Genomic DNA, 140,255 nt, shown 5'->3' with positions numbered 1-140,255 from the left:
GTGCAAACCGCTGCACCTTACCACCACCACCCTCTGATGAAATGGTCCCCGATGGTTAACAGAATCTCCCAATTCTTGGCCACAATCGCCCATGTGCAATATATTAGCCCCAAAAAGTCGAAAAATCGACTAATTTCACACAGTAGTGGAGAATACTGACATCCTTGAGCGATTTTCATCGTACTTTCAAGCCCTCATCGCCTGTATGTTAAAGTTCATAGAGCGACTTAAAACTAAAGTTAAGGGAGTTCCCTCAGAGTACTCCCAACGCGATACATTGACGCACTAAGAATTGGATAAGGCAAAGGTCGCTCTAATCGCATCAACTCAAATGCGCTACTTTATCCGCGATATAACACTATTAAGAGATTCAAAACCCATTGACAAAAGGGGTTCATTCTTAGTTCTTAACCCATTCCTAGCCACGAAAATTCTGCTTCGTGTGAATGGTCGGCCAGAGAAGTCTCGACTTGCCGCTATACTCCTCAGTTATATCCACATACTTATGCTTCACGCGGAACATCGCCTAATGCAACATATAGTCCGCCAAGAGTTCTATATTCCCCGACTTAAGCCCCAAATAAAAAAATGCATTTTCATGTGCAAGGTCTGCACTCAGCATAAGCAGAATTTGCGAATGCAGATTATGGCAGCACTTTCACTGGAACGCTGCGACTTCGCTCTGCCTTTCACAACTACAGGTGTCGATTTTGCTGGGCCTTTTTAAATAAAGGCGTCCATGTTAAGGTCGCCCACCATAATGAAAGGCTATGTGGCTGTCTTTGTCTGTTTTACGACAAAAGCAGTGCACCTCGAGATATGTGCGAATCCGACTAAGGAGGCTTTTCTCGCATTTGCTCGCCACTTCGGTCGACGCGGGTTCCTCTTAAAACTAATTAGCGATAACGGCAAAACCTTCACTGGAGCCTAAAGAGCCACTGAAAAACAGTTTGCGGGTTTTATTAAACAGTATCATCTGAAATTGTTCAGAAGTATGCTCCCCAAGACATTAATTAGCAGTTTATCCCCCGAAGCGCTCCTCATATGGGTAGTTTATGAGAATCAGCTGTAAAAAGCTTCAAATCCCACTTCGAAAAAGTAACTGGAAATTACAAATTCAATTATGAAGAATTCACTGCCTTATTAATTCGAATTGAAGCCGTTCTCAATTCACGGCCACTCACAACACTCTCGCAAGATCCCTCTGACTTCACAGCCCTAACTCCAAGCCATTTTCTCAAAGGAGCATCCATTATGGCCATTCCTGAGCCAGGCGTGGAGTCGCTATCCTAATTTTCATATCAAAGAGTAAAAAATGTTGTTGTTGTGTGATTTAATATAAATTTTGGCTTCCCCAATTTAGCTGCCATGTTGGCTTGTGATGCTTCTTTTGCAATTAGAGACATTTGTTAGTTTTGTGGAACAATGTTTGCAGTTTTTGCTGGTTACGAATTGACACGTGTACGCATATATGGTTTTTATAGCAGGGGGAAGCATCGAAAGCCGAAGTGCGGAACTTTAATCCGCCAAACCTTACCTACTCCCAACTCATGTCTCTCCCACGGAACCACTGGATGCAGTATTACTTCATGGGAGAGAAAAGGACATTTAAGTCTTCTCTACGGTACGGAATGACTGACTAATCTGTTGTAAGTACCTCAGTTTTGTCATAATTAGAGCTGCCGCATCGCTGACAGCTTTCTGAGAACTGACACATATGTGCTGTCAAAGTTTCCACCATTAGACTACCGTCGAGTGTAGAACTTTTAACTTTTCCCTAATATTTTAAAAACGGGGGCACTGAAAAAATACGTGTTCAGAGTCTTCGATGCACTCTGTACACGTCGGCTTCTAAAGCATCCATGCCCACTCAGTATTTGGGTTAGGTGGAAATTCAGCTCCCAATGTCGTCTGTCTGTCCACGAATGAATGTCCGGAATCAGTCTGTGGGTCCATCGTCCTTTAGATGAGGTTTGCCACCGTTGCTGCCACATTGTTATTCTCTTGGTTCTCTTCTCCTATTTTACTCCTGAGTTGATACAGTCGCGCGAATTCGTCCACCTGGATGTCAATAGGACAATAGGAAAGCACTTATTACTCGGATTGAAGAAAGCCTATGCAGTGCATTTATTTCTTTAGCATATGATTTTATGTCTCGCGCTTGTATTGGTGCTGCATATAATATCACGGAACTCATTGCTTTTGCTATTAAAAACCGTCGGCTGGAATGCACGCAGACTCTATTGGCCATCATTCTCGATAGAGCATTATAAATTTTGTTTGCTTTACTCCCAGATACTTCATCTGCGGCTGAGAAGTAGTGTCACACTCCCCTATGGTGAGTGATAACCTTTCTTCCACCTTCCTTGTGCTAATGAGCAAGACTTCCGTTTTCTGCTCGGCCGGCTCTAGACTCATTGTAGCAAACCATTGGCGCAGACCATTAATGCAATCGTTGCATTTGAGCCTTAGGTTATCTAAATGTTTAGCCACTTCTACCACTATTAGATCATCCGCATATATGTTCGTAAGTTTGTGTATGTATTATTTTTGTGGTAATGTCATACGTACAGATGTTCATATAGAACATTGCGCGCACATGTTATTGCTGATAAGTGATTTGAATGCGTGAAGCTGTTTGCTGTTTTTTTTGTATTGTTGTTTATGACGAGATAGAAAAAAATCATCGAAAGACACTGTTGCCCTTACAAAAGTACTGTGAGACGTTAACCCACAAGAGAAACATATCAAGAAAAATTACTCGTAGCTGTGACTGTCCTGCAGGACTAGCGTTAAGTATTACATTATAGGGCTAGCTAAGCCTATTACAGCAGTATCGTAGGCCCTGCTAACATCAATCAATAATTTTTCTTGTTCATTCGTGTTGTTTGAGTTGCTTAATTCTTCGTCCATGATAATCTTAAATAAGTCCTCATCCATTGATTTGTCTTTCCACCCTCTACTTTGCGTTTTGACATTTATTATTATTTCTCCTTATCTCTTTTGACATTTATCATTATCGCCGACGTCTATCATTACTGCATGGTAGTCGCTATGTGTGTATATTTCACATATCTGCCACTTCGTCTTTCCTGCTAGGAAGCTACTGCCGAACGTAATGTCAATAATGCAGCCATATCAATTCTTTAGAAAGGTGTTCTTGGTTCACGTGTCTAGCAGTACCACGTCAAGTGGTGAGAAAGCTTTGAGCAAGCCATTTCCGCGCTGATTTGTCTTTCTACTTAACTATTCCACAGCCCAGGCGTTGAAATCTCCTGCGATATGTGCATGATACATGCGTATATAAATTTTAAATGATGAAAGCTAGGATTTATATACAATAAATTACTATTGTAATACATTAAGTTTTTTAGAATATTATGGTAGTATAAATATAGTGTACACTTAACATATGTATATATAACATATATGAAAGTATATTACATAATTAAATAAAAGAAATATTTAAAAAGTAGGTGTTATTTTCACATGAACTACAAATATTCCTTTAAATAGTACATTTTAGTTAAAAGGTAATCAATTGTACGTGTAATCATAAACATTCACAAAGTGATATTCCTATCAATACCTATGATTGCATATAAATGAATAAATATATAAACCAAAAAGCTAACATACGGCTGTAATAGTTATGTATATGAGCATATTTTTCATTCAATGTTTAGCTCTGCTTACATGCTACTGTTAAAAATCATCACACTTTGTTAGCTTTTGACAATTCACATGCTGTCCGTGGTTGGACCTTCTCTATACTTTACGTTCTCTGCTTTTGCTACTTCCCCACAGTGCAAACAGTACTAACCAACAGGTGGAATCGATACACAACAATAATTTAACAGATTTCTCGATAAATCGTCAAACTTGTAATTCAACCTTGAGTTCACTTATCTTTATTTTTAATCCAAACAACTAAACACTTATTACTCGTTATTTGAGTTTACAACTTATTGCTTATAGCTCTTTACTAAGCAGCACTCTAAATAAGACAGTTGTAGCCTCTGCTGCACAATCCGGCAGCCCTTATATAGTAGATCGTTTACAAAACTTCGCCACTCGCACATTCTGGCAACTACGAATTTTTTCGTTTAATAACCTGATATGGTCCTTCAGTGTTCATTGCCTTGTCGTCTTTTGCTTTCATTTTATCGCTCATAATTTTAGCGCGCTGTCTCACCGTAGCATGTATATCTCTCATCTCGTCTTGAAGGATGCTGTTTACTTCCTTAGCATTCCTTCTTCCTTTGGCGTTAATTTCAAACTTCAAATCAATCGGTAGCCGAAGATTATTACCAAAAATTTACTTTGCTGGAGTCTGCCCGTTGTTTCATGTACAGCAGACCGATAAGCCATCATGAACAAGGATATATGGATATGCCAATATTTTTGATACTTGTCCACAACTTTTCTTAAATGTGCTTCCAATGTTCGATTGAATCGTTCTACCATGCCATCGGTCTACGGATGTAGTGCAGTTGTACGGGTTATGCGAATACCCAGTTTCTGGCACATATCCTGAATCAACGCTGATTCAAAATTCCTTCCTTGGTCAAAATGTAATTCAATTGGAACACCATATCTCGTTACCCAATTGCTGATGAATACGTCCGCTACAGTTTCTGCCTCTTGATTAGGAACCTGATTTGTACTGCTTCATCTGGCCATGACTCCTGGGCTTCGGCCCTTAGCTGCAATGCACTCGCCACAATTGGCGAACCACTGCGTAACTGATTGACGACAACTAAACCAATAAAATCTTTGTTCTAATTTGTCCATGGTTTGGTGATAGCCATGTGTCCTCCACGTGGACTATTGCGCAGCTCGTTGAGAACTTCGGGAATTATATCTTTCATTAATCATCACAGCTCGAGAGCTTTGCCCATCTTCGCTTTCTCATATGTCTATCAAGAGAGCAGGAGCTTTACAAACTCGAAAGAGCTTTACGGTAAATTGCCATAGACCATCAGCAACGCTGAGAGTATCATTGATTCTAGGTAGTGGATAACAAAACCTCATGTTCCCATCGTTTTTCTTCACAAGTACTACAGGTGAACTCCATGGACTTGTATATGTTCGATTACGTCGCTTTCGCTCACGTTTTGCTAATGGAACACGTCGAGGAGTTTGGCGGTTTGGTCATGCATCTCCTGTGTTAATAAAATGTTTAACAACGTTGGTTCTTCCTGGTTTGGAATCGTCTTTACCAAATATGGATGAGTATCTGCGAAGGAGTTGTTTAGCCTTAATTTGATCTCTAGTTTCACCCATAGAATCTCAATCTCCTGATACTGCCCTAATATAGCTTCTTTGGAGAGTTTGATTGGTGACTAGCACTTATTAAGTACTTTTACAGGAACAAGTTTATCTTCTCTGGTCATAGGCAGGGTTCTGCCTATATATAAGTTTGGTGTAGATAAGTATGTAAGTGGTCAATTTTGATTCCTTGTTTCGCTAGAAAGTCTACTCCATTTATGACATCGTCGACGATATCTGCCATTCGTGTAACACGGCTGTTCTTCCAATTACGATCTCGAACGTTACTTTTTCAAGAACTTGGGTATCTTTTCCAGTTACATTATGCAACTTTGTCTCAGCTAATGGTATTACTTTTGATTAATTAGATCAGATCGAATAATGAAATGTGACGCACCTGTATAAATGGTCAGTATGCGCTTTTCATACACATTCATTAACGATAACGTTACTCGTATTTCTGCTTATTTGTGAAATGGAGATTACAGGGCATTTGCTTGCGAGAGCTAGCCCGTTCCCTTTTCCGCTGGCTCGCTACTTTCTGCATCTTTTCTTCAACTTTTTCAAGTAATTGGTTCACCCAGGTTTGATCTTTTATTTCTACTTCATGAGCTTTAAATGTTTGACTGCTAAGCAGAGATGCAGTTTCCTGTGTCAGAGCATACGAAACGGTTTCCGCAAACGTAATTTTTGGACATGCTAATCCAGCGAAGCGTGTGTTATGTTGTATTTCATTAACGATGGTCTAAATTTTTATAAGTACTCGACTCGCAGTTTGGAATGGTCTGTAATATATCCGCTGTAGATCCTTTTGATGCAATGAAAAATGCAGCTACTTTATCTTCAGCGTTCCAATTATTAGAAGATGTCGTCTTTTCGAATTGAAGCTTAAAAACATAAAACGGAACTTGTCTCCAAGGATGGAGATTTTACTTTGGTAGAAGCTGTTGACATAATTGGCCGATGTATTTGTAGCTATCGGAGACGATCTCTCAATTCACATACTTCAATTTTACTTTTATCTCGCTCTTCAGAAATCTGTGAGGACACTTGTGCTGTTTTTGAGGTCACCTGCGATGTCCGTGTATCCCACTTTTTCAAGTGTGAGGACACCTGTGTTGATATACGTGCATTTTGCGCTGCGGACTGCTCTTCCAGCGGCGTTGAGAACCGCTTTCTAACTGCGAGGACAATTGGGTCATACGTGCTGGCTAAATGACCACTCAGTCCTCGCTCACCATAAGACACTGTCACACCACATTTACCACATCAATTCACATGTTCATCCCCACACCTACTTACCATACATTCTACATCACTTCACCATGCACCAACACGCACACAAACATCACTACGATCACACCACCATGAAGATATCAATAGATATATAAGAGACTAAAAAAGGATCCCGTACGCTTATTTTTAGCATTCGAATCGTTTACGATCACATCTTTCGGTTCGAGCACCCGCCTAAATTCACTTCGTTTTTTTTTCTTTATCAACTGATTTTACGAACGGTGAGTGAAATTAAAATTATTTTATTAATTACTTAATTATGGTCTTTCGAGCCCTAGTGAAGGGCACTATGGATTATTAAACAAAAAACAAAAGAATTAAAATAATAAGGTGAACAAAAAATAATAAAGTGAACAAAACATATTGTGCCAAAAAATGAACAAAAAGTAAAAAAAAAGCAAAAATCAAAACGGGCGCTGAACCCGAAAATATACAAAACATGTAAAGAAGGGCTAAGTTCGGATGTAACCGAACATTTTATACTCTCGCAAAGTCAAATGATATACTCGTTTTAGATTTCTTTGTGGATCTTGCCGCCGATATTTTCGGTAAAAAGTCAACTATAGGCACTGGGGAACACATATGCAGTACCTAGGAGCTTGAACAGTTTTGGTTCAATTTAGATAATTTTTGGTCGCAAGGTGGCATACTTTAAATGCATTATTCACGCAAAGTTCTACCCCGATACAATCATTGTTGCTTGATTGGCATACTGGAAAGTGAAAGAATCAAGTGGAATTTAAAATGGTGTTATATGGGAAATAGGGGTGGTTGTAATCCGATTTCGCTCATTTTCGCACTATAACATAGAAATATGAGATGAATGTTATGTACCGAATTTTGAAATCGCTTAAGCGGATCCCAAGATATGGGTTTTCACCTAAAAGTGGGCGGTGCCACTTCTACTATCTACTTTTGAACGCGGTTCCTATTAAGTCATCTCATACCATCCTAGAGATAAAATTTAATGTCTCTGGCTTGTTTAGTGCGTGGTTTATCGCGCTTTTAGTATTTTTTAACAGTACCGTTATATGGGGAGTGGGGGGGGTGTCACCCGATTTCACCAATTTTCACACTGTGTGAAATTTGTTATTATAGCTTTAGCAGTTTAGGAGATATGCACATTAAACCAATTAGGGACGGGACCACGGCCACTTAAAAAAAAAATTAACTACAGATGCCCCTCCTTAATGTGATCCTGTGTACCAAGTAACAGTATTTATAAAAAAAAGAACAACATGTATGTTTGTAAATCCTGTATACTGTTAAAACTAGGAAAATCCGTTTTAACAGGTTGAAAAAACGGGTACAGGAAACGTTAACGGAAAATATATAACGAAAAAAAAACAGAACTAAAAATTTGAGTACTATATACTTATATTTTTCCTAACGTTAACAGAAAATTCCCAAAAACCGATATACAATAAAATCGGGTAAATATACTTATATACACATATACTTATATAATACTTATATTTACATATATGTATATATTATATTAGCAAATTATTGCTTGCCTTAACTTACAATATGCGTTTACATTTGTATAAAAATATATACACACAACCCCAAAATAAAAAATAAAAATTCAAGTATTTACTTCCAAAGAATTCCGGCAGTACCCCTTAGGTTTAATAAAGCAATAAGCAAGACTGCATAACAATAAGTAAGCAAAGGCACAATAACAACTAAAGCTAGAATCTACAGCAAAAAGACAAAAATACAAACATACATATATATTATATAGATATACATTTAATCGGCAAACAATATGCAAATTTTATTTACCGATATATCTTATAACTAAACATTCATTTATATATTTACATATATAATTATACCCGAATATATTAACATAAGAGCAGACGGTAAAATACCTGCGTATTAAAATTTTTATTTTTTTTTTCCACACTCTTCTCTCACGCCGAAAAATATCACGCGTGCATATACACATTTGTACATACGGCATACGATCTGCCTATGCTCATATAGTGGGTACAATTACATATTTTTATTTAATTTAATCATTTAAAAATCGGTTATTTTGAAACTAATTAAACGGTGCGGTTAAATTATAACAACAACAAAGTTAATTAGCTTATTCCATAAAAAAGAAAAAACAAAAAAAAATTGCTAATAGAAAGCACGTTTGTGCATACTAGGTACAAAGTGCACAAGTACAAAAATACATACCTACAAGTCCACGCATTAGGGTGTACCTACATACCCTACATAAGGACATAAAAACGATAGATAAAAAAAGTTCGATTGTTAATAAATTAAAAAATAAATACGACCGGTAACTATAAAAAACTAAATCCGCGTATTTAAGAAACGTAATTCGAATTAAAAGAGTTTGCGGTTATACATATGTATATACGGAATTTAAAATTAATTTTGTCGACAAAAAAAAAACTCTATTTACTTAAAAAAATTACGCTATATACGACTATATAGCTTGAATTCCATCGGTCGACACTGAGGAACTTTAAATTTATTTCAAATTTTCTAAATAAGCTCAGATTTAAAAGAATCCAAAACAACACAGTCTTTAAAATTACCGAAAATGATTCCTGAAGAAAAGAGTCCATGTACACCTGCAGAAGCTACACGTTCAAAGCAAGGTGCTACAAAACAAAAACGAGTGAAAGATATTTCATACACCAAATTTATCTCTAAGAGTGACAGTCTAATACGATACTGCACTCGATTTTCATCTTCGCCGATTCAGGACAATTTTGAATGAACTTGCCTAAAATTCAGAAAGAAACAAGTGAATAATTTATTAAACTACAATCACCTGTTTCTAATTGTTTGTCCGTTCTATCGACACAAAATATTCCCACAGACAGCTGGGACCCTATAATGGTAAATATATGCACCGCAGCATTACCAGAAAAATCGTTACTTCTGTGGGAGCAATCGCTCTCATCTCGGAAAAAATGCCCAACACGGCAACAAATGAAAGAATTTCTAACTACCGAATACGAAATAGCAGAAATGGTAGACAAAAAATTAGTTAGAACTAAAAACGTTCAAAATTATCTCAATAGAAGCTTCAATAGACCCCAAACCAGTACCAACAATAATTTAAATAGAAGCTCTTTTAAAAATCAATCGTTCACATCCGAACAGTATAAACAAACGTCATACGAACTCTGTACAGGAGGGCATAAGCTCAAATCTTGCGTGAAATTCCAAAAATTAAATATTGTCGATAGGAACCATTTTGTGAGAACAAAAAACTTTGCACAAACTGCTTGTCACGTGCGCATGCTCTAAAAGAGTGTGAAAGCAAATTCAATTGCGTATATTGCCACAAAAGATACCATTCAGTGTTACATATAACAAATTTTTCCCGCTCACCTCAAATTAATTTTAAAAGGGCTGCGGGATTAAATGCAACATCAAATCCCGAAATATTTTCAAAATCCCGAAAAAGAAGCACCATGCTGCTCCAAGGCATTAAAAACCCAAACGCTACACGGCGAAAATCAAAGTAGAGTACTACTATTCACAGCAGTTGTCTTCATGGAATACCGATAAGAGCTGTTTAAACTTAGGGTCTTAATAGACCAAGGATCGCAGCGACCTATTAGTACTTCTATCAGAGCTCTTATATCATTCAATTTTAGTAGTCGGTTTGTTCGACTCACGCTCTATTCCTGCCACGTTAGTCTGCTGGTTGAGCAGGTTATTGATTGTCTCCACCGAGACTCTGCTGTATTTATAGCATGTTCGCTGATTAAGTGTTTGCAAGTTGCCAGAGGCATAAAAATATCCTCTTTTTCAGGGGTTAGTTGCAAAGTGGTACCTGTTCCGGCTAGTTCATCTGCTTCGCAGTTACCAGGGATATAACTATATCATGGAACCTATTGCAGGTTTATTGTGAAGTAGGATGTCAGATCATCTAATAGGTCAAGACATTCTTTTACCAGATTGGATGACACCATTGGAGACTTGAGTGATTTCAAGGCCGCTTGGCTATCCGTATATATATATATATGTTTCTTGTTGTGAGCACACTTTTTGTCAATACCACAAGGCTTTCTTTGATTGCTGTGATCTCCGCCTGGAAGACACTGCAGTGGTCTGGTAAACGGAAGGCGATTTTGGTGTCTAGTGTTGCACAAAAGACACCACCTCCCACTCGATTATCCAGTTTGGATCCATCCGTGTAGATGCTAATTCCTCTATTCCTGTCCACCTCGTCCCTTTTCCACTCTTCTCTTATGGGGAAGGCAGTATTGTGGACCGAATTTAGTTCTAATTCTATTGGAATGCGGAAATCCGTAGTTTTGGGTAGGAACGGGAATATACTGAGTATCCTAGAATGCCCCTTGTTGCATGCGACTAGTTTGGAGGATTCCTTCAGTCTGAGAGCTGACTTTGCTGCCACTTGCTTACAGAACAGGTCTGTTGGCAGTAAATGCAGAATGACGTTTAGAGCCTGGCTTGGCGTTGTTCTAAGAGCTCCTATAATGCATATACTGGCTGCTCTTTGTATACTTTCCATACGCTTTTCCATTATTGACCACCATACCAATATACCGTATGTCATGATTGGTCTGACAACTGCTGTATAGAGCCAGTAGGTTAGTCGAGGCGTTAGCCCCGATTTGGGGCCCATCATCCTTTTACAGGTGTAGAGTGCTGTGGCTGCCTTCTTCACATCCAAGTTTTGTTTCCATTAAAGCTTCCTGTCTTAGATTAGCCCCAGGTAGCATGCCTTATCTCCAATTGTTAGTCTGCAACCATTTATTAATGGCGCTGTAACTTCTGGAGTATTATGTTTTCTGGTGAACAATACTAGCTCTGTCTTACGAGCATTTAAGTTTAATGCGCACGATACAGCCCAACGATTTATATCGCCCAAGATCGTTTGCGAGAATATTCGGGAATTTACCTCTAACCGATACTGCCACATCGTCAGCGTAGATTACAACATGTACCCCCTTCTTTTCTAAATCCATCAGCAACTTATTCATTGTCAGGATCCACAGAAGTGGGGATAACACGCCTCCTTAAGGTGTACCTCTTTGGACAGATCTGCACTTTGTTGACGCTCCCAGCGTTGAAATTATTGACCTGCTCTTGAGCATCTGTATTCATTTTCTGAGAGGTTTAGAGATGTCCAGATCCTTAAGCGCACTCAATATGGCCCTAGGCTGGATATTAGTGAAGGCTCCTTCTATATCTAAGAAGGTAAATAGAGTGTATTCTTTAACTTCTAGAGATTTTTTCAATCTCCGCCACCACAGAGCTTAGTGCTGTTTCTGTGGATTTTCCTGTAGAATACGCATGCTGCGAACCAGCCAACTTTTCTGGTTTCAGTTTGTTTCTTAAATGTAATTCTATTAGTCTTTCCAGCGTTTTTGGTATGTATATTACTTTGACTTCACTCCAAAGCGAAGGGATATAATTTAATTGCAGCGCCCCCTTAAGAATCTATCGACTATCACTAAGTAGACAGCGGTTTTTATGTATGGATGGGTTTCAGTTTGTTTCTTAAATGTAATTCTATTAGTCTTTCCAGCGTTTTTGGTATGTATATTACTTTGACTTCACTCCAAAGCGAAGGGATATAATTTAATTGCAGCGCCCCCTTAAGAATCTATCGACTATCACTAAGTAGACAGCGGTTTTTATGTATGGAAAAAACTCACTTAAAAAAGATGAGTTTAAGCCAGAATACGATTTCGTGTTAGAAGAATACCTCCATTTAGACCACATGGAGGAAGTAAGCGCAGGCGAAAAAATCGTAAATGGCCAATATTACTCATTTTACTTGCCTCATCAGGTAGTAGTAAAGCCAGATAAAAAACAACATAAGTCAGACTGGTTTTCGATGCCTCAAGATCCACTAGCTCAGGTAACTCCCTAAATGATATTCTATTTACGGGACCCACACTTCAACCAGATTTAATGCTCCTTATATTAAATTGGCGTTTATTCAAATACGTATTCAATGGGGACGTTGAGAAAATCTATCGACAAATAGTCGTACATAAAGACGACTAAGATTTTCAGCGAATTATTTTCCGAAAATATCCCAATAGTCCACTCCGCGACTAAAAATTATAAACACTTACCTTTGGCGTCAACTGTGCCCCATATTTAGCCATTCGAACAGTCCACGAATAGGCAGGAAACCCAAAGTCAGAATTTCCTCTGTGAACCGAAGTGTTAAAAACTCAAACGTATGTAGATGATATCCTCTCTGGAAGTTACAGTCTTCCGCAAGCATACGAATCCTTATCACAGGTTATATCAGCCCTCAAACCCGCAGGGTTTTCTTTAAAAAAAATTACTGCAAATCACCCAAATATAGTAAAAAATATACCAAAAGAAAATTTGTTGGACACTAATTTCCTTAAATTCGAAAAGGAAAGTGCAACAAGAATTATGGTTAGATGGAACCGACTTGGATGAACAAGTAAAACCACTACGTTTAGAAAGGTGGTCGCAATTTGTGAGCAATCTAAATGATATCTCACAGATACAAGTCCCTCGATGGGTAAACTATGCCCAGAGCAAAAAGTCAAACTACGCGGCCTCTGTGACGCTTCTGAAAAGGCATATTTCGCCACTATATACGTACGCACACAAAGCGACATTGCGACCACAAGCCACTTACTAGTAGGAAAAGCTAAAGTAGCCCCTCTAAAAACAATAAGTCTACCACGACTTGTACTGGGTGGAGCGCTACTACTAGTCAAAATATTATTCATGGTGCGAATGCATTTAAACATGGCAAAATACAAACTATATCTGTGGTCCGATTCGGAAATTGTACTAGCCTGGCTAATAAAACCACCATGGAAGACGTATATTTTCAATCAAACATCTCAAATACTTGGCCTGGTAGGATCGGCCACTTGGCGACAAGTAGCCAGTGCTAACAACCCAGCCAATCTAGGTACAAGAGTATCGTAGAATGGCCCTCGATGTTTATGCGTAAAATAATTGCCCCAGAGAGTCGCAAAATCGACTCCTTTCACACAAAATTGCAGGATAATGACATCCTCGAGCGATTTTCCTCGTATCCCCAGCACTCAGAGTAATCGCTTATATGCGCAAGTTCATAGAGCGACTCAAAATTAAACTTAAAGGAGTAACGTCATTATATTCTTAATGCGATACATTGACGCACCTAGACTTACAAAAAGCAAAGGTCGCTCTTATCGCATATACTCAAGCGCGCTACTCTCTTAGTTCTAACCCATTCCTCGACACGAAATGTCTTCTTCGTGTGAATGGTCGGCTTGCCAATTCAAGCCTAACGTTAACGAACGCCATCCCATAATTGTACCAGAGAAGTTGCGACTTGCCACATTACTCATCAGTTATATCCACATATTAATGCTTCATGCCGAACATCGCCTCATGCAACATATGGTCCGCCCAGAATTTTACATTTTCATCACAGGTGTCGATTTTGCTGGGCCTTTTCAAATAAAGGCGTCCATGTTAAGGTCTCCCACTCTGATGAAAGGCTATGTGGTTGTCTTTGAGGATGCTTTCTTTGTGGCAGTTGCTCGCTTCGTCGGACGACGCGGCTTTCTATCGGAGATAATGAGCGACAATAGTAAAACATTTATCGGCGCTCAAAGAGCCACCGAAAAACATTTTGTTGAGTTTATCAAACAAGTCTCACCTGAGATTGTACAAAAGTACGCGCCCCAAATCATTAATTGGCAATTCATCATTATGGGAATCAGCTGAAAAAGCTTCAAGTTCCACTTCAAAAAGGTAGCTGGAAATTACAAATTCAACTTCGAAGAATTTACGACATTATTAAATCGAACTGAAGCCGTTCTCAATTCACGGCCTCTCACAATTCTCTCGCTAGGTCCCTCAGATTTCACAGACCTAACTCCAGGGCACTTTCTCAAAGGAACACCCATTCTGGCCATACCTGAGCCAGGCGTGGAGTCACTATCCTTATTAAATCGCTGGGAATGAATTAAAACTTACCATCACGATTTCAGCACTCGATGGAAAGAAAAATACATAAAGGATCTCCATAAAAGATACCGTTGGAAGACTCCTGAACAGGGCCTAAAACTTGGAGATGGTGTCATTATCCGTGATGATTGTCTATCTCCTACCGAATGGCGGCTTGGGCGCATAGAAAAACCCCATTACGGCTCCGACGGTCACATACGAGTAGTTGATCTAAGCGGAACGCCGATAATAGCGACACTGCAAATCGTAAACAATCAACCGATACTACCGCAATATAACAAAATAATCAAACCAAGAAGCAAAAAACCGAAAAACTCGTTAATAACCGTTAAAAATAACAACTAACTAATAAAAAATGATCGATCAATACGACAACCCACTCATGCCACATAGCGTGGCACGATCATCCATATCGTTTATGTGACAAATCTGCATAATCAAACAACTCCTTTAGACAGAATAACATGAATGTGGATAAGCCAATGACTCCAAATGTGTGGCACGCGACCACCACCGACGCTATCATCACTGCCTTCAGAGGCACATCGTATACGATGTCCCATATGTCGGCGCCCAAACCGCCTGCAACATTGTGGGATTTTTAGAGGTATGCGACCGTTGCAACGACAGGAAGTTGCCCAGGTACGTGCGGTACGCCCGCGGAATTGAGCATCAATACGGCGTCGACAACCTGGACCGCAACCACGTCGTTCCACGGCTCTTAGCAGCGTTGTGGCAACGCTACAACAGCTGCAGCGGCTACTAGGCTAATAATTTGCCTAGGGGGGCCGGGATGGCTAAATGACCACTTAGTCCCCCCTCACGATAAGACACTGTCACACCACATCAATTTAGATCCACATTAGCACACCTACTTACGACCTGTAGCAGAGAAGATACTGCTAACAGGCGCGTCTCCACGTGTGGATTGGAGAAGCCCTCCCTCCCCTTAGGGGCATAGGGTTGCAGTGAAACAAAATAGCTCCCGTGTACAAAACTCCCCTACGAAGGGTTGGTCACACTACCGGACCTGACCAAAAGAAGATTGGTCTCTGTTGTAACCCACTGGGAGTGTCTGGAACCTGTATCGTTATTCCGTCGATGCAGGCAAACGGCTGATGCGAGCTTGCTCTGCCGAGGTGTAAGTTGCAGTAGTAGATCAGGAGCCAGCCACTTCGGGCCTTGATCAGGAAGTACGCATTGACCACGGTGCGGAGACCGTGTTGTGCCCCGAGCGAGTCTAGTCCGTCCGTGAATTTCGGGACTGGCCAAGTGTTGACTAGGCCTCAGGGAACTGGGGTAGGAGTAATATCTCCGAGGGTACACCCGTTCTTAGTCTGCAACCCGCTCCTCTGCGTACGATGCGCTGGTAAATCAAAAAGTATGAGTATTAATAAGGCACTAACGAATCAAGAAGAAGAACGTTTGAACAGCGGAGTGGACCCCATGGCTCCGCCGTCAAGAAATGCTACAGGGAGATCAGAAGAAATGGATGTTGACGGACAGCGTATTGACTCACTACCAGCGAGTAGAGAAACTGTCGCACGGGTCTTCACACATCTTCACCGAGAGAGGATGAATTCACTACCGACCGCCACCGGTAACCAAACGCCTATGGAACGGCTTGGTAGTAAAATCGCTGAGTTAGCTGATTTTATTGAGGACAAGAAAAACATACATCATAAAATCAGAGAGCTGGTGAAGTCTATCGGTACGGCCTATAAGTTGGCCAGTAAAGCACCACCGATGTTGGCAACAACCACCCGAACATCTCCGCTTGTGACACCAACGAAGAGTGTCCCAAGTTGTGATGCGATGGACACCGGACCTGTAGAAGATGGTAAGTCAATTACTGATGACAATAAGAAGGATCGTTCTAGGACTGCAAAGAGAAAGCAGAGGCATTCTCCAGACCTAACAGACACCCAAGCTAAGAAGAAAAAGGACCAGAAACAAAGCCCTCCAAAAACCAAGCCTGTGCAGAGCATCGGCAAAGAAGAGGAATTTAAATGGCAGAAAGTCCAATCGAAAAAGGAGAAGAGAAGGCAAACGAAGGAGCAGCCCTCAAAGCAGCCGACGAACAAACCCCGGCCGAAGCCTAAGCGTAAAAAACCACGCAAATGGACGAAACCGGACGCCTGAAGGAGAACGTGAAGTATTCCGACGTACTGACTCGGATCAAGGCAGCGGTCCCCAAAGATCAGGTCTGTGATGTGGACAAGATCCGCATGACAGCAGCTGGAAACATGCTTATCACGCTCTCAAAGAAGAGTACTGATAAAGGCCACGCGCTTCAGAAGACTATCGCAGGCGCCCTTCTGGATGATGCAGCTGTCATCAGTAAAGGTCCCCAAGAGGAGCTGGAAATCCGTGATCTTGATGAAATCACGACTCAAGACGACGTCCAGAAGGCCCTAAAAGAAGCAGCTGGAGATGGCATCGAGATACTAACAAATGCTATCAGGGTCCGCGCGGCCTTCAGTCGCACTCAGACTGCGTGGGTAACACTACCGGTAGCAACAGCGCGAAAAATAGTTGGAGAGAATGGCAAGATCAGGACTGGCATGACTAATTGCCGGATTCGAATAGTAAGAAGACCGCGACCTTGCTATAAATGCTGGCACTATGGACACGTCATTGCACAGTGCAAAAGTGGAACCGACCGATCGAAGCTCTGCATGAAGTGTGGACAATCAGATCACAAAGCCGCTAAGTGCGCAAATAAGGCAAAGTGCCTGTTATGTCCCGAAAAGTCCGACTTAAAGGACATTTACCATCAGGCTGGCTCTAGTAAACGCGAGGTTTTCCAAGAAGCGCTTCAGAAGATTACAAATAACCGAGCATGAAGATACTGCAGCTAAACATGAACCATTGTGAAGCTGCGCATGACTTGCTTATGCAGATAGTACGTGAACTGAAGATTGACCTTGTGCTTATATCGGAGCCTTATAAACAACTAACTGGCCTACCATGGGAGACAGACATCACCACCAAAGCTGTCATATGGTCTTGTGACAAGCTCCCCTTTCAGAGTGTCGTTGACAATGTCAGCGCCGGCTTTGTAGCAGCACCAGTAGACGGCATCCGCTTCTACAGCTGCTACGCACCACCTAGCCTCACCATTGTTGAATTCATAGACTTCCTGGATCGACTGACCAAGGACGCGACGCCTGGGAAGTGGACTGGGGCAGCAAATACACTAACGCACGAGGAAAAGCACTACTAGAGGCCTTTACTACACTAGATGTGGTACTGCTCAACAGTGTTGACATGCCGACCTACACCAAAGGCGACGCAAGCTCGATTGTAGATCTCACCTTTGTCAGCAGCAGTATTGCCAGAAAAAATTGCAACTGGAGAGTGTTAAACATCTACACTGCCAGCGATCACAATGCAATTCTGTGGGAAACAGCAAACCACCAGAGCCCTAGAAGGTCTAATAACCAACTGAACACCATCGGTTGGAAAGTGAAATCCTTTGATCCAAGTGCATTGCTAGTATCTCTAGACTCTGACCCGATTATCACTGGACCTGCAGAAGATAAGACCAAAGATCTGTTGACGAGACTGACCCGAGCTTGTGACGCCAGCATGCCTCGTAAACGAGGTAATAATCAACGACCATCGGTGCACTGGTGGAACGACCGAATCAGTACGCTCCGGGCAAAGTGTCTTAAGAAAAGAAGAATATCTAAGCGTGGCTACCGACGACCTAACTCTGCAGAGCTGATTGCAGAGTACAAACAGGCGCGTCGGAATCTAAACAAAGCCATCAAGGAAAGCAAAAGACGCTGCTGGACGGAACTCGTCGAAGAAGTGGATAGGGACCCATGGGGTAGACCGTATAAGGTGGTCATGACCCACCTGAAGAGCCAGCCAATGCCATCGCCAACGTGCCCACAACTCCTACTGAAGATCGTAGCTGCGCTGTTTCCACGGCAACGTGATTTTATGTATTCATCACTGCAGTTGAATTCCGAAGACATTCCACCTGTCACGAAGGAAGAACTGATGGAGGCCAGCAACCGCGTCGGGAATAATAAAACGCCGGGATTGGACGGAATCCCTAATATCGCTTTAAAAACATCTGTAAAATCGCGTTATTCCTTGACGTCTACAACACCTGCCTCAAGGAGGGGACTTTACCTCGTAAGTGGAAACAGCAACGACTGGTACTACTACCTAAAGGTAAAAAACCACCAGAAGAGCTGTCATCCTCTGTGCATGCTAGACACGGTGGGCAAGATATTTGAACGTATAATCCACCAACGGATAGAAGCAGTTGTCGATCCGCTCCTGGCGGACAATCAGTACGGATTCCGAAAAGGACGATCAACCCTGGACGCGATCAATCTGGTTGTTAACACGACCAAGGAGGCAATCGCTGGAACTAGATGGAAAGGTGGTACAAAGAAGTACTGTCTGGTGGCCGCTTTGGACATCAGAAACGCCTTAAATTCCGCCAAATGGGACTGCATCAGCCCTCCAAGAGAAAAACGTCCCAGAATATCTGTGTAGGATAGTGGCCAACTACTTCACAGATAGAGTTCTCAAATACGACACGACGAATGGTCCCAAAGAGTACGATATTACTGGAGGTGTACCCCAGGGTTCAGTACTTGGTCCACTTCTGTGGAATATCATGTACGATGGCCTATTAAGACTTAAACTGCCGCGAAGCGTCAAACTTGTCGCACATGCGGACGATGTAGCCGTAGTGATGGTCGCAAAATACCTAGACGAGATAAATCATATATTCGGTATCGTCTTCGAGCAAGTCAACCAGTGGATGGACACAATGAACCTTCAATTGGCGAAACATAAGACCGAGGCAGTGCTTATTACTAGCAGAAAAGTGGTAGAGACCATCAAGCTGAAAGTCGGTGAACAAAAAATTACATCACAACCTTATATCCGATATTTGGGAGTGATGCTTGCTGCCCGATTGAATTTCAAGCAGCAAGTCAGTGCAAAAGCATCAGCAGTGAGAGCAAGTCTAGCACGACTGATGCCGAATGTCGGAGGACCAAAGCAAAACAGAAGGTTATTGCTGTCTTCAGTAGTGACATCGGTGCTCACATACGGAATATCTATCTGGAGTAATGCACTGGAGAATCAAGAGTCATGGAGAAAAGCAGGGCCTGTATATCGACTGAGTGCCCTACGAGTAGCTAGCGCCTTTCGCACAATATCCGAAGAAGCTGTGTGCGTCATTTCCGGAACTCTACCTCTTCGAGTTCTAGCTGAGGAAAGACGGAACCTTTACTACCGAAAGAAGTCAACCACACTGAGCGCTGAAGAACTCAAGACAGAAGAACGACAGAAGAGCATCACTCGTTGGCAGCACGAATGGGATGCCGCAGAAAAGGGTAGATGGACGCATCGTCTGATCCCGAGGATCGATGTCTGGCTGAACCGGAACCACGGTGAGGTCAACTACTATCTTACACAGATGCTGTCAGGACATGGTTGCTTCCGGGCCTATCTTCACCGCTTCAAGCACGATAATTCACCGGAGTGTCCGTTCTGCCCAGGAGTTAATGAAAGCGCAGAGCACGTGTTTTTTGAGTGCCCACGGTTTTATCATCAACGAGAGGAATTGGCGTCGAGTCTGAACCAGAAGATCCAACCAGAGACAGTAGTCGAAACAATGGTGTCATCAAACGCCGCCTGGAACGCCGTTAGCACATTTGCAACAGAAATCCTTGTAGATTTGCGTTCCATAGAAAGAAAAAGAGCAAATGACATCAACTAGAAAGAAGATAAAATAACATCTTAGCTACCAGAAGACAGAGCAGTAGCTATGTCCTCCCCCCACGAAGTAATGCCTAGCGGCGGTTTCCATGGGGATACGAGGCTGGAGGATAGCGGAGGTTTTTAGTCGGTATTAACATTAGCAAGTCATCTTAAGCTAATGTTCGAGTCCGACATACCCGGCATAACATCTAAGCTGCCCGAGATACGTAAAAGTATTTTCCTTCGCTATAATAAAAAAAAAAAAAAAAACAAACACCTACTTACCATACATTCTACATCACTTCACCATGCACCAACACGCACATAAACATCACCACGATCACGTCACCATGAAGACATTAATAGATATATAAGGAACTAAAAAAGGATCTTTCGGTTCGAGGACCCGCCTAAATTCACTTCGTTTTTTTTCTTTATCAACTAATTTTACGAACGGTGGGTGAAATTTAAATATAATTTATTAGTTACTTAATTACGTGCATTCTGCTTTTTAAACTGTTTCCATATTTGTTGACATCTGCAACATTACCGCCAAAAATGTATTCATGTCCATAACTTCTTATAAGCATTGAGCCTCTTTCCTTTTCTACCATCTTCGTTGTTTGTGCCTCTAATTCCAATTGAGAAACATATTCGTCAACACTACTGTTTTCCGCTTTCATGGCCTCTCGCAATCGTGATTGTAATTCCGCTTTTATTTCATTAGTTGCCAAACCAGAGAACGTAGATGAACGAGAAGGTGCAAATTGAATTTTGTATGATGCTCGATTGGATGGCTAACAGAGCTGAAAAGTTGAGATCAGGGAGTTCACCATTTCCTGTAGTATTTGCTGTTATTTAACAGAAATGAGAATTTATAACATCGTTCTCTGGCAAAATACGTATCTCCCAACATAAAGAGAAAAATGAAATGAAATGAATAAGAAAACAAAAAATACAAATGCCACTACACATATGCATGACTGTTTTTTGCAATATAAACGATTTTTATGATGAAAAATTGATAAAATATGATATTTTTGCACACATGATACATTGATAAAATGTGAAAGATTATGGAAAAAATGACATTTTACTATTTTCATAATTATCTATGTACATATGTATGTACATCAATATGTTATATTATATAATATAATTAGGCAATTCACAAGCTTTGTCTTATGTCGTATGTCAACAGTTGTAAAAAGTACGACACTTGCGAGCACCCCTTAATTGTTGTTTGTCATATTGTATAAAATTTCTACACTTCACCAGCTGGTAGTGAAAAATTAAGAGTACAAAAATTTCATTAGAAACTGACAAACATAAAATTAAGGCTTCTTAACGTGAAAGCTTTCTTTATGTTGAAATGGAAACAAGAAAATATTTTTGTATATCACTTTTCTTCAACTTAATTTACCTGAATGTCGTGGCTTCCTTTTATGTTATTATAGAAATTTATGAAATTTATTTAATTTATTAATTTTAGACACTTAAACGTTAACAATAAAAAAAAGTAAACAGATACAAAAGCTAGAATACATAAATTGAAAACTTTTTGATGTTCCCTCTAGAAGGGAAAAGTGACAACCCTGCAAACCCCCAAAACACAGAAAAAAGTGACAAAAGTGGCAACAAAGCTTTTGTCGATTCAAAATATTTCACAATTCTAAAATATTTTTCGGTGGCTCGCAAAAACCATCGTGAATATGTGTGCATGTTCATATATAAACATACATACTTACAATGATTTGTTGGCAAAGCTGTTAGAGCGGCAAGGGAAGCGATGACAATCGGCGATTGTTCGTTTATTTTTCGGCACATCTCGGATTTTCTACCAACAACACAATGTTGTGACGCTTTGTCGTCGCTTCAGTCCTTCGACAGATTGGCTCTTTGACATAAAAGCAAAAAACATGAGCTTCGGTTATTGGTTGACCGTGTCAACGGAGATTTCACATGAAGTAATGAGTGTACATATCTACATACATATGTTTTTTGTAGACAAATTTACAAATATTTTTCTTTCATATTTCTTTACATGTACACATGATATGAAAATGCCGACGGCAAAACACAATTCTGTACTTTTGTGACTCGATTATGGTGCCAAGTACATGAAATATATTAAGAAATATATTAAGAAATATATCAAAATACTTTATCAGTAATCATTTAAAAGTATTTTAATATATTTTTCATAAAATAATTTAAAAAATAATAAATAATCGTTCAATAAAAGGGAATATATTTCAAATGGCATATCAATATTGCCAGTTTGGCATACATATTATATTCTCTTCAATATTCACCTATGGGAATGTTAAGAGAGCTATACGTAGCTCTTTACTGAGCAGAACTCTAATTAGAACTGTCTCTGCTGCATAGTCCGGCAGCCCTCATATAGTAGATTTTTAACAAAACTTCGCCACGAATTTCGCTGTCGAGTTGATTCTTACAATTTATCGTCGATTCTATTTTCTTCTAGCATTCACGTTCCCCACAATATTATATCAAAATGAAATTAAGGTGAAAGTTTTGGGAATGCTTGAAACACATCGACTTTTATTGATTTATTTGCGTTTCAGTTCAACTTTTACCGCAGTGTTAGAAGATAATAGCAATAATAGATACGTGTAGATTTGCTCTTATTCGTTAAAATATTTGTTTACGATTTTTAGTAAAGTTCCATCGAATACGATGAAATAATACCGGATAATCATCATAATAATATGATGACCTGAATTCAAACGATTAAACGAAGTGCATGTAAAACAAGAAACTTCAGCTGCACCGAAGCTACCCTTAACAGGTGCTTTGTTTTATAGCATAAAGGAGTATAAAAAGATCTTTATTTTGATTTTTATCGGTCAATTTATATAGCAGCTATATACTATAGTGGTCCGATCTGAACGATTTCTTCGGACATTGTAGCGATGCACTGAATAATAACTATGGCGAATGTCGTGAAGATATGTTGTCAAATAAAAAACTATTCCGTGCCAAATTTCTTAAAGATATCTCGTCAAATGAAAAAGCTTTCCGTACAAACACGTGATTCAGTTCATAGCAGCTACATGCTATAGTGATCCGATATCGGCATTTCCGACAAATGAGCAGTATCTTAGTGAGAAAAGGACGTCAACCAGAAAATTTCTGGTTGATATCTGAAACGACATATTTTGCCTTTTTATTTTCGCAAAGGGAAAAACGCATCGCAAGCTCAGAAAAAGTTATGTGCTGTTTATGGCGACGAAGCCATAAAAAAACGGCAGTGTCAAAATTGGTTTGCCAAATTTCGTTCTGGTGATTTTTCACTCAAAGATGAAAACCGCTCGGGTCGTCCAGTTGAAGTTAATGACGACCTAATCAAAGCAATAATCGATTCGGATTGTCACAGTACAATACGTGAGATTGCAGAGAAGCTTCAGGTATCACATACATGCATTGAAAATTACTTAAAACAACTTGACTATGTTCAAAAACTCGATACATGGGTTCCTCACGAACTGAAAGAAACATAAAATTTAAAAATCTTGAGTGGCTAGCAGAAAGAGTGATTTTGGTGGCAAGATACAATCATTGTTGCCATATTGTTTGCGATGTCAACGTAACTGGGAATTATTCAATTGAGTTTTGAATTCATTGGATGTACCGGGAATGCCACCGCACCATTTACAACTGAAGGTTGGATCTCCGATTATTTTCTTCGTTATTTAAACCCACCACGACTTTGCAATGGCACAATATACTTATTAAATAATATGAAAAATATTATCGATGCCACCATTTTGATAAAAAATTCCAAGGCGAAAATGTATTGCTGCCACGAATCCCTATGATTCTTATAGATGTGCCAATTGAATTCAAACGCACTCAATTTTTAATTAGATTGCCATTCGCAAGGACGATCAATAACTCACAATTCAAAACGTTGTCTGTTTGTGACTTAGAGTTGGGTACATCATGCTTTTCCCAACTTTATGTGGCATTCCGAATAACTTTATGAGGTATGTTCAAACCATCCAGTTTGTTTGTATTCGCAAAAGACGGACTGACCAAAACACTGTACACTTCTTTGTGTTGAGAGATTAATTTTATTTTAAATTAGTAGTAAAAATATGAATTATGAACAATTTTCGATGTACATCGAAAGCCAACAAAAATTGTAATTTAATATTTATTTGTTAATTTAATAAAGAATATTTTACTAGCTTAAATAAAGTATACATTTATTGTGTACAAGTCTTCAATCGTCATTCAATTATAATTACATCACCCACACATTTAAACTGTTAATTTTTTTTAATATATAATATTATATATTATATTTCACCTTAATGTTCGTCAGTAAAGGTTCCTTTATATGATAATAATATCCATATTTTTCAAAATAAAATCTTTGAACATTTCTATGTTCTAGCTTAATGCATTCGCTAATCTATTTACCATATATTGTGTTCGATAAGGACTTGAAATGGAACTTCCACAGAAATCTCAATAATATCAATTTCATAGACATACTTAGTAAGGATAAGATTCTCATATGGCAAAAACTATGCAACCTTTTGAAAAAGGGAATAATTTTTGTTTAACTCATTTCCATTCGCAATGACAATTCGCTCGCTTCGAATCTGCAATAAATTAAATTTTAGTTTTTGGAGTTTCCTTTCCAGTGAAATCAACGAGCGTTTGGTGACTCTTCTTCTTCAATTGCGCTTATCAGAAATTCGTTTAATGAGCTTAAAAGTGACTATAATGGAGGATAACGTGGCAAAGATCCACGATCTCGCATTGACAGACTGTTGATTGAACGTGCGTGAGGTAGCTGAGATACATATGTACTTGTAGTAGTAATCGAAATATAGTTTTAAAGGGTAAAATTTGCTTTATCGATGAAAGGGTTCTATATCAATAAATACCATAGAAACAAAAATAATGTATTTCTATATATAATATATACATAGTTGTTTATTTATGCACATGTATATGCAAAAAAACCCTAATAAGAAAAGTGTTAAATATGTTGAGTTAATATACATACGTACTTATATTGCCTAACATTTGTACTAAGCCTTGCAGCTTGCTAGTTCTTACATAAACTAAAATAGTGTCTTAAAGTTTTATAAAGTATGTTCGTTGGAAATTTGGTCTCAAATTAATTTTGATTACTCGTTTCTTTCCATATTGCAGTTAGGCAATTATTACTCATAAAAACGGTAAACCTTCCTACGTTTGATTCTACTTTCGAAAGGGTGTAGCATAAAATAAACTGTACATATATTAAATTGCATTTGGTAATATGTACATAAAAATCGGAATAAATGTGAACATTATTTCTTCATTAAATGGACGTTATGGGTTTAAATTAATTCGACTAAAATATTCATAATTGTGAAATAATGAGCAGAAACAACTCGCCTCCAACTAATAGTGGTTCGTCATCCGAGACGAGTGAGGTTCAAAGTTTCGAAGATAACAAAACATTTTCGGAACCTAGTGCCTCAAGAAATCTCTTCTCGCAAAACAGGTAGTTTAAGATATTATTTTCTTGTTAAATAATAAAAAATTATTTTAGGACTCTTAAGAGCCAAAAGAGTATAAAAGAGTTTGGAAGCAACCAAAGTGGAGATGGGGAACCTAAAAGACCACCTTGGAGGGCGGTGAGTGTCTCGACATTACCCAAACCGGATAAGAATGCATTACTGAAGGCAAAACTTCTTGACGCCTCAAGGTAAACATAACATAGCAAATATATAAAATTAACTTTTCGAGGAATACTCATGGTATACTCGTTATAAGCTCTCTTTTACTGACATTGTGCATTACATGGTCAAAATATTCCCTATGTTTGCTGTTAAATGACTGCAATCCTCTTCCTTTGTGTTTTTGTCCTCATTAAAAAAACATTTATATCTGCCGTTTGCACCGGGGTCTAAAAGTTCTGGGACAGCTCGATCATCAGCTGTTTTTTCCGTTGTGACATGCATGTTTTCCGGTATCGGCTTATTCTGCTGAAATTGCTTTTCAGACTCTTTCGACATCTATATTTAGGAGGTCGGTTTCCTTATTTTCGATTGGTAAAACGTTTCTAGAGCAGAATTCTTAAAAATTCTGACCCATGCTATTGAAAGTGCAGCTATCGTGTTATCTTTGTTTTCTAAGTCATTATAGTTAGTTTAAGTATATTGTAAGCATAGTTTTTCCAATTGATCGTTGGTTGTAGTATTTATTGGGCATCTACCTTGTCTTGGTGCTTTTGCAACCCATTCAATGAATCTGTTGTCAGTGCCTGCAATACTTTTTCTGGTCGCACTGTCCGCGTTAAAAAAATGTGCTCATATCTTGGTGTCGGCATGGGGACTGTCTCTAAAACAGTAATCGGTATATATACCATTGTTCCACGAATTGTCGTTCATTGCCTAGGGAGATGATGTGCATAAATGGGATCCTCGGTGATATTAGCCTTATGAGATGCAGATATTTGGTATCTTGCCTATTGTTTAACAAACCGATAGCAGGTGTTTCAAAAGTTATACTTTTGATTCGAATACGGAAATTTCAATAACAGGTAAAAAAAAAATTTACAGCATCTTACGAACGCACAAATTTTCATTCACCACCGCAATAAATTCTTATATCAGTTGGCCCTTTATTCATCAACAATTCGTACATATCAAAGCTCGACGTTGACTTTTTCGTTCTTGTTCTTCAAGTACTTCGGGAAAAGTTCTCGACGTCTTTTGATATTCCTCATAGATCCCTTTCTAACTTGATAATTTCTTTCAAACGTTAAAAATTTGAGTTTAGACGGTTTCTCTTCAATGTTGATTATCTTTGCCTTTCTTCTTCTCTTATAATTGGATTGCGATGCTGGATAGATCGTTCAAATGTATCGCGCATCTGCGCTGCTGCTACTCTAGATGTGTTCGACTGTTTGAATGTTCCAGGGTATTTGGGTCCTGCATTTCAGGTCTATATTCGGGATTAGTTCGCTTGTTTGCTTGCAGTTCTATTAAAAAGGAACTGTCGTCTAGTGTTACGTGCAAAACTGTCGCAAGTTCATATAGTCGGCGTTCCTCTACAAATCATATCCAATTTAGAGCATTGCACCGTCATTGTTCCTGGGATTGCCTAGATACTCGTAAATAAAAGCAGGTAAGGTAGAGTTAGGTTTGGATGTAACCGAGCATTTTATACTCGTGCAACTTTTAAAGATCAAAGACGGCTAAATACCTTCAGGGGTTGGAAAACCTTTGTATTCAAAAATGTAGTGAAAGGGTTCAACTTCATTGTTCGACGGATATTTCACATTGGCAGATATATTGTATGTGGTATAAAGTCAACTGGAAGTTAGAATATCGTTATATTCGGTATGCGGGGGCTAAAAGAAGTATTGACCTGATTCGACCCATTTTGGACATACATACATACTATTATCAAAAAAGTATTATCTTCGAATTTCAATTATTCAACTCGCGTATTCACATCTTCGGTATCTGGGGGTTTGGAAATTTACGACTTGGCAATGAAAATGGCATGTACCAAAGTTGGCGAAAATTGGTCGAGTAGGCCCGGAGATATGTGATTTCGCTTATATGTGGGCGGTGCCATGCCCATTTTCCAATTATAACTTTGGCTCTTATAAAGCCCTTTTGAGTCATCCTGGGTGTAAAACATTAATGTCTCTGGCGCATTGAGTTATAAATTAATAGCGCTTTTAGTAATTTTAAACAAAACCGTTATACGGGGGAGGGCGGAGTTATACTCCAATTTCATCCGTTTTCACATTATCAGTAAGGGTTCTTACAGGATGTGTCCTAAGCGAATTTGATAATTGTGCTTTAGTGGCTTAGGATTTATGTACATTAAACCTATTAGAGGGCGGGGTCATGCCCGTTTTTTGCTAAGGTATCTTACTTATTTGCCGATTTGTGCGATATAAAGTCAGCCGATAGTTCGAAAATCTTTATATTACGTGTATGGGTGCTAAGGGAATTGTTGACCCGATACAACCCTTTTTTGACATATAGACATATTAATATCAGAAAACGATTATCTTCGAATTTTTATATTTATTTTTATATATCGCACAGATTGACTGATATTTTCGATAAAATGTTCGTTGTAGGAACTGGGGTCCACATATTAGGTAAATGGCGGCTTAAATAGTTTTAGTCCGATTTAGAAAATTTTTGCTAATAAAAGGGCGCACCTCAAAGCCACAATTCGTGATAAGTATTATCCCGATACATTCATTGGTGCTTGATTTGCATACTGGGAAGCGAAAGAATCAGATGGAATTTAAAATAGTGTTATATAGGAAGTAGGCGTGCTTGTTGTCTAATTTCACCCACTGAAACATAGGAATGTGAAGTTAATATTACATACCAAATTTGGTCGATATCGGTGCTATGGGTGGTGGGTTTTCACCGAAATGTGGGCGGTGCCATGCCCATCTTCCATTTATGATCCTGGCTCTTATAAAGTCCTTGTATCATCCTAGGTGTACAATTTTTTGTCTCTGGCGTATTTATTTATTGATTTATCGCGCTTTACTGTAGGTGTTAACAGAACCGTTATATGGGGAGTGGGACTTGATTTCATCCATTTTTACAGTTTCGGAAGAGGGGCTTAAGGGACTTGTCTTGAGCGATTTTGGTTGTTGTACCTTAAGTGTTTTAGGAGGAGGATTTTCAGCTTGTCACACTGATCATTTATATTCCTATATAGTATATATGTATGTACATACCTTACAGGAAAATCGAAAGAAAGAGAAAAGTGTAATGATTCAAACGAATTCAGATTATAAGTTTTGGTGTAAAATACCTATTGAGAAAGATACTCCAACATTTCATTTGACAATCTTGGACAATTATAAACGTTCAATATACAATTACTCGAAATCATTTTATTTATTTAAATTTATGATAGACCTTGGTTCTTCAGTCAGGTTAATCAAACCAAACTCATTAGAAACCGAACTCAAAAGAATAATAACTTGGTAAAAACAGCCTAGGCAAAGTTAATCTCAAATCAATACAGAAACTTCAAGATGAAAATTACAGAATTAAATTTGTATACTCTCGCAATATGTTGCTACAGAGTATTATCTATCGAGATCGAATCGAGATAGATATATTATATATTTATATTATGATCATCAATATACATATATAAATGATCAGCATGGCGAGACAAGTTGAATTACGGAAGACTGTCTGCCCATCCTTGCAAGCGGTAACTTGAGTAAAACTTAAGATATATTGAAAAACATCAACCAGAGGCCTGAGCCTGAGTATCAGGTTTAGAACAAATCAACGTCTAGACCAATTGCATTCATATTCAGCGTTAAATCACATTATGGTTGAGAAATCACTTAATTTCATTATTTCATGACACAAATTTTGACCAAAATAAACAGTTTAAAGTCAGATGAAATCAAAATGGATGGAAATCACTTAATTCTTCTAAGTAGCCGTCATATACGCTATAAATTCTACCAGAAATTTGATATTCGTATATTAGGCATATGGTTTAACTCGTCTCGTCATGGATATCATTTATATAAATACAACTCTATATCTATTTCGATTAGTCTGAGGTGTTACAAACAACTGTTGGGTGAACAAAGTTATTATACTCTGTAGTATATTTTTGCTAGAGTATACAAATGAGTGGGTGGGTCAAAAAAAAACGAAGATTTTTTGTTTCGCTTGGTACTCTGAAAAAAAATGTATGTTCTTAGATACATCTAAGAAAGTCTCTCCAAGTACAATATGATCTCTAAATTGTAACGGGAAGATTCACCGCTTTATTGTCTTCTACAAGGTGCATTCCAAAAAAGGTAGAAGTCGAACGGTGCCATATCAGGTGAATACGGGGAGCGGTTGATTGTCAAAATGTGATTTTTGGTCAAATAATCGGCCACAAGCGTCGATCGATGAGACGGCGCATTATCGTGCAACAAACCCCAACTTCCATCTTCGCGATACTCGGGCCGAACACGTCGAATACGGCGCACCAAACGCTTCAAAACTCCAAGGTAGAATACCGCATTAACGTTTTGGCTGGGTATAACAAATTCTTTGTGGACAATACCCTTGGAATCATAAAAACAAATCAGCATTGTCTTCACTTTCGACTGTGATCACGGATTTTGGTTGGCACACATGTTCATCGTCATTTATGTCCTCATGACCACTTTGAAAACGTTGAAACCACTCGTACACTCTTCTACGGGATAGGTAATCATCGCCATAAACTTGTTGTAATGTTGGCTCTTTGTTCGAAGCTCATTTTCGCACCGATGACAAAAACATACTGACACTTAAAACGGAATAATTTCACTTTAATTAGATGATGACATTTTTACTGGTAGTCGATAAAGGATAGCAGATTCTAACGCACTAGTGGCGCCACAAGAGTTTACTTTGTTACTTTTTTACTGTTTACTTTGGAACGCACATTGTATTTGTTTTTTATTATCAGATAGAAAACTCAAATCTCACTCTATAAAAGGTCTCTTACAATTTCGTCAACCTAACCGTTTAAAATATATTAACGGTTGAAGTTTGATTATTTGATCAAACCTCATAGTTTTGTACGAAATTTGCCGCTCTACAAAAATTAACTCTTATACAATAATTAAAAAAATATATATGTATATGTATATACACCTTATTCTGTTTTTACACGGTTTTGATTTAAAACGGTTTGAAAATAATAAAAATTTTAATTTTTTACATGATTTTTTCCATTTAGCACGGATGAAATTTTTTTGGGCTTAAATTTTATTTGTCAGATCTAATTTTTGCGAACTATGTTAATATCACAAATTTAGGGAAATTCCCTTTTTTGGATATAAGCAATTTTACTAGTCAGACCAATTGTAAATAGTACACATTTGGGGGAAATTCCTCTTTTGTACATACAAGCAAATTTTTTTTAGGCAAATTTGTTTTTTCAACATTTAAAATCACATGCGACGCAGCGCACATATGTACATATTGTATATATATATAAGTATATAATTAAGCGTACAAAGTTTCGCTTATGTGAAAGAATATATATGTGTCAACCGTACGATAGCGCGTTCAGCAGGACTCGACCGAGGACATGAGGCACAAAAGACGACGAAGTGTTCGCTGCAAGATAGATCGATAGGAAAAGAGGTCAGCCGCTTGACCCGTCGATGGTTTTGCTGATGTTTTGTGGAACAGTTAGGTGGAGGCAGTTAGTCGACCACTGTTGCGCCTCGCGGTGCGGTGAGCGAGTGTGTGATGTGGCTTACCGCACAAGGCGGTGCTGCGAACAGCGATGTTGATATGGATAGTGGGCACGTGCCACGAGAATCGATTGGAAGGGTTGTGATAGCCGTAGTTCGGGGCACTGGCCAAGCCGCCATTCGGTGGGGGAGACAATCATCGTATGCTAGCATGCAATTTCGAAGCTTTGGCGCCTTTTTTGGACTTTTCCAGCGTACCTCTTGTGTAGGTCCTTTAGATACTCTTCTTTCCATCGGCGGCTAAATTATGATGGAGAATTTCGATTTTTCCCATCGGTTTAATAAGGATAGCTAGACCACGTCCGGCTCAGATAAGGCCAGAACGGGTGATCCTTTAAGAAAATACCCAAGAGTTACTACTAGAGTTAGAACGGCTTCAATACGAATTAATAATTTCGTGAATTCTTTATAATTAAATTGGTTATTTCCAGCTACCTCTTTGAAGTGGGATTGGAAGCTTTTTACCGCTGATTCTCATAAACCACCCATATGAGGAGCGCTTGGGGGGATAAACTGCCAATTAATCTCATGGTGAGCGTACTTCTATACAATCTTAGATGAGACTTGTTTGATAAAGTCCACAAACTGTTTTTCAGTAACTCTTTGGGCTCCAATAAATGTTTTGCCGGTGTCGTTCATTATTTTTGAGGGAAAACCTTCGTCCGACGAAGCAAGCGAACACCTTGAGAAAAGCTTCTGTCGTCGAATTTGTACCCTGTTCAAGGTGAACAGCTTTTGTCGCAAAACAAACAAAAACTGCCACATTGCCTTTCATTAAGATGGGAGACCTTAACATTGAATCCTCGATCCGGAACGGCCCAGCAAAATCGACACCTGTTACTGTGAAAGGCAAAGCGAAGTTCCAGCGTTCAGGTGGAGGTGCTGCCATTATCTGCGTTCGCATTTTTTGCTTGCACGTTGTGCAAACTTTGCACATGTAAATGCACTTCTTTATTTGAGGCTTAAGAAGGGGAATATATAACTCTTGGCTGACTATTTTTTGCATTTGGCGGTGCTCAGCGTGTAGCATTAGTATGTGGACATTATTGAGGTATAACGCAGTAAGCTGGAGTTGACAAGCCGATGATTCGCACGAAGTAGACCCTTTGTGTCTAGAAATGGATTTAGTATTAAAAGTGAGCTCTTTTTATCAATCGGCTTTAAGTCTCTTAGCAATGATATTTCTCGGGTGAAGTAGCGCGCTTGAGCAGATGCGATAAGGCGCCTTTGGCTTTTTGTAAGTGTAGGTGCCGGTATGTATCGCATTGGGGGTATATTGGAGTTCCTCCCTTAACTTTAAATTTAAGTCGCTCTATGAATATGATCATTTAGGCAGCTACTCTGAGGGCTCGGGGAAACGTTAAAAATCGCGCAAGGATATCAGTATCATCCGATGTTGCATGCAAAGAATCGATTTTTCGACTTTCTGGGGCAGTTATATTGCGCATGGGCGCTTGTGGCCGAATATCGGAGTATTCTGTTAACCATCGGAGCCCATTTCACCAGAGGGTGGTGGTGGCAAGATGAATGGGTTCGCACCCTCTTGTACCCAGATCAGCAGAATTGCAAGCACTGCCTATGTGTCGCCAAGTGGCTGATCCTATTAGGTCAAATATTTGATACGTTCGATTAGAAATATATGTTATATTATATATGTTAAAATGCGTTTGTACGATGGATACTAATTTGGCTAGTAGTAGCGCTCCACATACATAGTTCAAGTCGTGGAAGACTTATGTTTTTTAAAGGAGCCACTTTTGCTTTTGCTACTAGTAAGAGCATATGTATGTATATAGTGCCGTTTGACTTTGTGCTCTGGGGCATAATTTACTCATCGTGGGATTTGTATCTGTGAGATATCATTATATTACCCGCGAACTGGGACCACTTTTCTAAACGAAGTGGTTTCACTTGTTCGTTCCAGTCGGTTCCGTCTAACCATAATTCTTGTATCAGGGTTTTTGCTTGTATCATAATTGGCGAAAGCCATCCTGCGTGGTCAAAGTGTTGCCACAGAGAATACAATTTGTCGCTTTCTTATGGCAGATAATGCAGATATTGACTCTGTAGTGTATGAAAACTGGTTAGATATCGCATTCCATTGAATCCCCAGAGTTTTTGTTATACTTTCCTTTTGGAATGTAAGGAAATGAGTATCTAACAAATTTTCAATTGGTATCTTTTTTAAAATATTAGGGTGGCTCGCCGTTATCTTTTTCAACGGAAACCCTGCGGTTTTGAGGGCTTATACCACTTGTAATGGTGACTGGTATGCCTGTGGAAGACTGTGACTTCCAGACAGTATGTATACGATACGTTTGTGTTTTTAACACCTGGGTTGCCAAAGGAAATTCTGACTTGGTTATCTGCCAATTCGTGCAGTGTTCGAATGGCTAGATATGGAGCACAGTGACGCTAAAGGTAAATGTTTTTAATTTATAGTAGCGTAGTGGACCTTGGTCGTCTTTATGTACGACTATTTGCCGATACATTTTTTCCAACGTCCTCAATGAATTCGAATTGGTATATACGCCAATTTAAAATAAGCAGCATTAGGGTAGTGTGGCAAATTTTATTAGAGTTTTTAACCACTCTTCCGCTCATTCCCGTAATTTCAAACTTGGCTTCTTTTGTTGACAGTTTAGCCTATGTTGTAGCTTAGACACTATGAATGATCGTTGCGATCCTTGATCTATTAAGACCCAGTTATCCTCGATGCTCGATGGAGACGAGCGGGATTTATTGTTGCAACTAAACCCGTCTCTCTGACTTTTACCCTACTTGACCGTTTATTTTGTATAGAAGGTGATACAATTTTTGTGCATTTGATAAGTAAACATGCCCGGCCATTGTTCATAACTACCATGGAAAATTTCTGTGCCACATGCGGGCACCTTGAGATGGATGCCTGAACTTGCCTCTTGACTTTGTACTTGTAGCAGCTCTACTCGCTGATGTGGAGTAGGTGAAATTGCGTTAATTAGTTTTAGTTGATCAGAAATCATTGCTTAAGTTTCTTCAAACTGGTCTAAGCAGTTTTCATATTTGGCGTAAGCCGAGGATTTACAATTTTCTCGTAGATCTGAGTCGTCAGATTCTACTATGGCCCCATATGAAGCTTGGCGACGTATCCAAAAACAATTGTATTTTTGATTTGATTCAGAGTTATCTTGAATCGCCGAATATAAAAATCGAGTGAAGTGTCTTATTAAACTGTCACTCTCAGCAATGAATTTACTGTATGTAACGTCTTTCCCCCTTTTTCGTTTTGTACCACTTTGCTTTGAACGTGTAGCTTCTGCAGGCGACCATGGACTCGTCCGAAATCATTTTTGGTACTTTTAGAAACTGTGTGGTTTTAGATTCTTTTGAGTCTGAGCTCATTAAGAAAATGTATTGAAATAAAATAAAATTTCCTCAGCATCGACTGGCAGATAATTCAAGATATATCTTCGTATTATAATATTTTACTAACAACCGCTCCTATTTTTATTTATTTCTGCTTTTTACGTCCTTATTTAGTGGTATGTAGGTACACCCTAATGCGTGGACTAGTAGCTATATATTTATGTACTTGTTCAATTGAGAGCTCGTTGAGGAGATCAATGAACTTTTACCTATGTACGAGTATGCAAGTTAACGGCAGCCTCCACACAGTAGCTTTACGCTAATTATAAAACACCTGTATCTTTGCACTTAGCAATAATACGGCTTCTTAATAAGCATCTTTGCTTATTTAAGTAATCAATATTCTTTTTCATTAAGCTTAGACCACAGCTTCTTAATAAGCATCTTTGCTTATTTAAATAACCAATATTCTTTTTCATTAAGCTAAGACCACCCATAAAATGTAAACAATAAAACCAATTATTGAATAAGCGAAGTAAATGACACCTATTTGTAAGAATTAAGCAAATAAGAAAACTGTATAAATAAGAGTAAATTGAAATAAAGAGACCAATTATCCATCAGGATCACTCAAACTATCATATTTAATTTCTTCCGCGCGTTTGCGGAAAATTATTATTTTTAAACACTTCTTAAACGAAGGAAGTGAAGTGGCGCCCAACAACGTGGAGCTTGTGTTACATTTGTTAAGTGATATCCCAAGCAAAAAAGAGGGAGAAAGTAGCAAGTATCCCTAGCCGAAAGGACAATCCCAGTGACGCGTGTCGGAACCGCAAATCCAACAATCAAGTATCCTCTCGGGAGGAGAAAAGTACAAAAAAATAAGGACGAATTCTCCAACAACATTAAAATTAACTAAATTCGACAAGTGAAAAAATGTTTTATAAAACTTTAAAATTACAAAATTCCACAAGTGAATAAATATTTTAGAACAACATTAAAATTAACTAAATTCGACAACTGAATAAATGTTTTACAAGAACATTAAAATTACTAAATTCCACAAGTGAATAAATGATTTACAATAACAAAAAACTAGAACAAACAGAATAACGCAAAAAAGAAGAATTAAGGCATTGCACGCTACGCCGAAGCGTTGCCAACGAGGGACACAATTAATTAAAAACAAAACGATCAGGGAAGCTAAACAGCAATCAACACTGGCAAAGGAATTAAAACAGCAATCAACAAACCCCTTTGGAAAAGGACGAAAAGTAGTAAGTTAATACTTTAATATATTTATGATATATTTAATTTATAACAATAAATGTACCTAACCTAACCTAACCTAACTGTGAGCATTGTAAATCTGAAACTTACAAGTACTCAAATTTATACAAAAAAAAACACATGTTATAAATGAAGGCTCGACCAGCAATATAACAAATATTTTGAAACCGCACTTCACTATAACATAAACTCAATTCTGCGATTCTGAACTCCAGACCCTCCAGAATAAAAGAGTTTCCTTTCCTAAAAAGGATCAAAAAAATTATTATAAAAAAAAAAATAAAAATACATATATATTAAAAAACTGTATGTCCAAAACTTTGAAAGTTTTAATAAATAAAATAAAATAAACTAATAAAAACTTGATAAATGACAAACGCCTCAAACAACCAAAAAGGAATAAGATGAAAACATAGAAGAAAATATTTTGTTTTAAATGGGAAATAATTCAAGTACACTAAAATACGAAAGGCTGTACTATTGTAATCATTGCAAGGGTGACCATAGAACTGAAACTTGCCCATATTTAAAACATACAAAAACTGAAATAATAAAAAAGGGCTCTAAATGGTGAAAATGAGAATCTTGTTGCTAGACTTATAACTGCAACAAATGCTTCTCTTAGATTGGAGGTAGAGGAGTTGCGAAGGCAACTACAGGATTTAACACAGTCAAGTACAGTCGTTGATTATAAAATAGAAGTGATCGATTCACATATTAATTGTGATGAGTCACTTGAGGTGGTCAAGTCACTACCAGAATTTAATTGAAAACAAACTAAATACGTTAGCTGGAGGCCAATAACGCAATGAGCTTATATGTAAGGGGCAGCTGTAGATATTTTGCTGCATTAACTACACTAAGAAATAAAATTACAAACGATGCTAAAGACATTGTATCCAATCACTGAACGGTTCTTAATTTCGATGCCATTTTGGCACGACTCGATTTTGCTTACGCGGACAAGCGACCAGCTCATATTATCGAACAGGAGATGAGCATTTTGCGACAGGGCACTATTTAATTGAATACTGCAATAAGATTAATGAAAAATTAACTTTACTAATTAATAAAACGATAATGACTGACGGATCTGATAGTGCGGTAACTAAAGAATTAAACGCAAAAATAGGCGGGATTCGTTGCGTATATTTATAACAGGTCGGAATGGAAATTTAACCAATATATTATTTTCACTATCACCAAGGGATTTCCCAAATGCATTGGCAAAAGCACAAGAATTAGAATCAAATAATATGCGAGCAATTTTCGCATCACAATTCGGGAAAATCCGAATTATTACAGACAACGTACTAATATCAATAACGGTAATTTCAGGAATAAATACTACAGATAAACGACCATATGCCAGCGCACAACTAAGTAATCAACCACCAAATATAACACAAAGGATAAATAATATTAAAGAAGATCATTTTTTAGATCAAAACTAACTCTGCCATATATTTTCTTACATGACAGGGTTAATGGCCAAAACTTTAAAATACTAGTAGATACGGGAGCAACAAGTTGCTATATAAAATTAGGAATTTATGAGAATAAAAACGAATTACATATATAATATAATATATAAAAGAGTAAAAAAGAAAAAAGGTTGATAATAAATAATGAAAAGGAAGAAGACATATTTAGCTTAGGAAATGAATCTGAGCAACATGAGCGTAAAGGAAATTTAAAAGATGAAAACATTATAAGGAATATACTTACTTTGGGAGCAGATACTCTTAAAGCGCCAGCTGAAGATTTATACCAGCACAGTAAATATATTAAAAATAAAAAAAACGATGGCAATACCAGCAACAAAAGAATAAAATTTAATGTGGAACAAGAAAGTTCTACAACGCCAGCCGATGGTAATACCGGCAACAAATATAAAAAATTCAATTATAAACAAGTAAGGAAGGGCTAAGTTCGGATGTAACCGAACATTTTATACTCTCGCAAAGTCAAATGGTATACTCGTTTGAGATTTCTTTGTGGATTGACTGATATTTTCGGTAGAAGGTCAACTATAGGCACTGGGGTCCACATATTTAGTACTTAGGGGCTTGAACAGTTTTGGTTCGATTTAGACACTTTTTGGTCACAAGGTGGCATACTTTAAACGTATTATTCACGTAAAGTTTTACCCCGATATAATCATTGTTGCTTGATATGCATAGTGGAAAGTGAAAGAATCAGATGGAATTGAAAATGGTGTTTCATGGGAAGTAGGCGTGGTTGTAGTCTGATTTCGCCCATTTTCGCACTATGACATAGAAACATAAAAAGAACGTTATGCACCGAATTTGGTTGAAATCGGTTGAGCAGATCTCAAGATATGGGGTTTCACCTAAAAGTGTGCTGTGCCACGCCCACTGACTAATTTTGAACGCGGTTCCTATAAAGCCAACTCATACCATCTCAGAGATAAAATTTAATGTCTCTGGCGTGTTTAGTGCTTGATTTATCGCGCTTTTAGTAGTTTTTAACAATACCGTTATATGGGGAGTGGGCGGAGTTGCCACCCGATTTCAACTATTTTCACACCGTCAATAGAAGTGCTAAAAACATTTGCTGCTAGTGAATTTTGTTATTATAGCATTAGCGGTTTAGGAGATATGCACATTAAACCTATTAGAGGCGGGACCACGCCCACTTTAAAAAAAAATTTTAACTGCAGATGCCCCCACCTAATGTGATCCTGTGTACCAAATAACATTATTGTATCTTATTGGGGAGCTTAGTTATACCAATTTATTTGTTTTTGATTATCCCATCTGCAATACCAACTGTCTCACGGTAGCAAGAAACATGTCTACCAAGTTTCATAAAGATATCTCAATTTTTACTCAAGTTAGAGCTTGCACGGACGGACGGACAGACAGTCACCCGGATTTCAACTCGTCTCTTCATCCTGATCATTTATATATATATAACCCTATATCTTACTCGATTAGTTTTAGGTGATACAAACAACCGTTAGGTGAATAAAACTATTATACTCTGTAGCAACAGGTTGCGAGAGTATAAAAAGTAAGGAAGGGATAAGTTCGGATGTAACCGAACATTTTATACTCTCGCAAAGTTAAATGGTATATTCGTTTGAGACTTCTTTATATATGTATTCTAATAATTAGAAGAAGGAACTGTTGCCTTAGTTATTTACTTTTCACTCACAGTGAAAATAATTAGAGCAATTTATAAACTAAATTTACTCAAATTATGAGAAATCGTTCTTGTGCTTTTTGTATACGCTTATAATTGATTTTATATAGAATGCATTACAACTGTATTGAGAAGTATGAAAAGAAATCGGTTTTGAACAATGAATAACATTTTATATTTATTATATCGATATTATTATACATGTTTAGCTTAAAAATAATAAATATTAACAACTTTAAAAATGATATAATATTATTATATTAATTTGTATATAATATTTACAATATTAAACATAAATTTTTGTAGAGATTCTTACACATATATCCAATCTATATTTCTTTTTTCCTTATACTATTTAATTTCTATCATATATTTATACAATAATGTCATATATAATAACAAATTATATATATAATTTAAATTTTCTCAATTAGATTATTTACATATTTTTCTTAAAATTGTTTTAAAAACTACTGTCAAAATTCCTATACCATTCCAATTCGATTATATTTGGAAAAAAAAAATTAAGAACTATTGCACTAAGTCTGAAAACTTTAGTTCGAAATAGAGACACAAATACTATCATGATAGCTGTGTACTGTCTCAGAAGTAATTGCATTTACACGGGAAGGATCCATGTTTGAAAATGCCCAATCAATTTGTGTACCGGCAGGTGTAGTTGAATATTCTGCACCAAGCAGGGAACTAAAGTTTTTTTCTTGGAGCAGATTTCGTATTGCAGTCCCTGTAGACATTAAACAAATGTTAAAATCTCCAACAATTAGCACATTTTGATTGCATAACTCAGATGTAAGGACTTCCTGAAGTTCTACAATTAATTGTCTGACAGAGAAAGCTGAATTTCTATATAGAACCAGAATATTAATATTGAAACATTTAAACAAAACCGCTTCTAAAACTTTGCGGCCTGAATAAATTTTCTTTACAGCCTTTGATTCTATAGAGCAAGCAATACTATGCTTTGCATATATTATAATGCCCCGTTTATTTCTGTTGGTTGTTTCCGTGCTATCTATCCTCAGCTCGTTAATTGGAGTAAATCCTGGTATATCAAAATTTTCGCAAGGATAACTCCAAGTTTCTACAAAACATAAAATATCTGTAGATAGCATCAAACAGTCACTTTTTATATCATTAATGTGAGCGTGAAGTTTCTGAACATTATGGAATAAAATTTGATGTCCTGATGTTCGGGAAATCATAAAATTGAAACTTGTTGTCAAAACTTTATTTGTGTTCAATTCCCTCAGTTCCCTAAATACGGGATCCGATTCAGAAAATTTGTTAGGAGGAATAAAATTTCCTATGATGAATAGACCTTCTGCAGAAGTAGCTCGACTACAAGCGACATATATTGAAGCTCTAGGCATTCTGGGTCGAGTATGAACTACAACTTTATTATATGTGGCACCCTGACTTTTATGAATACTTATTCCCTCAGCCGGAACAACTGGAAACTGATTTCTTTCAATTGAAATTTGTTCATTTCTTTTATATTGAAAAGATTTTAGAACTTTTTCAATTGGTGTCCAAGAACTTTCTAGAGGATGAGGCTTTTTTGATCGTGCTATCAAACCAACAGAAGGTTCCAAAAATTTAATCCACAGAATTGTTGGAAAAGAACAATGGAAATCAATTTGCATAAGTTGTCCAGCTGCCCCATTAACCAAGCCATCACAGGTGTTTATGTTCACTGTAATCATATATTTGGCGGAGGTTTTTATTGTCAATTCATAGGGCAGTCCCTGCGTTTCAGAAGTTTTGAAAAGTTTAACTCTTTCCAAAATATTATCACTTTCATTTATACCAATTCCTTTAACTGAGTCTTTTGCAGTTGAAAGGAAAGCTTCTGTTGGGATTCGACTGAGCTTAAGGGCATTGAAATTATTTGTCTCTTCATTGGACCAAAATAAATGTATGGCATCATCGGGAACTTCTTCGAAATTAACTACTCGAGTTTCAATGAGTGATATGTCCTCATTTGTCATAGTACCAGATGCCATATGATTTAATGCAATTGCAAAGGCCTGATCCTCCCGTTGTCTCATTATCTCTGTTAATTCAAAGTGTTTAAATAACCCCCACAAAGGGGAACCAACTAAAGTGCTGTATGCATCATTGGGATTAGGAGAGAATATCCACCTATCTCCAACAGGTGAGAGTTGCTTCAAATCACCAAACACTATGATCGGTATACCACCGAAGGAGCTGTCTGTTTTGAAAATTTGTTTTAATCTCGCATCAACAGAGCTAAACATACGAGCACCTACCATCGATATTTCATCAATTATGATTAATTTTAAATCGATAAGTCTGGAATACAATGAATTCACTGTGTCATTGCTAAGTGGCCTCAACTCTCTATTCAACAGGTAAAGAGATTATTGAATGAAGGGTCATTCCACCATTATTGTATCTTATTGGGGAGCTTAGTTATACCAATTTATTTGTTTTTGATTATCCCATCTGCAATACCAACTGTCTCACGGTAGCAAGAAACATGTCTACCAAGTTTCATAAAGATATCTCAATTTTTACTCAAGTTAGAGCTTGCACGGACGGACGGACAGACAGTCACCCGGATTTCAACTCGTCTCTTCATCCTGATCATTTATATATATATAACCCTATATCTTACTCGATTAGTTTTAGGTGATACAAACAACCGTTAGGTGAATAAAACTATTATACTCTGTAGCAACAGGTTGCGAGAGTATAAAAAGTAAGGAAGGGATAAGTTCGGATGTAACCGAACATTTTATACTCTCGCAAAGTTAAATGGTATATTCGTTTGAGACTTCTTTATATATGTATTCTAATAATTAGAAGAAGGAACTGTTGCCTTAGTTATTTACTTTTCACTCACAGTGAAAATAATTAGAGCAATTTATAAACTAAATTTACTCAAATTATGAGAAATCGTTCTTGTGCTTTTTGTATACGCTTATAATTGATTTTATATAGAATGCATTACAACTGTATTGAGAAGTATGAAAAGAAATCGGTTTTGAACAATGAATAACATTTTATATTTATTATATCGATATTATTATACATGTTTAGCTTAAAAATAATAAATATTAACAACTTTAAAAATGATATAATATTATTATATTAATTTGTATATAATATTTACAATATTAAACATAAATTTTTGTAGAGATTCTTACACATATATCCAATCTATATTTCTTTTTTCCTTATACTATTTAATTTCTATCATATATTTATACAATAATGTCATATATAATAACAAATTATATATATAATTTAAATTTTCTCAATTAGATTATTTACATATTTTTCTTAAAATTGTTTTAAAAAGTACTGTCAAAATTCCTATACCATTCCAATTCGATTATATTTGGAAAAAAAAAATTAAGAACTATTGCACTAAGTCTGAAAACTTTAGTTCGAAATAGAGACACAAATACTATCATGATAGCTGTGTACTGTCTCAGAAGTAATTGCATTTACACGGGAAGGATCCATGTTTGAAAATGCCCAATCAATTTGTGTACCGGCAGGTGTAGTTGAATATTCTGCACCAAGCAGGGAACTAAAGTTTTTTTCTTGGAGCAGATTTCGTATTGCAGTCCCTGTAGACATTAAACAAATGTTAAAATCTCCAACAATTAGCACATTTTGATTGCATAACTCAGATGTAAGGACTTCCTGAAGTTCTACAATTAATTGTCTGACAGAGAAAGCTGAATTTCTATATAGAACCAGAATATTAATATTGAAACATTTAAACAAAACCGCTTCTAAAACTTTGCGGCCTGAATAAATTTTCTTTACAGCCTTTGATTCTATAGAGCAAGCAATACTATGCTTTGCATATATTATAATGCCCCGTTTATTTCTGTTGGTTGTTTCCGTGCTATCTATCCTCAGCTCGTTAATTGGAGTAAATCCTGGTATATCAAAATTTTCGCAAGGATAACTCCAAGTTTCTACAAAACATAAAATATCTGTAGATAGCATCAAACAGTCACTTTTTATATCATTAATGTGAGCGTGAAGTTTCTGAACATTATGGAATAAAATTTGATGTCCTGATGTTCGGGAAATCATAAAATTGAAACTTGTTGTCAAAACTTTATTTGTGTTCAATTCCCTCAGTTCCCTAAATACGGGATCCGATTCAGAAAATTTGTTAGGAGGAATAAAATTTCCTATGATGAATAGACCTTCTGCAGAAGTAGCTCGACTACAAGCGACATATATTGAAGCTCTAGGCATTCTGGGTCGAGTATGAACTACAACTTTATTATATGTGGCACCCTGACTTTTATGAATACTTATTCCCTCAGCCGGAACAACTGGAAACTGATTTCTTTCAATTGAAATTTGTTCATTTCTTTTATATTGAAAAGATTTTAGAACTTTTTCAATTGGTGTCCAAGAACTTTCTAGAGGATGAGGCTTTTTTGATCGTGCTATCAAACCAACAGAAGGTTCCAAAAATTTAATCCACAGAATTGTTGGAAAAGAACAATGGAAATCAATTTGCATAAGTTGTCCAGCTGCCCCATTAACCAAGCCATCACAGGTGTTTATGTTCACTGTAATCATATATTTGGCGGAGGTTTTTAGTGTCAATTCATAGGGCAGTCCCTGCGTTTCAGAAGTTTTGAAAAGTTTAACTCTTTCCAAAATATTATCACTTTCATTTATACCAATTCCTTTAACTGAGTCTTTTGCAGTTGAAAGGAAAGCTTCTGTTGGGATTCGACTGAGCTTAAGGGCATTGAAATTATTTGTCTCTTCATTGGACCAAAATAAATGTATGGCATCATCGGGAACTTCTTCGAAATTAACTACTCGAGTTTCAATGAGTGATATGTCCTCATTTGTCATAGTACCAGATGCCATATGATTTAATGCAATTGCAAAGGCCTGATCCTCCCGTTGTCTCATTATCTCTGTTAATTCAAAGTGTTTAAATAACCCCCACAAAGGGGAACCAACTAAAGTGCTGTATGCATCATTGGGATTAGGAGAGAATATCCACCTATCTCCAACAGGTGAGAGTTGCTTCAAATCACCAAACACTATGATCGGTATACCACCGAAGGGGCTGTCTGTTTTGAAAATTTGTTTTAATCTCGCATCAACAGAGCTAAACATACGAGCACCTACCATCGATATTTCATCAATTATGATTAATTTTAAATCGATAAGTCTGGAATACAATGAATTCACTGTGTCATTGCTAAGTGGCCTCAACTCTCTATTCAACTGATTAACAGGTAAAGAGATTATTGAATGAAGGGTCATTCCACCTATTCCGAATGCTGCTTTACCCGTAGGTGCGCAAAGAAGAACTTTTAAGGAACTTGGATTGGATCCAGGTGTAGAATTGTAACGATGGTTAAGAGCTTGATATATTGCAGATATCAAACGACTCTTTCCTACACCTGCACCGCCGCCAATGAACTCATAAAATGGGAGATTTATTTTTAGGTGGTGCATCAAATGTGTCAAATAGGTTCTTTGCTTAGTATTTAGACTTTGAACTAAAGAAAATAATTCCTCAACTGGAATTAAAGAGGGTAGTTTAATAAGTCTAATATTGCAATCAGATTCAGTGCCATTATCTTTTGAATCTTCGCCATGCAAGTCTAGCAAATTTATATTTGGGTTTATTTCTGGAAGTGCCAACACTCTGAACTCATTTTCCACGATAGGTAGTTCATTTTGAGCACCTTCGTCCAAGTCTATTTCATTATAAAGACTTTCTAGAACATTTTCAAGTTCTCTTTGCTCAAAAACATCATATTTTCTTTGATTTTCCTTAATTATAACACGATGTGTTATGCAAGTCTACTCATTATCGTTTTCAATGAGTTCTTGCTGTTCATTCCGCCAAGGATAGTAAAGCATTAACATTTCGCGGAAATACTTAACTCTGGCCAAATCTGGGTTAAACCTTCTATACCGAATAATACAAGGTTTGGTACGTTTTTTCACAAAACCGCTACCGTCTTTAAGAGGTATGACAGCCCCGCTTTCTGGTAAATTATCGTCTTCCCTCTCTTCTTCTTCATGATCACTATCTTGTGCTCTTCTACTAGATTTAAAATATTTATACCTAGTTGCAAAATCAGCTAAACAAAGAGTTTCTAACTGATCGGATCTTTGAACATAACGGTCTAAAATAAAGGCTACGAATATTTCAGTCGAACCTGAAGGAAGGTTCTGAAGTTCCGCTCTAGGTTTTACCATTCGAACACGTTCCTCAGGTCGAGAGGTATTTATAAATATTTCTGCATTACTTGCTTCCGAAAGATGGAGCCCAATGCAGCAATATACTGCTTCTTGTGCAGATATTTCTGTGCCTGATATAAATTTGTGACCTATATGTTTAAGTTTTTGCTTAATAGTATAATTTCCAGCATTTACCTCTGATATAGCTTCATTTAAGAGCCTAGAAATTCCCCTGTTAGACTTGTTAATATAATTAATTATATATGAACAGCAAGCATATGCATCCAGTATATATTGGATATCCATATTTGCTCTATGGAGTTCCAAAATCAGAGGATTATAAGCGTTTATAAAACGATCCTGTAATTTTCTTTTTAGAAAAATTTTGGGTTCTGTTAAACTTGACCTAAGGGCTAACAAATAGTCATCAAAAGACATATTTATTCTACTATCAGACAGGAAGTGTTCAAAATCGTTTAAATTAGAAATGTCTTCTGTAGTCATATTTGAATTTAAAACGTTTTGAATTTTGAAAAAGTTTTCCTTGTGTCTTTCTGAATTTTGACTTGTTTCTGTAAGAGGTAACAGTATTTGCGTTGAAGGCATTGGTGGATATGGAATACCAAAACGACAAAACTGTTGTCCTCTTATTTCCCTAGTACAAGACCGACTGTGGTTATGCTTTTGATAACCCAAATAATTTTCTAAGTGGCTGATCGAACCATCAGTAGAAATATAATTGTCAATAAAACTAATGACATCAGGGAATGTCTGAGGATCTTGAAGGTTGATCCTGGGAGCATTATTAAGCCAATACATGCCATGTACATGCGGGGAACCTCTCTGTTCAAACTCCACTCTCCAGTAGAAATGGCGGCGTTATCTTTAAAAAGCTTAAGAATTTGTCGATAGCGGTAGTCAAAATATCTAGCACAAGTAACCGCGTCTGACCGAATTAAGCGATATCTATCTTGGGTTGTTAAACTGTTGGCTTCCTCTTCCGAAATACCTTTAGAATCAACAGTTTTAGAGCGGATGACCAAAAGCTCAACCCACTGAGACTCTGCAGCCGATAAAGTGATAAAGAAGGTTGGAAGCCCAAATTGGCGAATCATAGCGATTGCCTTTTTCTTCTCAGCTTCCCAGTGCGCAGGTGAGGATCTAACGCCTTTCAAAACCTTGTAACCATCATCGTGTTGAAACAAGTTTTGAACAAAGTTTTCGTTTAATAGATTTTGGGCCGTAACTCGGTTGCGACCTGAAAACTTTCTAAGGCAAATGGATGTACTATTCTTAATTTGTAGCAGTTCTAATTTTTTGTAATCATAGAACAACTTTGGAATGGTACACGCTCTTCTGTCAAAATGACGAATTTCAGAACGTATTATCTTGCTATACGTTTCAGAGCATGTACGCTTCTGCCCAACGTATATTGTTCCAAATGACAACTCTTCTGAATTATTATCTTGAATAATGTCAATTGGTCTTTGTCCTTCACCTGGCGCTATAACTAAACGGCTATAGTCTAAGTTTTCTACAGGAATATTGTCCAAAAGAGCTTCTTGACCGCCTGGATTTAGCTCTGAAGGTAAAAGACCCGTGGGAATATTATTGCCTGAGGGATTATCATAGGAAGTTTGTCCCGCATGAAAAGATTGAACCAATCGGGAATCCTCTGCAGATGCAACAAACGGAACTTCTTCTTGGTTATTAAATTCTGAAATCCAGTTTTCATTAATATGTATATTGTGCTCACGATACAGGGGGGTATTCACTAAGAACTGCAAAGCTTCCATAATCTTTGCGGGGCGTATGGTATCGATCATGTAATCATGATTGTATTCCAAACGCCTTCTTAAGTGAATTTGTATAACATGAGCCTCGTCAAAGGACCTTGGTAGAGATGTCACAATATTGTTAACAGAAATTGGTATATTAACAACAGCACCTTTGAGCAAACTCTGACCTTGATATCCTAACGGACGGATTGTCATAAAAGGCAATCTAGGCATTATGAGACGTTCTTCAATTGGAGTATAACCTTTCAAACAATCCGGTATTTCAGGAAAGTCTAGACCGTTAGCTAAACATATTTTTGGAACGTTATTTTTAACAATCGCATTTTTGCAAGTAGCACAAAAATTGTAATTTCCATCTTCTGAAGGAAATTTTTGCATTAAAAAGAAGGCGGATGCAACATTCGGATGACCTTGCGCAATAGTTTCGAAATTTAATTTGCGAACTTGGTGTGAAAACCATAAGCCGCCGCAGCAAATACATATTTCAGTAGGGCCCTTATTTATATTTTGGAAATAAATGTTTTTGAAATCTGTTAAATTGCCACTATTATCAGTTTCTATAACATTATTTTCTCTCGTTAATCGGATTCGTTGGGACTGCCTTTCGTTTTCAATTTGTCTATTGAATGTTTTATCTCTACGAAGGCGAACTTGACCTTGTCTAAGACGTCTCTGATTCAAAATTTCTTCCCTCATACCCCTCCTACTAAGCTGTCGACGTTGTGTTTCTCTATCACGCTCCTCTCTCCTTATTTCAGGATTTCTTCTTGCATGTTCCCTTTGCATTTGATCACGAATGCGCTCTAAATTCCTATACTCAGGATTTCTTGCGCGAAGTACTCTATGATCCCTAGTGTTCCTACTTTGTTCATCATAACGTACCTCAGGATTTTCCCGCCGAGACCTATGACCTCGAGTATCTCTTATTTGCTCTTCAGAGCGAATTTGGGGATCTTGCCGCCTTGTTCTATGTTGAACAGTATTTGTAACTTGCTCAACAGATCGAACCTCGGAGTCTTCACGCCGAGATCTATGACCTCGAGTATTTCTTATTTGCTCTTCAGAGCGAGTTTGGGGATCTTGCCGCCTTGTTCTATGTTGAACAGTATTTGCAACTTGCTCAACAGATCGAACCTCGGGGTCTTCACGCCGAGACCTATGACCTCGAGTATCTCTTATTTGCTCTTCAGAGCGAATTTGGGGATCTTGCCGCCTTGTTCTATGTTGAACAGTATTTGTAACTTGCTCAACAGATCGAACCTCGGAGTCTTCACGCCGAGATCTATGACCTCGAGTATTTCTTATTTGCTCTTCAGAGCGAATTTGGGAATCTTGCCGCCTTGTTCTATGTTGAACAGTATTTGCAACTTGCTCAACAGATCGAACCTCGGGGTCTTCACGCCGAGACCTATGACCTCGAGTATCTCTTATTTGCTCAACAGATCGAAACTCGGGGTCTTCACGCCGAGACCTATGGCCTCGAGTATTTGCGGATTTTCCCGCCTGGTTCTATGTTGATTTGTATTGATTATTTGTTCGGACAGACGTACATCGGAATCTAATCTACGATTAGCGTGTACAGTATTTTGTGACTGCTCACTATCTCTATATAAAGAGTTCGCACGAAGAACTCTCATACGTCTTCTATTCTGAAGACGACTTAGTAATATAGATTTTCTACTTAATCTAGGCATAATTAATTAATAATAAATGGGTTAATATATAAAATACTTATGGATAATACTTATATAATTCAGTCCGTCCGGGTGTTAAAAGTTGGATCCTAGGTGCTGCTCTCTTTCACTGTTTCCTTGTAAGTCCTTGCTATGCTATTGCTCGTCACTGTACACTGTACTGTGTAATACACTAAAATTAGTTTGAATTAAGCACTTTGCTTGTAAAGACATCTAGTGAAACTGAAACTACAAACACAGTGTACTGATATTTATTATACTCTTGCAACATGTTGGTACAGCTTACGTACTTTTGTATACCTATATATTATTTAGCTATTCACTAACATAAGAATACATAATATTTAGTTATATTTATATTTTAGAAATTAGTAGTTTATTTCATTGTATTGAAATTAAGTTCTCGGAAAATCCCTCCGTAAATTACTTTTGTTAAACGCTTTCTAAAACAGGTACCATAGTTTGAAGGGTCTACCCATGAAGGCTAAATTAACAATAACTTACATAAATTTAATTATGGTATACACATATGTAGCACAGGTATGTAGATTTTCTTCTTTCTGTCTTAATATCTAAACCTTTCATAAGCTGCCAACGGCGCTAGGTAAAAATGTAATTTTCTTGAGTTTACAGTTCACCTCATAACCTTCATATTAAAATGTGTCGCAAACTGAAATAACAGACAGTAGCATGTAAACCGATGGGGTCGCAGCTTATCTATAACCACATAAAAAGGGTCTTAAGCCCGTTTGATACTACATTACTAATATTTATTTCATGCAATTTTTTGTAGAAAGATTTTTTTGCTCTATACAAAGTCCAGCACTCTAAGAAACTTTTTTAGCATTGTTGTCTGGTATATTTTATAATAAGTTCAACATAATGGCTGAGAAAATATACCTAACCACTGATTATCACCAAATATTAGAAGAAATATATGTATATAGAAATCTATATCTATCACTTTAGGTGATGCAAACAACTCTTTGGTGAACAAAACTATACTCTGTTGCAACATGTTGCGAAAGTATAAAAATGTTGCGAATTCAACATTCATTACTCGATTATTATTTGGTATCTTATTAACTTATGTTATTGATCATAGATTTATTTTGTGTTAATACTATTTTTTTCTCCGAAATGTTAACTTTTATAAAAAGAAGCTATTTAACTCAAACATGGTATATGTGATATAAACTGAACCAAATGGGTTAGATTTAATATGTGGGGTATATGAGGTTGCTGTTGTAACAGAGGAGCGGAAATCAGTATATTAGGGTTATAAGGTTTAAACAAAGTCTAGACCAATTTCATTCATATGCAGCGATATACATTATTTTTAAGAAAAACTGTCCATTTGATTTCATTAAATTATCAAATTGACGAAAAAAATTATACCATAAGTAGTACATGTGAGCTGGGAAAATCAAAGACCAGAAAATTCCTCCAAACCGTATATTAAAAAATGTTGATTAAACATCCATTATTAAATGATATCGTGATTAAATTACAATCAAATTTGGTATCTTCTTGACTTATATTAAAGGCCATAAACTTAGTCTCAGTTTTATTGCTTGAAATGAGATATACATAAGTATGAATGTGATATTAACTCCACCAAAGTGGCTAAATTTTATATTATCAGCTTAGGTTAGCAAACGTCAACCAGAGAATCGGAATTCATTATATGAAGGTGTGAGGTTTAGACTTAGTATATACTAATTTCATTCTAATTCAGCGTCAAACCACATAATTTTTAAGAAATCTTTTCCACTTAATTTCGTTAAAATATCACGTTGATCAACCGGAACGGTGTAAAGTCAGGTGGAAAGACGGAAATCATATATACCTCAAATGGAGTAAAGTCAGACGAATGTTCGAAAATCCTGATATTAGTTACATGGGGGCTAAGGAAAATTTTCACCCGATTTGATCTTGTTATGAGTAAAACACGCTCTCTCATTTTCATTGAGATAACTCACATATGCGGTATAAAGTCCCGCGGAAGTTCAAAAATATTTATATTAGATATATGAGGGCTACAAGAAGTATTGATCCGATTCAACCCAATTTTGAAACAAAGACAAACTATTATCGATAACTTCATTTATTTATTCTATTATATGAATTTCAATTATATATCTTACACAATGGCCGATATTTACGGTAAAAAGTCAACTATAGGCACTGGGGTCCACATATTTAGTACTTAGGGACTTGAACAGTTTTGGTTCGATTTAGACAATTTTTTGTCACAAGGTGGCATACTTTAAACGTATTATTCACGCAAAGTTTTACGCCGATATAATCATTGTTGCTTGATTTGCATAGTGGAAAGTGAAAGAATCAAGTGGTATTTAAAATGGTGTCATATGGAAAATAGGCGTGGTTGTAATCCGATTTCGCCCATTTTCGCACTATGACATAGAAACATGAAAAGAACGTTACGCACCGAATTTGGTTGAAATGGGTTAAGCAGATCTCAAGATATGGGTTTTCACCTAAAAGTGGGCTGTGCCACGCCCACTGTCTAATTTTGAACACGGTTCCTATAAAGTCATCTTATACCATCTCAGAGATAAAATTTAATGTCTCTGGCGTGTTTAGTGCTTGATTTATCGCGCTTTTAGTAGTTTTTAACAGTACCGTTATATGGGGAGTGGGCGGAGTTGCCACTCGATTTCAACTATTTTCACACCGTCAATAGAAGTGCTAAAAACATTTGCTTCCAGTGAAGTTTGTTATTATAGCATTAGCGGTTTAGGAGATATGCACATTAAACCTATTAGAGGCGGGACCACGCCCACTTTTTAAAAAAAATTTTTAAGTGCAGATGCCCCTCCCTAATGTGATCCTGTGTACTAAATAACAGTCTTGTATCTTATTGCGGAGCTTAGTTATGGCAAGTTATTTGTTTTTGATTAATGGCGTTTTGTGGGCGTGGCAGTGGTCCGATTACGCCCATCTGCAATACCAACCGTCTCACGGTACCATGAAACATGTCTACCAAGTTTCATAAAGATATCTCAATTTTTACTCAAGTTAGAGCTTGCACGGACGGACGGACAGACGGACGGACGGACAGACAGTCACCCGGATTTCAACTCGTCTCTTCATCCTGATCATTTATATATATATAACCCTATATCTAACTCGATTAATTTTAGGTGATACAAACAACCGTTAGGTGAACAAAACTATTATACTCTGTAGCAACAGGTTGCGAGAGTATAAAAATATAATGTGACAATAAACAAAATTACTTTGGAGGAAAAATTCTCTGAAGCACCACCCAAAGAAATTACCGGCATATATAAAGAAAAAATTGAATATTTGGGGGAAAAAAAATAAAATAAAATAAATGAAATACATTCTTCAATAAACATGAATTTACCGTTTCGAACGGATATTCGTGCGGAAACAAGAACCTCGGTAAATACTCCAATTTGGAGTATACTGTTCAGTATCCTTTAGCATCAAATGCTTTTGTGAATATAAAAATCACGACAATAATTGAAAATAACAATAAACAATACCCATATCCCTTTCGCTAGATATGGAATCATAGGCAGAATATATGAGTATGTAATATACTTTAAAAAAAATAATAGGGGAGAGAAATAAGCTAAAGCCTAGATACAAGAAATAAGTAATAAAAAAAATTTAGGGAATGAGATTACAATTAACTACAGAATAGAATAGAATATTTTCAGAAAATGATACCATTAATATTTCTAATATATATTAATTGTTCAAACAATGACGGAAATTGTGGACTATACAAGAGAGGATTATGTCTCATTAGAGGACGGAGACGCAGCTTCATATAATGACTATGGCGACATTTTTCACATTACTAATTTAACTTATTTTAGAGAACTTATAAACTCAGACAAAAGTTATAATAATAAAAAATACAGATTGTTTATTTGCGTACCAAATTTATCAAGATTTATATTTTATTCAAAAGGTATCCGTTTAACTTTCCTTTTATTAATTTGTATAATCTTTATTATTATTATTTTACATAAATTTGTGGTTTAACCGATTATTAAAATAATATATATATATTAAAGTTAATATATATATATTAAAGTTAAAAAGATGTGGACGAGAGGCGCGTTGAGAGTCTAATTCCGCGAAACGACTTTCGGATGCTGGCGATCAGAATCGGAGGTATCGGCATCCAATAATTGTCAACGAATGATGTGAATTGCGTGAAGGGTCGCTATTACTTCGAATGAGCTTAATCTGTTGCGAAGACCATCCTTTTTGTTTGCTGAGGCGGTGTGCAGGCGCGATGCTGTAGTGTGTTGTGTTGTCCCGTGTGGGGATGTATGAGTGTGGTGTATTGTCGTGGGTTATCTTAGGGTGTGTCCTTATTTTCCGGGTGAAGCGGTTTACTTGGCGGGAGGAGTTTATGGTCATTTAAACATCCTGGGCCCCCTAGGCGAATATTTTGCCTAGTATTACACGTATATGCTGTTGCATGTATTTCGGCGTAGTGCTGATGGAGCAGCCGAGTGTAAGAAGCTATTTTGGTTGTGAATGGATGTTATATATTATATTTTGATATTGGAGTTGGTGCTTGAGGTAGTAAATTTTCGTGTGTATTTGATTTTGTAGTTGGTTTTACTACTTATTGTATTTCCGATTTTTTCTTGTATCGGTTTTCTTTGCTATTTCTTTTTCGGCTTATAGGTTAGCGACTCCACGCCTGGGCTCAGATATGGCCAGAATGGGTTTTCCTTTGAAACCTTTGAAGAGGGATCTTGCGAGAGTGAGGTTTATGATTTTTGCCCACTTTTTTGAAGTGAGATTGACAACTTTTAAAAGTTCCCATAAACTACCCATATGATTTGCGCTTAGATCGACAGGATACGTGCGACCTTTGCTTTTTGTAAGTCTAGGTGCATCACTGTTTCACATTGGGAGTATGGTGATCCCTTAACTTGATTTTTGAATTATTTACTACTATGAGCCACTATAGTAAGATAGGTGTCGATATTTCGACTTTCTAGGACAACTATACTCTGCATGGGCGTGGGCGATTGTGGCCAAGAATCGGGAGATTCGAATATCGTTTAGATTATTTGAGAATTGTGATTAGGGTTTTCCCTTGTATCATAATTGGCGAAAGCCATCCTGCGGGGTCGAAATAAATATTGCGAATAATGCGGATATTGACTCAGTACGATATGAAAACTAGTAAGATATCGCATTCCATTGGATCCACTGTATTTTTATATTGTTGGAAATTAGTGTCCAACAAATTTTCTTTTGGTATATTTTGTAATATATTTGGATGATTTGGTTGTTTTATAAATGTTTGTGTTGTTAACACTGGTGTTGTCAGAAGAAGCTCTGACTTGGATTTTTGTGCAAATTTGTGGTTGGTTGGAAAGTTGTGGCTTTAGTGGTAGTCGTACGACGTACCGGCCATTATTTGATCGAGTAGTTGTGGCTTTGTGGAAATCTTCACAATACTGATCTTCTGGGGTTGTAATTGATATGAGGGGGCGTTTTTCTAACTCCCTAAATTTCCTCAATTGTGAATTCACGTATTCGTTAGAGTTTTCGTCAACTTGAGTTGTTGATGTGGAAACTGGTTCTGTAACTAGTCCACTTAAAATCCAACCATATATAGTGTTTTGGGATAGAAGGGTGTTTGAAATTTTTTCAACACCGTCAATTATTATTTGCGGTATAAGGTCGCTGCCTATTAGAATATCTATAATATTTGAGCGGGGGTGTTGCATTTAGGATCTGCTATCTCTAGGTGTTAAACCTTTTGCCAATGCTTGCTATTTGTGTGAAAGCTTGGAAGCATGTTAGTAAGTTTCGGTAGGACTATAGCTTCTGATACAATTCGCTTATCCGCTTGGGAGAAAATTAGGGTAAAGGGGACAGATTTTATTTGAGTTTTGGACTACTCTTCCGCCCATTCCCGTGATTTCACAGTTGGCTTGTTTTGTTGGCAGTTGTAGCCTATTTTATGCCCTAGACGCTATGAAAGATCGCTGTGATCCTTGGTCTATTAAGGCCCTAAGCTTAAACAGTTCTCCTCGGTGTTCGATGGAGACTGCTGTGGGTAGTAATACCATATTTTGTATTTCGTTGTGTAGCGTTTGAGTTTTTTGTGCCCTTGAGCAACATGGTGTATTTTGGCAATTTTCGGGATTTTTGTTTTATGGAGTTGTTGTTACAACTAAACCTGTGGTTCTTTTTGTATAAGCGCTTCTTTGGGGTTATATGGGAAATTTGCTGTAATGAAGCATTGAGTGGTGTCTTTTGTGACAATATAAGCAATTGAATTTGCTTTTGCAATTTTTATACTTATGCGCATGTGACAAGCAATTTGTACAAAGTCTTTTGGATCTGACAAAATTATTTCGTTCGTCAACTTTTAAGTTTTTAAACTTCTCGCATGATTGTAGTTTATGCCCTCTTGTGCATAGTTTGCATGACATATGATTGTTCTGTTCGGATGTGAACGATTGTTGTTTAATTTGCCACGTTGGGCATTTCTTTCGTGATGAGAGCGATTGCTCCCACAAAAGTAACGATTTTTCTGGTAAAGTGGCGGTGCATATATTTACCAGTATTGGGTCCCAGCTGTCTGTGGGAATATTTTGTGTCGATAGAACCGACAAACAATTTGAAATAGTGGATAGTAGTTTAATAAATTCTTGTTCAGCTCATGACGATTTAGTGTTAATAAATAATAAGTTAAACGAACTAATTGAAAATAACAATAAACAATACACAACAGACTCTAAAATTTTTAAAATGATCAGTCAATTAACAGAAACAATTAAAAATGTAAACGAAAATTCACATGTTAAACTTTTAATGAAAAAAATATCAATTTTATAACTGAACTACAAATACATGGCAAAAATAGGAATTTTAACCCCTGCAATTTTACATATAGATGAGATAAAAAATATAATACAAAATGAACACGGACGATTACTATAACTGATTTAATAGACATTTCTAACTTTAAGATATTACAAAATAAAGATGTAATTGTTATATATATTAAGTACCCAAATCACACAAGAAGACGGTAAATTAGTAATTGGCAAAGAAATTGCAAAATGCAAGAAAGAATATATTAATATAAAAAATTGTACAAACGAAATGATAAACACCTATTGGAAAATTAATAGTTCAAATACTTGCCTATCAGATGTTTTGTCCAAAAAAACAAGGTAAATGTAAAAAAATAAAAAAAAACAAGTAAGGAAGGGCTAAGTTCGGATGTAACCGAACATTTTATACTCTCGCAAAGTCAAATGGTATACTCGTTTGAGATTTCTTTATATATTTTAATAATTAGAGCAATCGTTCTTGTGTTTTGTTGTATACGCTTATAATTTATTTTATATAGAATGAATTACAACTGTATTGAGAGTACGAAAATAAATCGTCTTTTGACAATGAATAATATTTTGTATTTATTTTATCGATGTTATTATACAGGTTTAGCTTAAAAATAATAAATATTAACAACTTTAAAAATTATATTATTATATTAATTTGTATATAATATTTTCAATATTAAACATAAATTTTTATATAGATTCTTATCCATATATCCAAATTATATTTCTTTTTTCCTTATACTGTTTAATTTCTATCATATATTTATACAATAATGTCATATATAATAACAAATTATACATATAATTTAAATTTTCTTAATTAGATTGTTTACATATTTTTCTTAAAATTGTCTTAAAAACTACTGTCAAAATTGCTATACGATTTCTTAATATATATTAAAAAAAAAATGAAGAACTATTGCACTAAGTCTGAAAACTTTAGTTCGAAATAGAGACACAAATACTGTCATGATAGGTGTGTACTGCCTCAAAAGTAATTGCATTTACATGGGAGGATCCATGTTTGAAAATGCCCAATCAATTTGTGTACCGGCAGGTGTAGTTGAATATTCTGCACCAAGCAGGGAACTAAAGTTTTTTTTTGGAGCAGATTTCCTATTGAATTCCCTGTAGACATTTAACAAATGTTGAAATCTCCAACAATTAGCACATTTTGATTGCATAACTCAGAAGTAAGGACTTCCAGAAGTTCTACAATTAAATGTCTGACAGAGAAAGCTGAATTTCTATATAGATCCCGAATATTAACACTGAAACATTTAAACAAAACCGCTTCTAAAACTTTGAGGCCTGAATAAATTTTCTTTACAGCCTTTGGTTCTACAGAGCTAGCAATACAATGCTTTGCATATATTATAATGCCCCGTTTATTTCTGTTGCTTGTTTTCGTGCTATCTTTCCTCAGTTCGTTAATTGGAGTAAATCCTGGTATATCAAAATTTTCGCACGGATAACTCCAAGTTTCTACAAAACATAAAATATCTGAAGATAGCATCAAACAGTCGCTTTTTATTTATATCATTAATGTGAGCATGAAGACTCTGAACATTATGGAATAAAATTTGATGTCCTGATGTCCTGATGTTCGGGAATTCATAAAACTGAAACTTGTTGTCAGTTGCTTTATTTATGTTCAATTCCCTCAGTTCCCTAAATACGGGATCCGATTCAGAAAATTTGTTAGGAGGAATAAAATTTCCTATGATGAATAGACCTTCTGCAGAAGTAGCTCGAATGCAAGCGACATATATTGAATCTTTAGGCATTCTGGGTCGAGTATGAATACAACTTTATTATATGTGGCACCCTGACTTTTATGAATAGTTATTAGAATATATAGTCCCTCAGCCGGAACAACTGCAAACTGATTTCTTTCAATTGAAATTTGTTCATTTCTTTTATATTAAAAAGTTTTTAAAACTTTTTCAATTGGTGTCCAAGAACTTTCTAGAGGATGAGGCTTTTTTGATCGTGCTATCAAACCAACAGAAGGTTCCAAAAATTTAATCCACAGAATTGTTGGAAAGGAACATTGGAAATCATTTTGCATAAGTTGTCCAGCTGCCCCATTAACCAAGCCATCACACGGGTTTATATTCACTGTAATCATATATTTGGCGGATGTTTTTAGTGTCAATTCATAGGGCAGTCCCTGCTTTTCAGAAATTTCGAAAAGTTTAACTCTTTCCAAAATATTATAATTTTCACTTATACCAATTCCTTTAACTGAGTCTTTGCAGTTGAAAGGATAGCTTCAGTTGGGATTCGACTGAGCTTAAGGGCATTGAAATTATTTGTCTCTTCAGTGGACCAAAATAAATGTATGGAATCATCGGGAACTTCTTCGAAATTAACTACTCAAGTTTCAATGAGTGATAAGTCCTCACTTTTCATAGTACCAGATGCCATATGGTTTAATGCAATTGCAAATGCCTGATCCTATCGTTGTCTCATTATTTCTGTTAATTCAAAGTATTTAAATAACTCCCACAAAGGGGAACCAACTAAAGTGCTGTATGCATCATTGGGATTAGGAGAGAATATCCACCTATCTCCAACAGATGAGAGTTGCTTCAAATCACCAAACATGATGATCGGTATACCACCGAAGGGGCTGTCTGTATTGAGAATTTGTTTTAATCTCGCATCAACACAGCTAAACATACGAGCACCTAATATGTCAAATAGGTTCTTTGGTTAGTATTTAGACTTCGAACTAAAGAAAATTTTTCCTCAACTGGGATTTTGGGGGTAGTTTAATAAGACTAATATTGCAATCAGATTCAGTGCCCTTATCTGTTGAATCTTCGCCTTGCAAGTCCAACAAATTTATATATGGGTTTATTTCTGGAAGTGCCAACACTCTGAACTCATTTTCCACTTTAGGTAGTTCATTTTGAGCACTTTCCTCTAAGTCTATTTCATTATAAAGACTTTCTAGAACATTTTCAAGTTCTGTTTGCTCAAAAACATCATATTTTCTTTGATTTTCCTCAATTATAATACGATGTGTTATGCAAGTCTGCTGATTATCGGTTACAATGAGATCTTGCTGTCATTCCGCCATGGATAGTAAAGCATTACCATTTCGCGGAAATATTCAACTCTGGCCAAATCTGGGTTAAACCTTCCATACCGAATAATACAAGATTTGGTACATTTCTTAACAAAACCGCTACCGTCTTTAAGAGGCACGAAAACCCCGCTTTCTGGTAAAATACCGGCTACGAATATTTCAGTCGAACCTGAAGGAAGGTTCGGAAGTTCTGCTCTAAGTTTCACCATTAGAACACGTTCCTCAGGTCGAGAGGTATTTATAAATATTTCTGCATTACTTGCTTCCGAAAGATGGAGGCCAATGTAGCAAAATACTGCTTCTTGTGCAGATACTTCTATGCCTGATATAAATTTGTGACCTATATGTTTAAGTTTTTGTTTAACAGTATAATTTCCAGCATTTACCTCTGATATAGCTTCATTAAAGAGCCTAGAAACTCCCCTGTTAGACTTGTTAATATAATTAATTATATATGAACAGTAAGCATATGCATCCAGTATATATAGGATATCCATATTTGCTCTATGGAGTTCCAAGATCAGAGGATTATAGGCGTGTATAAAACGATCCTGTAATTTTCTTTTTAGAAAAATTTTGGGTTTTGTTAAACCTAATCTGAGGGCTAACAAATAGCCATCAAAAGGCATATTTATTCTACTATCAGACAGGTAATGTTCAAAATCTCATAAATTAGAATTTTGAAAAAGTTTTCCTTGTCTTTCTGAGATTTTACTTGTTTCTGTAAGAGGTAACAGTATTTGCGTTGAAGGCATTGGTGGATATGGTATACCAAAACGATAAAACTGTTGTCCTCTTATTTCCCTAGTACAAGACCGACTGTGTAGAAATTTGTAACAAAATGCTTTCCAAAAATGCCGGCGTTATCTTTAAAAAGCTTAAGAATTTGTCGATAGCGGTAGTCAAAATATCTAGCACAAGTAACCGCGTCTGACCGAATTAAGCGATATCTATCTTGGGTTGTTAAACTGTTGGCTTCCTCTTCCGAAATACCTTTAGAATCAACAGTTTTAGAGCGGATGACCAAAAGCTCAACCCACTGAGACTCTGCAGCCGATAAAGTGATAAGAAGGTTGGAAGCCCAAATTGGCGAATCATAGCGATTGCCTTTTTCTTCTCAGCTTCCCAGTGCGCAGGAGAGAATCTAACGCCTTTCAAAACCTTGTAACCATCAACGTGTTGAATCAAGTTTTGAACAAAGTTTTCGTTTAATAGATTTTGGGCCGTAACTTGGTTGCGGGCTGAAAACTTTCTAAGGCAAATGGATGTACTATTCTTAATTTGTAACAGTTCTAATTTTTTGTAATCGTAGAACAACTTTCGAATGGTACACACTCTTCTGTCAAAACGGCGAATTTCAGAAAGTATTATTTTGCTATATGTTTCAGAGCATGTACGTTTCTGCCCAACGTATATTGTTCCAAATGACAACTCTTCTGAATTATTGTCTTGAATTATGTTAATTGGTCTTTGTCCTTCACCTGGCGCTATGACTAAACGGTTATAGTCCAAGTTTTCTACAGGAATTTTGTCCAAAAGAGTTTCTTGACCGCCTGGGCTTAGCTCGGAAGGTAAAAGACCCATGGGAATATTATTACCTGAGGGATTATCATGAGAAGTTTGTGCCGCAAGAAAATATTGAACCAATCGGGAATCCTCTGCAGATGCAACAAACGGAACTTCTTCTTGGTTATTAAATTCTGAAATATAGTTCTCATTAATATGTATATTGTGCGATACAGGGGGATATTTAGTAAGAATTGCAAAGCTTCCATAGTCTTTGCGGGGCGTATGGTATCGATCATGTAATAATGATTGTACTCCAAACGCCTTCTTAAGTGAATTTGTATCACATGAGCCTCATCAAAGGACCTTGGTAGATATGTCACAATACTGTTAGCAAAAATTGGTATATTATCAACAGCACCTTTGAGAGAACTCTGACCTTGATATCCTAACGGACGGATTGTCATAAAAGGCAATGTAGGCATTATCAGACGTTCTTCAATTGGGGTTAAATCTTTCAAACAATCCGGTATTTCAGGAAAGTCTAGACCGTTAGCTAAACATATTTTTGGAACGTTCTTTTTAACAATCGCATTTTTGCAAGTAGCACAAAAATTGTAATTTCCATATTCCGAAGTAAATTTTTCTGTTAAAAAGAAGGCGGATGCAGCATTCGGGTGACCCTGCACGATAGTTTCGAAATTTAATTCCCGAACTTGGTGTGAAAACCATAATCCGCCGCAGCAAATACATATTTCAGTAGGGCCCTTATTTATATTTTGGAAATAAATGTTTTTGAAATCATTTTCTATAACATTATTTTCTCTCGTTAATCGGATTCGTTGGGACTGTCTTTTGTTTTCAATTTGCCCATTGACCGGGTTATCTCCACAAAGGCGAACTTGACTTTGTCCAAGACGTCTCTGATTCAAAATTTCCTCCCGTATACCCTTCCTACTAAGCTGTCGACGTTGTGTTTCTCTATCACGCTAATCTCTCCTTATTTCAGGATTTCTTCTTGCATGTTCTCTTTGCATTTGATCACGAATGCGCTCTAAATTCCTATACTCAGGATTTCTTGCGCGAAGTTCTCTATGATCCCTAGTGTTCCTACTTTGTTCATCATAACGTACCTCAGGATTTTCTCGACGAGATCTATGACCTCGAGTATCTCTTATTTGCTCTTCAGAGCGAATTTGGGGATCTTGCCACTTTGTTCTATGTTGAACAGTATTTGCAACTTGTCAACAGATCGAACCTCGGGGTCTTCACGCCGAGACCTATGACCTCGAGTATCTCTTATTTGCTCTTCAGAACGAATTTGCGGATCTTGCCGCCTTGTTCTATGTTGAACAGTATTTAAATTTTGTTCAAAAGACCGTATCTCGAGATTTGCCCGCCTGGTTCTATGTTGATTTGTATTGATAATTTGTTCGGACAGACGTACATCGGAATCTAATCTACGAATAGCGTGACTTACAGTATTTTGTGACTGCTCACTATCTCTATATAAAGAGTTTGTACGAAGAACTCTCATACGTCTTCTATTCAGAAGACGACTTAGTAATATAGATTTTCTATTTAATCTAGGCATAATTAATTAATAATAAATGGATTAATATATAAAATACTTACTTAGCTATTCACTAACATAATAATACATAATATTTAGTTATATTTATATTTTAGAAATTAGTAGTTTATTTCATTGTATTGAAATTAAGTTCTCGGAAAACCCTTCTGTAAATTACTTTTGTTAAACGCTTTCTAAAACAGGGGGATCTATGGTACCTATTTTGAAGGGTCTATCCATGAAGGCTAAATTAACAATAACTTACATTTAATTAAGTATGGTATACACATATGTAGAGCAGGTATGTAGATTTTCTTCTTTCTGTCTTAATATCTAAACCTTTTATAAGCTGCCAACGGCGCTAGTTAAAAATGTAATTTTCTTGAGTTTACAGTTGACCTCATAACCTTCATATTAAAATGTGTCGCAAACTGAAATAATAGACAGTAGCATGTAAACCGATGGGGTCGCAGTTTATCTATAACCACATAAAAAGGGTCTTTAGCCCTTTTGATACTACATTACTAATATTTATTTCATGCAATTTTTTCTAGAAAGATTTTTTTGCTCTATACAAAGTCCAGCACTCTAAGAAACTTTTTTAGCATTGTTGTCTGGTATATTTTATAATAAGTTCAACATGATGGCTGAGAAAATATACCTAACCACTGATTATCACCAAATATTAGAAGAAATATATGTACATAGAAATCTATATCTATCACTTTAGGTGATGCAAACAACTCTTTGGTGAACAAAACTATACTCTGTTGCAACATATTGCGAAAGTATAAAAATGTTGCGAATTCAACATTCATTACTCGATTATTATTTGGTATCTTATTAACTTATGTTATTGATCATAGATTTATTTTGTGTCAATACTATTTGTTTCCGAAATGTTAACTTTTATAAAAAGAAGCTATTTAACTCAAACATGGTATATGTGATATAAACTGAACCAAAGGGGTTAGATTTAATATGTGGGGTGTATAAGGTTGCTGTTGTACCAGAGGAGCGGAAATCAGTATATTAGGATTATCAGGTTTAAACAAAGTCTATATCAATTTCATTCATATGCAGCGATATACATTATTTTTAAGACAAACTGTCCATTTAATTTCATTTAATTATCAAATTGGTGAAAAAAATTATACCATAAGTAGTACATGTGAGCTGGGAAAATCAAAGACCAGAAAATTCCTCCAAACCGTATATTAAAAAATGTTGAATTAAACATCCATTATTAAATGATATCGTGATTAAATTACAATCAAATTTGGTATCTTCTTGACTTATATTAAAGGCCATAAACTTAGTCTCAGTTTTATTGCTTGAAGTGAGATATACATAAGTATGAATGTGATATTAACTCCACCAAAGTGGCTAAATTTTATATTATAAGCTTAGGTGGCAAACGTCAACCAGAGAATCGGAATTCATTATATCAAGGTGTGAGGTTTAGACTTAGTATATACTAATTTCATTCTAATTCAGCGTCAAACCACATAATTTTTAAGAAATCTTTTCCACTTAATTTCGTTAAAATATCACGTTGATCAACCGGAACGGTGTAAAGTCAGGTGGAAAGACGGAAATCATATATATATTGGGGATAGAGAAATGTATTAATTTTGACATTGCTCAGCTATACTCGAGAACATATTTTGAAGCAATTTTATATAATATATAAAAAAAAATATTACTACTCACTGACCGACATATTCAGCATAAAACTGGTTAGAATAACGAAAAGCATTATAAGTAGTATATGGAATTTGAGGGCAGTATTAACCCGATTTTATTAACTTTTTCCAATACCACATACTACTAACATGCCACAGACTAATAAAATGCTCCCACTGTTTCATTAAGGTACCTCACATACCATCACCAATCAAATGGAGTAAAGTCAGTCGAATGTTCGAAAATCCTGATATTGGTTACATGGGACTAAGGAAAATTTTCACCTGATTTGATCTTGTTATGAGTAAAACACGCTCTCTCATTTTCATTGAGATAACTCACATATGCGGTATAAAGTCACGCGGAAGTTCAAAAATATTTATGTTAGATATATGAGGGCTACAAGAACTATTGATCCGATTCAACCAATTTTTGAAACAAAGACATACTATTATCGATAGTTTCATTTATTTATTCTATTATATGAATTTCAATTATATATCTTACACAATGGCCGATATTTACGGTAAAAAGTCAACTATAGGTACTGGGGTCCACATATTCAGTACCTAGGGGCTTGAACAGTTTTGGTTCGATTTAGAGATTTTTTGGTCACAAGGTGGCATACTTTAAACGTATTATTCACGCAAAGTTTTACGCCGAACGAAAGTGAAAGAATCAAGTGGAATTTAAAATGGTGTCATATGGAAAATAGGCGTCGGGCTCGGGTCTGGCTTCCGGCCGAACCTTCCTCCCCGGCCGAAATTGAAGAGATGTTGCGGTACTGCAACCCATCTCTCCCCACCCAAGACTGGAGGGTGATCAGGCTGGAGAGGACCGAGGCACCATATCGGCAAGAGCTGATACTCCTAAACAAGGAGTCCCTCGCTCCTCTCAGTGTCACAAAGGGGGCCATAAGCTATGGCTTCGAGAGGGTAGTTCTCAAGACGCTCCCAACAGAAGCCAGGGCGGATGGCCCGCTGTCTCCTGCGGGGGCGGATGAGAGTGGGAAAGTTCCCCTCTCGAAAATGGATGTCGACCCTGTCCGGTGAGCACGGGGGGCGGATCGTCAGGTGATGATGGATCCGTCTTCAGTCTTGAGCATCTGTTCGAGGAGGCTGGCGTCGATGATATGGACGATGGTGCGGAACTCGCACTGCTGGAGAGGAGTTTGGAGGATGAAGATCCTCCAAATTAACATCCAGCACTCAAAGGCAGCCTCCGCCGATCTAGTGCTTCGTCTAGGAAGGGACGAAGCCGACGTTGTCCTTATCCAGGAACCGTGGCTGAGTAGCTATGGGATATCTGGACTAAGGACAAAAAGCCATAAGCTTCTGGCGGCAAGCAGCACAGGTAGAACCAGAGCCTGCCTGTTGGTCAGAAATGAACTTAAAAACGTTAATACTTTTACCTAATTTCAGCAACGAGGACGTTGTCACCGCTAGGCTGGAGGACAGTGCTAGGGAAATCTGGCTTGTCTCAGCCTACATGCCGACGACGAGGTGGAACCACCTCCGAACTTGCTGAGGATGGCTCTGGCAGAGACCAGGCGCAAAAGAGCCGCGGTTATAATAGGCTCGGATGCCAACTCAAGGCACACCGTCTGGGGGAGCTCGGACACAAACGCAAGAGGTGAGTCACTTTTTGATTTTATTTGTGATGTAGACCTTTTTATCTGTAATAGGGAAAACTGCCCTACTTTTGTGACAGCTATCAGGGCGGAAGTCCTTGACGTCACGCTAGCCTCTAGGGAAATTGCTCCCTTGTTCTCGAAATGGAGAGTTCTAGACGACCACTCCTTTTCTGATAATAAATATATTGGGTTCAGCTTGGACGCCTCGCGCCCGAAGCATAGAACCTACAGAAACTTCAGGAATACCAATTGGGTCCTGTATTGCAGGAAGCTTCAATCAGCTCTTCCAACCGCGCCAGCAGGGATTCGATCCTATCTGCGGACGCGATTGAGGAGCTCGTCGAGGTTTTCAGCTCTGTTAGTAGAACTTCTGCCCTCTGAAAACTCAGAATACTAAAGGGAAACTCCCTTGGTGGACTTCGGAGCTAACGGAGATTCGATCTTCGAGTAGAAGACTCTTCAACAAAGCCCGTAAAAGTGGCTCTAGTGACGACTGATCGTTGTACAAGGCCGGACTGGCCATTTACAAATCCGAGTTAAAGAAAGCCAAGAGAGCTTCGTGGAGAGCCTTCTGTGTAGAGGGCTGTCACGAGTCCTCAAGGTTTAGACGCATTCTTGCAAAAAACCCTACTCCAGTGGGGTATCTTCTGGATGAGCGTCACCTTACTTGGGCATTGAAATCATTCAAGCCCTTCAAGTCCCCGGGTCCCGATGGCATCATACCGGCGCAACTACAGCGTACGGTTAAGGTGTCATGTAGCTGGCTAGCCCCCATCTACGTGAACTGTGTTAGATTGGGCTACGTCCCGAAGGCCTGGAGACAGGTTAAGGTTACGGTTATTCCGAAGGCCGGTAAAAGCTCTCATGTCGGTGTTAAAGATTTCAGACCCATCCGCCTATCCTCGTTTCCGTTGAAAACGCTGGAGAGGCTTATGGATCTGTACATTAGGTGCAGAATACCGAGGGGCAAACTGTAGAACTGCACTCATCGGAATCTCCGGTACACTGCGAATCACACGAACGATAGCTCTCAACGCTATATTAATATTGCATTGCTGCGAGGTGTGCTATTAGGCTCAGGGAAGCTGGGCTCTTGAAGAGGTCCGAACAAGGACACGCCACAATTCTCTCCTCCTTCACCTGCATTCCTGAAAATTTGGATCACTGCGTCACAGGCGGTTTTTTCTCTGCTCATATCCCGACTAGGGAGATGTGGAGGGGAAGACGCAGCTGAAGAAGAGGCGCGGTGAGCTTTTTCACGGATGGGTCGAAGCTAGGAGAGAAAGTTGGAGGGGGGGTTTTCTGTAAAGAGCGCTCCGTCAATCTTTGCTTCAGGCTACCAGACCACTGTAGCGTTTTTCAGGCGGAAGTGGCCGCGATCAAGGTGGCGGTAGAAGTACTGTTACGAAGTGCAGCTTCGTTTAGAGAGGTGAGCGTTCACTCCGACAGCAGAACGGCAATACAAGCCCTGAGTGCGCGAACCGTGCATTCAAAGCTAGTCAAGTCCTCACTAGAATTAGCATCAGCCTACTTCAATATCAGGCTCGTTTGGGTGAATGGTCACAGCGGAATCGCTGGGAATTGCAAGGCCGATGAGCTGGCCAGGGGGGAACTCTTGCCCCGCTCACATCGGAATGGAATGGTTCTCCGCTAATGTCTTGCATTCTGGCTCTGGACCAATGGACCTCGCATGCGCTCAGCAGACGCTGGTCGACGACCAACTCCTGTGCGACTGCGCGATCATTCTGGCCGAGAGTGGATCGCAGGAGGTCGGGGGATCTTCTCGCCTTGAACAAAGTTCACCTCGCCGCCATGGTAGGAGTTTTCACTGGGCACTGTCCAATGGGAACTCATGCGGTGCGGATTAGAATACAACCCGATGGTAGTTGTCAAAGCTGTATGGAGGAGGGTGAAGTGGAAACAGCCCGGCGCTTTCTCCTCCACTGTCCGGCTTTTGCTAGGCTGAGAATGAAACATCTCGGTAATCACACCTTGGCGGACCATAAGATTTGGCCGAAACGGATATAGACCGTCTCAACAAGTTTGTCATAGGCACAAAGCGCTTTGTCGGCATGTAAGGGTCTGTTGATCCGGCTCATAGGAGTTCTGGGTACCACAACGGACCGGCGTTTAAGCTGTCCAAGTGTGATCCTTCTTAGGATCGACCCTCTAATCTAACCTAACCTAACCTAATACAATTTGACTTTGCGAGAGTATAAAATGTTCGGTTACATCCGAACTTAGCCTTTCCTTACTTGTTTATATAATATAATTGTATTAAATAATCTGCGCTTTATTAACCGAATCGTTTTTATGCAAAATGTTCCGATTGGTATTTATATGGTTGTACCCTATGTACATATGTAGGGTATATAAGCATAAGCGGATTGTATGCTGTATGTAAATGTAAATAAGCGTATTATGTATAACCGTAAAAGAGCGCGAGAGGGAAATTGGCAATAGAGGGTAATTGCAATTTTCCGTAAGCACTGTATGTACGTATGCAAGTCTATAATTGAATGAGGTATAGGAGTATATAAATAATTGTATGTATGCAAAATACAATATGTGATATACGATATTAAATAATTAATATAAAAACTTACATATGTAAGTATAGGTAAATTATGCACGCTGGAATTAAATATAGGTATATGTAATGTTTATATGTACGTTATAAGTAACTGTAAGTACTCATTTATATATGTACGTATGTTATTTTTTATACTCTCGCAACTTGTTGCTACAGAGTATAATAGTTTTGTTCACCTAACAGTTGTTTGTATCACCTAAAACTAATCGAGTTAGATATAGGGTTATGTATATATAAATGATCAGGATGAAGAGACGAGTTGAAATCCGGGTGAATGTCTGTCCTGACGTCCGTCCGTCCGTCTGTGCAAGCTGTAACTTGAGTAAAAATTGAGATGTTTCTTGGTACCGTAAAACGGTTGGTATTGCAGATGGGGGTAATCGGATCACTGCCACGCCCATAAAACGCCATTGATCAAAAACAAATAAAATGCCATAACTAAGCTCCACAACAAGATACAAGACTCTTATTAGGTATACAGGTTCACATAAGGGAGGGGCATCTGCAGTTTAAATTTTTTTATAAGTGGGAGTGGTCCCGCCCCCTAATAAGTTTAATGTGCATATCTCCTATATCTCTGAAGCCATAATATTAAAATTCACTGGGAGCAAATGTTTTTAGCATTTCTATCGGCAGTGTGAAAAATCGGATGACAACCCCTCCCACTCCCCATATAACGGTACTGTTAAAAACTACTGAAAGCGCGATAAATCAAGCACTAAACAAGCCAGAGACATTAATGGTGCCTATATTTACTTGTTATTACACTAAAATCCCGTTATCTCAAAAATGAAAATAGGAAAAATTTTTGTTTATGCATTTTGAACTTAAGAATATAAAGAAGAAATACATGTAAAAAATTTGAACAGAATTACCTATTTACATTGTGTTTTTACTTCACTTAAAAAAATGTGTCAAGTGAACGCAGACTTTTTTCGCTATGTGTATATGTATAAGAGATATAAGTTCAAAATGCATTCGAGATCTAATAAACAAACGTTTAGTTTTGTCATTGCATTCTAGCTTCTTCCAAATATTTTTGGATATAATTCTGTGATATTAAAACCATTTATATTATAGATATATATTTGCAACATCTTGCATAATGGTTGTGCGTATCACCTAAAACTAATCGATATAGATATAGGGTTATATATATAAACGATCAGGATGACAAGACGAGTTGAAATCCGAGTGACTGTCTGTCCGTCCGTGCAAGCGATAACTTGAATAAAAATCGGATATCTGAATGAAACTTGGTACACGTATTCCTTGGCAAAAAATTGAAGACTAGTTCATAAGTGGGCGTAATCGGACCACTGCTACGACCACAAATCGCCATTAATCGAAAACTTATAAATTATCATAACTAAGCGAAAATTAAGATACAAAACCGTAATTTGGTGCAAGAAGTCGCAATAATGAGTTTTTTTGGTTTTAGAAATTTTTAATAGTGAGAGTGGCCCCGCCCTTTAATTTAATGTTTAATGTATATACAAGTATCGCCGAAACTATTCAAGCTTTATCATTCAAGTTTGTACAGGACGTATCATTTCGACACCTCTTGCGACAGCATGAAAATATGTGAAATTGGATTATAACCACGACCACTATCCATATAACGGTTTTGTTAAAATCTCTTAAAAAATAAATAAAGCAATAACTAAATGCGTCAGAGACATTTAATATTACATCCGAGATGACACAAAAAATATTTAGCTACAGCTACTGCCTCATTATTCACTTGAAAGGGAAAAATCGTTTATTTGAAAGAAAGTATATAACTGCATAAAATTTTATAATTATAGATAGATATGTACTGAGTAAAATACAAAATTATAATCATGACTATATACGCGCAGAGACACATTCAGAGTTCGTGCACACTTGTAGATATATACATAATATATAATATGTTAATATTTCTTTATTTAGATTACAAAAGTTAAAGTTATTCTTAAAAGTTATTTAGATTACAAAGTAAGTAAACAAAACTCACCGTAATAATCTGTAGCATGAGCTAGAATCGAAATTAATAAAAAATAAGATACGACACATTATTAGATAAGTGTTTTTAAAATGCGGCAGATTATATTAAATTAAAACAAAACAAGTAAGGAAGGGCTAAGTTCGGATGTAACCGAACATTTTATACTCTCGCAAAGTCAAATAGTATACTCGTTTGAGATTTCTTTGTGGATTGGCTGATATTTTCGGTAGAAGGTCAACTATAGGCACTGGGGTCCACATATTTAGTACTTAGGGGCTTAAACAGTTTTGGTTCGATTTAGACAAATTTTGGCCACAAGGTGGCATACTTTAATCGCATTATTCACGCAAAGTTTTATCCCGATACAGTCATTGTTGCCTGATTTGCATAGTGGAAAGTGAAATAATCAGATGGAATTTAAAATGGTGTTATATGGAAAGTAGGCGTGGTTGTAGTCCGATTTCGCCCATTTTTGCACTGTGACATAGAAACATGAAAAGAACGTTATGCACCGAATTTGGTTGAAATCGGTTAAGCAGATCTCAAGATATGGGTTTTCACCTAAAAGTAGGCTGTGCCACACCCACTGTCTAATTTTGAACGCGGTTCCTATAAAGTCATCTCATACCATCCCAGAGATAAAATTTAATGACTCTGGCGTGTTTAGTGCTTGATTTATCGCGCTTTTAGTAGTTTTTAACAGTACCGTCATATGGGGAGTGGGCGGAGTTGCCACCCGATTTCAACTATTTTCACACCGTCAATAGAAGTGCTAAAAATATTTGCTTCCAGTGAATTTTGTTATTATAGCATTAGCGGTTTAGGAGATATGCACATTAAACCTATTAGAGGCGGGACCACGCCCACTTTTTTAAAAAAAATTTTAACTGCAGATGCCCCTCCCTAATGTGATCCTGTGTACCAAATAACAGTCTTGTATCTTATTGCGGAGCTTAGTTATGGCAAGTTATTTGTTTTTTATTAATGGCGTTTTGTGGGCGTGGCAGTGGTCCGATTACGCCCATCTGCAATACCAACCGTCTCACGGTACCATGAAACATGTCTACCAAGTTTCATAAAGATATCTCAATTTTTACTCAAGTTAGAGTTTGCACGGACGGACGGACAGACGGACAGACGGACGGACAGACGGACGGACGGACAGACAGTCACCCGGATTTCAACTCGTCTCTTCATCCTGATCATTTATATATATATAACCCTATATCTAACTCGATTAGTTTTAGGTGATACAAACAACCGTTAGGTGAACAAAACTATTATACTCTGTAGCAACAGGTTGCGAGAGTATAAAAAGGGAAAAATAAAGAATATAAAGCAGTTGAAATTATGTTGTAGATTGGCAAAGAATATTGACATAACAACTAAACAAGAAGGCTAAAGAAAATTTGTAAATACAAAAAAGTGCTAAATGGCTGGTCAAGTGCACGTAATTTGAAGTGAATAGCCAAATTCGTGTGACAAATTTAGGTGAAATCACATATTTCCAAACCTACTCCCAGATAATAGAAATGTGGTCCCAAGAGCTTATGGCAGACTTTTTGCCGAAAAAATCGGTCAATCTGTGAGATATACCATATAATTGAAATTCGAGGATAATGTTTTTTTGATAATAAAATACCCCTGTGGCAAAAATGGATTGACTAGGATCAATACCTCCCTTAGCTCGAACTTCCTGTTGACTTTATACCACACGTATCGGCCAATGTGCTAGTTATTTTAATGAAATTAAGAAAGCGTGTTTTTCTAATAACAGTGCATCTTTGTGCCAGAAAGGGATAAAATGGCCGAAAACTTGCCTTAGCCCCCATATAAATGACAATCACGTTTTTGAAACGTCCTGCTGCCTTTACTCTATATATACCTTTGTTTACATTTAGATATTCATAAAATTGCTTGAAAATAAGTTCTCAAGCATACCTGAGCAAAGTCAAAAATTAATGCAATCAGCGCTTCCATTTCTATGCCCCCAATTATTTTAGTATAATTTTCACTGACAGGAAGTAATATATAGTAATAAAACTAAGTGAGTCTATGACCTCCAAAATAAGTCAATATGATACCTACTTTGATTGTTATTCATTATAAGTATCCATATATTAGTTATGGAGTTTTGCCTACTCCTCAAGGTATTTCCCCGGCTTTGATCCTTGCAAGTTGCAAGAGTATGAAATGTTCGTTTACACCCGAACTTAGCTCTTTACTAGTTTTTGTTTATTATCGTTTATTGTATATAGGTACATACAAGTATGTATGTATATTTTGTTTTGCATTTTGTGCTTTAACATTGACTTTACCTTTGCGAAAGGGGTATTGCCGGAAAATATTGTAAGTATTTAAATATTTAAATTTTGTTTTTGTATATTGTGTTTGAATACACGAAGGTAAGCATCTACAGGCAGTCAATTATTATATTGTGAGAACTAAATATCCATACGGAATTTAGCCCCCACAACCCACGAAGACGCACCCTGTTAAACAAATACAACATAGCAAGAGTATACATGAAGAAAAGCAAGACATAGCAATTACTCATACACAACAGTAAAACCACACCACGTAAACAACAAAACAAGTATTGGGCTGCAACGGGAAAACCATGCCTCTTCTAGCAACACTTGCCATCCTAAAGCAATATGTTGCGAACACGCGAGCAAGCAACACACGGCTTGGCGGAAAGCTAGCAGACAGTCAGCCATTGTATAAATCTAAAAGTAACCAATTCTAAGATTTTCACTAATACACACGCAAAAATGTCCCACTTGGTACGGGTTGCCTACTTATATTCTACTACTAAAGTCACACTTGGTGCGGGTTGCCAACCAATATTCTACTATTAAAACGTCCAAATGACACAAATCTGCTATAGTGTGTTGCCGTGTTATGTTTTAAAATTTATAACTTTAAGAATGTTTTTATTACATATTCAAATATTTTTCGGTTGTTTGAATTCCCAAAGATTTAATTAACATAGTATTATTTAAATTTTTATTTATTGTATTGAAACATTATTAAATGTTTCCAATTTTATCAAATATATTATTGTGTAACAGTGATTTATATATATATTTTGTAAATATTATTTATTACTTATTCACCCATATAATATATACAGTTCTAAAACAATCTACTTTTCGTAACAAATATAACTTGAACAGATATAAACATAAAGTCAGGTACATGAATCAGGCTCATTAATATTAAATACATTAACAATATAAGTTGAAATTTACAACTTGATTTGAACAAAACCGAAAATAAATATACATATAAAAATCAGGTACAATTCAATTGTATTCATGAACAAATATAATTGAAAACAATCTACTTGAATTAATTTTAACAAACACAAAAATAATAGAAGAAAAAAATGAGGTACAATTCAGGAACAACAACAATAATAAGCAAAACAACGTACCATTTAACAAATAACTTAATAACTACTTATTAAATGTAAATTTAATCTTTAGGAATCTTAATAATCGAAAACTATTTGTACATATTCAAACAAAACATTCTTAAAGTTATAAATTTTAAAACATTACACGGCAACACACTGTAGCAGATATGAGTCAGTCTCGTGTGGTCTGGGATTATTTTTTTCCACGGCTATACACGAGCGTCGGCAGAAACACCCGAGCATCGTAGTCGTAGCGCACACGAGCGTCAACGCATGCGGCAGAATAGTTGTCGAAGCCTATACGAGCGCCGACAGAAACATCCGGGCATCGTCTATGTAGCAGAAAACATCGACATCCAAGACACCATTTTGTAAAGTTATACTACAATAAATAAAATGCGATTTGTAGAAAGCCCCATAGTTTACAAATTCATTGTAACAAACCCTAGACACGGCGAGTGTACCTCAACAAATTAGAAGAAGCAGGGGCAGCAAAAAGATTTTGATTTTTCGCGCGCTGTGTACATTTGATTATCAATATTTTGGTTTTGTTATAATCGGACACACATATTAATCATGTACTTGCATTAGGAGCAAATTTCGATTAATAGTTTGTTTTTGACAACAGAAAAGGTTAGTCACGTTTTTGTGTGCTCATCGATTTTTGACTTTTGAAAGAAATGGAAGAAAGAATATGTATTAAATTTTGCGTTCAAAATTAAATTAAGTACTCCAAGGCACTTAAAATGCTGACTGTGGCATTCTTTGTCTCAAAAGTGTTTATATGTAAGTGGTACAAGCGCTTTACAGAAGGCCGTGAAGATCTTGAGATGACGATGAGCATCCTGGTGGTGCAACCACGTCAACAAGCGAAGAAAACAGTGAAAAAAATTGTTCTTAGAAATCGTCGAATCACTATTGGCATATTAATCAGTTGATGCCATTCAATTTTCTGGAAATTTTGGGTATGAAACGTGTGGCAGCGAAGTTTGTTCCAATATCACGATAATGCACCAGCTCACACATCAATGCTTGTTAACGATTTTCGTCAAAAACCAAACCGTAATCATGCCTTAACCAGATTTGGCTTCCTGCGACTTTTTTCTATTCCCAAAACTGAAGAAACGGATGAAAGGAAAGCGTTTTGCCATCATTGCGAGGATTGGAAAAAGCGTTATCACAAGTGTATTATATCCAAGGGAAATTACTTTGAAGGCGAAATAGATATTGATGAATAGGTACTTAAAAAAAAATCAAAATTCACCTTTTCCTTTGAACACACCTCGTATACGTATGGATGTACATAAATATTACAATAAACGGTTTTCCGTAATTTGAACCTGTCATTTAAACCGATAAGTTAAACCAACTTGTCAACCGTTACTGAAATATTGAACAGTTTATTGTTTTTTATTACAGTTTGTTTTGTACAAACAATAAACTGAAATCTACAATAAATATATGTGTACATATATGAATAAATATATAAGAAAGGGGATCGAAATGACTCTTTGATTTCCCCCAATTTGGGTACAGTGTATGTAATTACGTGTTTGTACGTCTACGTGTGCTTCTGTATTGCTCTCCAATTTCTGTCCTTTATTGCTTTCGATTTTGTGTGTGCTTGGTGTTGCTTTTTTTATGTTAATCCGCGTCCGTATGTTTTATATGGTGTTATTTTCGCGCCTGTTTTGTGTTTATTTTTGCTATTAAATATTTTTTTTTGCACACACTGTGCTCCTATACTTTAAGTTTCTATCCCCTTTTTTTGTTTACCGTCACACCACTTTTTAGCCGTATTATATTTTTGTTGTAGATATGTACTAGGGTGGAGCGAAAACAAACATTTTTTTGTTATTACTTAACCTGAGGGTAAATTTTGTAGATTATAAAAAAATAAAAATTTTGGAAAATTCTAGATCTAGAAATCTAGAGGCGGCCTTTTATTGTAAATTTCGAGTCAAAATTTTTATTTAGTAAAAACTTAAATTAAAAGTTATCAACTTAAAAAAATTGTTTGTGGTTATTATTGAAGTTGTAAAAAAAAGTCTTAAACGACAACATGTTTTCTTTAAGCGTTAAAATAAACCGGCAAATTCGGTAATTTTTATATAAATGTGAAGAGTTTATGTCTCGAAGGATCATGTATAATTTTATTCAATTCTTCTTTTATAGCATTACGATCACTCACCACCTTTTTTCTTTCACAATGCCGTACAATTTTATTATTAACGATATGATATATAAAACAAGTAAGGAAGGGCTAAGTTGTAACCGAACATTTTATACTCTCGCAAAGTCAAATGGTATACTCCTTTGAGATTTCTTTGTGGGTTGGCTGATATTTTCGGTAGAAGGTCAAATATAGGCACTGGGGTCCACATATTTAGTACTTAGGGGCTTGAACAGTTTTGGTTCGATTAACACCATTTTTTGTCACAAGGTGGCATACTTTAAACGTATTATTCACGCAAAGTTTTACCCCGATATAATCATTTTTGCTTGATATGCATAGTGGAAAGTGAAAGAATCAGATGGAATTGAAAATGGTTTTATATGGGAAATAGGCGTGGTTGTAGTCCGATTTCGCCCATTTTCCCACAATAATATAGAAATACGAAAATAACGTTATGTACCGAATTTTGTTGAAATTGGTTAAGCACATCTCAAGATATGGGTTTTCACCTAAAAGTGGGCTGTGCCACGCCCACTGTCTAATTTTGAACGCGGTTCCTATAAAGTCATTTCATACCATCCCAGAGATAAAATTTAATGTCTCTGGCGTGTTTAGTGCTTGATTTATCGCGCTTTTAGTAGTTTTTAACAGTACCGTTATATGGGGAGTGGGCGGAGTTGCTACCCGATTTCAACTATTTTCACACCGTCAATAGAAGTGCTAAAAACATTTGCTTCCAGTGAATTTTGTTATTATAGCATTAGCGGCTTAGGAGATATGCACATTAAACCTATTAGGGGTGGGACCACGCCCACTTAAAAAAAATTTTAACTGCAGATGCCCCTCCTTAATGTGATCCTGTGGACAGACAGTCACCCGGATTTCAACTCGTCTCTTCATCCTGATCATTTATATATATATAACCATATATCTAAGTCGATTTGTTTTAGGTGATACAAACAACCGTTAGGTGAACAAAACTATTATACTCTGTAGCAACAAGTTGCGAGAGTATAATTAAAGGGAACATACAATATTAAGAGGACACAAGAATCCACTTAATGCACCAAGGGAGTCGAATGTGAAATTTGGCTTGCAGTAACTTGAATGCTTGGGTTGGCAACTAAGTAATTGCGGATTTTTTTTTAAAAAATCAAAGACAATTTTTTCATGGAACTAAATAACTTTATTCTTAATGTATTGCCCATTTTGATCAATGACCTTTTGCCATCTTTCAGGCAGCATCATAATCTCACGTTCATAAAACTTCTGGCTTTTATTAGCAAAAAACTGAATCAGGTACGATTTGACATCATCATTATTATTGAAATTTTTACCATTCAAGGAGTTCTGTAAAGATCGAAACGAAAATTAATCCGATGGTGTAATGTCAGGACTATATGGTGAATGTGGCAAAACATCCCAACCAATCTCCAATAATTTTTGCCGAGTGACCAAAGATGTGTGTGGCCTTGTATTGTCATGATGGAATACAACACCTTTTCGATTTATCAATTCGGGCCGCTTTTCTTCAACTGCATTGTTTAATTTCGTTAGTTGTTCAATGTAGACAGAAATAATCGTTCGGTTGGGTGATAAGAGTTCAAAGTAGTAAATTCCTTTATAATCCTACCAAACTGATAACAAAACTTTCTTTTGATGAATACCAGCTTTTGATGTTGTTTGAGGTGGTTCACCTGGCCGTCTCCACGATCTTTTTCGCTCGATATTGTTGTAAACAATTCATTTTTCATCGCCAGTTATCATTCGTTTCAAAAAGTGGATAATTTTCATCACGTTTCTTTAGCAAATCGCAGCTGTTAATGCGTTGCGTTAAATGCGTTTCTTTCAGTTCGTGAGGAACCCATGTATCGAGTTTTTGAACAAAGCCAAGTTGTTTTAAATGATTTTCAATGCATGTATGTGATACCTGAAGCTTCTCTGCAAACTCACGTGTTCTACTGTGACGATCCGAATCGATTATTGCTTTGATTAGGTCGACATCAACTTCAACTGGACGACTAGAGCGTTTTTCATCTTTGAGTAAAAAATCACCAGAACGAAATTTGGCAAACTAATTTTCAAACTGCCGTTCTTTTATGGCTTCGTCACCATAAGCAGCACTTAACTTTTTGTGAGCTTGCGATGCGTTTTTCCCTTTGCGAAAATAAAAAAGGAAAATATGACGAAAATATTCCTTTTGATCTTCCATTTTCAACGAACGCCAAACGAAAACTAAGCAACCGATCAAAAACTTTTTTTTTCTGATTGACAGTTGAATTGCCAACTATCAAATAACAAAATGTGTTTTACATTTGGACTACGCCAGCAAACCTAAAAATTCAACTGAAGCAATTACTTAGTTGCCAACCCAATACATAAGTATATATATGTAAATACATGCTTACTTTACAGATTTATGTAATTATCGACTGAATAAAGACGCATTTGGTGTTAAATTACATTTATGAAGTTTTGTGAATCCTCTTAAGATATGTGGATTTTTCGATAAACTTAATAATTATGACATTTTGTGTTTTATTTTTACGTTTTTCCCTATAGAAATAAAAATAAATCAAATCGTAGCAATAATATAAACTAATTTCTTAACTAACATTTTAAATCTGTCAACCACTATCCTTTTGCTTTGTTTTTGATAAAAAAAACCGATACAATTGGTTTTCGTGACACCCAAAACCGATATAATTTCTGTTTCGAACTTTGACGTCAGTAATATTATATATAATATATGAATTTATGACACCTAATACATTTTTCTATCGTTTTAAATTCTGATTCCGACAGATCAGATGCTACAACACCCCTGAAAGTTATACACAATATTAAAGGAATTACGCAATCTATAATAATTACTTCCAATCTGGATCCTTACAAGCTGTTTATAGGTTAATCCAACCGATTTGTAAATAATTAATTTTTTTCTTCAATTATTTAAATGAGTTCCTCACAAATATCATAAAAATTTAAGTACATGTCGTTTTTAAACGCCTTTACTTGGATTTGGTTCTATAAAAAAAAAATTGAATATTTATTAGAAAATATGTATTAGAAACAAATCAGGAAGGTAACTGAACATTCGATACTTCGCAATGTGTGAGGCTCAAAAGCGGAGAAAAATTTTCGTGTGTTAATAAAACTGGGTATTTAACAAGTACGGAAACGCTAAGTACGGTTACACCTGAACCGAATCTTTTATATTTTCGCAATTTGTGCGACTTAGAGTCGGTGAAATATTTCCATGTGTGTTGACACAACTGACATTAAAAAGTTTGCGCAAGAATTCAACAATTCAACGAAATTTAGAATAGTTTGAAATCATATTTGGCATATAATTAACTTATAGTCTTGCAGATTAGTTTCATCATCTCGCAGCATGTTGCTACAGAGTATAATAGTTTTGTTCATGGTTGTTTGTAACACCTGAAACAAATCGAGATAGATATGGAGTTATATACTTAGTCCTGCCATTAGTTCTGTTACAAGTTCAGGCTGTTATGTAATCGAAACTGTAATCATTTTTTTATTAAAGTGAACTATATTTCATAATACATATATTAAATAAAGGATGTACGAAAATTAATTGAAATATTTTTGCTTTCAAACAAGCCCTCAAACGATTCGGCCATTGATTATACGCTCTGCTGTATATTTTCTATTTTTTCTTTTATATTTCGGGATTTGGCAACCCTAGTGTTGCAATCTGGCAACTCACAACTTTATCGTAAAGTTTGACATTTTTGATGTTACACTTACTCAGAACGCTATTTATCTTGATTACAGTAGCTTAAAATACTCATCTCAGCGAAAAAATTGGAATTAAATCGCAAAGATTTTCGGGCGATTGTTTTTTGCAACTTTCTGTGTGGATTAGCTCAGAAATAGTGCCTCGATGAACTTAAATAAATTTTTGACGATGAAGCTACATCAAAGACCAGTGTTTATCTGTGGTATCGTGAATTCAATCGAGGTCATAGATCACTCTTTCGTGAAGGTCGTCCAAAGCAGATGTTATTCCAAAAACTATAGATGCTGTATGCAAACTGATATTGCAAGATCGTCATGTGATTAACGTGAGATTGAGAAAACTACAGGCATTAGTGGGACTAACACACATTAATATCGCATTAACATTTGACTGTAAAAAAATGCGTTCACGTTTAATCCCACATAATTTGTCAATCACTCGTGTCGATTGGTCGAGAGAAATATTTAAAAAAAAATACGATAGCCTAGCTTCGAAACACCTCTATGAAATCGTGACAGGCGATAGATCGTGGACTTACGCGCATTAGCCCGAAAGTTAACAGCAGTCGATTGTATGGGTGTTTGCAGATGAAACAAATCCAATAAAAATTGTTCCCGCACGAAGCACTTCCAAGCGAATAGTTGCCTGCTTTTTTGAAAAACTAGACATACCACAATCATACCACTAGAACAATGCAGAACAGTAAATTCTGAATGATACACAACCTCTTGTTTACCAGATTTCTTTCACGAAATCAGGAAAACAAACCGCCGAAGACGGATCCCTCTTCACCACGACAATGCGACCTCTCACACATCGATTGAAACACCTGTATTTGTGAGCACTCAAAGCACCGATTTGATGAGTCATCCACCGTATAGTCCTGATGGGGTACCAAATGACTACTTTTAATTCCCATACTTAAAAAATAAACTCTTTTTTGACACCTGAAGGGGCGGTTGATGCGCTCATAACGTATGTTTCGGAAATACCTCAATCAAAGCCGCAAAAGTGCTTCGACAAATGGTTCTAACTCTAAAAGTGTATAGATGTTAATGGAAAATATTTTGGAAAACAATAGAGAGATTTTCGATGATTAATATTTATTTTTGTTCTCTAATCCCGAAATATAAAAGGCAACCTACGTATTGGCGATGCTGCTTGGACCAATGACTTTTTGAGGTTTTTGAGACTTCAAATTTCTGTGGGGTGCTCGACAGTGTAGTCAAATTAATTCAAATCTGGACTTACAGACGTTTCATATGCAGATAATATGACGCTGACCATTTGAAAGAGTGTTGGCTTTCATGTGGAGAACATCTCGAATAAGTCTTGACATTGATCTGGTCGGTATATTCATTCATTAGACGTTTGGAAAAAACGATCAATTGTGCTGTAAAAAACATTCTTGAAATATGATAATTTTTGAGAAGCAAATAAATATTACTCCTCAGTTATGTAAAGCAATCACCGCACTACGATTACATAAGATTAAAATATATAAATATATTAAAGAAATGCAGCTCCCTACACAATAAATATTAAGCGAAAGCTTAGCTGATTATTATATATGAGTTTATACTGCATACACATTTTTATGAACAAGTAAGAAATGGCTAAATTCGGGTGTATTGACGAACCTAAACGCTTTAAATTCAGATGGAGAGTCAAAATGGATGGAAATAACTTTATCCCATATGGGAGATTGGGAATATATAATATATATCATTGCCAGACATTGATGCTCCTGTTTCTCATTTCACCTTTAACTAGTGACGTGTAGTCTCACAGGCGTCGCGTGTTTTGCAAGTTCTCAGAATTGACCACTTCCCCCCGCTTGCCACGACCCCGTGTCTCAGTAGCTTTTGTTTTAGTGCTTAAACGACCGCGGAAGGTAGCAGCTGTGTCGTCTGTTTTTAACAGGTAAGTAATTCTAATTAGAAAATCGGCAGTAGCCTATAAGCCTACATGTCCCTAGTTGTCATACAAATATTTAATAATAATATTAAGAAACTTCAACTCCAGCCCACGAGTTCATCAAAGGGAAAAATATTACGAGTATACAGTCCATCATTTGAAGAGGAATTCAATGCCCTATTACTGGCTTTAGACCAATCTGTCAGTGAAGATGATATTGACGAGTTATTGGTTTCCGATGATCTATTACAATTTCGTGACTAAGATGAAGATTTAGAGGAGAATATTCCAGAAGTGGATAGCAGCAATCAGAGGAGCGCTGATAGTTCTGATGAAGGTAGCATCAATAGTTTTGGTAATGCCACGCCTTTTTCGGAATTACGAAGGTCGATTTTTGATTACGGGAAAAATGTTAATAAATAGTCTAAGGCTCCTCCCAATTCTAGGGTTCGCACACTTCAACATAATATCATAACCCATGGTTGTGCCTCGAAATTGACATACGTGGATGCAAAAGACCCTACCAGCATTTGGCTGGTGAATGGAAATGCTTCAACAAATATTGACTTGGACAAACCGAAAAATGTCTCCTTATATAGAATGAAGTTTGCTCGTCAGAATAACCTAAACTGAAAGACATAGATATGACTGAGCTGAAGGCTTTTGTGGGTCTTTTACTGTTTTGAAATCTAGCCACGAACGCACAAGTCACTTATTTGCTAAGGATGGCATAGGGTGTGAAATATTTAGATGCTAGAGAGTTCCAGTCAACTTTGTTTGGACTTACAAATCAAAAAACTATTCGCTCATATGTGCCTAAGAAGAATAGAGCTGTGATACTTGTGTCCTCAATGCATCATTGAAAAGTAGTTGATGACGATTCTAAAAAGCCAGAAATTATTCTCTATTGTAACACAACAAAAGGAGGCGTTGACGAAGCAGATAAAAAATGTTTAATTTTTTCCAGCAGCCGTCGAACGAGAAGGTGGGCAATGGGGGTATTCCATCGCATTGTGGACTTGAGCGGCATAACTGCCTATATATAATATTATACAATATGTATCAGCTTAAGATTATAGAGAGAGGAGAATTTTTAAAGTCGTTAGCCCGTTCGCTACTGCTACCCCAAATGCAAAGACGTGTTGTGTGCAGTCAATTACCAAGGGTGCTACGGCTAGTGATAAAGCGAGTACTGGGTGAAGATATGGTTGAAAAAGATATCCAAAGTTCTGAAACTAGTCAAGGAAAGCGAAGGGCATGCAGTATTTGTCTGCCGAAACTGCAAAAAATGACAGTGTACACATGTGTAGGGAGATGCAATCCCATATGTCTGCAATGTTCTCACCCCTTGTGCAAAAAGTGCCAATGAATTATGTCAAATTGAAAAGGTGTCAGAATTGTTATTTTTCGACTTCAGAAGAAGCTTTTGTGATTTTTTCGTTCTTTCTTGATTAGATTTTAAGTAATAAATGTTAAATTTGCCATATTATTTATATAAGGTCTATTAAACTGCTAAATAAAGATTTCATATCAACTAAGGCTGAAAAGTACCTCAAATTAATAATAAACATATTTTAAAAAAAATAAAATAAATACTGATTAAATTTATTTAAATTTATTTTATTATATTCCAATAGTTAAATATCAACACAATTCTAAATCATCTTAATGCTATTTTATGACAAATTTAACTTTTAAGTAGTAGCCTGTGAGACGTCATGTCCCTTATTGTGTTATAAATTTGTCATGTCCCTAGTTAAAGGTTAAGATAGCTCACATATTGACCAATATATGCGGTATAAAGTCAACCGAAAGTTCAAAAATCTTTATATTAAGTATATAAAGGCTAGGGAAAGTATAATATTTACACTGTTTTTCCTAGTTTTGGGCACAAGGATGTTGTCGCAAAAAAAACCTAATTTCAATACTAGACTCACACATTGACCGATATTTTCGGTAAAATGTCTGCCGTAGGCACCTAGGTCCACATATTTAGTAAATGCGGCCTTTAAAAGTTATAGTCCGTTCTCGATAATTTTTAGACGCGAAATGGAGTACCTGAAAAGCACAACCCCTAATTCTGTTTTAACACGATTTTGGTTTAACTCGGTTTGAAAATATTTTTTTTTTTTGTAATTTTTACATGAATTTATTCTATTAAGCACGATGTAAATTTTGGGCTTACATTTTATTAGTCAAACATAATTTAATATTAATATTACCAATTTAGAGAAATTCCCTTTTTGTGGATACAAGCAAGTTTACTGGTCTAAGCAATTGCTTTTGCAAAGCTTTTTTTATTGAATCTTTCCTTAAGAAATTTGCAATAATATATTCAAATCTTAAGACTAGTTTTAAGAATTAAAGTTAGCACCAGCGTGCCAACTTTTATGTATTCAAATTTAGAATTTATGTTAATTTTCCATAATCACAGTAGTGGGGGTAGCGAGCGAGGCTCAATGTGTCACTTCGTTTTAACCTCTGATGGCCTTCGAACAGAAGCAGGTCCCTGCTAGGGTGCTGGGATGAGTCGTTAGCTTATCGACGTATTTGATGGCGTATCTTTTAATTTCTTTATGAGTTGTAGGAATGGTAAAATCTCTATGCATATTTTTGTTACGAATATACCGTGGACAACAGACAATCTGTCGTAAAAGCCTGGATTGTTTTCTTTACAATTTCTGGACATTATACTCGCAAGCACTGCCCCAAAGTTGAATGCCGTAGGCCCATATTCGCTTTATAATGCACTTGTATAGAAGAACCTTGTGTTCAAGATCTATATGACGAGACCACGTTAGACGTCGGTCTAGATGGACTCCTAGGTATCTGAAGTGATAATATGTTTCCTTGGGCGACACCTGCAGAGATTTTTTTGTTGATGATAGTTCGTCCTTTAATACGACTTTAAAAATTCTATCAGTTAAATAGCTTTTAAAAAGTTTGTGTGTGTTCTCGGGTAGCAGTCGAATTATTTTGTTGATCAGCCCGTCGTGCCAAACCTTATCGAATGCCTGGGATATGTCAACAAAGAAAGCTGAACAATACTGCTTCTTTTCAAAAGCCGATCTAATAATAGTGACGATTCTGTGTACCTGTTCAATAGTACCGTCATTAGCTCGAAATCTAAACTGATGTTCAGAGCTAAACTTTGGATACGAATTTTATATTTTATTATATGATGTAATTTGACTAGCGTCTTTTCTCGGCTTGGGAATCATAACAATTGTAGAAATCTTCCAAGATGGTGGGAAGTAACCAATTCTTAACATTGCGTTAAAAATTAATAGTAAAATTCGTATAGTATAAGTTGGTAAATTGATAATTATTAATCCTGTAATGCCATCTGCCCCGCCGACTTTTTCACATCAAGGCTTTTCAAAGCGGCCGTGAAAAAACCGAAATTTGATAGGTGCGTTAACAATATTACTTATGTTTGGTGGGCTGATATAAGCATTTGTGTCGTGTGGTGTGAAAACATTCTCCAGACTGTTTGCAAAAGCGTTAACTCTTTTGCTGGGGGTTTTGGCCCAAGTGCGGTTTTTGCGAGTTGAAGGTAGTTTGCGAGTCCGTATTTTCTTTTCAACTGCAACATATTGCGCAGTAACGTAATACATCTATTCAACTGCGCCTTCAGGAGAAGAGAGCGACTGTTTTGCCACTGCTTTCTAAGAATTCTTTTTTCTTTTACAAGAGCCTGAATATCTGCACAGGATTGATAAGCATTTTCCTTAAACCAAGCTTCACCGGTATTGCCACTTTCGCCGCCAAAGTCATGGTTTCAGTGAGGTGCTCGATTGCTTGTCTTTTTCCTCATATACGCAATATATTAAATTTAGCCCCTTTGCATGAGTTTAGTAATTAGGACGATTTTAAAATAAATATTTTAGGCACAAAGCAAAATGTAGTAAAGAAACTGGGTCTATGACGTATATGAGAAAATGGTTAACCAGAGAATCGGAAATCATTATATTAGGGATGCATAATCACATTATATTTAGGAAAACATGTCCACTTAATTTCATTAAAATATCACACATATTGACCATTTATGTCAATTATGACGTATTGCATACAATTTTAGCATTACTGAGAATATGTTTCCGCTCAACTCTTTAAAGTTTACTCACCGATATATTGGTAAAAAAGTTTGCTAGTATAAATTAATATATAGAAGCTGGGGTGATTCGGGGTCCAATTTCGTATTTGTGGTATCAAATTAATGTATTCAATATTATAACGTTATTTTTTAATTTTTGACATTTTTAAATAGTCCCTGCCCAAAGCGTTTTTTTGATATCTTCATTGGTGGACTATAAAATGGAGGAATTTTAAATTGTGAATTATAGGAAGTATGTAGGTCAAGTGGTTGAAATTTCCGGAACACGGGATGAGAAATTTCTAAATAATTCTGTTACATACATTTTTTCAACAATTCTTTGTAATTGCAATTTCTTTCGCTAAACAGTTTCTACTACTATATGCATTTAAATCGTAAATCCGCCTTTTCACTTGCCTTCAAACAAAGATCGCTATTCTCACCAAATCGTCGATTTTGTTGTTATCTTACCGATATCTCAACCTTTTATTAAAAAAAAAAATAATAATAAACAAAGTAGTTTTAACACCATTCCTATACATTTATTTTCATGAAAGAAGTTTTTGATAACACCAATTACGGATCCAAAAACCGCACTGAACTTCAGAGATAACTTTGGAGTATTATGTAAATCAAAGCTTTTTGGTTATTGATTTGAACACAAAGATTTTTGACCTTTCTTTTAAATATATCATGCATACATATCATTGCAGGCGTTTACGTGCAGGAAAGTCTTCTATCGGATTGCAAACATATCTAGTACCAACAAAGCTTTTGAGGGATGTTAATTTCGGCACACAAAAGGATTTGCTGCTTTTTAAGGATATGAAAATTCAAACAGATGCGTTCTATACTAAGAAGACAAACATCGGAGAAACGTGTAATAATTTTTTATAAATTTGTTATCTATGCCAATACCTTTCGCCGATTTAAAAATGTACACATTGAAAGATTTTACCATACTTGGTGGTGTCTGTATAGCATTAATGTCATTCTAAATTTCTATTTATTTTAGAAGTTTTATAAGATTTTTTAGATTTTACAATCCTATGAATAATGTACATTATTTACAAAATTACAAGTATGTACCATAAAAATGAATGATGCATAAAAACTTTCATTCGTTTAGCTAAAACATTTATGTTTTCAAGTTTCATTTCTTTATTTTTTGTTTCAATATATTCTATATATATATGTAAATATATATATTTCCAAATTTTGCAATCGACATTTTCATATATAACATTGTTAATATTTGTATAATTCTCAAAAGTAACAAGGTAAACTCCATTTATGGCATAGCCATCAATTGTGTTATTTCCGGATTCTAATATTGCTCCTTCTTTAATTACATCTATTTCTTTATTTTTTTCTTTGATTTTTTTACATTTACCTTTTTTTTGGACGAAATATCTGCTAGGCAAGTATTTGTATTATCAATATTACAATAGGTGTTTATCATTTCGTTTTTACAATTTTTTATATTAATATATTCTTTCTTGCATTTTGCAATTTCTTTGCCAATTATTAATTTACCGTCTTCTTGTGTGATTGCTCTTACTTCAAAGTATTTGCAATCATTTATAATTTTCGGATACTTAATATATATAACAATTACATCTTTATTTTGTAATATCTTAAAGTTAGAAATGTCCATTAAATCAGTTATAGTCAATCGTCCGTGTTCATTTTGAATTATATATAATCAAGATTTAATATTATCTTTATGTACTATTCTACTTCTGTAGTTAATTGTAAGCTTATTCCCTAAATCTTATTTTATTACTTGTATATAGGCTTTAGCTTATTTCTCTCCCCTATTATTTTTTCATATATACATGTCCACATAAATATGTTTTGTTAAATCTTTTTTTATTTTGTCTTTCTGGCATCCTAGCTTGTGCTAATAAAAATTTGTCTGGTAAATTATTATAAGAGACCTTATTATAAAGAACTTCGAATGGTTTCTTATCAGTTACCGAATGTATAGTTTTATTGTATTGGTGAGCGGCTCTATATATTGATTCCGAAAAGCTGATTAAATTATATTCTTGTTTTATACGTCGTGATATTTCAATTATTTTTGAATGTATCCTCTCTATCTGACCATTTGTGGTGCTATGATTTGGGTTGCAGAAATAAATTTCAATCTGAAGTCTCTGCATCAGGGATTTAAATTGTACGGTAGTAAATCATTATCAATTGTTATTCTTTTTACATTTGGGAACCCTTGTAATATCTCTAACACTTTATCTTCTAAATTAATCTTGTCTTCAATTTGTTTAATAACCAAAAACTTTGAATAACTATCGATACATGTAATGAATTTTAATGATTGTGCATAAAATATATCTATGTGTTTTTGTATTCCCTCATCTTTGGGTATAGGGACCTCTCCAATAGGTATTTTTATGGGATGTCTATCATATTTATTTTTATTACAAATTTCACAATTTCTAATGTATTCTTTAAATTGTTTATGCATTTCTGCCCAATAGTAAAAATTTGAGATTTGTTTAATATTTTCGTCAAAGCCCCTGTGTGCTCTGTTATGAGTTTGCTCTATTATTGTTCCCTGGTCTTCCTTGTTTGGTATATCCATGGAAAAATTTTTTGTAAATAAAAACTTGTTAGTAAATGTTTCTTTTAATTTAACCATTGTTTCATATAATTCTTCAGGTGTACAACATATTGCTGTTACAAGATTTGGTTGTAAGAATTCTTTTAGAATAGTCTTTAAATTTTCAAGTGTATTATAATATATTCAATATGCCTAGTTTTATTAAAATTATTAATATATTCGTGAATGGTAAAGCGACCTTTACTAAGAAGTATTTGTATTTTGAATTGATTCCATGGTTTTTTAGTTTCTTGAATTTGTGTATTTTCAGAGCTCTTTGCTGAATGCTGTGTGTTTCTCATTTCATTTCTGATGAATCATCAGTTATATTATTTAAGTTTTGTCGGGATAATGCATCCGCGACTATATTAATTTTTCCCGGATTATAAATCATTTTTAGAGCATATTCCTCAATAATGGTATGCCATCTTTTCATTTTTACATTAGAATTTCTCGAAGAGACTGCGAAAGTCAAAGGTTGGTGATCTGTATATATTTCTAAATCTGACACTCCATAAAGGTAGTTTCTTAAAGTTTTTAATGCCCAAACTATGGCATAAAGTTCTTTCTCATTCATTGCATAATTCTTTTCTGTGGAATTCAATGCTTTAGAGATAAATGTAATAGGTTTTCCATCTTGGCTTAATACAGCACCTAATGCATCATTTGAGGCATCGGTTGCTAATATAAATTTTTTATTAAAGTCTGGTGAGTTAATTCATCTTGGTTTTATTGTTTTAATTTTTCAAATGCTAAAATTGGTTCTGCTCTTATCGAACTTCAATTTTCTTTGACATATGCTGAGATACATGTCCATTTTATTCTGATAAATGTTTGTTTAATGGTTTATTGCTGCGAAATCCTTGATAAATTTCCTATAATATCCAATCATTCCAATGAAACTTCGAAGTTGTCGTACAGTTTTTGGTAATGGAACATTACAAACGGCTTCAACTTTATGCGGACTATATACCCCATAATTTTTTTCCTCAAATATTTAATTTTTTCTTTATTTATGCCGGTATTTTCTTCGGCTGGTGCTTTAGAGAATTTTTCCTCCAAAATAATTTTGTTTAGATAATTTTCTTAATTGTCGGTAAGTACATCGACTGGCGTTGTAGAATTTTTTTGTTCCACATTATATTCTTATAATTTTATTTTTTATTTTGGTTGCCGGTATTACCATCGGCTGGCGTTGTAGAACTTTCTTGTCCCACAATATATTTTTTTATTTTTAATATATTCATTGTGCTGGTATAAATCTTCAGCTGGCGCTTTAGGAGTCTCTACTCCCAAAGTAATTATATTCCCTATAATGTTTTCATCTTTTAAATTTCCTTTACTCTCATATTGCTCAGATTCATTTCCTAAGCTAAATATGTCTTCTTCCTTTTCATTATTTATTATCAACTATTTTGCTTTCAAGTCGATCACTGTCTACTTAAAAAGTCTACTTCTCGATTTCGTAACGAATTTGTCTTTTAACCAATTAGAGTAATAAAATGATAATAACGTATTATCGAAAATCCATTAATTGCTTTTACTCTTTTATATATATTTAATTCGTTTTTATTCTCATAAATTTCTGATTTTATATAGCAACATGTTGCTCCCGTATCTACTAGTATTTTAAAGTTTTGGCGATTAACCCTGTCATGTAAGAAAATATATGGCAGAGTTAGTTTTGATCTAAAAAATGATCTTCTTTAATATTATTTATCCTTTGTGTTATATTTGGTGGTTGATTACTTAGTTGTGCGCTGGCACATGGTCGTTTATCTGTATTATTTATTCTTTTATTCTGTACATTATTATTTACATTATAATGTGGTCGATTTTGGATTCGAATACTTGGATCGACATCCATTGGGATATGTCTTGCCTGAATGTTTTGTTGTAAGGGCCTTTGGTTGTAGCCTCTTTGAAATTGGGTTTGTGGAAACCGTAAATTATTATTGAAATTTCCGTTATTGATATTAGTATGTTGTCTGTAATAATTCGGATTTTTCCCGAATTGTGATGCGAAAAGTGCTCGCATATCATTTGATTCTAGTTCTTTAGACCTGTTATAAATATACGCAACGCATCCCGCCTATTTTTTGCGTTTAATTCTTTAGTTACGGCACTATCCGATCTGTACGTCATTATCGTTTTATTAATTAGTAAAGTTAATTTTTCATTAACCTTATTATATTGTAGTATTCATAATTGAATAAGAGCCCTTTCGCAAAATGCTCATCTCCTGGTCGATATTATGAGCTGGTCGCTTGTCCGCTTAAGCAAAATCGAGTTGTGCCAAAATGGCATCGAAATTAAGGACAGTTCAGTGATTGGATAAAATATCGTTAGCATCGTTTGTAATTTTATTTCTTAGTATAATATCTACAGCTGTCCCTTACATATAACCTCATTGCGTTATTGGCTGATTCCCTCCAGCTAACGTATTTAGTTTGTTTTCAATTAAATTCTGGTAGTGACTTGACCACCTCAAGTGACTCATCGCAATTGATATGTGGATCGATCACTTCTATTTTATAATCAACGACTGTAGTTGACTGTGTTAAATCCTGTAGTTGCCTTCGCAACTCCTCTACCTCCAATCTAAGAGAAGCATTTGTTGCAGTTATAAGTCTAGCAACAAGATTCTCATTTTCACCATTTAGAGCCCTTTTTTATTATTTCAGTTTTTGTATGTTTTAAATATGGGCAAGTTTCAGTTCTATGGTCACCCTTGCAATGATTACAATAGTACAGCCTTTCGTATTTTAGTGTACTTGAATTATTTCCCATTTAAAACAAAATATTTTCTTCTACGTTTTCATCTTTTAAGATTTTTAAAATTTTATTCCGTTTTTGTGGTTTGCGGCGTCTGTCATTTGTCAAGGTTTTGGGCATATATTTTTTTAAATTTTATTTATTAAAACTTTCAAAGTTTTGGATACACAGTTTTTTAATATATATATTGTATTTTTTTTTGAATTTTTTTTTAATGATTTTTTTGATCCTTTTTAGGAAAGGAAACTCTTTTATTCGGGAGTTCAGAATCACAGAATTGAGTTTATGTTATAAACCCGACGTGCTGAATCGCGGTTTCAAAATATTTGTTATATGGCTGGTCGAGCCTTCATTTATAACATGTGTTTTTTTTTATAAATTTGAGTACTTGTAGGTTTCAGATTTACAATGCTCACAGTACTTAGGCTTAAAATATTTTATATTACTGGGATTATTTCACAAATTTTTTATAAAATTCTATTGTTATAAATTAAATATATCATAAATATATTAAAGTATTTACTTACTACTTTTCGTCCATTTCTAAAGGGGTTTGTTGATTGCTGTTTTAATTCCTTTGCCAGTGTTGATTGCTGTTTAGCTGCCCTGCTCGTTTGGTTTTTAATTAATTGTGTCCCTCGTTGGCAACGCTTCGGCTTAGCGTGCAATGCCTTAATTCTTCTTTTTTGTGTTATTCTGTTTGTTCTACTTTTTTTGTTATTGTAAATCATTTATTCACTTGTGGAATTTAGTAATTTTAATGTTGTTGTAAAATATTTATTCACTTGTGGAATTTAGTAATTTTCAAGTTTTATAAAACATTTATTAACTTGTCGAATTTAGTAATTTTAAAGTTTTGTAAAACATTTATTCACTTGTGGAATTTAGTAATTTTAATGTTGTTGTAAAATATTTATTCACTTGTGGAATTTAGTAATTTTAAAGTTTTATAAAATATTTATTCACTTATCGAATTTAATAATTTTAAAGTTTTGTAAAACATTTATTCACACTTTTTTTTACTTTTCTCCTCCCGAGAGGATACTTGATTGTTAAATTTGCGGTTCTGACGCGTCACTGTGATTGTCCTTTCGGCTAGGGATACTTGTTATTTCTCCCTCTTTTTTTGCCTAGGATATCACTTAACAAATGTAACACATGCCCCACGTTGTTGGGCGCCAATTAACTTCCTTCGTTTAGGAAGAAATCAAATATGATAGTTTAAGTGATCCTGATGGATAACTGATCTCTTTATTTCAATTTACTCTTATTTATACAATTTTCTTATTTGCTTAATTCTTACAATAAGTGTCATTTACAATATTCGCTTATTCTGTCATTGGTTTTATTGTTTACATTTTATGGGTGGTCTTAGCTTAATGAAAAAGAATATTGGTTACTTAAATAAGCAAAGATGCTTATTAAGAAGCTGTATTATTGCTAAGTGCAAAGGTTTTGTTTATAATTAGCGTAAAGCTACTGTGTAGAGGCTGCCGTTAACTTGCATGTATTTTTAATAACACCGAAGAAATTATCTATAGTTAAACTATTCGGTTTTAATTTTAACACTTTTTATCTTTTTATGCTCACAAAAACCAAACTGCTTATTGCGAAAGTAAACTTTGCAGTAAAAGTGTTCTGTAACTGACGATGTATAAGTTCGCTAGTCATATTTCGATCTTTTGCAGTAGTACATTTTCGAAGTTAGCCTACCTATTATTATTTTCGTCATTTTAACAATTAATTTGCTGAATATGTATATTGGTCAGTGTGCCATTTATTTATTTATAGAATTGCTTGAAAATATGTTCTCGAGTCTAAGCAATGTGAAAGTTAAATGCAACAAGCCGAGAACATTCTCTGTCTACAATTTTTATTTTAATGAAGTTAAGTGGACAAGTTTTCTTAAAATCTGTAAAATTACTAGCTTACCCGGTTTTGCCATTTTAGGAACTACTGTTTAAAAAAAAAATAACAATATAAATGTGTGATCAATATAATTATTATATAATTGAAAGGCGACTGAAGAGTTGTAGACAATAAAAGTACACTTTATTTAAGCTAGTAAAATATTCTTTATTAAATTAACAAATATATATTAAATTACAATTATTGATCCCTATATTTACGCTTTTTCAGTGGTTATGGATGATTGTTATTTTATGTTGCACACTGCATCTGTGTTATTTTGAATGTTTAATGGCAGCATAAATGCTAGATGAGCTACCAATGCGATGCCCTTTTTGATCATATCTCAGCAAGAAGTGGTACATCCAGAGGATAATAATAATAATCTCCTTACCCTGCCGAAACTGCAGTGTAATACGGTCGTAAATTGTTTTTTGTTCATCCTTTTGTAGTGGATTTGCGCGAGAAATAGTCGCTGCCAATTCGACAGTATTTTATTGCAGTTTATATCTGTGTTGATTAAATTAGATGAATTTTGATTTGGTGAACTCATACCGAAATGACTGACTGTGAATTCGCAATGACAATGTGATGATCCCCTATAGCAATCATTGCTTCATTGTACATTGCGTCACTGAATGATATTGTTAGGTCGTTGAATATTGTAGGATGTCGATACAATATATTATATCATGAGTCATCGAGTCTATGTGATCAGAACTATAGCAAATTGTAGACGAATTTGTGTTCCTTCAATAATGTTATATGCTGTTTCAACAATTATACTGTCCCAATGATTGTCATCTTCTAGTAAGCCTAGTGCTAGGTATGCATCTTTAAACGTTGAATATTGTTGTCCATTTACTTTACGTATATCTTGAATTGACAATGGTCGAGTGACATTAACTAACAATAGTGGCAGATAAAAGCCCTTAATCTGTCTGACTTAGATTATACACGACCCAAATTATTTGATTTGAATAAACCGGGGCATGCATAAACTGGTGTGAAACTATATAGAAATTGAGAAATACAAGTAGGATGCCGATTTCTTTTCATCCCTATTCCATGATGTTTGCTGGTTGAGAAGTAACATCGGGAGACACCTGGCGGGATAACCATCTCGTTCAGCTTTTATAGTGGTTAGGTCGTAGGCCATTGCTAGGATGTCTACATATATTTTCTGGCGAAGAATTTTGGCTGCTAATGCATGGGTTTCCTGTACATTTCCTGCGATTTCGTAGTTATACGGTCAAGTTTAATAACGACATGGTGTGTAAATAATACTGGGTCGTTTTATCAAAACGGTCATACTCAATTTCCTTCATTTGCCCGAGTTTCAATATTATATATATACTATCTCAATTACGAGACAAATTTTGCCTGATATTTAAATTTTGTTTTGGGATCCCCTTCACCTCCCAAAAGCCGGTGAGTCAATATTCAAAGTACATTTTATTATATATAAAAGAAGAAAAATCCACAACTTCAGTTGCCATGAAGCTTGAATACCCTTAACAAATAAAATAGTTTGCATACAAGAACTTGATTTTGATCGCTTAGTTTTTATGGCAGCTGTATTCCAAGTGGCCCGGTCTAAAAAGTTTTTCCGGATATTTTACCGATACTTTGGACAATGATTTGTGCCAAACTTCATGAAGATATATTATGAAATAAAAGAGTTTTCCGTACAAGAACTTGCTTTTAATGATCCGATTTTAGGGCAGCTCTATGTTATAGTGGTACGATATCGGTGGTTAAAAAAAAAGGACGTTGACTAAATTTCGATACATAAAAACTGAGGGACTAGTTCGCGTATATACAGACATATAGACGGACCTGGCCAAATCGACTCAGCACGTTACCACGGGCCACCGACTTTTTCTTTTGGGTGTTACTAGGTTAGGTTAGGTTAGGAGGTCGACCCAAAGAAGAATCCCACTTGGACAGCTTAAGACGCCGGTCCGTTGTGATACCTACAAAACTCCTATAATCTGGATCAAAAGACCCTTACAAGTCGACGAAATGCTTTGTGCTTACAACAAACTTGTTAAGACGGCCAATATCCATTTCGGCTAAGTATTCAGGTCCGCCAAAAGTGTGATTGCCGAGATATTTCAATCTCAGCCTAGCGAAAGCCGGACATTGGAGAAGAAAGTGCCGGGATGATTCCACCTCGCCCTCCTCCATGCAACTTTGGCAACTAGCATCGCATAGCAGATGCTATCTCTAGTGAGGACAGACACTCCTTGACTAGTTTTGATTGCACGGTTTGCGCGCTCAAAGCTAGTATTGCCGCCCTACTATCGGAGTGGATGCTCACTTCTACAAACGAGGCTGCACTACGCAGCAGTACTTCAACCGCCACATTGATAGCAGCCACTTCCGCCTGAAAAACACTACAGTGGTCCGGTAGCCTGAAGCTAAGATTGATGGAGAGCTCCTTTTAGAAAACCCCCCCTCCAACCTTCCCTCCTAGCCTCGATCCATCCTTGAAAAAGCTCACCGCGCCTCTTCTCCAGCGGCTTCTTCCTATCCACATGTCCCTCGTTGGAATATGAGCAGAGAAGGAGCCGCTAGGAGTGGCCTCAGTGACGCAGTGATGCAAATTTTCAGGAATGTAGCTGAAGGAGGAGAGAATTGTGGCGTGTCCTTGTTCGGACCTCTTCAAGAGGAGGAGGAGATTCCGATGAGCGCCGCTCTTTGGACTCGCTCAAGTTTTTTAGCCAGGGTAGTCTTTTCGAGCGCCTTCCACCAGACGAACACACCATAGAACAGTATTGGCTTGACTACGGTTTCGTAGAGCCAGAACAGAACCTTTGGTGAGAGTCCCCACCTTTTCCCTATAGCTCCCCTGCAGCAGTATGAGGCGACCGATGCCTTCTTGACTCTCTTCTCAACGTTTGGCCTCCAGGAAAGTTTTCTATCGAGGATAAGCCCTAGGTATTTCATTTTATCAACAGGTTGAAGAAGTGAACCCCGGAAGGAAGGAAGAGGCACATTTGGGATCTTACACCTCCTAGTAAATAAAACAATTTCGGTTTTACTTGGATTGACGGCTAGGCCGCTTCTATTCGCCTGGCTAGATACCACGTTCAGGTACCCCTCGGTGAGCTCGTATACGGTATTAGACGGACCATGGCACCACACCACTTCGCTGAGACAGAGTCGCAAAGAAGAATAAAAATAAGGTGCTTGAGGTTCGATTTCACCTCAAACTTTTCCAGGTGACGAGGGTGTTACTAACTTCGTGGCAAATTTAATAGACCCTGTTCAGGGTATCATGATGGTATGAAGGAATTTCGGGAGGGCTGGGTTGTGGGGCCGAACAAAACCCATTCGAGATCTATTTCTTGGGCTAGGAGTGAGCCTAGAATATTTCGTTTTATTCCATAGCTTATAATATTTGGATGGATATCACTACCAATTAGTATGTCCATGGGCATCGGTGTGTAGAATTGAGTGTCTGCTAGAGTGAATCCAAGATTCTTAAGGCACAGCTTTGGGTGTGAGGGTAAATTTTCGGATAGGTTATTCAGGTCATGCTTGTGTTGATTGTAATTTGTGTTTAAGGATGAAGGAACCTCGATTCCACCACATTGTTTAGTCAAGCCACTTATGCTATAAAGGGTATATCCAAAATATATATATATTTGTAGAAGGTTTTGAGATAAAAAAGAGGCTTCCGATCATGAATTAATGAGTATTTGTGTGAAATATCGCTGACCATTACGCCAGGGACGGCATAGCATGATGACCCTCTTTTTGATGCCGATCCCCGCAAACGAACAACGGACTATCATTTACAGGTATAGAGCTAGGACTATCAGAACCCTCTATAAAGAAGATGCTTCTGCCCAGCTGAAGGATGTTCTAGACAAGTAAATCATCGCCATTGAGGAAATACGATGGACGGCCCATGGGTGTAGTAAATGAGAGTTATGTGATATCTACTACAGCTGCCATGTAAAGAACTTGTCTCCGGATCACACATGTGAACGATGCGTGGAGTCAACATCGCTTAAAATTAGGTAAAACAGCCACTCAGATCATCAGAGTTGTGCAGGTTTCAACGTTATACGTAAGGATCGTCAGCGAGATAATAGTGGAGGCCTAGCGTTCATACTGCACAACACAGTGCTATATCGTCTCATCGATGGCGACGTCGCTCGTAGGGATACTAACCTGGAAGGTCAGGGCATAGCTATCTGGTCAGGCAAGGTCGAGCTCGAAAAATTTAATATACACATCCCTCCAGCTACATTTGCCCAACAGCATATCACCCGCTAATTCGTGAAAAAAATTTGATACTAGGCGACTTTAAGGGGCACCACGATCTTTGGTACTCCTGCCTGTCAAACGATTGTAGGGAGGCGGAAGGAATAGACGGTTCGACAGAATTATGGGTACTTGTATTAGCTCGCCAGATATTATCATCGCTAGCAGTGGTCTGATAAATAGCACAACCTGACGACATATGCTAACCCTCGCATTAGACCATCTGCTCATAATTATTTTGACCGAGGAACCTCCCGACTTTATTTCTGTGGACAACCTTACCTTTGTTAATTTCAAAATAGCTAGCTGGGTCGGCTTCACAGAGTTTACCGAGATCCCCGCACTGTATCGCCACTTGCTTCATCCCGATGCAGCTGTTTTAGCAAAAGATCGCGACAACTTACGCTATACCGATTCCTGTGATCCCCAAGCAAGGGATCTCAACTTGGAAATTCGACAAATGTTAAATAAATTGGTTGAACATTTACACAGTGAGGCACGCATGGTTCCGGTTCAAGAACATGATGAACTCCTCTCCGAGCAGTTTCTGCTGGGATGTTTTCGCAGAACCGACTCCCTCTCACTGAATGGCGTACTTGGAGTCAAACGACCACCCATTCCAGACGAAGAGCTCGAGTTGCCAGAAGAATCTAGAGGAACCCTAGCGCAACTTCGTTCTGGAAACTATAACAGATTAAACTCCTACTTATCCAGAATAGACCCCAACATACCAAATATATGTTCACCGTGCAATAGTCCCCGCATGACTCTACCCACCTTTTTGCATGGTCAACGAATTGGGGTTCACTCATCTGACACCCCTTTTTCTATGGTCCTAGCTCGTCAAAACAGCACGTTTCCTGGTTTAAGTTAGATCATTTCGATGATAACGAACGTGAACCTTACCACCTAAGTGGGGACTAGATTACCGCTGAAACAACAGATCATTGGCCATTACCACCAACTCCAAATCTAGTTAAGGTGCGATATCGTGAGAGGAGAAGGAAAGAGAGGCGTTTTCAAACAGAAGAAGAGAAAGGTAGAAATAATTGCATGAACAAGGCATTAAAGCCTTTAGTTAGGCGGGAGATTTTCTGATAGAAGTCTTGGACCATGTTCCTGTCGGCCAGCATCTCAAGCTCCTCGTACTCACGTATTCTGCGACTATCTGCTTTAAAGCAATATGGTGACAGATGTCCGGAGCATACTAAGGATATGGAGGAAACACTTCTCAAACTGGCTGAACGGTGACAGCAGTGCTATTGATAGGATGGAATTAGAACCCGAATCCACAGTCATTGACTACAACGTTGTCGTACCACCAGTCGACCAACACGAAGTTCGAATAGCCATTGCTCAGCTTAAAAACAACAAAGCCGCAGGCCTATCGGCTGAGTTAGTCAAACACGACGGCGAAGAGCTGGTACTGCACATACATCAACTCCTCTACTGAATCTGTTCGGAGGAACGCATGTTCAACGACTAGAACCTAAGTGCTCTCTACTCTATCTACAAGGGTGATTCCGCAATTTGCCAACTACTGCGGGATCACCCTTCTTAACATCGCGTATAAAGTCTTATTGGACGTACTCTTTGAAAGACTGACGCCCATCAGCAAAATCTGGTAAATCAACCATCGACTAGATAATAACAGATAGACAAGCACCATCTTCTTGTTGATTTCAAAGCTGCTTTCGATACGTTTGAATTTGAAACCCTACAAAACTTGACTATTGTGTTTTTTGTGACACTAACGACTCTAGTATTTGGTCATGCAGTTCACGCAGTTATTAAGACATTATTAGTCGTTCGTTGTAAGCTTTCTATCGCTCAGCTCTTCTCTTGAGACGCCTAGAATAAGTTGAAAAGAGTATATACTTGTAGTTGAGTATTTACTTGCATTCTTTTATTGTCATATTGGTAGCCCAATTTTTCCAATCATCGTTTGTTAGATGTGTTTTTAATTATTTCTCTTACTTCGTCTCGGGTTTTCTGCGTAAGGCGAAATATTTCTTAACATTAATTATTTTTAGGCTATACTTGTAGATAAAAAGAGCTGTGAACATGTCCCGAAATGAGGGTCAAGTCGTGTAAACTTCGTAAAAGATGTCGGTGGGTTGACACCGAGTTTCACATTTTTTTAATTCTTAATTAATTGAATTGCTAAGCAAGAAACGTACATTTGATAGCCGTTCTTATAGTTTATTTATTTGACTTTATTGAAATAGATGATTTCGCGTGGATCGTAAGTAATTCATCGAATAGTATCGTATACAAGGTGCGTTCCAAAGTAAACAGTAAAAAAGTAACAAAGAAAACTCTAGTGGCGCCATCTATATTTCGTCTAGTGCGTTAGAATCTGCTATCCTTTATCGACTTTTAGTAAAAATTTCATGACATTTCATCTATTGGAAGTGAAGTTATTGCGTTTTAAGTGTCAGTATGTTTTTGTCATCGGTGCGAAAATGAGCTTCGAACAAAAAGCCAACATTAAATTTTGTTTTAAAATTGGTAAAACTTTAACCGAAACGTTTCAATTGATGAAACAAGTTTATGGCGATGATTGCCTATCCCGTAGCAGAGAGCACGAGTGGCTTCAACGTTTTCAAAATGGTCGTGAGGACATAAATGACGATGAGCCGAAACCCGAAAAATCGCGCCTGTAGAAGTCAAAAGTGAAGACAATGCTGATTTGTTTTTATGATTCCAAGGGTATTATCCACAAAGAATTTGTTCCACCCGGCCAAAATGTTAATGTGGTATTCTACCTCGGAGTTTTGAAGCGTTTGGATGGAAGTTGGCGTTTGTTACACGATAATGTGCCGTCCCATCAATCTACGCTTGTGGCCGATTATTTGACCAAAAATCACATTTTAACAATCAACCACTCCCCGCATTCACCTGATATGGCACCGTGCGACTGCTATCTTTTCGGAAAAATGCATTTGCCGATGTAAGGAAAGCGTTATGCAGACGTGGAGTCTATTCAAAAGGCTTGCACCGGCATACTGGCCGCCATACCGGGCAACGAGCTAAAACATTCGTTCGGCATGCTTTTGGACCGTACAAAAAGCTGCATTAAAGCAGAAGGAGACTATTTTCAAAAAAATTAATTGATTTTGCTGATAAAACCATTTGTTCTGTCTTTTTTTTGAAAGTCCTGTTTACTCTGGAACGCACCTTGTATGTATATAAATATGTATACATACATACTGCGCATGAAAATTTAAGCGAAAATCGAAAAGAAATAAAAGTGTTAAAAGGCGTCCTATATTGAACATATAATATTTAGACTATTATGACAGAATTCAAAGGGAATCACAACAATATGATGGCTAAAAAAAGTCCGCATAAAATTTGATAAAAAATATTATGAGCAGGTGCAAATAATGGAAAATTCCATTCAGATTAAAAATTTAAATGTTGCCGAAGTCTCTTTAGCAGTAAGCAGCAAGTGTCTTACTGGATCCACGCAAATTAGTCAGTTCGAACCATCAGATACTGCTTCCAACGCAGAAAGATTTCAACGTCGAGCACAAAAACTCAAAGTGACATTAGCAGAAATTCAACAAAATGCATTGGATTCTGTCAACGAAATGAAAGAGCTCAGAACTAAGCTCCAAATACAGTTTGAACATCTTGAGAAGCATTTTAAAAGTCAATATTAAAAACTTATTGGAGAAACAATTGGAGGAACTTCGTGTAAAATATAATCATCCTGAAAAATTTAAAGAAGAACACTGCAATACAATCAGTGTCTTCTAATATAAAACTGCTGCAAATTAAAATTCCCATATTTTATAAAGAGATAAAACAATGGTCACCTTCTAAGATTTGGTGAAATTCGAAGCACTTTGCTGAAGTAGAAAAGATGTTCCGACTGAAGGCATCTTAAGGTGAAGACGCTGGTAGATTAATTCAACAACCACCAGCCATACGAGATAGAAAAGTTCAATGGAACAATCAAAAGCAGCCACAACGAATACCTACATTTTATACAGTTACACTAACCACTTGTGTACTCTGCAAAGTTCCTGGGCATACCATTTTTTAATGCCGAAAGTTCCAGACATTGACTACGATGAATCGTAGGAGATTCATAATAAGCAACAAGCTATGCATTGCTTGATCACGTATATGAAGGCAATTGTCATAATAAAAAAAACGCAATAAGTGTGAAAGAAATTATCATAATTGACTGCATTATAATTCTAAAAATAGCAAATTAAGAAAATATCGCCGAAAAATCCTCCACAATGATGACGAAAAACTCGGAAACGGCAATTCTCTTTGCACCAGCTCAGGGCAGAAAATGGATAGTACGTGACATTGCGAGCTCTAATCGGTTAAGGATCACAAAAGACAACTATTTGCCAAAAAAAGCTTAAATATTTAAATCTACCAAAGAGAACAGAAGTAACTGAACTACAAGGCATTTATTCAAAATCATTATATCAGCCGAAATATATCTATTTAAAAAGGCTTATTGATCCGATAAAAGGAATAAATCTTTATACATTTAGTGAAAACGTTGATGTTATCAAGCCCACTGAAGCCAAAGCGGACTCAATTTTTATATTCGATGATGTAATAAATATATTGGGAGTTTGCAAATGTAAAGTAAATAAGCCGAGATTCCGATTCCTAAGCGACGAAGTATACCAAATAATGTCGACGCACTAATTTTTCCAAAATTGGCGAGTGCGCCAGACATCACGTTTAAATGGGATATAGAACAATGGAAAAACTATACCATAGCTGATCTGAACTTCAATAAGTCGGATCGAATCACCGTTAATGAGGAGAAGGTATATTTAAGAAGGATTTGATCTACCTGGATTCGCAGATGCTTCAGAGAAAGCTTACGCAGCAGTAGTATATGCTAAAGTTGGATCGGTTATAACATTAGTTGCTGGTAAAACCAAAGTAAATCCAATTAAAAATAAGAAGACCTGGCCAGGCCGGGAACTATGCGCAGCTCACCTACTTGTTAAATTACTACAACGGATAAAAACAGTTATCAACAGAGATGTTAAAATATTTGCTTGAAGCAATTCATCTATAACGTTAGTATGGATAAATAATTGCTTAAGTAAAGACAGATTAGAAGAGATTAAATTGTTTGATTACACTGCGATAGGGCAACACGTTGAAACAAATTACAATCCAGCCGATGTAGCATCCAGGAAGGTATTCGCAAACAAACTGGTAGATCACGATCTTGTATAGTAGAGAGGTCCCAAATGGTTACAAGAAGAAGAACATCAATGGCTAGCACAGAAGAGTTTTAAAATCGATTCATTGTATGTTACGACACCAAAATAATCTAATTTCTTCGATAAGGTAATATCAAAATATTCTAGTTTAACCAAATTAATAAGTGTGACTTATATTTGGCGATTTGTAAAACGAGTAAGAAGATAAATTGTCTTACATATAATTGGTAATAAAGTCAGAAATTAACAAGTAAGGAAGGGCTAAGTTCGGATGTAACCGAACATTTTATACTCTCGCAAAGTCAAATGGTATACTCGTTTGAGATTTCTTTGTGGATTGACTGATATTTTCGGTAGAAGGTCAACTATTGGCAATGGGGTCCATATATTTAGTACTTATGGGTTTGAACAGTTTTGGTTCGATTTAGACAATTTTTGGCTGCAAGGTGGCATACTTTAATTGCATTATTCACGCAAAGTTTTACCCCGATATAATCATTGTTACCTGATTTGCATAGTGGAAAGTGAAAGAATCAGATAGAATTGAAAATGGTGTTACATGGGAAGTAAGCGTGGTTGTAATCCGATTTCGCCCATTCTCGCACTATGACATAGAAACATGAAAAGAACGTTATGCACCGAATTTGGTTGAAATCGGTTAAGCAGATCTCAAGATATGGGTTTTCACCTAAAAGTGGGCTGTGCCACGCCCACTGTCTAATTTTGAACGCGGTTCCTATAAAGTCATCTTATACCATCTTAGAGATAAAATTTAATGTCTCTGGCGTGTTTAGTGCTGGATTTATCGCGCTTTTAGTAGTTTTTAACAGTACCGTTATATGGGGAGTGGGCGGAGTTGCCACCCGATTTCAACTATTTTCACACCGTCAATAGAAGTGCTAAAAACATTTGCTTCTAGTGAATTTTGTTAATATAGCTTCAGTCTTTCGATTACGTCTGTTGCTACAGAGTATAATAGTTTTGTTCACCTAACCGTTGTTTGCATCACCTAAAACTAATCGAGTTAGATATAGCGTTAAATATATACAAATGATCAGGATGAAGAGACGAGTTGAAATTCGAGTAACGGTCCTCGGTCCGTTCGTTTGTGCAAGCTGTGACTTGAGTAAAAATTGAAACATCTTTATGAAACTTGGTACACATGTTTCTTGGTGCTATAAGACGGTTGGTATTGCTGATGGGCATAATCGGACCACTGCCACGCCCACAAAACGCCAATAATCTAAATCAAATAAATTTTCGTAACTAAGCTCCACAAAAATATACAAAACTGTTATTTGGTAAACAGGATCTAATAAGGGAGGCGTATCTGCAGTTTAAAATTAAACCTAAACCGCTAAATAATAATAACAAAGTTCACTGAGTGCAAACCTCTATCGAAAGAGTGAAAATGGATGAAATCGGGTGACAACCCCGCCCACTCCCCATATAACGGTACTGTTAAGAACTACTAAAAGCGCAATAAACCAAGCACTAAACACGCCAGAGTTATTAAAGGGATGGTATGAGATGACTTTATAGGAACTGCTTTCAAAATTAGACAGTAGGCGTGGCACCGCCTACTTTTAAGTGGAAACCCATATATTCGGGTCGGCTTAACCGATTCCAACCAAATTCGGTACATGACATCCCTATTTGCCTAAATTTATATTCTCAAAATCATTGGCTTTACGAATTATATAGCAAAACAGTGATATATATTTTTATACAGAATTAACGAATGCGAATGAAAATTTCTAGTTAAGACATTATCACAATAAGAGACGGATGTACCACCGACCGTATAACAGCATCTCATCACATACAATCGGAGATTAATAAAGTATTATTTTCTTTTTGCGTAAAAGACGTTGAAGATATCCCAGAACTGCAAATAAACCCTTTTTATTCAACATTATTAACAAAACCAAAGATATTGTAAATTTTAAACAGGAAATAAAACTGCTCAAAAAAGAAAATAAAAAATTTAAAGGTACCAAATTTTATCATGTAAGCGTTTCGCTTTAGTTTCGGCATTAAACTATAGTATATCCAATATTATCCGTTCAGTTACTTTTGTTACGATATCTTACATATTGGCCGATATATACGGTATAAAGTCAAGCAGCAGTTTGACAATCTTATATTTGGTATATGAGATATAGGGATAGTATTGAACCGCTTTTATCCATTTTTGCGATTACCACAGAAAAAGATGATACTTGTATATGCGGATGCGATATGCTTCTCAATAACCGGTCTGGCTATGTGTGCAGTTGCTCCATCTTGCTGGAACCAAACGCTATTTAAAGGGTTACGTCTTCGGCGCATCTAGGTGAAATTCTGTCTCGTAGATTTTTTTTTTGGATTTGATTCACTTGATATACGGCAAGTTTGCTCATTTACATTCCGTTCAAAATGGGCGCCATCAGACATAAACAGGCAATTTATCAAATTATTGTCTTCTTCGCCCATTTCAATAATTTTTAGGCAAAATTCCATACGAATAAGCAAATCTAGAGGGTTTAACCGGCTTGTTATTTGAACTTTCTACGGAAAAAGGTTTAAGTCATCATGAATTATCTGTTGTAATGACCGTCTGCTAATTCCAAGTTACGCCGGTAAGTTGCGAGTTGAAAATTTTTGGATTTGCCTGAATTGACGATGTAACAGCCGCGATTGTTTCTTGAACTCCAACATACGGATTTCGATGGTACGGTCTTCTTGCGATACTTCCAGATTTAGAACAAACATGTTTACCAACCATAATACCGCCAAAATCTCGTCTGAATTCCTTTTGGACGGAAATGACGGAGTGCAAAGCATTATACCGCTGCTTTATCCAAAACCGTCTTTCGGTACCCCAAGCATTCATTTAAAAAAAAATTTATATTATATTATAACAAAAAAACTAATTCGATTACTGACACAGAAAAAAAGTTATTACGGTTTGTTTTTGTAGCACGATTCGTGAGCCACCCTGTATATAATATTATACGAGTATATATAATCCAAAACAAAATAAAAACTGTAATAGCTACATAAAACAAAATATAAACAAATTCATTTAAAAATTTAATAAGCACAGTTTTATAGGTTATATCATGCATCTACGCGGATAATTATGCTAAAAAAGGAAAAAAATAGATAAATACAAATTTACAAAATTACACAAATACTTATGTACCCTGCCAACTAACCTCTTTCCCCAGAAATTTCAACACAATTATATATTTTTTCTTCAAGCCCTAACACACGGGATATTACTTTTGTTATCAATTTCGAAATTCCCGAACCAATAAAACTTGCTATCTCATTTTTTAATCTTATAGAAAGAATGCGAATAAGAAAAAATATTTGTCATTAGTGCCAAAAAAAACATCCCAAACAGGGACATCTAACATCACAATCAATTTATATGCCTTATACATATTAGATGTTCGATTGGTGGGACGAAATCAAGCCGGTTCGACTCTCGGAGTGCGATCGACACACGTGAGCCTATATTACTTGTATATTGGGATGGCTGGTATCTTGTAAATGGTGTTCAGTAAGTTTATGTCTTTCCAGAAAGTAATATGTTAGGTAGGTTTTATGTACAGCGAAATTAATTAAATTAATATCAAGTTTATAAATCTCAATATCTTTTTTCGATGCTTTGTAAAAACAAAATTTTATTTAATCTTTTTAATTAAATTCTTTATTTTTCCTTCAGCATTTGCAAAGGCTAAAGTATTTCTGAAATGCATTCTTTTGAATTGTGGATCAAGAATATGTTAAACTAACATTTTCTAATGCGCCCATTCTTTTGATGATTTCATCAATCGCTAGCTTCTGCGCCTCTATTGCAACGAGTTCATCAACTACAGCTAACATGAAGTGCTTTTTGAAACGAGGCAGTGGACCATATAGGTATAATTTTGTTACTTGTGTCCGAATATTTCTCGTCAATGTCTATTCCAAAATGCCACTTAAATTTTTTTTTTAAATTTAGCGAAATTTTTAAAACTAAACTGTCAACTATAGAATACATAACTTTCACAACAGATATTTGGTCTGATCCAAAAAATGTGTGTAGTGTACACTATATTTAATTAAAAAATATTTTAATTAACGCAAATCTTGTCCTTTTTTGTATGCAAATACATTAGAGAGAGCTAATTAGGCATCATTGGAAATAATATGGCCAGCAGAACTGCCACTTTCTGTATGATTATGCGAAATATGTATAATTTGAGGCACCAATAATAACGTTCAACGAAGACCTTCTTGTTATTTTTTATTGCGACTTTAAGTGCTTTGTTTGGAATGTCATCAAGTCCAGGCGCCTTCTTGTCGATTGTCAAAGCTTCCACCACTGCTGGTATCCTTCTGCTCCTGCTATTTGAGACAATTTCTGTTTTTGTATGATAGTGTTTGATTTTTTTGCTATTGGCTGACATACTTTTATGTGTACGCATATATATACATATATACCATATGTAGGAATAGAGCAGTGCGCACACTTGTACTTATATATTTGTTGATAAGTGATAATATAATATCATGATTTGAATTCCTGAATGTGAACATGTTTATTAAAAAGAGTATCTAATTTTTATACGATGAAAGATATGCATATGTATATTGCATATACATAAGTATATAAAACAATTCGGGTGTAACCGAACGTTTTATACTTGAGACTTGGAAAGCCGGCTAATTACCTTCAGGTGTTGGGAAAGGGTACAACTTCATTTATTGACGAAATCGTGAATGGATTACAATCAAATTTGGTATCATATTAACTAATTCTGGAGGTCATAGGCTCAGTTTTTTTACTATATTTTACTTCCCGTCAGCGAAAGTTGTACTACAATCATCCCTAAATAAGATATATGTATGCGATATAAACTCAATCGAAGAGATTAAATTTAATATTTGATGTGCAAAAGTCAAGCAAAGGATCGGAATTCATTAGATTAGGCATATGGGATTTAGACCAAGACCAATTCATGTATATGGAGCCTAATCCATTAACGGAAACGGAAGCGCTGATAAATATAAACGTATATATGAAGTAAAGTCAGCCGAATGTTTCAAAAAATTTTATCCGATTTTATCCATTTACACTCTTAGGAAAATAGGCTCTCTCAATTTCATTTAAATAGTTCCCACATTGGCCGATATATGTGCTGTAAAGTCAACTGGAAGTTTCAAAATCTTTATATTCGGTATATGGGGGCTAAGGGAAGTATTGAGGCGATGCAACCTATTTTTAACACAATGGTATTTTATCCTCAAAGAAACATTCTCCCCGAATTTCTATTATATGTCTCACATGTTGGCCGATATTTTCGGCAAAGAGTCAGCCATACGCACTGCTGACTCTCGATGGTATATCTTAGTGGTACTATTTGTGCAAAGTTTTATCTGAATAGACTCATAGGTTCGTAATTTGTGCACTGGAAAGAATCATATGGAATTTAAAATGTGCTATATGAGAAGTAAGCGTGGTTGTAGTCCGATAGCGCCCATTTTCACAATGTAGCATAAAATCGTCAGTAGGTCCGAAGATATGTAATTTCACCTTAATGCAGGCGGTGCCACCCCCATTATACAATTTTGACTTCGGCTCATATAAAGCCCTCTTGTATCATCCTGGCTGTAAAATTTTATGTCTCTGGCGTATTAAATTTTTGATTTATTGCACTTAAGACTTAACTTTTTAACAAAATCGTTATATGGGGAGAGGGCTGGGTTATAATCCGATTTCATCCATTTCCATACTGTCGGGAGGGGTTTTTAAAGGAATTGTCCAGAACAAATTTGGTTTTTGTAGCCGCATTTTGCAGACTCGTATATTCTTGTTTAATACATTTCAAGTAAGAATTAATTTAAAATAATAATTAATAAAAAACAAGTAAGGAAGAGCTAAGTTCGGATGTAACCGAACATTTTATACTCTCGCAAAGTTAAATGGTATACTCGTTTGAGATTTCTTTATATATTTTAATATTATAATTAGAAGTTAGAACTGTTTCCTTAGTTTTTATATTTACATTCACAGTGAAATTATGAGAAATCGTTCTTGTGTTTTTCGTATACGCTTATAATTGATTTTATATAGAATGCATTACAACTCAACAACAACTCAACTGTATTGAGAAGTATGAATAGAAATCGTTTTTGGACAATGAATAACATTTTTTGTTTATTATATCGATATTTTTATACATGTTTAGCCTAAAAATAATAAATAATAACAACTTTTAAAATTATATTATTATATTATATTATTGTTTAATTTCTATCATATATTATACAATAATGTCATATATAATAACAAATTATACATATAATTTAGATTTTCTTAATAAGATTAGTTACATATTTTTCTTAAAATTGTCTTACAAACTACTGTCAAAATTTCTATACCATTTCTTAATATATATTTGGAAAAAAAATTAAGAACTATTGCACTAAGTCTGAAAACTTTAGTTCGAAATAGAGACACAAATACTGTCATGATAGCTGTGTACTGTCTCAAAAGTAATTGCATTAACACGGGAAGGATCCATGTTTAAAAATGCCCAATCAATTTGTGTACCGGCAGGTGTAGTTGAATATTCTACACCTAGCGGGGAACTAAAGTTTTTTTCTTGGAGCAGATTTCTTATTGCAGTCCCTGTAGACATTAAACAAATGTTAAAATCTCCAACAATTAGCACATTTTGATTGCCTAACTCAGAAGTAAGGACTTCCTGAAGTTCTACAATTAAATGTCTGACAGAGAAAGCTGAATTTCTATATAGAACCAGAATATTAATATAGAAACATTTAAACAAAGCCGTTTCTAAAACTTTGCAGACTGAATAAATTTTCTTTACAGCCTTTGATTCTATAGAGGAAGCAATACTATGCTTTGCATATATTATAATGTCACGTTTATTTCTGTTGGTTGTTTCCGTGCTATCTATCCTTAGCTCGTTAATTGGAGTAAATCCTGGTATATCGAAACTTTCGCAAGGATAACTCCAAGTTTCTACAAAACATAAAATATCTGAAGATAGCATCAAACAGTCGCTTTTTATGTCATTAATGTGAGCGTGAAGACTCTGAACATTATGGAATAAAATTTGATGTCCTGATGTTCGGGAAATAATAAAACTGAAACTTGTTGTCAAAGCTTTATTTGTGTTCAATTCCCTCAGTTCCCTAAATACGGGATCCGATTCAGAAAATTTGTTAGGAGGAATAATATTTCCTCTGATGAATAGACCTTCTGCAGAAGTAGCTCGACTACAAGCGACATATATTGAAGCTCTAGGCATTCTGGGTCGAGCATGAACTACAACTTTATTATATGGGGTACCCTGACTTTTGTGAATAGTTATTCCTTCAGCCTGAACAACTGGAAACTGATTTCTTTCAATTGAAATTTGTTAATTTTTTTTATATTGAAAAGATTTTAGAACTTTTTCAATTGGTGTCCAAGAACTTTCTAAAGGATGATCCTTTTTTGATCGTGCTATCAAACCAACAGAAGGTTCCAAAAATTTAATTCACAGAATTGTTGGAAAAGAACAATGGAAATCAATTTGCATAAGTTGTTCAGTTGCCCCATTAACCAAGCCATCACACGGGTTTATATTCACTGTAATCATATATTTGGCGGATGTTTATAGTATCAATTCATAGGGCAGTCCCTGCGTTTCAGAACTTTTAACGGTTTAACTCTTTCCAAAATATTATCATTTTCACTTATACCAATTCCTTTAATTGAGTCTTTCGCAGTTGAAAGGATAGCTTCAGTTGGGATTCGACTGAACTTAAGGCCATTGAAATTATTTGTCTCTTCATTGGACCAAAATAAATGTATGGCATCATCGGGAACTTCTTCGAAATTAACTACTCGAGTTTCAATGAGTGATATGCCCTATGGTATCGATCATGTAATCATCATTGTATTCCAAACGCCTTCTTAAGTGAATTTGTATAACATGAGCCTCATCAAAGGACCTTGGGAGAGATGTCACAATATTGTTAACAGAAATTGGTATATTAACAACAGCACCTTTGAGCAAACTCTGACCTTGATATCCTAACGGACGGATTGTCATAAAAGGCAATCTAGGCATTATGAGACATTCTTCAATTGGGGTTAAACCTTTCAAACAATCCGGTATTTCATAAAAGTCTAGACCGTTAGCTAAACTTATTTTTGGAACGTTCTTTTTAACAACCGCATTTTTGCAAGTAGCACAAAAATTGTAATTTCCATCTTCTGAAGGAAATTTTTGTATTAAAAAGAAGGCGGATGCAGCATTCGGGTGACCTTGCGCAATAGTTTCGAAATTTAATTTGCGAACTTGGTGTGAAATCCATAAGCCGCCGCAGCAAATACATATTTCAGTAGGGCCCTTATTTATATTTTGGAAATAAATGTTTTTGTAATCTGTTAAATTGCGACTATTATCAGTTTCTATAACATTATTTTCTCCCATTAATCGGATTCGTTGGGACTGCCTTTGGTTTTCAATTTGCCTATTGAGTGGGTTATCTCTACAAAGGCGAACTTGGCCTTGTCTAAGACGTCTCTGATTCACTCTCTGAAAATTTCTTCCTCTCTATCACGCTCCTCTCTCCTTATTTCAATATTTTTTCTTGCATGTTCCTTTTGCATTTGATCAAGAAGTCGCTCTAAAGTCCTATACTTAGGATTTCTTGCGCGAAGTTCTCTATGATCCCTAATGTTCCTACTTTGTTCATCATAACGTACCTTGGGATTTTCTCGACGAGATCTATGATCTCGAGTATTTCTTATTTGCTCTTCAGAGCGAATTTGGTGATCTTGCCGCCTTGTTCTATGTTGAACAGTATTTACTACTTGCTCAACTCGGGGGGCACCCTTGCCTCGCTCAAATCGGAATGGTATCGAGTTGGATCTCCTTTAACGTCTTGCGTTCTAGCTTTGTATCACTGGACCTCGCGTGCACTCAGCAGACGCTGGTCGACGGATCGATCCTTTTTGGGATCGACCTCTTAACCTAACCTAACCTAACTCAAGCTCCAAAATAAGAGACAAGACTGTTATTTGGTGTATAGGATCACATTGGGAAACGACACCTGCAGTTTAAAAGTTTTTTAAAAAATGTACTGTTAAAAACTACTAAAAGCGCGATAAATCAAGCACTGAACACGCCAGGGACATTAAATATTATCTCTGAGATGGCATCAGATGACCTCATATCGTCTTTACTTTTTTTTTAATATTGCCTATTACGCGTGGAATTTTGTTCTCTTGCCAATATTTCACTGCCTGAAGCTGAAAATATTTAAATGTTGGTTTATTTACCAGTTTTTCTAAAAAAACTACAACCGCATAAAATAAATTCGCTTACCAAAAGTACATTTTGACTCTACTCAAATAATAGTAGAAAAAAATAACGGTACCTGTAAAAATATTACAAATACATAAGGTTCTCATATCGTTACTTTTGGTTGCACATATATGTATATATGATGAATATAGAGATTTGTGTTACTTGGATTGAATTTTGGTTTTTACTTTTTTTATTTCAGTTATTTTAACATATTCCGTTGCCCAAATGACTGACTATGTGAGAGTTTCCAATGCAGCTACTCAAACCCTACTTCCAAGGATTCCTGGAGATATCTTTTTGAATACATATTTGGCTAATTACGAAAATATGAAGCATTTAGAGGACATAAATGGTGTAGAAAAAAATGCAGTTAGTGAATATTTCGCGAAACGAGATAAGAAATTGCATTATAAATCTGATAACTCATTCGATTCTGGACAGTCAAGAAGCGTTCCTAATATTGAAATTGATATTAAGAAATTACGAAAAAAAGGCTTTAGACCAAGTCTTCAACAACCAACTCTTTTATCATGGAATTTTGAATATGGGGATTTGGCTGATGATAACAACTCGAAAAAATTTGAGCCGTATGCTATTCAGTCAAATCAGTCACAGCGGAGTATTATTTCCTTACCCAAAGAAACTAGTATTCCCCACGGTAATAACAGTTATTATATTGAATATGATTTCGAATTGTTTTTACTTTCTATTGACAAACTTTTACAAGAAATTAATAAATTGCTAGACATAATTGAAGATAATACATCTGCAAAGAAATGTTACAATAAAATCACAACAGAATCAGTCCATTTTAAACATCAACCGTTGGTTATTCCTTCCGAAGAATGGTTACCACTCATTAACAAAGAAGAGAAGCATTTGGAAGATATGATAAGAGAAATTAATATATAAAACATACAAATGCAAAAGCCTATCTGTGGTAACAAAATTATTAAAAATTACGTTTAATAAATACTAGTATATAATTAAATAATATATCACTTGAGTTAATTCCTTAATCCAAGCAAACCTATCTGATGAATACACAGAAATATGTCAATTAATTTTCAAACTCTAACTCATTTTCTAATTAAATTTATTATTATCTTTCAAGAAACGACTAATATGGAAGCTTTAAATAACTAGTGTATGGCGGAAGACTTATCCTAGGATCTCATCGGATATGTCCTAAAGTTAAAAGTAAAATTTGTTTTCGAGCGAACTCTAACTTATCAGAATGACTTTGGTAACTATGATTCCATACCTTAAAGCCCTATTCCAAAACTAGCAGCACCTTTAGCTTGCAAAACCATGATATTAATATAAAGACTAAAGTTAAGATTAGGTTCCATAGTAATTCACAAATCAACAAAGTTAAATACTTGCTCCAGACCAGGTTAGCGCCCCAACGTTCATAGAATACAAGGTTACGACAACTTTGAAATCATATGTCATATGATGACGAAGTTGGTTCAAATAGGTTGGTTGCCATAGTCTATTAAATATATTTGTGTTATTTTATTCTTGAAATAGCATAAATATTAATTAAAAAGGCAATTAAATGTTCATGTTCCGGTTAGCAATTGATGAAAATTTATATCAAAGATGTTGTGAAATGGTTTTGCGTTTAAAAAACTTTTTATGACTTCAAGATTATTTCAATTTGTCATAAAATTTGAATTTTCAAAGAAAAGTATATTATACATAGCAACTTTAATGACTGATGCCATTTCTAATGATTGACTCAATAAATCAAATCCGTTAGAAAAGTGGTAAATTCGCAGCGGTCGTGCATTGTTTAAAAAAAACGTGTATCAAAATCGATTTTTACACATTTTTTCAATTATATCAAGTGTGTTTCAAAAGTGTTAGACTTGAAGTGTGCAGTCGGTAATTGTGCACAAAAATGTGGTCAAAATTCATGTGAGTGATATGAATTAGTAATTGTTACGAAAAAAATTAATATTTATAAATTTCGCTTAATTATTTAATTTGCTTCATATTTACATGTACATACATATGTTTGTTATTCGATTCAAATACACATTTCTTGAGATTTCCCAAAAGATTGGATTAAAAATGTTTTGGGTTATCTTTTGCGACGCAGAGGTTAGTCAGAACTCAATCATTTTAAAGTGCATGATTATGTAGTATTTATTTAAGTTTTGGTAATTTACATAATAAAAATAAGTTCGAGTTCGTAATGAAATTTTCATTAATTTAGGTATTATTCAATGAAATAACTGCCATCAACTCCTATATGCCGACCTTAAAATAATAATTCAATGTATGGTACATATTGACTTATCGCCTAAATCAAAGCATACTTGACCACTTTTTGGAAACATAGGAAAAAAATGTGGTTTTCATGACCATTTAAACCAACAGGAATTTAAACATCGCCTTCGTTCGTATCTTTAGAGTCACAACGTAGCGGTTTTAACCGATTGTGGCAATGTTGACACGGTTACCTCTTATAGGTATGTATAATTGGGATATGCCTTTGGTGGGATACATTTATAATAAAATAAAAACTGAAGTGGTTGAATTTGAAAAAATACCCGGAAGTATACATAGGTTAATCACGTAAGCGAGGTCGGATTCTTGTAACCAACAAGTAAGTTCGGGTGTATATTTTACTTCCCGTCAGTGAAAATTATACTAAAATAATGGGGGGCATAGAAATGGAAGCGCTGATTGCATTAATTTTTGACTGAGGTATACTTGAGAACTTATTTTCAAACAATTTTATGAATATCTAAATGTAAACATATATATAGAGTAAAGGCAGCAGGACGTTTCAAAAACGTGATTGTCATTTATATGGGAGCTAAGGCAAGTTTTCGGCCATTTTATCCCTTTCTAGCACAAAGATGCACTGTTATTAGAAAAACACGCTTTCTTAATTTCATTAAAATAACTAGCACATTGGCCGATACGTGTGGTATAAAGTCAACAGGAAGTTCGGGCTAAGGGAGGTATTCATCCTAGTCAATCCTTTTTTGCCACATGGGTATTTTATTATCAAAAAAAACATTATACTCGCATTTCAATTATATGGTATATATCACAGATTGACCGATTTTTTCGGCAAAAGGTCTGCCATAGGCTCTTGGGACCACATTTCTGATATCTGGGAGTAGGTTTGGAGATATGTGATTTCACCTAAATGTGGCCGGTGCCACGCTCATTGTCCAATTTTGAAACCTGCTCTTATAAAGCTCTTTTGTGTCATCTCGGATGTAAAATTAAATGTCTCTGACACATTTAGTTATTGATTTATCGCAGTTTTAAGAGATTTTAACAAAACCGTTATATGGATAGTGGTCGTGGTTATAATCCGATTTCACATATTTTCATGCTGTCGCAAGAGGTGTCGGAATGATACGTCCTGTACAAACTTGAATGATAAAGCTTGAATAGTTTCGGCGATACCTACTTTTATATACATTAAACATTAAATTAAAGGGCGGGGCCACTCTCACTATTAAACATTTTTAAAACCAAAAAACCTCATTATTGCGACTTCTTGTACCAAATTACGGTTTTGTATCTTAATTTGCCGCTTAGTTATGATAATTTATAAGTTTTCGATTAATGGCGATTTGTGGTCGTAGCAGTGGTCCGATTACGCCCACCTATGAACTAGTCTTCAATTTTTTGCCAAGGAATACGTGTACCAAGTTTCATTCAGATATCCGATTTTTACTCAAGTTATCGCTTGCACGGACGGACAGACAGACAGTCACTCGGATTTCAACTCGTCTCATCATCCTGGTCATTTATATATACATACCCCATATCTACCTCGATTATTTTTAGTTGATACAAACATACATTAGGTGAACAAAACTATTATACTCTGTAGTCAAATGTTGGTGATGTCCCAATGTGGAAAAATACTTAAAACAAGTAAGGAAGCACTAAGTTGGGGTTGAACCGCACATTTTATACTCTTGCAACTTGCAATGATCAAAGCAAAGAAAATACCATTAGGATTTTGACATTGCTGAGGTATACTTGAAATCATATTTTCAAGGAATTTTATCAATATAAAATATGTTTGAAAATTCTGTAATTTGTTATATGAGGCTACAGCAAGTTTTCGCCCAATTTTACTCATTTTAGGCGCAAAGATGAAGCATTATAAGGAAAATACATCCACTTCATTTTATTGAAATAGATTATATATTTGCCGTTATATGTGGTAGGAATTAATAAGGAAGTTTGAAAATATGTTCATAAGATATATGGGAGCTACGCAAAGTATTGACTCGATTCAATCGATTTTTGGCAGGCATACTATTATTAGAAAGAGAATCTCTCTGAATTGCTATAATATATCTCACAGACTGACCGTTATTTCAGGTAAAAAGTTAGCACCAGCCACTGGGGTCCCTATATTCCGTAACTGGGGCTTGAACAGTTATGGTCCGATTGTGATAAATTTTAGACTTGAGATGGTGTATCTTAAAAGCACTATTTGTGCAAAGCCTTGGCCTAAAATATTCTCTGCTACTTGATTTTTATACTGGAAAGTGAAAGAATCATATTTAATTTTAAATTGTGCTAGATAGGAAATAGGCGTGGTTTTAGACGCTCATTTCCTCATTGTGAGATAGGATTGTTAAAATAATTTTATGTACCAAATTTTGTTGAAATTGATCAAGTAATTCCGGATATAAGTATATGATTTCTCCTAAATTTGGGCGGTGCCACGCCCATCGTCCAATTTTAACAACGATACCTTTAAAACCCTCTTGTGCCATTTTGGATGTAAAGTTTAATGTCTCCGACACATGTACTTATTGATTTATCACACTTTTAGTAGTTTTTAATAAAACCGTTATATAGGGAGTGGGCGGGGTTATCATCTGATTTCATCCATTTGCACACTGTCGAAGGAAGGGACAAAAATATTTAGGCTGTGCAATTTTGGGTGAAATAGCTTGAATGGTTTTGGAGATATATACATTTAACTTATTAGGAAGCAGGGCTACGCCTTTCAAGTTATAGCTTGCACGGACATTGGGATTTCAACTCGTCACGTCATCCTGATCATTTATGTAAATATAACCCTATATCTATATCGATTAGTTTTTGGTGATACGCAGAACCATTATGCATATTGCAAATATATATTATATATGTATATAATATAAATGGTTTTATTATCACATAATTATATCCAAAAACATTTGAAAGAAGCTAGAATGCAATGACAAAACTAAACGTTTGTTTATTAGATATCGAATGCATTTTCAAATTAGTTCTCTTAATAGATATATATCAGATAATTGTTTAAAAAAACAAAAAAAAAAAACTAGTAAGGAAGGACGAAGTTCGGATGTAACCAAACATTTTATACTCTCGCAAAGTCAAATGGTATACTCGTTTTAGATTTCTTTGTAGATCTTGCCGCCTTGTTCTATGTTGACCGATATTTTCGTTAAAAAGTCAACTATAGGCACTGGGGTCCACAGGGGCTTGCACAGTTTTAATTCAATTTAGATAATTTTTGGTCATAAGGTGGCATACTTTTAACGTATTATTCACGCAAAGTTTTACGCCGATATAATCATTGTTGCTTGATTTGCATACTGGAAAGTGAAAAAATCAGATGGAATTTAAAATGACGTTATATGGGAAATAGGCGTAGTTGTAATCCGATTTCGCTTATTTTCGTACTATAACAAAGAAATATGAGAAGAATATTATGTACCGAATTTGGTTGAAATCGGTCAAGCAGATCCCAAGATATGGTTCCTATAAAATCATCTTATACCATCCCAGAGATAAAATTTAATGTCTCTGGCTTGTTTAGTGCTTGATTTATCGCGCTTTTAGTAGTTTAGTAGTTTTTAACAGTACCGTTATATGGGGAGTGGGAGGGGTTGTCACCCGATTTCACACCGTCGATAGAAATGCTAAAAACATTTGTTCCCAGTGAATTTTGTTATTATAGCTTCAGTGTTATAGGAGATATGCACATTAAACTTATTAGGAGGCGGGATCACGCCCACTTAATAAATAAAATTAAACTGCAGATGAGCCTCCCTAATGTGATGCTGTATACCAAATAAGAGTCTTGTATCTTGTTGTGGAGCTTAGTTATGGTAATTCATTTATTTTTGATTAATGGCGTTTTGTGGCCGTGGCAGTGGTAAGATGACGCCCATCTGCAATACCAACCGTCTTACGGTACCAAGAAACATGTGTACCAAGTTTCATTAAGATATCTCATTTGTTACTCAAGTTACAACTTGGACAGACGGACGGACAGACAGACGAATTTCAACTTGTCTCTTCATCCTGATCATTTATATATATACCTATAACCCTATATCTAACTCGATTAGTTTTAGGTGATACAAACAACTGTTAGATGAACAAACTTATTATACTCTGTAGCAAGAAGTTGCGAGAGTATAAAAACTGTAACATAAATATAAATTTTTGGTTTTTCAAATTAGTCCCACTGTAAGTATGGCGATGTTGGTTTAATGACGGTAAGGCACATATACAATACCAAACGTTAAATGATGCCAAGGACCATGTATACAAAGTTTCATCAAGATATCCTAATTTTTACTCAAGTTCCAGTTTGCGCGGATGGACAGACAGACAGTCAGACGGATTTACTTTTTGAATATTATCTCTTTCAGATGAGTCCAATTTCCGATGACTCGTTGGAGCATTTCGACTGGCGAATGACATGAGGACTAAGTTTTGCGTCGCGACAAACGGTTTTTTAAATAAAAGACAAATTATTTGATTAAGAGCGAATATGGAAATCAGACTGATTTTATTGAAAAATATTTCTTAAAACGAAAGTTCATAGTTTATTAATCTTTCAATGAATTTACAAATAATGCTTATTAAGTGATTTGGTATTATTGAATTGATTGTTTACACACCCATTGAGCCAGAAATGGGTCTCAGCGCTGACAAAAATGTGGCTCGAAAACGTCCCATCTTCCTGAAACTTTTCAAGAGGCCATAGAGTGAAGCGATGTCGCTTGGGAAAGTCGAGCGGCTTCAGTTCTTGCACAAGCTGCATTTTGTATGTTTTAGATTTAAGATCTCGACGTAAAATGCACCAAGTCGTTCCATACGTCAGACCGAGTTGCAACGAACGGTGCCCAATCGACTCTCCATGGTCTTCGTGAACACCCTCAGCTACGGCCGCTATATTTTCTTCACTGCTTGCTGGACGTGGTCTATTCAGTCGAATATTATCCAATAATAAATTTTGATGGATGATGTCCAGATGGGTGATAGTGTTGCGAATAGTACGCGAATTTTCGTAATAAAGTTGAACGATTTGTAAACGTCTTTCCATGATGAATTGACAAATAATTTTTGACACAATCTGTCAAAAAAGGCTATTAAAAAAGTAATTATACTTGGATCACTCGTTATAAGTAGGTCATACTCTCACTCAATTTCTATGCTATATTTTATTTCGCGTCAGCTAAAATTATATTAAACTCATCCTGAAATGAGATATGCGAGTATGTGACATAAACACAACCGAAAAGGCTAAATTATTATACTGACTTGATGTGCACAACGTCAACCAGTAGATCGTAATTTTTACAAGAGTGATGTGAGATTTAGAACAAGGTCTAAGCAAATCCTATTCATATTCAGCGCTAAGCCACATAGTTTTTAGCAATACTTTTCCATTTATTTCATTAAAATATCAATCATTTTAAGCATGCTAAATTGTTTAAAGTCAGATAAATGGTTGAGTTGATAGCATTAACTTTTGACATTGCTCAGGTATTTTTAATAACACATTCACCGCCATATTCGGCAAATATGTGTTAGAATAAGATAATCATTCAATGTAGTATATAGGAATAGAGGTAGTTCGTAGACCAATTTCTTGGTGGAATCAAAATTTTGAGGAACGTAGTGGATTTCACTAAGATAATACAAGTGTTAACTAACTTACTGAGAGCTCTGTGTACCTTAAAAAAATTGCGCCGCTCCTTTATTGAGTAATTTGCAATTTTATATAAGTGGACTACATATGTAATCCGAGCGACCACTTCAGGGTTAATACGATGCGCTGTACCAAATGCAGTTTTGCATCTTAATGTGCGGCTTAGTTATGGCAAATTTTATTTATTTCGATTATTGGCGTTTTGTGAGCATGGCAGTAGTCCGATTACGCCCACGACGGACCGACAGACAAACAGTTAAACGGATTTCAACTCATCTTGTCATCCTGATCATTTACAATATATATATTGTAACTTTATATCTAACTCGTTTTAGGTGATATTAACAAAAATTAGATGAACAAAATTATTATATTTTGTAGCATCATGTCGCAGGAGTATACAAATTATAGTTCAATATTATATTCGATTGCCATATTGCAGATTTGTGGATGAAACAGAATAATACAATAATCGCGATTAAAAATTAGGGGATGATCGTATACGGTTTTTCAATAAGAGTAATATGATTTAAAAGAAAAACAACACCAATTGTTAAGAAAATTTCTATTTAATATGAAGTACTATCGATACAATTAAGTTCTGATTATAACATTATTTAAATGGCCTCCACGACTTCTTTTCAAGGAACGAATTCGATGAACCCAATTCTCGAGTACTTTTTCCATTAAATCAAGTCATCTGTCATGAAAAGCACATTCAATATTCACTTCTAAAGCTTAAAGAAAGTCTGGTTTATTGCTAAAGACCAATGAGTTCAAATAACCCCACAAGAAGTAGTCTAATGGGGTTAAATCACAACTTCTTGAAGGCCATTCAATGTCACAATTTCTTGAAATTATCGAATCTCAAAGCATTTTTCGCAATAATTCGGTTGTTGCACGTGCTGTGTGGCACATAGCCCCGTCTTGTTGGAACCAGATGTTGTCAATATCAACCTCTTCCAATTGCGGCCATAAAAAGTTGGTTGTCATCGATCTACTTGTATACCGCTCTCCATTGACAATAACTGTGTAACCAGCTTCATTTGGAAAGAAGTACGGACTGACGATTTTACCATACCATGGTTGTTCATGAATAATTTGTGAATTTTCTTCGCACCAAAATCGACATTTTTGTTTATTTACCGCACCACTCAGATGAAAGTGAGCCTCATCGGAGAAGAGGATTTTCTTAAAAAAATCGTTATAGTTTTCAAGTTGTTCCAAGGCAAAATCAGCGAATTCACGACGTTTACGGTGGTCCACTGTCTCCAGTTCTTGAGTTAGAACAATTTTATATGGATGCAAGCCCAAATCCATTCTCAAAATCCGCCAAGTTGTGGTTTGAGACAGTCCCAATTCTTGAGAACGTCTTGGAATCGACAAATTACGAACTTCACCAACATTTACCTGAACGGCAGTAATATGTTCCTTACTTAGAGCGGTTCTTTGTCTTATTGGCATTTGAACATTATGTAAAGAAAAGGTACGCTCGAAATTTTCAACAATTCGAGGAACAGCGAGCTCAGGTGGACGATTATTACGATCATAAAATGGCAAAAGCGCACGAAAAGTTGCAATAGGAGAACGGTTATTTTGATAATATCAAGATTCTATTCTATTATGAAGAGTTTCATTTAGATATTTTATTATATCAATTTCAGTTATATATCTTACATACTGACCGATATTTACGGTAAAAAGTCAATTATAGGCAATGGGATCCACATATCCAGTACCCAGGGGCTTGCACAGTTTTGGTTCGATTTCGACAATTTTTGGTCAGAAGGTGGCATTATTTAAACGTATTATTCACGCAAAGTTTTACCCCGATACAATCATTGTTGCTTGATTTGCATAGTGAAAAGTGAAAGAATCAGATGGAATTTAAAATGCTTATATGGAAAAGGCTTGGTTTTAGTCCGATTTCACTCATTTTCGCACTATAACATCGAAATATGAGAAGACTGTTATGCACCGGATTTGATTTAATTCGGTTGAGCAAATCCTAGGTCTTTCACCTGAAAGTGGGCGGTGCCACGCCCACTGTCTAATTTTGTACTCGGTTCCTACAAAGTCATCTCATACCATCCCTGACCTTAGTGCTTACTAGTGCTTTTAGTAGTTTTATGGGGAATTCATTGATTTCACTCATTTTCACACTGTCGATAGAGGTGCTAAAATATTTGTTCTTAGTGAATTTTGTTATTGTATCTTTGGCGGTTTTGGAGATATTCACATTAAATCTATTAAAGCGGGACCATGCCCACTTTAAAAAAAGTTTAAACTGCAGATGCCCCTCCCTAATGTGATCCAGTTTACCAAATAACAGTTTTTTATCTTATTGCGGAGCTTAGTTATGGCAATTTATTTGATTTTGACTAATGGTGTTTTGTCCGATGGTAGTCCGATTACGCCCATCTGCAATACCAACCTTTTTACGGTGCCTAGAAACATGTGTTCCAAGTTTCATAAAGATATCTCTATTGTTACTCAAGTTACAGCTTTCACAGGCGGACGGACAGACGGACGGACGGACGGACAGACAGTCACCCGGATTTCAACTCGTCTCTCCAGCCTGATCATTTATATATACATAACCCTATACCTAACTCGATTAGCTTTAGGCGATACAAACAACCGTTAGGTGAACAAAACTATTATACTCTGTAGCAACAGGTTGCGAGAGTATAAAAATGTTGCGAAACGGTTGAAGATTCATTATTCGACGAAATCGTGAATGGATTACAATCAAATTTGGTATTAACTTACAATATATTGAAGGTCATAGACTCACTTAGTTTTATTACTATATTTTACTTGCTCACATAAGATGTATGTGACCTAAATTTAAGCGAAGAAGCTAAATTTAATATAATATATTGAGTTGAAGTGAAAAACGTCAACCAATAAGTCGAATTATTATATAATATTATGGATATGAGGTTTAGACCAAGATCAATTTCATTTATATTGAGCACCAAACCATTTATAAAATTGTATATCATTTAAGAAAACGCGTCCACCTAGTTTCGTTAAAATATCACATATTTCGACCAACCTAAACTGTTTAAAGTCATGGGTAAAGTCAGAATTCATTATATAGGGTACATTGGGGGCAGAAAAATGGTATAGCTGATTGCATTAATTTTTGACATTGTTCAGGTATATTTGAGAACTTATTTTCCAACAATTTTTTAAATAGTACTAGCCCGTTTGCGCCCATTTTCACAGCGACACATAGGATGTCAGTACCGCATTTGGTTGAAATAGGTCGAGTAGGTCCGGAGATATGTGATTTAACCGAAATGTCGGCAGTGCTACGCACATCGTCTAATTTTGACCCTGGCTGCTAAAAAATACTTTTTGTATCATCCTGGGTGTAAAACTTAATGTCCCTGGCGCATTTAGTTACTGATTTATCGTGCTTTTGGTAGTTTTTAACCAAGCTGTTATATGGGGAGGGGCGGGGTTATAATCCGATTTCATCTATTTTCACGCTGTAAGGGTTCTTATAGGATTAGGCTTAAATGAATTTTGGTATTGTATTGTATTCAAGCATACCCTCAGTTTCTTGGTGACTATATGTTTAGAGAAGGCCGTTTAAATGTGTCTGATTCTATCAAGAAGTTCTATTTAGACTTCTTTGAGAAGCATTCACATAGAACATAAATGGCTGATGCCTCGATCTTAAAATGGTAAATTTTCTTTTGGGTCAACAAGGAGGTTATACCAAATATCCCTGTTTCATATGCTTATGGAATTTTCGAGCAATGACAGAACACTACACAAAAACCGTTTGGCCTCTTTTGGGTCAACAAGGAGGTTATACCAAATATCCCTGTTTCATATGCTTATGGAATTTCCGAGCAATGACAGAACACTACAAAAAACCGTTTGGCCTTTGAGAGTAAATTTAGTACTGAGTAGTATGAATGTGATGTCTAGTAGCCAGAGACCGCATTGTATTACCCCCTCTTCATATAAAGTTAGGTCTGATAAAACAGTTTGTAAAAGCTCTAAACAAGGAAGGAGAATGTATTAATATTTCCGAAATTCAGCACAGAAAAAATTAAAGCTGGTATTTTTGACGGTCCTCAAATCAGGGAACTAATAAAGGACCAACATTTTATTGATTGTATGACATGTAAGGAGAAATCTGCATGGATTGAATTTATTTGGGATGTGCAAAATTTCTTTGGAAATAAAAAGTATTCAGATTACATAGGATGTAACATGAGCATCAAGATACACTTCCTATTCATCCATTTAGACTACTTCCCAGAAAATTTAGGCGACTTAATCGAAGAACAAGGAGAACGTTTGCATTATGATATTCGCACTATGGAAAAGCGATAATAGGGTCGTTGGAATGCAAATATGATAGCTGATTACCGCTGGAGCATTAAAACAAAACCGATATTTCTAATCATTCAATAAAAGCATATAAAAGAAAGTTTTTTTTTATGTTAAGTAAGAGCAATATATTATATTTTTATACTCACGCAACATGTTGCTACAGAGTATAATAGTTTTGTATCACCTAAAACTAATCGACTTAGATATAGAGTTATATCCGTCTGTGCAAGCTGCAACTTGAGTAAAAATCTAGATATCTTTATTAAACTTGGTACACATATTTCTTGGTACCGTAAGGCGGTTGGTATTACAGAGGGGCGTAATCGGACCACTGCCACGCTTACAAAACGCCATTATTAAACAAGTAAGGAAGGGCTAAGTTCGGATGTAACCGTAGAAGGTCAACTATAGGCACTGGGGTCCACATATTCAGTACCTAGGGGCTTGAACAGTTCGATTTAGGTTCGATTTAGACAATTTTTGGTCACAAGGTGGCATACTTTAAACGCATTATTCACGCAAAGTTTTACCCCGATACAAACATTGTTGCTTGATTTGCATAGTGGAAAGTGAAAGAATCTGATGGAATTTAAAAAGGTGTTATATGGGAAATAGGCGTGGTGGTAATCCGACTTTGCCCATTTTCACACTATAATATAGAAATATGAGCCAAATGCTTTGCGCCGAATTTGATTGAAATCAGTTAAGCAGATCCCAAGAGATGGGTTTTCACCTAAAAGTAAGCGATGCCACGCCCACTGTCTAATTTTGAACGCAGTTCCTATAAAGTAATCTGATGCCATCTAAGGGATAATATTTAATTCTTGATTTATCGCGTTTTTAACAGTACCGTTAGATTGGGAATGGGCTGGGTTGTCACCCGTTTTGCCCATACACTGTCGATAGAGGTGCTAAAAACATTTGCTCATAGTGCGAATATCATGGTTTAAGAGATATGCACATTAAATCTATTAGGGGCGGGACCACGCCCACTTTTTAAAAAACTTTAAAACTGTCGGTGCCGTTCCCCAATGTGATCGTGTATACAAAATAACAGTCATGTATCTTAATGTGGAGCTTAGTTATGGAAATTTATTTGTTTTTTATTAATGGCGGTTTGTTATTGGTGATTTGGTGATGCAAAGAACCGTTAGGTGAATAAAACTATTATACTCTGTAGCAACATGTTGCGAGAGTATAAAAATGTAGTAATACTTTTATCTACGAGCCGCGGTTTCGGAGATACAACGATTCAAAAATTTAGAAAAGTTGCATACGTTATAATATGCACACGTTTTCACGCTACTTATGAGGTAGTGTACTTAGCACGTTATTTTTACGTAGTTTCCCCAGTAGGCCTATTTCACCTGTCCGTTATGATCGTATTTAATTTGAAATTATTGCAAAATATCGAGAATTGGCAAAGACTGCAAATGATGAAAGCGATGTAAAATAATACAAAGTAATGAAGATTATTCGTCTGATTTGTAGCTATTAAATTCTTTTTCTTGTTCATTTTATTGATCTTCTTCTGTTCTTGTTCTTCATCTTCATGCTGGATGCAAGTATATTGCGTCATTAGCGATGTATCGCATGTCACCTCATTGGAATCAAACGAATCCTCCACTGTTGGTGATTCAACATTATATTATGACCGTTACCGTATTTGTTTTCCACCACTGCAATGAATCTTTGGTTCGGCTAATGACTTCACCTTCCAAATACCTCAGAACTTCGATAATTTCCCTCTATGTTATTAAATTTAATTTTTTATCCAAAATGTTTAAATTAAAAAATTCGCAGCTTTGCGTTTCACTTAAAAGTAAAACCGCTATGACAAAAAATCGTTTATTCGCATTTGCAATACCTTGAACCTAGAAAGCTACAACTTTTATCATATCTATTCTGCTATTGCGATCACAAGTAACCCGATTACGTAGTCAACCCTCGTAAACTGTACTGTTAAAAAAAACGCAATTTCACAAGTTTTTTGTGAACTGCTATCGCAATCGCAATCGCAATTCACAAAATCTAACTGCTATCAATTGACAGGATGGAACTGCTATCGCAATCGTAATTCATAGAAGTGAACTGCTATTTACAAAAAGCGATCTCAGTTGCGATATGTGCTTTTTCATCACTATCTTGTGAGGGCTGTTCTAGCAATGATAGAATATCATTTTTTATAAGTTAAAATCAATCTTATATTTGCATTTTATCTGCTATCGTAAGTGAGAAAGTTAAACACCACATGCTCAAAACTTTGCACACGAATTAATTGTATGTGCCATTAAATGGCAGCATTTATAAAAATTGGCAGAATTCATAATTAAATTTTGGCTGGTATATCTTTCTTTTTTATCAAGAAAACTTTAAATTTTTCGAACACATTGTTGCAATTAGTTTTAATGAAACAGATACAAATAAGTCGAAATAAATGTAAATTTTGCCGTTCCAAAGGCTCTGCGGCAGTTATGAAGTTTTCTAAGGATAATTGGATATTATAGGAAGTTTAAAATACTATGTAAAATTAGCAAAACTATTACATAACATTTATCAGGTAAAAACAGAAAAGTTTGACAAAAGTTTTCACAATAAAAATATTATAGTCCGTATTGGTTGACAAGGTTGAATAATTTCGACCAAATCTTACAACAAATGTCTCAAAAGAAGTTTTAGGAGGAGTTTTAAGTCAAGGTGAGAGACCAATTACATACATATCGAAAACTTTAAACACAACGATGAGGAATTATACAACAAACGAGAAAGAACTTTATGTCATAGTGTGGCTATTCAAAAATTGAAGAAATTGTTTATATGGAGTTTCAGATTTTTAGATGCAAGCCGACCACAAACCATAACTTCAAGCTAAAGTTGCAGGATTTACGCAGGGTTGCATAGAAATCCACACTTGAAAATGAAACAGTGCTACGATAAATTTTCCAATTGTATTCTAAATTCTCTAGATATAGCCGGACTGCCATCACGATCCCGAAAAGAGAAAATATTATTAAACCGGAAAACTTATTCAGAACATAACAGTTCTCCCATGCAGTATGGGCAAACTCATTAATTATCATAAATGTTATCAACCAACAACTTTGAAAATTACGCAATTTTTACAAACTTGAATATAAATTTTTGCTTGATAGTAGCTTTTTATACTCTCGCTACCTGTTGCTACAGAGTATAATAGTTTTGTTCACCTAACGGTTGTTTGTATCACCTAAAACTAGTCGAGTTAGATATTGGGTTATGTATATATAAATGATCAGGATGAAGAGCCGAGTTGAAATCCGGGTGAATGTCTGTCCGTCCGTCCGTCTGTACAAGCTGTAACTTGAGTAAAAATTCAGATATCTTTATGAAACTTGGTAGACATGTTTTTTGGTACCGTGAGACGGTTGGTATTGCAGATGGGCGTAATCGAACCGCTGCCACGCCCAGAAAATGCCATTAATCAAAAACAAATAAATCGCCATAACTAAGCTCCGCAATAAGATACAAGACTGTTATTTGGTACACAGAATCACATTAGGGAGGGGCATCTGCACTTAAAAAAATTTTTAAGTGGGCGTGGTCACGCCCCTTATATGTTTAATGTGCATATCTCCTAAACCGCTAATGCTATAATAACCAAATTCGCTGGAAGCAAATGTGAACCTCTACCTACAGTGGGAAAATAGTTGAAATCGGCTGGCAATTTCGCCCACTCCCCATATAACGGTACTGTTAAAAACTACTAAAAGCGCGATAAATCAAGCACTAAACTCGCCAGAGACATTAAATTTTATCTCTGGGATGGCATGAGATGACTTTATAGGAACCGCGTTCAAAATTAGGCAGTGGGCGTGGCACCGCCCACTTTTAGGGGAAACCCCATATCTTGGGATCTGCTTAACCGATTTCAACTAAATTCGATGCATAACGTTCTTTTCATATTTCTATGTTATAGTGCGAAAATGGGCGAAATTGGACTACAACCACGCCTATATCCCATATCACACCATTTTCAATTCCATCTGATTCTTTCACTTTCCACTATGCATATCAAGCAACAATGATTATATCGGGGTAAAGCTTTGCGTGAATAATACGTTTAAAGTATGCCACCTTGTGACCAAAAATTGTCTTAATCAAACAAAAAATGTTCAAGCCCCTAAGTACTAAATATGTGGACCCCAGTGCCTATAGTTGACCTCCTACCGAAAATATCAGTCAATCTACAAAGAAATCTTAAACGAGTATACCATTTGACTTTGCGAGAGTATAAAATGTTCGGTTGCATCCGAACTTAGCCCTTCCTTACTTGTTTATTATTGATTTTAATAAAGAGATTTTAACCGTGTCGTCACAAAAAAATCACAAAAACATGCCTGTGTTTGTACGAATTAACCTTGCTCTGCGCTTAACCCTTTCATGCCCATCGTACATTCAACTATAATCGTAATCGAGAGATGTTTTGAGGATTTATTTGAATTTACTGATATTTTATATAATAAAAAACCTCACGAAGTAATAAAAAAATCAAGCAAAAGAAATAATGTTGAAGACACACAATGAAAAAGGATTAATTTTTGTAAAAAGTTATTGGAAAAAGAAATAAATTAAATCAAAAAAAGAAAAGACAAAACATAAAGATAGATTTAGGTTATTAACTTAAGATAAGAAATAAGATAATATTAAACCATAAATTTTAATTTCAGAAGTTTTTAAAGTCATTTAACCGAACAACTATATATAGGTATTGTACATACTAAATATCTAATAATTTACAATAATCTTTTTGTATTTTTTTGAAACAAAAGCTTTTGTTCAAAAGTATGTTAAACTTATAATAAATGAACACGAAGTAAAATTTAACAACAAATATTTTTATGTAAGGAGTTCTAAAAAAAACTAATGGACGACTTATATAATATAAAGTCAATAATGAAGAAGTATGCTTAATATATATTTTAAACATAATTGAAGGATATTGTAAAAAAAATTAGATAACAAAATAAAAATTTGGAACTAATAAAAAAAGGAGATATATCGATTTCAGGGCAAATTAGTGTCAAAGTTAGATTAAAAAAAATTTTTTTTATTAATATATTTTTATTTATTGAATCTGTTTGTTTAAAGCCTAACAATTAGTAATAAAATCCTAAATCTCATTAAAACTGGACATGCTCAAGATTCTAATTGAGCCTGTTTGGTGATACGTTGATTTTAAGAAGGCTGATATATCTTTTCTTTTTTAACGGGTTTGATTACAGAATTGTAGCAAAGCATTAGCTAATGGATTTGGATGCTTACGGAGTTTAAACTCATAGTTCTTTCTGCTGTCCTCTACTTCTTTCTTTACCACAGAAATACCAAGATCTTGTTTTCATTACGAATGTACCATGGTGAACCCGTTATAGCTCTAAGGAATCTCTGTATTATATCATTGTTAGTTGCACAGGTCGTACCCCACAAATACATCCAAATCGGCTTATTACCGCGATGTATAACAAAACTGTTGTCAATAACAAGTTTAAAACTTTTATTCAAATCTAGTTTAAATTTGCTGTTCTTATTTTTATGCTAGTTATTTGCTGGATATACTTGCCTTCTGTCCAAGTGAATGCCAATAAAAGTTACGTTATTTGCTTGTGGTACTAAGATAGTATTCATTTTAATGGGCTGACACATTTGTTGTCCTAGTGAATTTGTAACATGCTTACACTTCATTAACATTGATTCGTCAGTTGGCTAGCGATTCTTCGACCAAAGCTAAATGCTCCCCTATATAGTACCCCTGAAGCTTTGATGAGACATTTATTACGGCATGCTAGAGCTGTGTCATCCGCAGAATTCGATGTCAATACCTTATTACCAGTTGAATGTAATTTCGTTAGTACCTAATTCTATTTACCATACTTGACCTACAGTGGCACGTTTTTCACGAAACCCGCATTGGAGAGTTGGAATTGTATTAATTCATGCAGGAAAGGAGACATTTTTAATAGTAACACTTTTTCAAATAATTTGGAAATGCAGGGTAGGAGGCTTATGTTGTGTAACAAGACATCTGTGTTAAAGTCATTTCCGGGTTTATCTATCAAGATGATCGGGACTTTTTTCATGAATTTGGATATTATTCGAAACTAAAAATTGCATTAAAAAGTAAGGAGAGTATTATTGCAGCCATATTTGGTCGCTCCTTGAGCACCTTTGGAGTAATATTAACATGACCTTTGGATTGAGGTGTTTGGATTTATCTCATTTCTAAAATTTTTAATTTCAGAAGTTGAGGTGTTAATAGACAAGAGCGATTTGGTAGCAGTGTCGGGAAAAGTTGACAGCTGAAAGTCGACTTTTGGGCAATTAGGCTGAAATATCTTATGTAGGTGGTTTGCAAAGCAAGTTGCCTTTTCCTCATTACTTCGGGCACACTTACCACTCATGTCTCTTATGCGCATATTGGAACTTGTTTTTGGGCTTTCCAAAGTGAGTTTTGATTGTTGATTGAATTTTGTCTTAATTTCTTTATATAATTTTCAATTTTATATTCTGCCGCGCTCCTAAGCGTCATTTGTGATTATTTTTAGTACAGGCGACTTATTGTTTTCTTTAGGTGTTGCTAAGATAGCTGCTTAAGCTATAATATCATTAAATTTGCTGTAATCAATATTTATGTTAAGTTCGAACATTTTATACTCTCGCAAAGTCAAATGGTATACTCGTATACTATAGGCACTGGGGTCCACATATTCAGGACCTAGAGGCTTGAACAGTTTTGGTTCAATTTAGATAATTTTTGGTCACCAGGTGGCATACTTTAAACGAATTATTCACGCAAAGTTTTACGCCGATATAATCATTGTTGCCTGATTTGCATACTGGAAAGTGAAAAATTCAGATGGAATATAAAATGATGTTATATGGGAAATAGGCGTGGTTGTAATACGAGTTCGCCCATTTTCGTCATATAACATAGCAATATGAGAAGAATGAAGAAGAAAAAATGATGTACCGAATTTGGTTGAAATCGGTTAAGCAGATCCCAAGATATGAGTTTTCACCTAAAAGTGGGCGGTGCCACGGCCACTATCTAATTTTGAACGTGTTTCCTATAAAGTCATCTCATACCATCCTAGAGATAAAATTTAATGTCTCTGGCGTGTTTAGTGCTTGGTTTATCGCGCTTTTAGTGTTTTTTAAAAGTACCGTTATATGGGGAGTGGGCGGGGTTGTCCCCCGATTTCCCCACTTTTAACACTGTCGATAGAAATGCTAAAAACATTTGTTCTCAGTGAACTTTGTTAATATAGCTTCAGTCTTATAGGAGATATGCACAATAAACTTATTAGAAGGCGGCACCACGCCCACTCTGAAACAAAAATTTAACTGCAGATGGCCCTCCCTAATGTGATCCTGTATATCAAATAAGAGTCTTGCATCTTGTTGTGGAGCTTAGTTATGGAAATTTATTTGATTGTGATTAACGGCGTGTTGTGGGCGTGGCAGTCGTTCGATTACGTCCATATGCAATACCAACCGTCTTACGGTACCAAGAAACATGTGTACCAAGTTTCATAAAGACGTCTCAATTTTTGTCTCAAGTTACAGCATGCACAGGCGGACGGACAGACGGACGGACCGACAGACAGTCACCCGGGTTTCAACTCGTCTCTTCATCCTGATCATTTATATATATATAGGTATAACCTATATCTAACTCGATTAGTTTTAGGTGATACAAGCAACCGTTAGGTGAACAAAACTATTATACTCTGTAGCAGCAAGCTGCGAGAGTATAATAAAAAGTCTTTGAATTGGTTATCTGTAATTTTGAAACGAGGTGGACAGTAGATAGCCGTTAGGTTTAAGTAACTACCGCGATTTTTTAAAGATATTGCTATAGCTTGTAAGTGGGCTGTAGCATGAGAATCTAAAGCATGGTTGTTTAATCGTTTTCTATCTAATATATCATGTGCCTTTCCATCTGGGTTTGTAGCATAGAGTCTAAAACCAAGTTCAAGAAAATTGTTCTTATTTATTAGATGTGTTTCCGATAATAACATTACATCTATATTTTTTCATTCAGAAATCTAATAATTTCCAATTTGTGCTGGTTAACACAGTTAGTATTCCATATATAAATATTTAGTGCGCTCATTTTTTATTTAAACAAGTTTACAGCATTTGGTGTTGCGCTTTAACAAGATCTTGAATCATATTTTGCATCATATTATGCTTTCAATACTACTGCGGCAATAGCGTTTCCTTTTACCACATTTGTATAACTTCCATTGACTACGTTATTCTTAACATAACCAGGTTTTGAACTCTAGTCAGTGATTTCAATAATTTCGTGAAAAAAGCGACAACTCCGATTTGAAGTCTTATATACAGGACAACCCCTATAATTAGTAATGTCATTAAATCCTTCTTCTTAAACGTACATTTGACGTAGGGTGTAAGTCACACAACACTCCGTAGGGTGAAATTTGGTTTGGTGTGCCCATATTCTTGGCACTTAGTGCATTTGCATTTCTTTTATGGAGTTCTAAGTTCTTTGTGCCTTAATTTTCGTATATCGAGCGCCCCACGCTTTTTCCTCAATTATACTAGTATTTTTTATATACTATTTTTTTCAGTTAATTTTTAAAATTATTTTTAACTTTTTAGTTCGATATTCTTTAAAAGCGTGTGTCTTTAGTTTTTTTAAACGGTTTGTTATTACAGATTGTCGAGGTACCCTTCGCATAATCGTTGGGTTCATTACTCAGTAAAGCAAATCTGTTGCCATTTAGAGTTTCCATGCTTACTTACGTTTGGAGTGCCGGGTTGTAGTTTATTTGAGTTTACCGCTGTTTTTATGGGGCTTGATTTCCTTTTAATGTTCACTTAGCGAATAGGTGCTCCTTTTTTATTTAGTGCATTCTTCGCTTCGCTTTCATTTCTTTCACTGTCCATACATTTGCTGATACCAGTTGGTGAGGCTGCGCAGCACTCGTGGTGGGTTATTGTTTTTTTTGTTCACTTAATATTTGTTTATTTGTATTATATTATTGTTTGGACAATGTTTTGTTTTGATTTCCACTATCCTATTTACTGCTGTTTATACTCTCGCAACCTGTTGCTACAGAATATAGTTTTGTTCACCTAACGGTTGTTTGTATTACCTAAAACTAAGAGAGTTAGATATAGGGTTATATATAATATATATAAATGATCAGGATGAAGAGACGAGTTGAAATCCGGGTGACTGTCTGTCCGTCCGTCCGTCCGTGCAAGCTCTAACTTGAGTACAAATTGAGATATCTTTATGAAACTTGGTAGACATGTTTCTTGGTACCGTGAGACGGTTGGTACTGCAGATGGGCGTAATCGAACCGCTGCCACGCCCACAAAACGCCATTAATCAAAAGCAAATTTTTTTTTTAAGTGGGCGTGGTCCCGCCTCTAATGGGTTTAATGTGCATATCTCTTAAACCACTAAAGCCATAATAACAAAATTCACTAAGAGCAAATGTTTTTAGCACCTCTATCGACAGTGTATGGGCAAAACGGGGTACAACCCAGCCCATTCCCAATCTAACGGTACTGTTAAAAACTACTAAAAACGCGATAAAGCACTAAACACGCCAGAGACATTAAATTTTATCTCTGGGATGGTATGAGATGACTATAGGAACCGCGTTCAAATTAGACAGTGTGCGTGGCACCGCCCACTATTAGGTGAAAACCCATATCTTGAGATCTGCTTAACCGATTTCAACCAAATTCGGTGCATAACGTTTTTTTCACATTTCTATGTCATAGTGCGAAAATGGGCGAAATCGGACTACAACCACGCCTATTTCCCATATAACGCCATTTTCAAATCCATCTGATTCTTTCACTTTCCACTATGCATATCAAGCAAAAATGATTGTATCGGGGTAAAACTTTGCGCGAATAATGCGTTTGAAGTATGCCACCTTATGACCAAAAAGTTTTTAAATCGAGTCAAAACTGTTCAAGCCCCTAGGTAATGAATATGTGGACTGCAATGCCTATAGTTGACTTTTTACCGAAAATATCGGTCAAAATAGAACAAGGCGGCAAGATCCACAAAGAAATCTAAAACGAGTATACCATTTGACTTTGCGAGAGTATAAAATGTCAATTACATCCGAACTTAGCCCTTCCTTACTTGTTTGTTTGTATTTATATTACTTGTTGATGTTTTTTGTTTAATTGATTGCCGTCGGGTTGGTGTAAACATTCACGGAACGAGTTAAAAACACGCCCTGATGAAGAAAATCTAATCCGCTCAAGTGCTTACGTTATTTTGCAATAAGAAATTATGCAATACACAGCAGACTTGCACAATTCTTCGTTCTTCGTTTCGTTCAGTCGCAAGTGAATATTCGTTTGTAAAACTCTAAACTTATTGTCGATAACATTTCAATTGTGTGTTCGATAGTTTGCCTTGCGTGACTTGGTTGAAAATTAAAAACTTCTTCTTCTGGTACTATTGTTGAATATTTATACGGTTTCAGTAAATGTTCTTGGAGAGGAAATGCGGCGTCCCCTATCACACAGTAGAGCAGATTGCGGTTATTACCAATTGTCTCATTAGCTAGAAAGTATTGGTCAGCTTTATTAAGGACTTCTTGCAGTGCAATTCCATTGAGAATATCAACACATTGCATCCAACATCAACAAATGTAAATTTATAGTTGGCATCGCACAGTAGAATGCTCCGCCGAAATTTGATGCTACAATGCAACAAGCTTTCAATCAATAGCTCCGAGGCATAAAGGAAGCTGTCAACGGTTGTTGAAACCAACTCCGACTTCTCGTCAAGCTGTTTGTCTGTCCGTCTGTCTGTATATATACAAACTAGTCCCTCAGTTTTTAAGCTAAGCTTGCACCTGTCCCGTTCTCACTAAGAAGCTGCTCATATGTCGGAACGGCCGATATCGGACCACTGCAGCATATAGCTGCTATACAAACTGAACGATCAGAATCAAATACTTGTAAAACTCTTTTTTTGACGAGGTATCTTCACGAAATTTGTCATGGTTTATTAGTTAAGGTGATATTGCAATCTCCAAAGAAATTGTACATATCGGATGACTATAGCATACAGCTGCTATAATAACAGAACGATCGGAATAAAGTGCTTGCATGGAAAACTCTTTCATTTGAAAAGGTATCTTCACGAAATTAGGCACGAGTTATTGTTTTAGGCAATCATATATTCTGCGCAGAAATTGTTTAGATAAGTTCTTGTAAGGAACCTTTATGTTTGTGAAGGATATTATAGCTTCGGTGCAACCGAAGTTAACGGTTTTGTTTTTATAAACAATGTCACAGCTAAAAATTATAGGCGATGAGAGATCAGCCTGAGAAAGCATTGTTTTGCTAAAAATCTTAGCGTAACAGCGAGAGATTGCTCCGGTTCATCGCTGTATCTTGCTTTCTCAAAGCATCCTCTACAAAACTCAACTGACATTATTCATCCATACGCAAAAAATATCGATAACGGTTTTTATCTTCCAGACGAAGCTCAATATTTACAAAAGCAAAAGAGCCCCGCTAATTTCTGTTAAAAGGACATGGACGTACCCACAACCGCAGTTTCTTTCGGCACTTTTTCTTTCGCCGAATATAGGAACCACTGTGCCTGGCGCTAACTTTTTATTGGAAACAACAGTCAATCTGTGAGATATATTATAGAAATTTGGAGAGAGTCTCTTTCTGATAACAGTATGCCTGTATGTCAAAAATGGATTGAACCGGGTCAATACTTTTTTTAGCTTATATAAATTCGGAAAGTGTCTCGAGGAACCGAAAGGGTTTCAGGGTTAAAAGGGGTCTGGTTAGATAGAGGAGATTCTCCAGAGCAAGAATAATAAATTATAGCCGCCGGATACTTATAGTTTTCGAGATATTTGCATTTTAGGTTGCAAATTTTATGTTGCAATTTCTCGATTTATAGGTAATTTTTCATTTACATTATGCACTTTTTATACAATAACACTTCACTACATTGGTTATACATATTTATTTTGTATCAATTATTTTGATATTTGCTTTAAATAACCCTTTTATTTTGTTCTCAATGTACCCCTTTTAACCCTGAAATCGTGGTATGATATACTAAAGCCGACCAAGTGTCTCTTTCTACCTGTATGTCAAAAATGGATTGAATCGGGTCACTACTTTCCTTACCCCACTTATACCTTATCGAAATATTATATTATATTTTCGAAGTTCTGGTTTACTTTGTACCGCATATATTGACCAATACGTCAGCTACTTAATAAAATAAAGCTGATGTACTTTTCTTATAATGGTGCGTTTTTGTGCCTAAAATGAGTACAATGGGGTGAAAACTTGCCCTAGCCCCCAGATAACTAATTACAGGATTTTCAAACATCCGGCTTATTATATTCCATATAGTGTGGTGATTATATCTGAGGTACCTTAATGAAACTCAGGGAGTATTTTATTCTATTGTATTAATAATAAGTTGTATTGCCAAAAATAGATAAAATCGGGTCAATACATTCAATGTGTGAGTTATATAATATACATAAAATTGCTTGAAAATATGATTTCAAGTATACCTCAGCAATGTCAAAATTAACTCAATCAGCTCATCCCTTTCTCTGGCCTCAATTTTGCCCGTATAAGAATTTCCGACTTTCCACCTGACAAAATGTCTGATACTCTAATAAAATTAAATGAAGAAGTTTTCTTAAAAATTGTGTGGGAATATAATTGAAATTGGTCTAGACTTTGATCTAAACCTTATATCCCGAAAATAATGAGTTGCGATCCTCTGGTTGACGTTTTCACATCAACTCATTATATAATATTAAATTTAGCTTCTTCAGTTGAGTTTATATCCTATTTATAATATATCATTTGAAGATAATAACAATTTATATCTTATATATATCATTTGAAGATAATTTTAATACAATTTTATCTGCCGCGAAGTAAAATATAGCAATTAAACTAAGTGAGTCTGTGACCTATAATATAACTAAATAAAATACTAAATTTAATTGTGATCCAGTTGGCTGAATAATGAATGTTGAACTACATTTTTTAATATAATATAATGTTTTCCTAAAGCCTGATGCTTTGATCATTGCAAGCGAGTTAACGACATAGCCGCACACCGCATACATATCTGCATACAATATGTGATATCTACACTTCACATACACATCGTACATATACATATGTACATACATATAAGTGATATTGCATATCACTAGCATAAATACACAAAATCGAAATAAGAATATGTAAACATATCTATCAGCTAACACACATTGTTAAATATAAATACTAGAGATAAGAACACATAACAATACAAATGCACTATGAATAACAACCTAAAGATAACAATAGAAACCAATAGTTTTATCTGTTAGTAAACAGATAACTATCGATACAGCTCAATAGTATAAATAGCACTAAGATTTATGTAAACTAGCCAGTCTTAAGAATACAAATAAAGAGTACACATTTCACTGCAGCTCAAAGGTATTTTTAATAACTCATATCGTGTAAACGATATTAACTGGGGGCTCAACCGGGATAGCAAATTTTTACTTGCTATAAAAAAAGCCAGGAGACATCCTTGAAAAGACAGGAACTCCGCGATCCTAAAAAAGGATAATATTAAAATACCACGGGAAGTAGGACTTCCAGCACCAGATTTTTGAAAAAAGTGCTTAAAAATTCAACAAAAAATTCCTGAAAAATCGGAATAACATCGTACTGGAATCGCGAAGCAAACGACAAGCATTCAATTCATCACGTGTATCGTTGGACATAAACTCCGATATGACAACACAGGAGATCGCAAGCCTGAGAGCACAAATCGCTGCTCTAACCACAACGCTCACCGAAACCCAACAAAGAGTGAATTCCTTCGCAACTCACCCATCACCTAACGTCACAGTCACCAACCAATACCAGGACTGTACACCAAACATTACCGACGCATCACAAATCAACCTAGAAGTGTTCAAAACGTTACCAATATTTATGGCCACACATGGAGAACATCAAGGATTACGTTACTACACCCACATATTACACGGCACTCTCAATTGTACATTCGAAAATTCAAGGAGAGGCGTCCGATATTTTAATAAACCACAACACTAAGTTTGTTTAAATGACTATAAACTCCCCTTCCAACTACACCGCTTCTTCAGGGTAAATAATGTCACACCCTAATACAACACACCACACCTTGGAACACAACACGCACTCACAACATAAACGACCACACTGCACACGATGTCAGCACAGAAGTTACCACCATACACGATGACACCCCACACAATCAACAAAAAGAGGGATTGGATCTTCAATTCAACACATTCGAAATAATTCCGATCTCTTTTGCGCAACGTCACCGTATAATCGCTATCTGCGCTACCGCCCTTTTTAAAATCGTGGTATTAACGTTTAGTTCAAAGGTTGTGAAAATAACATTTAATAAAAAAAATAAACATTTTTAATTTAAACCTAAAAAGAGCGTTTTATTAAAAAAGGGAAAAAAAAGTCTTTCGTGAGTGCTAACATTGTAGCATAATTATTCATGGTCCTTCGAGCCATAGTGAGCGGCACTATGGAGTAACAAACAAAAAAAACAAAAAAAAAAAAAACAAAAAAAAAAAAAAAAAAAAAGTGAAGTGGCTAAACGTTAATATATACATGCAAACGAACAAAAACTATGTATATATATATATAACAAGTGACTAAAAAGTGCTGTGGAGTGAACTGACATACATATACACATAGTAGAAGAAAAACAGATTGTTAAAAAGTTAATTTAAAAAAAAAAAAAAAGAAGAAGAAAGTGTGGAGTGACACAAACATATGTACAAGAGGTAAAAACCAACAATTATAAAAAAAAACGGGCGCGAAATAACACAAAATTTCATACGAGCGCGAATAGCAACAAAACCACAACAAAAATACATACATAATTAAAAAAAAAAAAAAAAGAACGGGCGCGAGTCAAAACTAACAAAAAAAACATAATCACCTCAAAATTGACACAACAACAACCACACCAGCCTAAATCAGCACTGCGAAGCAGAAATTGGGAGCCGCAAGCGGAAAAAGCAACACACAAGTATACCATACACACATATGGTGTACAATATTGTCCCCAAAACCCCTTGGTGGACCCCAAAGTGAGTCGTATCGTTTCCTATTCCTTTATTTTATCATGCATATATGTATGTAAAGATTACAGTTTTATATATATAGAACCTGTAATAACAAATACGTTCACCAAACTACAACAGTTCGGTAAAATATATATATAATATATATATACCAACCTAAAGATGTATTATTAAGAACAACAATAATTCAATGCCTATTTATGCTTAGCTTCGTGTATTCAAATACACCATCAAGAAACAAAAATCAAAAACGAATTCAAGTATATACTTGCAAATTTCTCCAGCAATACCCCTTGTGTTTAATAAAGCAATAAGCAGGATTGCACATAATAAGTAAGCATAGGCAAAATAGAAAATCTAAAACAAGACAGAGAAACAAATAAAAACACAACAAACAAACATACATATATGCATATCGAAATAACGCTTATATATCACATCTCTATATATCGTTAAATATATATTTTTAATAAACATATATACATACAAAAATATATTTACAAAGTGCATACGGTCGAATACCTGCACATTATTTACTTTGCTTTGGCGCTCTCTTCGCTGTGCGAGCCTACATGCATACGTATATATACACATTTATATACACAAACGGCGATTAATATATAATATCTGTAACTTTATACCCTACTTTTGGACCTAATAAAGTTATTTAATATCCATTTCAAAAAAGAAAAAATTATCATAAATTTCGAATATTATCAAACGGCGATAAAACAAATATATGATAAACGAATTTATAAAAAATTAAAATTATTAAAAACAAAAAGAACATTTTTTCCAACAACATACTTACATTCATATGTTACATATATATTTACAATTTTACATATATTCAAAGTCCTCATAGGCAATTATCCGGCAATACCCCTTGTAACAAACAAGCAGGATTGCGTACACAAAAGTAAAAGCAAATTGATCTCTACAACGAGCTCTCAATTTCACGAGCACATAAATATATATGTACACACAAGTCCGTGTATTAGGGTGTACCTAAATACACCAACATAAGAACATAAGTATTATTAAATTAAAAGTGCCATTCTTAATAACTAAATTAAGAAAATTTGAATTACGCTGACAAATATATATTTAAAATAAAATACAAATTAAAAAACTATTTCGCAAGTAAATAT

The 140,255-nt window shown here is 35.9% G+C and overlaps 1 protein-coding gene and 2 long non-coding RNA genes across 3 annotated transcripts; all 3 read left to right on the top strand.

Moving 5' to 3' along the window:
• Positions 1–25,462: 25,462 nt before the first annotated feature.
• LOC106623067 (uncharacterized) lies at positions 25,463–112,622 on the top strand. Its single transcript, XM_036368432.2, has 4 exons — positions 25,463–25,804; positions 25,853–26,008; positions 86,155–86,321; positions 111,803–112,622. The coding sequence occupies exons 1-4, from the start codon at positions 25,677–25,679 to the stop codon at positions 112,513–112,515; spliced, it is 1,164 nt and encodes a 387-aa protein (XP_036224325.2). The 5' UTR covers positions 25,463–25,676; the 3' UTR covers positions 112,516–112,622.
• On the top strand, positions 101,119–102,492 carry LOC118681894 (uncharacterized). Its single transcript, XR_004977632.2, has 2 exons — positions 101,119–102,088; positions 102,163–102,492. It is a non-coding gene; the product is annotated as an uncharacterized lncRNA (long non-coding RNA).
• Positions 112,623–113,354: 732 nt separating the features above from the next.
• LOC118681895 (uncharacterized) lies at positions 113,355–114,083 on the top strand. The gene is made up of 2 exons (XR_004977633.2): positions 113,355–113,526; positions 113,828–114,083. It is a non-coding gene; the product is annotated as an uncharacterized lncRNA (long non-coding RNA).
• Positions 114,084–140,255: the final 26,172 nt, after the last annotated feature.

Source organism: Bactrocera oleae, chromosome 2 (genome assembly GCF_042242935.1).
Source record: "Bactrocera oleae isolate idBacOlea1 chromosome 2, idBacOlea1, whole genome shotgun sequence".
Lineage (NCBI taxonomy): Eukaryota > Metazoa > Arthropoda > Insecta > Diptera > Tephritidae > Bactrocera > Bactrocera oleae.
This window is presented reverse-complemented; position numbering and strand designations above follow the sequence as displayed.

Coding starts and splice junctions, on each gene's coding strand:
- LOC106623067 (XM_036368432.2), top strand. CDS start 25,677: ATGAGCAGAAACAACTCGCCTCCAACTAATAGTGGTTCGTCATCCGAG. Junction 25,805..25,852: donor AATCTCTTCTCGCAAAACAG/GTAGTTTAAGAT, acceptor AAATTATTTTAG/GACTCTTAAGAGCCAAAAGA. Junction 86,322..111,802: donor GACAAACATCGGAGAAACGT/GTAATAATTTTT, acceptor TTTTTATTTCAG/TTATTTTAACATATTCCGTT.